This window comes from Haematobia irritans, chromosome 2 (genome assembly GCF_050003625.1).
Source record: "Haematobia irritans isolate KBUSLIRL chromosome 2, ASM5000362v1, whole genome shotgun sequence".
NCBI classification, from domain to species: Eukaryota; Metazoa; Arthropoda; class Insecta; order Diptera; family Muscidae; genus Haematobia; species Haematobia irritans.
In genome coordinates, this window is record NC_134398.1 from 73,929,092 (window position 1) to 74,073,270 (window position 144,179).

Consider the following 144,179-nt stretch of genomic DNA (forward strand, 5'->3'; position numbering starts at 1 on the left):
GAAGTAAACGAAGAATTAAAAAAGGTTAAATGTAAAAATCTGCTAAGATCAGCAAAAAATCCCATAGTCATCTGAATTAACAAAATGCTACGCTAGATTGACTTCGTCGCTTACCGATACAAATATAGACTGTTTTACAAATTTAGTGTTTCAATCATCGCACTTTGTATCCAATATTCTCTATGGACTTACAAATAAAATTGTTTTATTTTTCGTGAAATTTACAATAACAAAATATAAAATAATTATATTGGTGACTGTTTGAAGCCACGAGCAGCATAATCTCCTGGCTTTGATCTATCGGAAACCTTGGGGAAGCCCTCATCACCGGGATTACAAGCTTTGCGCGATGTAATTACGCGCCATCCACCTTTACGTGTCCAGTCCTGTCAAACATATTAAGATTTATGACTTAATACAAAATTACTGAAATATTTTGTTAGTCTTACATTGCGGTTGTATTTGAAATAGTAGTGGGAAGCTAGTACGAATGTCCCGAACAAGGCAACTTTACCAGTCCAAAATCGTAAGGTCCAGGCACGTTGAAAACCCTTAATGATTTTAAATTGTAGACATTTCACACCAATAATTAAATTGTCGCTCGTTACATAATTGCGTCTGCCATTTGCCTCTTTTTTTCTCTAATGTCAATTTACTTACCAATACTGGGGTTAAAGCCTTATGTACTGCATCCAGAGGTGCTCTATATGCACGTTTAATGGGATTCATCAACTCTTTTTCCAAAGCTGGAACCTGACGTGGACCATGATGCAATTCTAAATCTTTCAACCATTGTTTACGCCAGGCCCTTTCGGCATCGGTCATGCCCACTAATCGCTCCCGCTCTCTGACCATTCGGCCGGCAATGGCCATGGGCTTAACACCGGCTGTTTCTGCCATATTTAACTATTTCTGCTAGGAAATGTGAATTTTAATCAAAATTTCAATATTATTCGATTAAAAAGGAGAGAAATGAACCAATACCACAAAAGTCCGACTAGAGAACAGCTGTTTTATCAACCATAAAAGCAGGGATGGAATATGAAATTCCCGAATACTCCCGGCTAGTGTTGCCATTATTAATATTTTGTACGTAATTTCCAGGTTATGCGCTTTTCAGACTATCAGTTATTCCGGACGGAATGTCGGTGTTTGTAAAGAATCTTAAGCGGACCTTAGACGGTCGGATGAACACTACGACAGAGGTTCGCCTATTTGTTGTGTGTTCGTTCAAGTTTTACCCTCACATTGCACGTACAATTATAGGGCTGTTTTCTTTTTGCACTGGATAGAACTTTTGTATGGCAATCGTTGCACTGGTGTTCTATCCAGTGCAACTATCAGTGCAAGTCGCACCAGAGTCACCATTATATGCGAATTTTGTAGTTGTCAAAATATGAATTGGCAACTAACTAAAATATTGTGGAGGAACACATCTCAAGTGAATGTCACATACTGAAAAGAAGAAGAAACAAAAGCAAATGTAAATAAACAAAACAGAAGTATTTGTTTAAATTTCGTTTCACTGCAACAAAAACAGGAATATGTATCGAATTATGTAGAAATATCTAGTGGCCCAACTTTAAATGTAGCGTCTCTAACAACTTCCAATAAAGGAACTCTCACGGAAGTGACGATTTCATTTGGACATTTCGTCAAAGGCCTTCTCTGTATTTCGTGAGACTCACAATAATTATGGAGTTCGAAAAAATTTAACCGCGCCTTAAATTTTTACAAAAACACCTTAAATGGCATGAGAATCAGTGAAATGTGTTTTATTTTCCTACAAATCAAAGTTTAAATTGCATGGCTCGGGTGGTGGAAGTTTAGTACGAAGGTCCAAAGAAAAGTCTTAATCCAAGAAATAACAGTTCCTTCAATAATGGTGGGGGTAATATTATGGTCTGGGGGTCGTTTTTTGGACATGTTATGGCTCCGATTTATAGAGTATAGAGGGCACTATGCTTTTGGAAATCTTCAAAAACAGTTTGTCCCATGTAATATTACCATAACAATCATGGGAAATACCGTCTACATGGATTATTCAGTGCGATCATGATCTCCAGCACTCGTATAGTGTGCTAAAACAACTTATTTCTAATGAAAAAGTGTGTGTACTTGTACTCTATGTTTCGAATTCAGGCCAATGTCGTTCCTATGTTTAATAAAAAAATAATGTATTATACCCTTCATTGTGGAACAAATTCATTGATACCATCTCAAGTTTGTTGCGAGCTATATAAAGGTTGATATTCCCATATGCATGAATTTGAATCTGCACCGATTTAGACAAAATTGTATACACTTCAACAAAATCTATGTACTTAATATTTGAATCTAACTTTATGGGACGAAACATAATTTTAGTCAAAAAAAAAAATAATAATAATAATAATAAGAAAATCTGAAGTCTGGCGGGGCAGACTATAATATACACAACTTTGTATTTAGATCCACATTTTGATAAAATCTCAATCCTTCAATTTTGTTGAGTGCTTTGTATAAAGGTTTATGTTGCTATTTGCCTCACTCGATTTGGACAATGTATATTGTAATACTTCTATAAAGAGTGCGACGCAGGGTATACATTTTTAGGCAATTTCGCAAAATTGAATTTATAATCGGTCGAAAGATTTATATTAGAGGTTTTTTAAGAATCAGTGACCATCAGCACGAAATAACATTATATGAAAATTTACTATAGAAATACATTTTCAATAAATATGCTAAATTTTGAGAAAATTTTCTATAGAAATAAAATTTTGACAAATTTTTCTATAGAAAAACAAGTAAGGAAAGTCTATAGTCGGACAGGGCCGACTATATTATACCCTGCACCACTTTGTGATCTACATTTTCGATACCATCTGAATTCCTTCAAATTTTTTGAGTGGTATATATAAAGATTTATGTTCTCATATACATGCATTTAAATCTGAACCGACAATATATTTAAGACCAAAATTCTATTGACTTAAAATTTATGTCGGCTAATGCCCTGGGGTGGAACACAATGTTAGTAAAAAACAAGTAAGTAAAGTCTAAAGTCGGGCTGGGCCGACTATATTATACCCTTCACCACTATGTATACCAACATTTGTGTTACCACCTTAACTACTTCAAATTTGCTGGGAGCTATGCAAAGGTTTGCATTTCCAGATACAAATACTTATAATGAAGAGAATATTTGTACAAAAACACTAGAATTAAAATCGGCTATCACCATGGGATGAAACACAATGTTAGTAAAAAATATGGGAAATATGAAGCGAGAGAAATTTTAATGCAAGTGTACAAAAGGACATTTATGATTTATCAGGCGATACATATGTATACCAAATATAGGAAAATTTTAGTAATATTTGCAATTTTTGCTACTCACCAGTGGCGATTTTTAAAGGATATTGGTAGATCTCGCCAAGATATGTGGTCAAGTGTGGGTTGTAACATATTATTTGGTCAAGTCGAGCAACTTGGAGCCTTATTTAAAAATCAACTGTTCTGTGGAAATTCTGGCACTACAGGATATGACTAAGATATGAGGAAATCATCACAGAGTTTTGTCTAAAGTGTGGGAATTTTGGTCATATTTGTAATAACTGGAAACACGAATATATGGGGGTTTTTATCTAAATCTGAACCAAATCAGATCAAACTTAACACACTTAAATATCTAAAATATTAAAGATTTTAACCAAATTTAACACACATAACGACACCTAAATCTGAATCGATTTCAATCAAATTTACCAAGCATTGCTAGAATGTTAATTCTACTCTCTGTGCAAAACTTCACTAAAATCGGTAGTAAACTTTGGCCTCTGTTGTCATATGAGTCTAAAACGGACAAAAGATATATATGGGTGCTATATCTAAATTTGAACCGATTTCAATCAAATTTTGCACTCGTGACTATATGGCCAAGCGTTATGTTTGAGCAAAATTTCAACCAAATCAGGGTAAAACTCAGGCTGAATCCATATAAGTGCATATCGTACGAAAGATATATATGGAAGCTATATCTAAATCTGAACCGATTTCAATAAAATTTGGCACATTTGACTATACTACCAATTGTACTCCTAGTGCAAAATTTCTACCAAATTTGGGTTAAAATCTGGCTTCTAGGGCCGTATAAGTGGACGAAAGATATATATGGGAGCTATATCTAAATCTGAACCGATTTCTTCCAAAATCAATAGGGTTCTATTCTGACCCAAAACACATACTTGTGCCAAATTTGAAGTCGATTGGGCTTAAATTGCGACCTAGACTTTGATTACAAAAATGTGTTCACGGACAGACGGACATGGCTATATCGACTCAGGAGCCCACCCTAAGCATTTTTGCCAAAGACACCATGTGTCTATCTCGTCTCCTTCTGGGTGTTGCAAACATATGCACTAACTTATAATACCCTGTTCAACAGTGTGGCGCATAAAATTTTATAAATTATTGTTCATTAGGCCGTGAAGTACAAAAATATAACAGCAGACATCTACTTCTGTTTTTAGCAGACTTTTTCTATGAGTATACTGGAAGTCGAGTCTGAATTTGGAAAATAAAGTTGTTAACTCGTTTTAAAGGATTTTAATAGCATATGGAGAACAAAAGCTGAAAAAATGAAAACTTAAAATTCGCTTCCTAGAAAGAAGTACACAAAACCGAAATTTAAAAAAAAAATGTGTCTTAAAAATATCCTTACTAGTATTCTCCGCTTCTTTGGCTCAGATTTTTTAAAAAATAGGAAAAAAAGGTAAGGGAAAAAGTAAATTTTTAAAGTAAAGACAAAATCTTTGTAACAGGACATGCCTTTTTTTGGGTGTATACTGCATAATTTTCATAAATAAGGAAATTCGGTTCATCTCCCAAACCTATACCAATGATACCCTTGCTTATGTTTACTAATTCGCATGGGGTGGTTTAGGGTATGATATAGTCGGCCCCGCCCAATACCGATATGGACCAATTTTTGTATGGTTGTTAGAAACCACATACTAACACCACGTACCAAATTTCAACCGGATCGGATGAATTTTGCCCCTCCAAGAGTCTCCGAAGGTCAAATCTGGGGATCGGTTTATATGGGGGCTATACGTAAAGTAATGCGATATGGCCCTTTTCCAATAAGATACGACCTATATCAATAACAACTTCTTGTGCCAAGTTTCAAGTCGATAGCTTGTTTCGAACGGAAGTTGGCGTGATTTCAACAGACGGACCGACCATCATCGGGTCGTATTTTTTCCAAAATGAGGCCGGTCAGGCAGTTACTGTGAATGGTGTTCGCTATCGTAAGATGATAACGAACTTTGTATGGCCCGAATTTGCCACACAGCTAACGAAACAATGGCTCTTTTGCGCAACAAATTTAATGTCCGTGTTATCTCACGTAATGGCAATGTCAATTGACCGCCAAGATCATGTGATTTGACACCGTTGGACTTTTTTCTTTGTGGTTATTTGAAAGACAAGGTGTACGTCGATAAGCCAGCAACAATTCAATAGCTAAAGGACGAGATAATTCGGCACATTATCGGCATAGAACCTCAATTATGCCCCAGAGTCATCGAAAATTTGGACCTTCGGATGGAGGTGTGCCACCGAGGTCGCGGCGTCTATTTGGCCTATAGTTTGTTCCATACATAATTGGGTAATACGAATATATCATAATAAAATAAAATTACAATAATGTCCTAAATAGTTTGTGTTTTATTCAAAATCAACATCGGCCCTTGAAAATTTAACCACCCTATTCTTTATGGGGTCTTAGAGCAATTTTTCGATCTGTTACAAACGGAATGACAAACTTAAAAAACCACCATTTTATGGTGGAGGGTATAAAAATAGCATTTGGAATAGTATATAATAATAAAATTGCCTTCTTCATCATTATTTAGAAAATATTCACCAAGACAGTATGATTTTGGTTTGGATTTTGCGGTAAAATTTAAAATGTTCATGAATTTTTTAGATATTTACGCTTCATTTGTGTATAACTTTTCTATTCTTTAGTTAACCCTCCAATGCCCAATCCCGCCTTTATGCGGGCTTCAATAAATAAGGAAGCTTTTAGTAAAACTCACCTTAACACAATAAAAATGGGTAAAATAAAAAGAAAACAGTTGGAACTGTTCAAGAGGCTTTGCAGCATATACTGAATTTTAGCTATAAAATTTTCTTGTTTAGTTTTCTTGCTTTTGTGTCGTTAACATTAAATATTTATTCAGATGGCCAAAAAATTGGGGCATTAGAGGGTTAATTATACAAACATAATCCAAAAATGAATAAAGTTAAGTTAATTTGCTGAAGAAATAATAATTCCGATAACTAAAATAAACCTAATTTTTTAATGGTTACATTTTCTTAATACATTTTAAAATAATAAAAACTTTTGTCTTACACTTTTCGATATTTTTTATTTTCACGGCGAAAGCTTAGGGAAACCTTGAAAATAAAAAATGTAAAAACAAGTGTAATGAAACTTAGTTTTTATTGATGGAACCATGAACGCCTAAATGTTTTTTAACATATTTAAAAATTTTGAAAGAAAATCTTCACTCCAGCGCCTCTAAAATGGGATTTCGTGATAAAGACTCCTTGTTCCAACGAGGAACACACGGCCTGGGATGTGAAAATATGGCTCCTTCACAACACTAAATATCTCAAAACGCAACCACAAAGCCCAGGTAGCAACCCCATTGAAAACTAGGATCTCATTTGGAACCGTGGATCGGACAAAACCAAATTTCATCTTGGACAGCCCTTAAAAAAAGTGTTACAAGAAGAATGGGGCAAAATCTCTCAAGAAACGTGTCGATGCCAAGACGACTGGAAGCCATTTGCGCTAACAAAGGGTACTATTCCAAATACTAAGTGGACCAAAATAATGTCTCATACAATGTGATTACTGATACGACGAATACTTTTGTGAGCTTTTTTTTGTAGTTTTTTGATTTAATGATTAAAAATTTTTTGCTGTTATGTATATCCATGGAAACATTTTAATAAAACTTTTTCATATAAATGTTAAGCGGTTTGCGATTTCAAGATATAAAAAAGAATATTTTTGTGAGTCACTGTATATGTTTTGTTTTTGTTTTTTGTATGACTTGTATATACAAATAAACTTGCGATATTTGTTTGTGGCTGGTGGTGGTGATGTTTTTCTCTGCCTACAATTATTGGTATTTCGTTCCAAAGAAAAACTTATAAACCAAGGTGGCTATTAAACCCAAGACAAAAGGCATCAGCCATGACTTCATTACGATTACTCGTTCTTTTGCTCAGTATTCCATGTGGGTTCGGATTTTTCTGGAACATTTGTACGCTCTTCAGCAACTAGTTAACCGATTTTGTATTGTTGCATCATTTCACGGGCATATGAACTGTGACCAACTTCTTCGAAATTTTCTGTAGCATCTTTACCAGCTTGTTCGATCAAGACTTCTTCACCACCAGGATGCTCATTGAGAAAAGGGGTCACGTCATACACGTTGTTGTGGATTATGAACCAATTCTTTTCTTTTGTGATATTTTTGGCAACTTCGGCGTGGGTAAATTATTTTACATTTTGCGATGACATGGTATTAAGTTGAATTATATTTCCTGTGGTATTAAGTTGAATTATATTTCCTGTATATTCTCTCCCTCTTGTGATGGCTGGCCGAAGTCTGTAATTCTACGTTAACTAGGCTTTTGTGATTTTGATGCAATTGGCATATCCATTTCTATACCACACATGCTTGTGGTATTAGCCACTTGTAAATCCACCACTTGAACAAATTCCCATATTTCCACGCGTTTGGTTGATAAACATGACGCACTGAATCTGTTTCCACGCACGTAGCTGTTGCCAGCAGTCATTTGTTTTTGAAAGGCAAGCAGCAAATCCTTTAAAATTAATAATCACTCTTTCGTTTTTGGTACACTTATTTCTATAAATTGATTATTAAATGTATACCCCCTATTTTTATTTGTAAACAATAACTTTGATTTTGACATTTGACGACCAAGTGTTGCCAATCAAAATCGAAATTTGAACTGAATTTTTTTTGCGTTTTATTTTAGCACTGGTTATCAGTGCAAAAAGAAAACAGCCCTTATGATAACAACATGAAGAAAAAAGAAGCATACACAAACAATGAAGATGGACGAAAAGTTAGGTGTAAAGCCATTTTTTAGTAAAAATGAAAAAAAAAAAACAATAAAAATTCCAAGCTGAAGTAGCGATCTTTCATTAATTTCATTACAGAAATGCTTGTTTTAAATATGAAAATAAATTTGTTTTTGCTAATGTCTGGCGAACATCCCCTTATGCGCTTTACAGACTATCAGTTATTCCGGACGGAATGTCGGTGTTTGTAAAGAATCTTACAGTGTGTCGGATCGATACGACTTGTCGGTGATGACTAAATAATCGGTAAATGTGTTATCGATCCCATAAACATGCAGCAGTATCGGCCCTGCCAGCATTTCAAAGTTCCATTTCATCCTCATCGCTACAACAGACTCGTAAATGTCACCACAACCATCGCGAACTGTGATGGGGGAAGTATATCAAAAAGTACAAAAGGTACATTTTATTTAAATAAAAACGAGAATATAATTCTGAAAACATACACCCAGAAAACAAATTCGTTGCCTCAACCGAATTACTTGCCAACCGAAAGCAGGTGGTTCCATCAACTATAAATGATATCTGTCAGCACAACTAACATTTGGCAATTGTAACTACATGGTAGTATGTTGGATCAACTTTGCATTGGTTGTCGCAATTTCATATTAATTGTTTTGTTTGTTGGTGCAACCGCCCTCGATTTTCTTTACTATTATCCTAACCAAATTCCAAAATCAAATGAAAGGGCAGATTATGATGAGATTTTATTAATTTATTACAAGATTTACAATCATAATAAACTACGAATATAAATACAAAAGGTGCTAACAACAAAGGCGTTTGATCTACACATATGTGAGATCAATTTACATTACAATTTACAATTTTTTTATAGGTAATGTTTGTATACCAATGACAGATGGTTATTAGGTTGCAATTATGTGGTCAAACTACAGAACCTATTCAATATATACTTGCCAGAAATTTCTTCCTAAAGCCTCTAGATATAAATACAGATCGACTTAGGCTCTTCCTGTATTCTTAATACAATAAAAAAAAGCTCGCTTGCCGTAAAAAGTATTTGTGTTTGTTGGTGTATGAAGCCTGCAATTTTTATGGAAACTTTTGTAATATTCCTTTTTTATAAATCGGTGCGATACTTACCTGAAGGCAACTTATTTTCTTCTTTATTCAATGTATGCGGACTATTATCAAGTAAATGTTGTTCCCCGTTTTGCAAATTTTGTAGCGTCATACCATTTACCATGTCGATGTTGATATAAATATTTATTTGTTGCAACAACTACCTTACGCCCGTCCTATAATTGAACTAAGATTCTATTAGTATACTCAACTTTTTGTTGTACCAACCATTTGTTGATTCCCATGATGTAGGTCTCACTATGCTGGTGGTTAGCTGAACAATTTTATGCAGCATAAAACCAAATTTATCGGCATTGGTTATTGTAACCAATTGAATGGTTATGGGAATTTCGTTTTGATCCTGTGAACGTTTTTATAGTCGTGTTGAATGTATAATGGGGAAAATAATCAAAACATTGTTCTTGTAACAAAAAATAAGTTACTGACATCATTTCCTCATTGTAATTATCGAATTACAACCAACCATTTCTCTGGGTGCATGTTTTGTCATGAAATTTGTTCCAGTTAAATTTCTTATCGATAAGAACTATTTATACAAATTTCGTATTATTTTTCATTATGGTTCAGAAAATAGAGGTTGAGAAAACAGAACAGGGGGGTAAGTGTCTCATATATTTAAAAATAATGTGAAGTTTTTGTAACTTCTACACCCAGAAAACAAATTCGTTGCCTCAACCGAATTATTTGCCAACCGAAAGCAGGTGGTTCCATCAACTATCTATGATATCTGTCAGCACAACTAACATTTGGCAATTGTAACTACATGGTAGTATGTTAGATCAACTTGGCATTGGTTGTCGCAATTTCATATTAATTGTTTTGTTTGTTGGTGCAACCGCCCTCGATTGTCTTTACTATTATCCTAACCAAATACCAATATCAAATGAAAGGGCAGATTATATTGAGATTTTATTAATTTATTACAAGATTTACAATCATAATAAACTACGAAAATAAATACAAAAGGTGCTAACAACAAAGGCTTTTGATCTACATATATGTGAGATCAATTTACATTACAATTTTTTATAGGTAATGTTTGTATACCAATGACAGATGTTTATTAGGTTGCAATTATGTGGTCAAACTACAGAACCTAATTCAATATATAAATGTCAGAAATTTCTTCCTTAAGCCTCTAGATATAAATACAGATCGACTTAGATTCTTCCTGTATTCTTAATACAATAAAAAAAGCTCGCTTGCCGTAAAAACGATTTGTGTTTGTTGGTATATGAAGCCTGCAATTTTTATGGAAACTTTTGTAATATTCCTTTTTTATAAATCGGTGCGATACTTACCTGAAGCCAACTTCTTTTCTATGGGATAAACTTTATTCAATGTATTGCGGACTATTATCAAGTAAATGCTGTTCCCCGTTTTGCAAATTTTGTAGCGTCATACCATTTACCATGTCGATGTTGATATAAATATTTATTTGTTGCAACAACTACCTTACGCCCGTCCTATAATTGAACTAAGATTCTATTAGTATACTCAACTTTTGGTTGTACCAACCATTTGTTGATTCCCATGATGTAGGTCTCACTATGCTGGTGGTTAGCTCAACAATTTTATGAAACATAAAACCAAATTTATCGGCATTGGTTATTGTAACCAATTGAATGGTTATGGGAATTTCGTTTTGATCATGTGAACTTTTTTATGGTCGTGTTGAATGTATAATGGGGAAAATAATCAAAACATTGTTCTTGTAACAAAAAATAAGTTACTGATATCATTTCCTCATTGTAATTATCGAATTGCAACCAACCATTTCTCTGGCATTAGCGTAGCTAGACAACTTTCCTAGGGGAGGCTATAGCCCCCCCCCCAGAATAACCTTTTGTTCGACATATTTCAAAAGGTTTTTTTTTCATTTCGGGTTCGATTAGGAGCCCAAATAGAAAGAGATTTCTAAGAGTTTGTCCGAGACTGGTTCCTGAGAAACTGTTTATGGGTTGCTCCTGCTAAATTGTCCCAGGACGTGTCCTTTGGGACGAGTCCAAGACGCGTCCTAAAATGTAAGTTTACTCCGTCAATGACAAACCCATGTTAAAGTGGACGGTACCTTCCATACGTTTTGATCAGAACTGGGACTGGTCCATACACACCAGGGACTAGTCCTGTACCACTTCTGTGGTTGATCCATTTCCCTTAGGGTAATTCCACACTTTTCCCAGCAAAAATTGGGAGTTGTTCTAAAGGCACAACTTTAAAAGCACTTCCAAAAATGTCTGCACAAAGAAGTTAATTATTTTAACTACACAGGAAGTTTTTTACTTCATTTTTTTATATTTTAATGCGTAATTTTTTGTTTTCTTTTTTCAAATAGTTTAAAAAAAGAGTAAGAATAAATAAACTGGTACAAATTATTCAAATTTTGCCACAAAAATGCTAAATCCATTATAGAAAAATCGAAAATATTTGAAAAAACGTTTCAAACAAGCGTTAGAATGCATTAAAAATCATAAAAAAGTATAAAAATTATAGTTGTTGAAACGGTGGACATTCGTTCTATGACAAGTTCATATTACATTCATCACTTCTCCGCCAATTTTGTACCACTTCCAGACGCAAAAAGAACATTTTCACTTCTTTTTTGGCGACGCTTTTTTGCAGCATTATTAAGATATTAATTTATGAAAGAATAGTTTTAATATCAATTACTATTTTTTTTTCAACTAAATCATAAGTTCAACCACAGCTTTATTTCATAAATATCAGACTTCTACCACAACCCAAGTAATTCGATTTTGCATGAAAGTCTGTAGTGGAACTTTGTGCGTTGTACGAGTATATACTTGTTTAATTTTTATAAAAATGTAAAATCGTAAATAGGTTTTCAAATTCTGGGGTGGGCTAAAATTTTTCTGGGGGGTCTAAGCCCCCTCCCCAGAGGCCTTCCTACGCTTATGTTCTCTGGGTGTAACTATAAAAAACTATATAAAATTTACTATATAAAAATTAATTGTATAGCCATGCCGTTTGATTACTTCTATGAAACTTCTTGCCATTGGTTAGGATTAAATGATATCCTATGGTTTAGGTTCAAATGGAGATCATAAGCCTTTAAAACAAAAATAATACACTTTCTTTGGTTATTTATTTTATGGCGTTTACGATTATTGGAAATCCGTTGTTGCTGGAGGTCATGATGGCGCTGAATAATCCATGCGTACAGCATTTTCCCGGATGCTTATGGGATTATTACATGGAGCAAAATCGCTATAACATCAACAATTAAAATTTAGTGTTAAAACAAAATACATAAGAAAAGTTGACTCTCATCAAGTGTACATTTTGAGTGTAGACTAGTGTTATTTTTTTGAATATTTTATTTATTTTTCCCAATATTTCGCGATTGCCATATTGAATCGCTTCTTCAGGGGGTCTACAATCGATTTTAAGAAATTACATTTCATAAATATCACAGTATTAAAAAAAATTATAAAATTTTTAAATAAGTCTATAAATTATTTTCTTTTAGTCAATAATTTATAGACTTATTTAGAAATTTTGTATTTGTTTTTTAATATTGTGATATTTATGAAATGAATTTCTTAAAATCTTTTGTAGACCCCCTGAAGAAGCGATTCAATATGGCAATCACGAAATATTGGGAAAGATAAATATTGAAAAAAGACCTCGAGCTTGAAAAATCATTAATTTATTATTATAACATAAAAAGGCCGGATAAAATCAAAGAGAATAATAAAAATTATTAATATTAGCTCCGTTCGAGAACCCCATAATTTTTGATAATTATCACAAATTTTTACTGGAAGTCGTTCGTTTACATCAAAAAGCCAGCAAAAGAGAGTCAGAGAGAGAAAAAAAATGACAGTTCTAGCTTAAATATTTTGCAAGTTTTTGCTAGAGATTTTTTCTCCAGTAAAATCTTGCAAAACCTACCATTTGTAAGAATCAGCTGTTCATTTTGTAAACAAGTTATTTAAAGATACACTCTTTTTGCTGTGGTCAATGTAAGTTTTAACAAAACTTGTAAGTACCAGTTATAAAACCCCGGACAAATGGAAATTACTACAGAACATTCGATTGGGGATGGTACCCACTCCATAGAAATGCAAGGTAAATACATTAGCTTTTTGAGTTATTACAAAGATAATTTGCTGGTCATGAATCTTGCAGTTTTCGAGATCTGTCTGATCGATTCAATATGTCCCTTTCAACAATAAGCGCTATAATAAATATGGTGTCTTTGTTTTTTAGCAGTTTGAGTCCAGAAATTATACGATGGCCGTCAGATGAAAAGAAGGAGGAATCATCTAAATACTTTGCAGAGAAATGTATGATACCAAAAGCTATAGGTAGAACTTTGTACAGTTTTGTTTTTAAATTATTAATCCAATGTTTCCAATTACAGGTTGTATTGATGGTACCCATGTAGTCATTGACCCACCAAAATGTGGAAAAGATGAATATATTGATAGAAAAGGGAACGTAACAGTTTGCTTACAGGGAATATGTGATGAACGCAATAATTTCATAAATGTATTTGTCGGATATCCTGGATCATGCCACGATAGTTGGGTTCTGAAGAATTCACCAATATATAACAAGTTACCGTCATATTGTGGAGGTTGGACATGTCTACAAGTTTAGACTTTCCTTAATTCTTTATTTTCAGATTATTATTTACTAGGTGATTCAGCATATCCTTGCAATAAATACATCGTTACACCTTACAAGGACAACGGGCATCTTAGAAAGGCTCAAAAAGAGTTCAATATGAAACTGAGTACTGGTAGAATTAAAATTGAACACTCATTTGGAATACTAAAGCAACGATTCCGGCAGTTATACTACTGCAAATTGCGAGGAATGAGAAAACTTTGCCATTTTATAAGAGCCTGCTGTGTTCTTCATAACATTGCTAACGAAGATGGTATGCATTTTGAGCCAACTGCATTCCAGGAAGAGGAAGAAGATTTTATGGATGATTATCCAGATAACGACAACATTTCGCGTGGAGATGACGTGCGAAACGCAATATCAAAATCAATACAAGATGTACTTACTACAAAGAATTAATTTTAATTTATTTAACTTTTAATTATAGTTCTACATTTAAAAATATAGTAAGGTAATCATATCGACTAGAGAATACAGCAATCCCTCGATTTACGTCGCCTCGGTTTACGTTGTTTCGATTTACGTCGTTAAATTTTTTGTTTCATCTACCTTATATGAATATTGTTTTTAAGAACTCTGAATCCAAATCTGCATTTGTTTTTTTTTTCTATCAGCTCGATTTTTCGAGATATACCGTTATGTTCAAAATTAAGACACTTCCGCTATATAAATTGGAATAACTTGAAAACAGTTCAACATATTAAATTAAAAAAAATCAGAAAATCCCTAGCAATATTCTCTTTTAGCCGCCTTTACATTGTTTTTCAATTTTTCAAGTAGTTTTGGAGATATCGTTCAAGGAAAGACGGCTAAAAGAGAACATTGTTAGGGATTTTCTGATTTTTTAATTTAATATGTTGAACTGTTTTCAAGTTATTCCAATTTATGTAGCGAAAGTGCCTTAATTTTGACCATAACGGTATATCTCGAAAAATCGAGCTGATAGAAAAAAAAATAAATGCAGATTTGGATTCAGGGACCTCAAATTACTAAAAATTCACTATAAATTTCAATAAAACGAGGGATTACTGCATTTATTTCACATAGAGTAATACTATTTATTTTTCTAGAAAGAAACATTGTTTGCACTGTTAATTATTTTTTGTGAATATTTCTATTACAAAGACGAAATAGAAAAAAATAAAAAAATTCATTTACACTGAAAATTATTTTAAAACTATTTCATTTCACTAAATAAAACATATTTTGTAATTTTCATGTTGTATTTTAAATTTTAGAAATATGGTGAAAATACCAAATGTTCATTTTGGTTAACTAAACTGTAAGTTAGGAATTGATAAATTAAATATCTTGGAAGTATTGATAAACAAATTATTTTTTCAATATGTTCACTAGGGTTTCAAGCAAATCCACTTTCTTCTTCTCCAGAGCTTCTTTTCGTTCGGCACGTTCTTCTCTTTGTTTCATACTTTGTTCTAATGTTTGTTGTAGAATTGCATCACTCTCTTCTCTTTTTTTTTGCATGTTCTTCAGACATGTCTATGAATTGTTGAAGGGCTGTTTTCCGTTTTCTTGATGATGAACAACATGGATCTTCGAAAAATATAAAAAATATTATAACATGAAAAACCTGGTTAAGTGGACCCAAGACTCAAGTCCGTATTGCTACGGGCTTGCTGGCATTGTGATCTATAAATCTACATCTAAATTGAGAAACAAATTAGTCCTGGACGGTATCGTTTTACTACCAATAAATATTACAATAGAATGATGACGCATGCAAAGAATATGTATCGACATTGAAATTTGTTATAGGATCACATTACACTCAAAATCTACATTTCAGATTTGAAATCTACTTTTTATAAGGCAAATGACAGTTGAATCTAGTAAAAGTGGATTTTGAAATTGTAATGTGAATGAGGTATTAGAATAAATAATAACAAAACGTCATTAACGGAATTATTTTCGAAATAGGACGATTTTTTCCGCGTAAGGCGTACCCTTAAAATTCCAAACGAAATTTTCGTACCTGTTTCAGATAAATTTGGGCCTTCGATGAGTTTTAAATCCGCCGAAGACACTTCCGCTTCACTGTCGAGTACAAAATCTGGATTTATAGACTTTTTTTCTTGCAAAAGATCGTCCAATTCGCTGCAAAACGAAAGGACATAATGGTATTAGATTCTTAACAAACATGTGCATGCATTTTTTAATTTACCTTTGATAAGGGCACGTCTGCCTATTCCGACCAGTCTTAGAGTTGTAAAGTTGTGTGCGTTTGTATTTCCGTTCCAAACTGAAATACTTGGTTTCCACTTGTTGAGAATTGAAATTGTATCCAAGTGAACACAATTCTTCTGAAATCTTTATCCACATTTGTTTTTTATTTTTTAGGCTGGCCGATTTTCCCACTTTTGGCCGTAATTCTTTCACTTTGGATATCAAAAATTTTACTGCTGGCTCAATCCACACGGGCTTCCCGGTTCCTTCATCGTCGTTGGTGCAAGTGATGACTTCATTTTCAACGTGGAAAAGAAAGTCATCTTCACTCTGGGTGAAAACTACTTCATCAAAACTATCACCAGCAATTTCGTCCACCACATTTTGCTGGTATTCCTCATCTGTAAAATGTCCGAAAGTTACATTTTCTTGAATTTATTTATTTCTTGTATCATACTTACCGAAAGAAATTCTTTTGTATGTTCCCGGTGAGCAAATTACGTCCAATTTTCTTTTATTCATTTTTCTTGGTTTACGTATTTGAAACATAAAATACAATCATCTGATCTGTTTTATTTGCAAGTTTTTACTGGATGGCGTTCGCGTACTTTTTGTGGCAAGAGAGCAAAAACAAAGCAAAGAGAGTAAAAACGGTTTTTACTCTCTTGCTGGTTTTTACTGGATATTTTTTACTGAGAAAGTACGCGAACAAACCTATTATTCAAATTGTCATTTATTCCGAATACATATGAATCGCCCGATAAATCATAAATGCTCTTTTGTACAAATGCATTAAAATTGCTTTTGGTTTATATTTCCTATACTTTCTATCATTGTATTTCATCCCAGGACGTTAGCCGATTTAAATTTTAATTCTAGAGATTTTGTACAAAAAATTGTCTCCATATCTTCTAAGATATAAATATTTCAATATGGGAATATAAACCTTCATAATAACTCCCAACAAATTTGAGGGAGTTGAGATGGTAACCAGTGCTGCCGCTAGTGACAAATTGTGTGAAGTATATTTTGGAAAAAAGTGGAGTAGATTGAATAAAATTGAAGTAGCATACATTTTTGAAAACAAACAATAGAATTCATTTTATTATACCCTCCACCATAGGATGGGGGTATATTAACTTTGTCATTCCGTTTGTAACACATCGAAGTATTGCCCATAAAGTATATATATTCTGGGCCGTGGTGAAATTCTGAGTCGATCTGAGCATGTCCGTCCGTCTGTTGAAAAACGCTAACTTCCGAACGAAAGAAGCTATCGACTTGAAACTTGGCACAAGTAGTTGTTATTGATGTAGGTCGGATGGTATTGCAAATGGGCCATATCGGTCCACTTTTACGTATAGCACCCTTATAAACGGACCCCCATATTAACTGATCCCCCGATTTGGCTTGCGGAGCCTCTTAAGAGAACCAAATTTCATCCGATCCGGCTGAAATTGGGTACATGGTGTAAGTATATGGTCTCTAACAACTATGCAAAAATTGGTAACATCGGTTAATAATTCAATGATTAAAATCGCTATGTTCATCGTAATTGAAGGAATAGGAAAAACAATTAGGTAATATGGGGAAAAATTTAAAAATTTGAAGCAGAACAAAAAGTGAAGCAGATTTTTGGAAGAAGGAGTGACGAAGTAAATTTTGTGAAAATGAAGCAAAATACTTCGATTGAAGTAGTAGCGGCAGCACTGGTCGAGCGCCTTCGAGCCTACACCTCACACCCTAATGAACTTGTTAGAGAGACTGGACTAACTAGAGCACAATTCGACGCACTTAGGACTTCTGGAAAATTATTCCCCCCAACGGCATTACCACACATGGCTGACAGTGGACTACTTTTCGACAACGTCGGAAAACTAATGTACTACCATAGGCGATTCGGTAGACAAGATTTCATAGATCCAGTCTATAGCACCATCCAATGATCATGGGAGATAGATTTGTAAATAACACTATGAATTATTTTTTTATTTTATTTTTATTTTTGTTTTTATTTATTTTTACTAGTATTTTATTTTACTTTATGTATATACCTTCAAAAAATAGTTTATAAGTAGTTTTATGTACTCGACTCGTTTTTGTATTCCCTTTTTTCGGGTCATTGAAATATGAAGGATTGCTCCTAAAAGAAAAAATATTGAATGGGCTGGATTACCAGTTAGCATTTAAGAGAAAACATTTCATGTAATATTCTTAGATAAGAATCAATTCGCTAAGAGTCTGTAAATATGTCTTTTATCTAAATGATAATTATAATGTAATATGAAAGAAATGGGAAATAAAAATCAATCAATCAATCAATCTTTTGAAGTATTTACTTATGTTCACAAGCAAAAAAGTTACAGAGATTTTAAAAAGTCAATAGGTCACCCTACACACCACCAAATAGTTTTTGACGTCGGAGTCAAAAATGAATAATGCAGACTTAAAAAATCATGTAGCGAAAGTGATTGTTAGATTTTTAAAACAGTAGGCTTTCAAATTGTTCTAGCAAAAACACATGCACACATGCATAACGCAGAAAATGCCGTAGTGCAAACAACGAGTATGTATACAAAGGTACCGTTAGAAATTTACAGATAAACAGGTTTTGTCCCTGCAAACATTTTCGATCGCAAATGAGTCTTCTTTGAATCATTTTGATGTTCAAAACGATTGCGGAAGAGCGAATCTGAGAGTCTTTTATGCGTCCCTAGTATAAAGTAGTTGTGTCTCAAAATGATTATTTTCCTTGAGTTATAAATGAGTCTTTCAGATTAGTAAAAAAAATTCATTTGAAAGAAGTATAATATGATAAATCTACTTACTCATATATGAATCAATCGAATGCTTCATAAATAACCCCTACAAAAGATTAAGAAATAACTCCCCACGTCAGATTAAATATTGAGTCTTTTCAAGAGTTAGAAATTACTCCTTCTAACTAGTATTTTATTGTTCCCACGACATACACTTGTGATTAAAATTTGCATATTTAATTTATGGCTTTATTGTTGATATACAAATTCAGGTACTTAAAGAACTAATAATACTTGTCCTTAAATATATAATACAAAAAAAAAAACATAAAAACAACAAACTAATTCTAGTTTAATTTACATATTTTATAAAAATGTATAAAACAAAAACCTAAAAAATAATTCATTAAATCTGCAATAAAGATATAGCAATAGTAATAAAAACACTAAATTACAATAAAGACAGAAAATCAAAATTGTCACTTTAATTCAATAAAAACCCTGTTGCAACGATGTTTGAATCCAAAATGATCATTATAAGCTTCCAAATATTTTGCAAAATATTTGGTACCGTTATCCTCAACGGTTCATATTTTGTCCACTAATATTTTGTTGTTATCTTTGTCTTGTTTACTTATAAAAGCGAAAAGCAAAAAGAGTTATAAATGACTCTCCCCACATTCGTAATTTAAGAGTTAAGTAAAAGAGTTTTATATTACCCAGTAAAATAGTTTAATATTAACAACATAAGAATAGAGTAATAAATGGATAATAATCGAATCTTTCTGATGATTTAAATTAAACGGTTATAAATAACCATTGGTTAGACTAATATATGACTAAAATTTGAATCTTCCCCGCGATTAAACATTTTTGAATCTTCCAAAAGAGTAAGTTAACACTCTTTTTTGCAAACACTCATTTTGGATGTTTGAAAATGTTGGCAGGGGTTTTCTAAATGCCTTATAAATTAATTTCGTAGATGTGAATAAAGATGCGCATGTGGTTTCGATCGGACATCATGACAACACAGCAAAAACTATTTGGTGGTGTGTTGACTTTTTAAAATCTCTGTACCTTTTTTTTATGAATATAAGTAAATACTTCAAAAGCAAATGTTTCATATTTTGTTAAGATCTTTATAATGGTTATCAGAAATGGGCACCATAGGGGTATACGAAGCGAAATAAAAAAAAAAATAAAAATAAAATTTGACGTCGGAGTCAAAAACGACCAATGCACGAAATATAGCCCCTGATCAAACACGAACAACGACATGCGTTTCTTTTCGATCGGACTTCAAATGACGACACAGCACAATAAATTGTATTTCGGGGTGTCGTAGGGTGCACGGAAAAAAAGCTTTGGTGTTCTGAAATTGCCTTCGAATATGCTACAAAACTGGGGGGTGACCGCATCAACTTTTTTTCCTTTAGGCCGTGACCCCATCTAGTGTACATCCACAAATGCGTTTCTAGAGATAACAATTCTTTGTTTTACTACACACAAAAAAAAATTCTGATTCAATCACGAAATTAATTGATCCAATTAATTTTCTAATTGAAATGTCTTCAATCACAGAAATGATAGTACCAATTAAAAAATTAATTGGCAGTCAATTAAAAAATTAATTGATCCTATTAAAAAATTAATTTATACTATTAATTTGTGTGATTGATTTTTATTTCAATTAAAAAATTTGAAGATTCAATTAAATTTTTAATTGGAAAATTTTTAAAACTCAATTAAGATTTTAAGTGGTTAAATTTTCGTGAAATTTGTTACTCTATATGTTTTCGCTCGCAATGAATTAAAATTTTCTGAATATTATCGGATATAAAACACAGTAAAAACAAAAAAAATAATAATGGAAATTTCCTAAAAATATTAAAAAAGTGTACTGATCCATTTTTCGGCAGGCGTGGAATTTGCGATCAAATATTTTTCAGTGTTATCTAAAACTCCTTTACGTAAAGATACAATTAGAAAACGTTAATATTTTTTATTATTTTCTTATTTGTTTTATTTTTTTTTAATGAAATCTAAAATACTGACATATCAAAGAACATTACTTTAAATAAATAATAACAAATAAAATAATAACTATATAAATTTCATTTCATTTTCATTATTAAAAATACATTTTTAATTATTACTTTTATGATTATTATGAAGTTCCAAACAAAGTTTCTGCACATCATCTTTGAACCGTTGTATTATATTTTGTTCAAAATTTGAAACAAAGTATGTTGTGCTTTGCAAGAATTCTTCTAATGAAGATGATGGTGATGGCATCGATGGGGCTGCTGATTGGGTTTCTTTTCTATATAAAAGAAAAAAAAAAACAATTAATTAATTTGCATAATCGTAATTAAATAATGGTTGGAATATTTACGTTTTTTTGGTGCATTGTTGTCCTTTGGTGTATTTTTAAAGAACTAATATCGCGATATGCATTTTCTCTCTTACACGTTTTGCAATAATATTTCTTGTTTTTCATCATAATTGCCCACGGGATTTTTTTATGGGAAGGATTTTGGGTGTCAATTTCCACCCCTTCCTCTTCCTCTCCCTCTTCTGGTTGGTCATCATCATCACTGGTATCACTGTAATTAAGAAAGTTGTTTATTATAAAATTAAAAACATGAATTAAATAATTAAATATCATTTGGAAGTGTAAAGTCTTTTAAATAGGAAGTCCATTGCTTCCTTGTGTTTAAAGATTTTTTTTATCAACCTCTCCTGGAATATCTTACACAAAGCCTTCCTATGATACTCTTCCAGACCTTACAAAAGAGGGGGGAATCTATTGACCTCAATCAAAAATATTGGCCAAATATATTCACTGTCACGGTGGAATATACTTGCAAAATGTTCGACTGAAAAGAGTGTAAAAAACATTTAAATCGGAACCAATTTTGAGGCAACTTGGTTACTTACCATCATCCTCATTTCCCGCTTCATTCTCGTCATCATTATTATCATCATCGTCGTCGGCCATCAACAATTGTTGCCATTCCGGGGGCACGTCCAAATCTGCGGTTTGGATAGAATTACTTTATTAACAGCACTTGCAATTAATCACGGCTGCGTCCTCCGATTATGGGGGCAACTCCATATCTGTGGGTTTTGGATTACTTTAGTACTAAACTTGTTTTATGCTACTTGTACTTACCACCATCATCCTTATTTTCCGCTTCCGCTTCGATATAATCATCGAAAGGGACCTGTGGGTGCACCTCCATTTCTGTGGGTTGTTTTGGATTATTACTAACACACTGACACTAGCCTTATAACTTCTCTACTTACTCTCAATGTAGACATCATCATACATTAAATCTATAATATTCCGCCATTCTGGGGGCATCTCAATATCTTGAATTTGTCCGTGTTCCCTTTTATATATTGTATTGAAATTTGTAAATTTGATTTGAGCACTTGATTTACAGTTATTTTCAAATACTATCCCAAATCAAAAGCGTTCCATCGTTCCCCCACCGCATCGAAAATACGTCTGGCCAGACAAAGATCTTCGACACCAAAGTGCTGATGATCGTCTCGTGTTGGGGGGTGTGTAAGTTGTGCGATTGGAGCGCTTTTATTGGACCAGTGTAAATAATGACGGCGTTTAAAGTAAACAAGAGACTACGTCGTGTAGGTTGAAGATACAGAGGGACGAGGAAGTGCATCCGCGTGAACCGTATTGATTCGAAGGACTAGGACTCGTTCCAAACGTATTACTACAAAATAAAAAAGTCACCCACATATATACACAGACATAAAGAAGGCAAATAAAAAACATCATCAATCGCCAAAAAATTTTTGTACATTAAACCAATTAATTTAATTCAATTTTTCAACAAAAAAAAAAAAAGAACATAAGAGTAAATCATGGCTGAACAAGAAGGTTAAATGATTACAATTTTTTCATTTCGACAAAATTTTAAGATGTCAAAATCATATGTTTATTTTATTCCGATTGGTCGAAGTGAAAAAAAACAACAAATAAGAAGAACAATAAATAAAATTCTTTATATAAATGATTTAAAATTGTTAAGAAGAAATATACAAATCTTTAATGCGCTTTACAGACTATCAGTTATTCCAGACTGAATGTCGGTTTTTGTAAAGAATCTTACAGTGTGTCGAATCGATACGACTTGTCGGCGATGACTAAATAATTGGTAAATGTGTCTTCGGACTATAAGTTAATATATGGGATATGTTCGATACGAGCACTGTCGTCCGGGATAACTGATAGTCTGTAAAGCGCATAAGTTTCAGTGGTTCATTTTTCAAGGTCCCCATTGAAGAATATAAAGGTTGAATTAAGGTTGAGTTACATACAATGCGTTAACGCGTCCGTTGGTGGAAGGGTTGATATTTTCACTTTGAAGCACTCTAATCAAGTTGTTGCATTTAAAGAGAAAATTCAACTCTTCAATCATCGGGCGCATTAACGCATGGTACCATACCATGCGTCAATCCGTGCGTTGATGGAAGGGTTGATTTTTTCTGTTTGCGGAAGACTATTCGAGCTTTTGATTTCAAAGAGAAATTTTAACTCTTCAATCGTCGGACGCATTGAACGCATGGTATGTAATTCTACCTTAAAAGTTGTAAGTGGAGTCAAGTCTGTTGCATATCCATAAAATCTTCACAGTACATTTGTGAAGATTATTTTCTGCTCAGTGATATACACTGAAAAAAATATTGTCGTGAGGTCAAAGATTTCATGTCTTTAAAATACGAATACAAATTTTGCTTAGCGTAGAAGACGCATTTCTCTAAAATAAAGGTATTTTCCTTGTACAAAAGTCGATAAACTTTTCAATGAAGTCGTATTGTCCTTATAATTAAGTATTGGACTTAGAAATGGGTATCTTAACATGAAAGAAAAAAGGTCAACTTGACTTTAATAATTCAGAAAAATTCTTTCTTTAAAGAAGTTTTTTACTTTAAAGAAGTTTTTTACTTCAAACATAGCATAATTTCTACTGGAAGTCGAGTACTAATTTGGAAAATAAAGTTGCCGTTAACTCGTTTTTAAAGGACTTTTATAGCATATGAAGAAAAAAGCTGAGAAAGCGACAAATTAAAATTTTCTTCCTAGAAGCAAGTACACAAAACCTAAATTTAAAAGAGAATTGTGTCTTAAAAGTATCCTTACTTGTATTCTCTTCTTCTTTGGCTCGGAATCAATACCAAATTTTTTAAAGTAAAGACAAAATCTTTGGAACTGAGTATGCTTTTTTTTCAGTGTAGTTAAGGGAAATAAACGTAGTCGTTTGCTACCCATTGCTTTGCCGTTTTTACTGCCGGATTGTAAAAAGTAAGTTTATATTGTGGTCTATGCATTTTTAATAATGCTAAATAATGCATCCTGATCACAATGTTCAAGTAGTCGACACTAGGAAAGTATTGAGGCAATGCACATATCATTTCGGCCAGACAGCGAATTAAATGAAACAGAAATCCTGGAAACGTAAGATCTAACTGCCATTATCCAAAAGACAACTTTTAGACTGGTACTTTGTTCATGTCTTCACGTGGAAATCGAATGTTACTGAAAAGATTTGAAAATGTTCCATGTTTTAAAATCTAGTATTTATGGAAAGTAAACGATGATTTGACGTGAAAACTCGATCATAGTACAGGCCTTTAATAAACAAAAAATGGCAAACGAATGATGAATTCTGCATGAGAGTATAAATAGGAAGAAGATGTTTCCAATGACCAATCGAATTAAAACTTGGGCCAAACCTTGAACCCTATTGATTCGGATAACACTCGGTTAAGATTTGAATATAGTCCCCACTGCAAACAAACAAGGTTGTGGACTGCATGCATATTGTATTTACTGAAGGCCAAATACGTCGAATAATGTGTCCTGGGGATATTCAGTGGAGTTGGGAAGACATATCTCATGCAATATGTCTTCACGCTGCAGGACCGAGAGACTACAACCACCTTTATTTCAAAGGGTTTCCTTTACCTTCAGTAGCCACATTAAGTAGGCGGAGCCATAAAATACCAGTTACTGAAGGTATCCTGTGGCCTGCCATAGACTTTATTAAACATAAAACCGATATGTCTCATGAATATGCGTTTTAGCGTACGACGAAATGAAGGTCGTACAAACATACGAACATGAAGTCATTAAAATTTTTTTTAAAATTTTACCTTACGCCTGGACGGGAATTCGAACCGCGGACCATACAGTTTGTAAGCCAACACAGTATACACTGGGCTACGTAGCTGTTATTGTCATCAACAGCCAAACAGTTATATTTATATAGCATCGTTTTGACACATACGAGTCGATTAAACAAATTTTATTTAACAGAAACATACATTTAGTTGGGAACCGTCGAGCAATGGTTAGTACGTCCGCTTTACATACCAAGGGTAGTGTTTTTTTTACACATATTCCATATATGTTCGGAAGATTCCGAAAAGATGCTCAATATTACATACTACCATATTAAATTTTTAATATGAAACTGTAAAATTTCTTATTATGTTAAAGACTTAAAGTCAGAAAAGAACAGTGCTTGATATAAAGGAAATGGGCTGTGTTGTTGCTTCAAAAATATTTTTTTTATTGAAAAAATAAAAACGAATTTTGTTGGTGATAATTTTTGAAGAAATTCAAAAACCTCTAGGAAAAAGTTTTCGGTACACGTTTTCCAAACGTTTTTTTTTTCTTTGCATGTGGATATTACAACAAATTATGTTAGTTACACATATACAGTAGCTGATAAAACATTTACAACTACAATAAACATTTCAATATTATAAGAAAGAAAGTAATGTTGTAATATTCTGATTTTTTTATATATTAATATTTCACACACTATACTCTAATATATCAGATTAAACTTACACCCAGAAAAAAGTGACCCCTTCTTTAAGTTAAAATGAACTCATTGTGAAGAAAGTTGAACTTCGTATAGCGCCAAAGACATTTTTATTTGTTTGAACGATGTGATTTTCGTAGAAATTAGGAATAATGCATTCCATATATTAGTTAACATTTTCCTATATTTATATACCACTATACTACAGAATGAAAAAATTTAACTAATTTGAATTCATATATGGCATGATTTTATTGAAATTTTTTCATTCATTTCGACAAATCTTACACATTTGTGGTAAAACTTTTACTTCATAATTAGAACTGCTTACCTTCGTTTTTAAATACAATTTTATTTATTTCTATAAGCAATTTTATCTTCAATAAAAGACATGTTTTATTAATATATTGAATATATTTATTAAGAATCAACAGCAGAATCTCTTTAAAATATTAGTTTATTATTCCACTATTTCCAATTTCCGTGTGATATTATCAACTGTAAAACGCACTTTTTCTTCTTCTTGTACTTTTCACTTTTAATAAGTTGCTGCCTAACGATTTTGTCCTCCTTTTACAATTTCAATACGTACAAATATCAAAAGTCATAAAACATTTTTGTTGCAAAAGGTTAGCGTCACTGAATATTACCTGATAATTGAAGATTCCAAAATGAAGACAAATGAAAGGGTTGTTATTCTGCTGGTGTTTTCTTTCTTTATACACTATCACGAACATTGATAGATTTATTTAAAAAAACGAAAATTTTTCTCACTAATTTAAAATAACAAATATTTTATATATTTTATTTGTTATTTATTATATTATTTTACCATATTATTTTTTAACAATCTCTCCGAAACAACGCGATTCCAACTAAAAAAACAACCGACGCGCAAACACATCGATTCCGATGACAGGTATCGATTACAGGTAGACAATAGAAATTTAGGAAAATTTCCTATATTCTAACAAGTGTGTTTCCTTAAGTTTTGAAAGGATTGCATACTTCTTAGTACGAATGAACTAAAATATTTTTCTATGCCAAGTGTTGTTCGTATGTATGAAAAACTTTCTATTATAAAGGAAGTCGCAATTATCATTTTATAAGAAATTTTACTAATTTTGAGGAAACTTGGTTTTAGTTCGGTTTTTGTTTATTTTTACGAATGCTTTGTTATCGGTGAATAAATTCTTATACCCAGCGAAGAAAATAGTATGAGTAAAATTCCATGCCTTATTCTAGTTAATGAACTATTCCTAACTGCTTACAGTTTAGGATTTTTTTACTGAAACGAGTAAATTTTATTATTTTTCACAAAAATTTACCTTAATGGAAATAAAATGGATAAACTATATTGATGAAAATTTTTTCCTTTAGTTTCGAAGGCACTTTTTTCTGGGTGTACATTTATTTAATTAATATTTAACATTTTATGAAACTAAATAAATGGCAAGTACCAACTTGGATAAAATAAAAGAATTTCAATTCATTTCAACTTGTGTTCTAAAATTTAGATTCTAATAACATATTTTGTGTTGAAATCTTTATTTTCAATGACAGCTTTTCATCGTCGCACAGTGGGGCAAAATCGAAAAAATGAGATTAATTAATCTACTCATCCGATTTTAAAAATTATTTCACTATTATAATGCTACGTTATCACTGAGTGACATACGCTACACATCTTTTGGAAAAGTGGGCTGTGCCACTCCCACTATTAAAAATAGCTCTAGCGGCCATAGTACTGGAACTTTCCCAATGTTGTACTGTTGATCTGGTAATAGTCCTTGGCTATACTTGGCTATGATTGGGCGTGGCACCGCCGATTCAAACTTGGAACGGATATTTCTCATGAGCTATCAGAGGTATGAATATGAGATTTGGTATATTTGTTGATCGTACAGTATGAATTACATCCAATGTGGAATAGCGCGGTGACACGTCCCCTTTTAAAAAATGTTCTGGCTGAGTCGGATTTTTTTTTGGAAAAAATTAATAAATAAATCATTTAGAGGAATCATAACATCTCTTGTAAGTGTGCAAGAAAATGATGAAATAAAACCTTGATAACATCTCTTGTAAGTGTGCAAGAAAATGATGAAATAACACCTTGATTTGATATCTAAAATCTACAGATTTTCACCCCTAGTTTTTAAATGATTACGAGAAGTAAAATCTAAAAATTTTACATTCAGTTTCAGCGCATGATCAGTGCGCCTTCTATACCCCCAAATGGACCGATGAAAACTAAATCCGATACACGTTTTTGTGAGTTTAAAATAGATTATATTTAAAATTTTTGGGCGAATCGGATAAAAACTACGGTTTCAAGAAACCCAATTTGTTAAAGCGGGACCGATACTCACATTTTTCGGCACACGTCTTTATGGTCCTATAATACTTCTAGATTTCAAATTTCAGACAAATTGTAAAAATAATTTCTTGCACACCTATTTATAGTTCTTCCAGATTTCCAATTTTAGGCAAATTTGATAAAAACTACGGTTTTTGTAAGTCCAAGAAGTAAAAACGGGAGATCGGTCTATAAGGGGCTATATCAAAACATGGACCGATACTCACCGTTTTTGGCACACCTCTTTAGGGTCCTACAATACCTCTCGATTTCCAATTTCAGGCAAATTGGATAAAAACTACGGTTTCTATAAGTCCAAGAAGTAAAATTGGGAGATCGGTCTATATGGGGCTAGGGATGCCCGACGTGCTCTTTTAAAAAGCACATGTGCTCTTTTTTACAAAATGTGCTCTTAAAACACGATAAGCTAAAAGAGCACGCAAAAGTGCTCTATTTTTAGTTAAGTACTCTTTTTGTGCTCTTTTTATGCATCACAACAAATATTACACCAACGCGATTCAATAAATGGTAAAAGTAAACTGAACATACGTAAATGTCACACTACGAGATTTTCCAACGCCGTTATTTTCTAATTAAATAGTGTTTTACAGCCTGTTTCTGTATGTCGATCGAGCTATATCGATCGACTGAACTTTATATATCAGAGTCGAAGAAGAGCACGTCGATGTTGCTTCTTCACTTTGAACTCTGTTCTAAATGTAAACAAACTTTTTTCAATAACTTTTTTCACAAAAACACTAAAAAAATGGCTTACAAAGTATGTAAGAAAATTAGCTTGAGTTGAAAGTGGGTTATTTTATGTTTATGTTATGAACCTTTTTCTTATGTTTAAATGAATTATATTTCAATAAATTGGAATTATACTACGTTCGCAGTAGACACGAAATCTCGCTATTTAGAACCAAAATCTCTTTACAAATCTCAAATGTTCACACTGGCAAAATAACGAGATTTCGTAGATTTGAGGATTCAACAGCTGTTTGTAAATATATCAATACAAACACAAACCCGTATGTGCACCCGCACACACACATTCATCTACAAGGAAAATTGGGGCAGGGTTGCAAAAAGCGCATTTTTAGTACTAAAACCACAGTTGTACAAGGCAGTATAGGGTATTTTGAAAGTGATTTTGTTGAAATCTCGTAGAGGATGCTGATATTTGCCTATTGAAAATCTACTGAGATCTAGGAGGATTACGGCCAAAATCCTCGTTTAGGAGGATTTCGGGTCTAGTGCGAACGTAGTATTAAATGTTTTTATTTTATTTGAAAAAGTGTGCTCATTTTTTCGTATGTGCTCTTTTTATAAGCTGAATGTGATCTTCAAAATCTGGCATCCCTAATATGGGGGCTATAGCAAAACATTGACCGATACTCACCATTTTCGGCGCACCTCTTTATGGCCCTACAATACCTCTACATTTCCAATTTCAGGCAAATTGGATAAAAACTACGGATTCTAGAAGCCCAAGAAGTAAAATCGGGAGATTGGTGTATATGGGGCTATACCAAAACACGGACCGATACTCACAATTTTTGGCACACCTATTTGTGGTCCTCAAATACCTCTAGATTTCCAATTTCAGGCAAATTGGATAAAAACTAAGGATTCTAGAAGCTCAAGAAGTGCCACGTTCGTCAAAACTGAAAGCGAAACAAGAAGATATACCACTGATATTGGAAGTTGGTTTTTGTCAATTTTGATTTACCAGATAGGATTGGATCTGAACAAAGTAGGCACCTATTTAATATGTCTCGATTGCAATCCTCCCGACTACATTTGCGAGAAAAATGTTCTCTGTAGTTCTTAAAAACTTTATTTCAGGCTTCCTGGGTAACCCAATTAGAAGTTTTACATCACTTTTAACACTTTTGACGTTTCAATACACAACACATAACGCACGATAACAAATACTGTTATCATTGTTAAAGATTATAGATTTGAAGAAGATGGGAGATTGGTTTGCGCCATACCAAATGTTTCATTTACCAGATTAGTTTAATACATGTTTGTAATCTTTTAGTTGTTTTTCGTTTTTATTTTTTAAAAGAAAAATGTAATTTTCTTAATAAAACAATGTTAAATTTTAGGCAACAACAAAAAAAAAATACATTTTCCCCTTTATGTGTTCTTAATTTCTTTTTATTTGCATTCTAATGCTATGTCAATACTTGTCGTATACGCCTTTGGTTTGGCCAATCTCCCATCTTCCTCTTCTATAATCTTTGATCATTGTAACCAAAGACATAGAGAGAATAAGATGGAAAATTGGCTGCTGAGAACATCAAAACATTTACGGTGCTAGCTAGGCCCATACTTTTCGTTTATCGAACCAAACGAGTATACGACAAGTATTGACATAGCATTAAAATGCAAATAAAAGTAAATTAAGTGAAGTAAAAAAATTTCCATAAACGGGAAAATGTATTTTTTGTTGTTGCTTAAGTTTAACATTGTTTCGCTAAGAAAATTAAGTTTTGCATTTAAAAAATAAAAACTAAAAACAAATTAAAAAAATACAAACATGTATGGAACTAGCACCGCCAATGCAACATTTGGTGTGACGTAGGCCAATTTCCCTTCTTCTAAAGTGTATTGTCTTTGATTGTGTTTTTTTACTTGATCGACTATTTTCACAGTTAATTTAATAAAAAAAAATTCGGGCAAAAACGCGCAACATTTTATTACTTAATATGAAAGCCTAGGAATTTTAGTTTTTTAAAACATTAATATACTAACGCCAACTGACATCATTCATACTTAAATATCAACGAATATTTTAAAAATAGCCAAAATTTAGACACATTTTAAAATATTTTTTCAAAATATTTATACACATTTTTTGCTTACACAAGTTTTTTAGAAGAACGCTAAAATACCTGAGGTTGAAGATTCCATAGTGAAAGTATTACTTTTGACTTGCGAAAAACTATATATTGAGCTCCGAAATATACCGAATTAAAAAAAACACTACTTTGCGAGAATAGCTCATAAATTACTTAACTTTAACACAATGCAGCTTGACAAGTAAACAACATATAACATTGAAATTTTCAGTAGTATAATTTTATATACTTTAATCGAAAATTTAATTTTTCAATTAATCTCCATTTTTGCGATTTACCCCACTGTGCATCGGGGCATGGATTTTATTAAACGCCAAATCCATGCAGCCGTAACAGGTTGGCTGATAAGTCCCCGGTCTGACACATAGATGGCGTCGCTAGTATTAAATGCATATTATTTTTATATAGTACCAACCTTCAAATGATTCAAAAAATTTGACGCCTGTAAGTCAATTAGTTAGTGAGATAGAGCGTCTTTTGCGAAGCAACTTTTGTTATTGTGAAAAAATGGAAAAAAGTAATATCATGTTTTGATAAAATACTGTTTTCTGAAGGGAAAAAATACGGTGGAAGCAAAAACTTGGCTTGATAATGAGTTTCCGGATTCTGTCCCAGGGAAATCAACAATAATTGATTGGTATGCAAAATTCAAGCGAGGTGAAATGAGCACGGAGGACGGTGAACTCAGTGGACGCCCGAAAGAGGTGGTTACCGACGAAAACATCAAAACATCCACAAAATGATTTTGAATGACCGTAAAATGAAGTTGATCGAGATAGCAGAGGCCTTAAAGATATCAAAGGAACGTGTTGGTCATATCATTCATCAATATTTGGATATGCGGAAGCTCTGTGCAAAATGGGTGCCGCGCGAGCTCACATTTGACCAAAAACAACAACGTGTTGATGATTCTGAGCGGTGTTTGCAACTGTTAACTCGTAATACACCCGAGTTTTTCCGTCGATATGTGACAATGGATAAAACATGGCTCCATCACTACACTCCTGAGTCCAATCGACAGTCGGCTGAGTGGACAGCGACCGGTGAACCGTCTCCGAGACTCAAAGGTCCGCTGGCAAAGTAATGCCTCTGTTTTTTGGGATGCGCATGGAATAATTTTTTATCGATTATCTTGAGAGGGGAAAAACCATCAACAGTGACTATTATATGGCGTTATTGGAGCGTTTGAAGGTCGAAATCGCGGCAAAACGGTCCCATATGAAGAACAAAAAAGTGTTGTTCAACCAAGACAACGCACCGTGCCACAAGTCATTGAGAACGATGGCAAAAATTCATGAATTGGGCTTCGAATTGCTTCCCCATCCACCGTATTTTCCAGATCTGGCCCCCACACCGAAAAAAAAGTTTGCTATTTTTTATGAAAAATGAACTAACCCATAGTAAGAATGACCATGATTTGGCGCCAAAGATTTTTTTCATTTAGATAAGTTAATGATTTTCTTATAAATTAGTTCATGTATTGCATCGTATTTTAATTCATTATTACTATGCTGTTATTCTTGCTATCCGGAAAAATGAAAAATTTTTTGGGAAACCTGTATTAAGAAATTGGTTTGAAATAAACTGTTTGTCAGTATAATTTTCAAAAAAGTAGAGAAATTGAGGAATCAAAGGTACAACAAGCCTGTATACAACTAAGAAATTTTTCGTACAAAACAAGTAAATTTTCTATAACCACCAGTATTTTATTTCAAAAAAATATTACTATATTACACAAAACTTTGGCCTATGATATACAATAAAGGAAATATTTTTATTCGTACGTTGGATGCAGTTACTTGTCGGTAGTTAGTAATTGCTTATTCAAAAGAGTAATATTCTATGTTATTAGTACTAAACTAATTAATTTAAATTTCCATGTTTTCTATCCATATGAAAGATATATGTGGCATAAGTTGCTATATTCATTGAATTATTGTCCAATTTCATCGATTTTGGCGGATTTGTCTTATAAGCATCTGAAATTGCAAAGTTATACAAAATATAAGAAAACATTATCAAATTCTATCGTTCATATTGATTTTTAACTTACGTTTTTCAATAGTATTTCCTAGAGCCAATAAGGATATCAGCTTAGTTAGCATTAAACAGTAAGAATATTCAAAAAAATTACCACTACAAGACCTGTCTACCTGCAAGTGAAAATAATTATTTTTAATAAATTCAAATTTTGGTTTTATTAAAAACGGACAAAATACCGTTTATAGAAAAACTAACCACATTGAAAAATCCATCCAGTAGGTATATTATTGGAATCATATTCTCAGAATATATTTGAAATTTGAAAATATTATAAAATTAGACATAATTTCCACTTGTCAGTATAGCATTTAGTATTTAAGGTGGATATTAAGTTCAAGTTTAGAGGCTAAAATCGCAATTTTCATGATAAGTTTTCTTTAAAAATAATCTTTATAAAAAACTTGGTTTGGGCTAACTGGATGGAGAATTTTGTATCGAAGACGTATAATTTTATACTTTTCTTAGTGATTTATTTTTAATTTTAGCGGCTAAACTCGAACTTAGTACTCACCTGTAGGAATTGCTGTAAGATAAAAAATGTAGATTCCAAAAAATGGTTGCATCTCCAACCTGTGATTCAGATGTAGAATAAATATAGATCATTCTATTACCACTCATATTGTATATTTTTTATGTAAATCAATTAAAAATCCGCACTAATTTTAAACTATTAACAGAAATATACGGTTCCTTAATCTGTTATTTGTTTTTTTTTTAATCAATAAAAAACGTTTTTGATTTCTCTAACGTGATGTTATCATTCACTTTTCAGTTTCTAAAATGTTTCGAAATAAATGTATTTTCATTAATAAACACCAATACCGCACGTACAATTTTGTAAACTTAAAACCAAGTGTGCACTTCATAAATGTATCAACAGAACTGAATGCAGCAATAAAACTCAAAGACACAAATAGTCATAAAGGATACATACCTGCCGTAAAGAAAATAAATAAAAATAATAAAATTTAACTACAAGCAAATAATGTTTTTCCAATAAAAATAAGTTCAATTTAGCGTTAGTTTAACTATGGAAATTTGTTCTGTGTAACTACATTGAAAAAAGCATGCCCGGTTCCAAAGATTTTGTCTTTACTTTAACAATTTTGGTATTGATTCCGAGCCAAAGAATGCAGCAATAAAACTCAAAGACACAAATAGTCATAAAGGATACATACCTGCCGTCAGTGTTGCCAACTCTCCAAGGCCAAAAAGCATCAAAAATATATTATAAATTCTAACATACCACTTCCAACCAAAATCGCAAAAAAAAACTTCCGAAGATGTATTATAGAACGTTTGTATATTGAATTTGTAATTTTATGAAGTTATGAACCGCTATTCAAGTATACACCTTCATCAGTTTTAATGCTTTCATCGTCGCTAGACTTTTCTACAGAATACCCTCAATAACAATATTAATTAAAACCGATTATATACAGCAGTAAGTTTGGCCGGGCCGAATCTTAAATGCCCACCACCACGAATCAAATATAATAGTTTACTTTGAAAAATCTTCGTTGTAGCGGGTTATTTGATACTATGTAGAATTTTAGGGTGTTTGATGACAAATCTTCTCCCACGCAAATCAATTCAACCAGTACGCTTCCCGAAGAAAAAATTTAAAGATTCTACCTATGAAGACTAGATCACATTCTGGATTTATGAGAACCAATTTTGCTTGAGTTTTAGAGAAATAAACAAACGTGTAAATGATGAAATAACGTCTTGATATGAAAACTTAAATCTGTAGTTTTTTCGCCATTATTTAAATTAATACGATGAGTAAAATCTGGAAATTTTACTTTCGGTTTCAAGCAATTTTCATGATCAGTGCGCCTACTATACTCTGAAAGAAGTAGTTTCTTTTCTGAGGAACGAAATTTTAGACAGGCAAAGTTTTCTTTTGACACAAATTTTAGAGACAATCGTTGAATCCGTTATAAAAAAATTGGCTTAATTTGCTTTAAACGAAAATACTTTATACGAAAGGGGAATTTCGTTTGTCTAAAATTTCATTCCGGAGGAAAATATTTTTTCTTTGGGTGTACCCTCAAGAAGTGAAATCGGTCTATATCGATGCATTACCAAAAATGTATTACCGGTAAAAATAAATGCCATACAGATTTTTGAGGGTCTAAAATTCCAGTGTATTTACATTTTTGTGCAAATCGGATAAAAACTACGGTTTCTCAAAGCCCAAGGGGTTAAATATGGAGATCGGTCTATGTGGAGGCTATACTAAAACATGGGTCGACACACACCATATTCGGCTGACCTATTTGTGGTCAGCCGGATTCCAAAAGTCCTAGAAATAAATTCGGAAGTTAGGTCTATATGGGGCATATACCAAAACATGGACCAATACTCACCACCTCTTAATGTTCCTCAAATATCTCTAGAATTCCACTTTCAGACGAAATGGGTGAAATCTACGAATTCTAGAAGCCCAAGAAGTGAAATCGGGAGATCAGTCTATATAGGGGCTATACCAAAACATGGACCGATAGGCTCCATTTGCGACTAACCTTTTTATGGTCCTCAAGTACCTCTAGATTTTCAATTTCAAGCAAATCGGCTAGAAAATATAGTCCCTAGACGCCCAAGAAGTAAAATCGGGACATCGGTCTATATGGGGGAATATCAAAAAATTGACCGATACACGTCAATTTCGACACACCTATTTGTGGTCCCAAAATACCTCTAGATTTCCAATTTCAGGCAAATCGGGTAGTGAATACAGTTTATAGAAGCCCAAGTATAAAAATCGGGAGATCGGTCTATATGGGGGCTATATCAAAACATGGACCGATACGTACCATTTTCCACACACCTCTTTATGGTCCCAAAATACCTCTAGATTTCCAATTTCACGCAAATCGGATATTAAATACAGTTTTTAGAAGCCCAAGAAATAAAATCGGGAGATCGGTCTATATGGAGGCTATACCAAAACATGGACCGATACACCCCATTTTTGACACACCTCTTTAAGGTCCAAAAATACTTCCAGATTTTCAATTTCAGGCAAATCGGATAGAAAATACAGTTTCTAGGCGCCCAAAAAGCAAAATCGGGAGATCGATCTATATGGAGGCTATACCAAAACATAGACCGAAGGGCACCATTTTCGGCACACCTTTTTCTGGTCCTCAAGTACATCTAGATTTTCAATTTCAAGCAAATTGGATAAAAACTACGGTTTTTATAAGCACAAGACCCCAAATCAGGAAATCAGTTTATATGGGGACTATATCAAAACTTGGACCGATATATCCCATCTTCGAACTTGACCTGCCTGTAAACAAAAAACGAATCTGTGCCAAATTTCAGGACGATAGCTCCATTATTGAAGGCTGTAGCGTAATTACAACCGACAGACATATGGACATGCTTATATCGTCTTAGAATTTCTCCCTGATCAAGGATATATATACTTTATATAGTCAGAAAAAGATATTATATATTATATATAACGATCAATACCACCTTCATAACAATCAAATTCTATATTTGGCAATAAAGTTGAGTTTCTTAAGCTCCTGAAAGTCTAATCCTAATTTTTGTATAAATTAAACTTAATACTGTTCAAACTGAAAAAAGCACCAAAAGCACTAAATGAAAATGCCAGAAAGCACCAAGTTGGTGCTTTTTTTGAAAAGGCACCAAAAAGGCAATTTGGTGCTTTTTAGAAATCAAAAAGCACTAAATTTGGTGCTAAAAGCACCAAATTGGCATCACTGCCTGCCGTAAAGAAAAACAACTCCACACACACACACGATCCCTTTCTGATCTCGCTATTGCAAGAAACAACTCTCACCACAAAAGATACCAACAACACACAAGGTACATTCCATTGTCTCTAGAATCAAAACAACCAACAACAGCATAAATCGCGCAATAACAAACACAAACAATCATACGAGATATACACAAAATGTCTCTAAAAACTCCCTCACATGATGCAATGATTTCATTACTCTCTTCTCACTTCATTTTCCAGTAGCACGTTTATTGATTAGTTGGAATTCTATCTATAAGTTAAGGTAAAATATATACCAAATTTATGAGGAATCTATAAAAAATGATATACACCCGTCAAGGATTATATTAACTACTTTTTATTCTACTTTATCTAAAATTTTCAATGTGAGGAAAAACACTCCAACATATAATACAAAGGGAAATAATCTGTAGGTAGTCATCATACGAATCGTTAAGTTAATTTTTACTACAAAAATTTTTTTCCATACAAAATTTTTTCTTAGTAAATTGTCCACATTTCGTAGTAAGATTTTTATATTGTCCATGTATTTTTATAATAGAATCAACGATGCATTAACTACTGTGTTGGAAATTTATTAAAGAAAAAATCCTTCACTGAAAAAAAGAATACTCGGTCCTAAAGATTTTGTCTTTACTTTAAAAAATTTGGTATTGATTCCGAGCCAAAGAAGCGGAGAATACAAGTAAGGATACTTTTAAGACACAATTCTCTTTAAAATTTAGGTTTTGTGTACTTGCTTCTAGGAAGCAAATTTTAATTTTTCGCTTTCTCAGCTTTTTTCTTCATATGCTATAAAAGTCCTTTAAAAACGAGTTAACGTCAACTTTATTTTTCAAATTAGGACTCGACTTCCAGTAGAAATTATGCTATGTTTGAAGTAAAAAACTTCTTTAAAATAAAGTTTTGAAAAACATGTCCTATATTTGAACGATTTTTTGCTTTGTAGTCAAGATGCAAAAAGACAACAAATTTAAAGACAATTTCATTAAATTTAAAGAATTTTTCTGAATTATTAAAGTCAAGTTGACCTTAGCCTATAAATTTTTTCTTTCATGTTAAGATACCCATTTTTAAGTCAAATCACTTAATTATAAGGACAATACGACTTCATTGAAAAGTTTACCGACTTTTGGACAAGAAAAATAACTTTATTTTAGAGAAATGCGTCTTCTACGCTAAGCAAAATTTGTATTCGTATTTTAAAGACATGAAATCTTTGACCTCACGACAATATTTTTTTTCAGTGTTCCCATTTCGTAGTTAGTGAACTAAAAAACATTTACTGAATTTTTATAAGTTTTCCTTTAACTAAGTTAATTTTCGTTGTGGTTACGAAAAATGAACTATATTACAGTAATTTTGTTGAACTATGTGAAAATTAAGATTGTCCTTAAATTTACAAGACACTTTTTTTCTGTGCAGCAACTTTTTCTTGTTCTCAGACCTCAAAAGGATGCTCACGGGGAAAAAATTTGGCTGCAATGAAGAGGTGATCGCCGAAACTGAGGCCTATTTTGAGGCAAAACCGAAGGAGTACTACCAAAATGGTATCAAAAAATTGGAAGGTCGTTATAATCGTTGTATCGCTCTTGAAGGGAACTATGTTGAATAATAAAAACGAATTTTGACAAAAAAATGTGTTTTTCTTTGTTAGACCGGGGACTTATCAGCCAACCTGTTATGAAAAAATCGTTACTATTTCTTATATTATTTAGATCAATATTTAATCCACAATTGACTACAAACAATAATATTAATAAACCCAAACTCTGTTTTGACAATTTTTGGCGGGTGTTTTTGGTGGCCCCTCCATGCTTGACAGTCTTAACACAAAACTCTTTCTGTGTCGTTGTCCTTTGACTTTTCGTATTATTCGTAGTAAAAATTTAATTTGGCTTATGACTTGCAAATGTTATGTCTGATACTATGTACATCCAGAGAAAATAGTATTGCGTTAATCCTTTTATGAAATCTTCGCTATTCTCATAATCAGTTTCGCCGAGTGTTAATGAAGTGAGATAATGGTTTAATTAAACGTAGACATTTTCTTTAGTATTTGTAGAAATTTCCTGTAGCATGATAATATAAATGAACAATAAAGTAAAACTCTCATAAAGGCCAAACCATGGTCATTTTAACTACCAATTAGAAAAAAAAACATTAATTTTTATAAATATGGACTGACTGGTATGAAAAAAAGTGTATAATGTCTGTAAATCAAAATTTCATTACATGGACGAAACCAAAGCCATTGACATTTTAAATTATTTCACTTTAAGTAAAAGCTTTTAAGTAGTCGCTTGAACTGTAAAAGAGTTCAAAATACATAATAATTATTACAAATTTCTTGAAAATTTTAATACACCGAAAAAAAAGTGAACTGTTTTATAGGAAGAATGGACTACTACGCAAGAAAATTGAACTAAATTTTACTCCACATTTTGAGATTTCCACAAAGCATTGTTAAAACCAGGAAATTTTAATGCCCTGTTGTACTTTTTAATTGCAGTTCATGAAATTACATCATCTCATAGAAGAAAAAATTAACTAAAAATAAAGAAGAAAATCATTGGCACCAAATCATGGTCATTTTAACCATACAGTAGTACATTCTTACTATTTTTGGGAATCAAAAAATTTCATTTGTTTTAGTTCATATTGAACTTATATGTACGGTCATAGAACTTTATACTCACGTTTAGTTCATAAAATTTTTGAGACGTACTTCATTAAGCTGTGGAAAATTTCGATAAAAATAATAAAATTTAACTACAAGCAAATAATTTTTTTCCAATAAAAATAAGTTAAATTTAGCGTTAGTTTAACTATGGACATTTTTTCTGTGTAACTACATTGAAAAAAGCATGCCCGGTTCCAAAGATTTTGTCTTTACTTTAACAATTTTGGTATTGATTCCGAGCCAAAGAAGCGGAGAATACAAGTAAGGATACTTTTAAGACACAATTCTCTTTTAAATTTGGCTTTTGTGTACTTGCTTTTTTTTCAAATTCAGACTCGACTTCCAGGAGAAATTATGCTAGGTTTCAAGTAAAAAACATTTTTAAAATAAAGTGTTGAAAAACATGTCGTATTTTTGAACGATTTTTTGCTTAGTAGTCAAGATGCAAAAAGACAACAAATATAAGGACAATCTCATTAGTTTTAAATAAATTTTCTGAATTATTAAAGCCAAAAAAATTTCTTTCATGTTATGACACCTTTTTTCTAAGTCAAATCACTTAATTATGGACAATACGACTTCATTGAAAAGTTTATCGACTTTTGGACAAGGAACAAAACCTTATATTAGAGAAATGCGTCTTCTATGCTAAGCAAAATTTGCATTCGTATTTTAAGGACGTGAAATCTTTGGCCTCACGACAATATTTTTTTCAGTGTAATTGATGTAAGGTATGATGAACTAAACTGTTCAGAAGTTGTAAATTACGAGCAATCTAGTTCAGAAAATCCTAAAATTTGAATGTTTTACCAAAAATGTGTCCATATTGCTACATTTTCTTCAAAATATGACATTTTAAAAAAATATATACTTATATATATCACACTAAAAAACATGCCCGGTTCCAAAGATTTTATCTTTACACTAATGATTTTGGTATTGATTACGAGCCAAAGAAGCGGACAATTGAAGTAAGGATACATTTAAGATTCGTGGTATTAGGAAACAAATTTAATTTTATTTTTTTCTTCATGTGCTATCGAAGTCCTTTAAAAGAGTGTTAACGATAACATACATTTTCAAATTCAGATACGACCTTAAGTAGAAATTATGCAAGGTTTCAACTAAAAACCACTTTGAAATAATGTGTTCAAAAACATCTTCTGCTTTGAACGCGTTTTTTTCTTTCAAGTCAAGATGCAAAAAGGTAACAAATTTAAAGACAGTTTCATTAATTTTCAAGAATTTTTCATAAGCATTACAGCCAAGTGGAAATTAGTCAAATAAAAATTTCTTTCATGTTAAGAAACCCTCAGTTATAAAGACAACCGACTTCATTGAAAAGTTTATAGACTTTTCAACAATGAAAAAAAAAACATCAGAAAAATTGGTCTTTTATGCTAAGCAAAAAACGCTTCACAGTGCATATTGGCGTTTGTAATGCAGTTTAGTTACATGTTTCTAAAAGTGATCTACATTTTCCTTCCTGGTGGGTTTACTTTTATAGAATACTAGCGTAACCCGGCCCGCTTCGCTGCGCCTACCGAAGCGTTTTTGTAGGAACATTTTGCGTTAACTTAGTCAACCATATCCTTCGTGCTGGAAACAAATTCGAAAAGATTTGAATTCTATCAAACAAATCTGACTACTTGCTTTTTCGTTTAGAAATATGCAGATATAAAACGATAAATAATGTTCTGTATGCAATTAGTGGACAATCTTCTATATTTCTTGTGAATTTTAAGTGTGGTTTGTCAAGGAAAGGTATCCTTCTCCTCAACACACCGGAAAATTAAGCACTATATTACAACAACATACAAAGAATCACGGTTTTCCGTCAAATAAATCGGAAAGAGCAAAAGTAGTAAAAAAAAAATTGGACATGGAGAACATGCCTTTCCCGAACATATACCGGAAAATGATGCACCCTATACGTTGCCTGTCAATTTCATGCACATTTAAGTTCTTTACTAAAAAAGTTTACCACACTGTTAGAAAAATATGTTTTTCATATGTTCCGATATAAACAAAATGTGTTTCGGGCACGATTTTAAACCACAATATATTTAAGTGCGAACATGTAATGTTCCTAAACTAACACTAAATGTTTGGGACATCTATGTTAATATGTTAGAAAATATTATGTTTGGGGCATGAATGTTTCATAAAAATCATATGTGTGAATACAAACATATATAAATTTACAAATTTCGACTAAACATACATATGTTGTGATATTTTATTCAAAGCGACGGAGAGAGTATAGAGAGAAATAGAGATGGAAACCGGGAGAGTTGACGAAAGATATCAATATAACACAGCAAAAGAGTCAAAAAAGAACAATTTCTGTGAAACCGCTTGTATGTTGTTTCGGAAAACTGTTTTATGATAAGGCCAAAAATTTGATATGTTTAAGTCTAAATATTATTTAATTTGAATAAAGAGAATATACATTCTGAACCAAGAGAATAGACATTTGAAAAACAAACAGCTTATGTTTTCGCCTTGAGAGCAGCATTTTATGTACGTGTGGACATGTGTTTTGTTTATCATTTTGGCATTATGGGCACAATTTTTTTCTTGGTTCTTTAAAAGAAATCAGGGGTCTTCATAAAAATAACGAAAGGGCACTATACTCTTTTTAGAGTTGGGACAGTAAAATGAAATAAGGAAGAAATAGTGAAAAATTACACAGTAAAATGTAAAAAAACAAACTTTAGTTCCTCTTTATTAAAAAGTAGTCCACGAGGAGTTGACGGACACCATCAAATATAAAAGCGGGCATTAAGTTCGAGTTTTACAGCTAAAACAATTTAAAAAGTTTATTTTCTTTAAAATGATTAAAGAAAAATAAAAGGAATTTTAGAGCGATGGTGTTAAATGCTAGTAAAAAACTGTTCACTCCTAAATAAATTTATGTTTATATTATAAAATTATGTATGTATGTTTATACTCGACTCCACGTTCTTCTTTTGTTAGTTTTTGAATTCCTTCCAAATTTTAAAGTTTTGTACAAAAACAGTTTTTTATTACAACATTGTTATTTTTGCAAAAAAATAATATTTTATCCAAAAATCAGTCAATTTCGTTTATATCAAGCACTGTTACTGACTATAAATCTTTAATAACGCACATTTCGAAGTTTCATTTAAAAAAAAAAAAATAATATAGTATAAATATAAATGTTAAATTAAAACAAAAACAAAAAAAATGTTCGGTCGGAGCAGGGATTGAACCCACGACCCTTTGCATGCAAGGCAGACATGCTAACCACTGCTCCACGTGGCAAACAAATGTATGTTTCTGTTAAATAATGTTATGTTTGCATAGGCTCGTGGGCGCTGCAAACTATGCTATATAAATGTAACTTAAAACGATAATTATCTACTGGTGACTATAACAGCTACGTAGCCCAGTGGATAGTGTGTTGGCTTACAAACTGTATGGTCCTCGGTTCGATTCTCCGTGCAGGCGAAAGGTAAAATTTAAAAAAATTTATAAAAGTGAATAATTTCTTCAACATTATTTGTATTACAGAGAAAGGTGCCAATAACTAAAAAATTTCGTGGAAGTGAAAATTACGAGTATGTTAGGGAATGAGCACAATCGTGTTTGGGAAAAAGTCTTCCAAGCATATAATATTTTTGGCTCAAAATGCTTCCAAACATATAATATGTTCACATAAAACAAACATATTAATGTTTCGGCAGTATGCAATAATATATGTGCTTCCTGCAAAATATGTTTGGAACATATGTTAAAGAAACGATTTTTTTTGAGGGTGCAGAAGCCTGTGCAAAAAACCATCTCCCCACCTTCGCTCCACCCCGACCTGATATCGGAAAATCACGTACCCTATGTTAATTTCACAAACTACCCAACGGTCCCCATAAATTTCAAGTACATCGACAAAGTTTATTTCACTATTCCCCTTCCCCAACCAGATATCGAAAAACCGTGTACCATGTACTAATTTAATCAGCCCCTCCCACGTTCCCTGTAAATTTCAAGTAGATCGGAGAAGGTTAAATTTTGCTAATTTTTTAAGGCACCCGATAAAATATCGACAAACACCGAAGCACCCTTAACCTTCCCCGAAAATTCCAAGTAAATCTAGAAACTTTCCTTCAAGTGTGAGGCAAGGAGAAGGTACACCATATTGATTTCATGCCCTTCCCCCTAGGCCCTTGTAAATTTCAAGAAAACTGGAGTATATTAATTTTTTCAGTTTTAGAGGGGAGCCCCTTCCCGACCAAATATCGAAAAGTTATGTAGCGTATCTTGTATAAACTTCCCAGAAAATGTCAAGCAGATTATAAGCCCAATTTTCAAAAGCAGGACAAGGGGCGGCCCCTCTCCCCATCCAAATATCACCACATCAGGTATCCAATATTAATTTTCTAACCTCAAATATAAAAAAAATTAAGAACCTGATATATTTCATAACCTCACCCAGTTTTTCCGTAAAAATTCAGTCGGGGGATTTTAATTTTGTTTTCACTGTACTTTAAAAAAGTCGGGCAAAAGGGAGTTCCTCCTCCCCGACCAAATATCGAAAAATAAAGTAGCAGTTATTTGTTTAGACGCCCCCTTCAAACCTTCCTTTCAAGCAAATCGGATAATTTGTTCCAAGTTTCAAAAAGTCGGACTAGGGGGAGGACCCCCTCACCATCCACATATGAACACAACCCAACCCCAACTTTGGTCCAATTTTCAATAATTGTGGCAAGGGTGAAGTCCCCGTCCACATATGAACACATCAGGTACGCCATATTAATTTCATAATCTCATCGCATGTTATCTGTAAATCTCAGCTAAATTAGAGAATTTTAGATTTTTCACTGTACTTAAAAAAAAGTCGGACCAAATATTGAAAAATAAAGTAGCGGATCTTTATCTAGATGCCAACCCCAACCTTAAATGAAAATTTCAAGCAAATAGGTCAACTTTGGTCCAATTTTCAAAAACTCGGACAAAGGGGAAGTCCCCCTCCGTGACCAAGCGTCAAAAAATGATGTGCCCTATTTTCACCACATTAGCGCCCCCTACGATCTTTGAAAGTTTCAAGTAAATCGGTTCAGCCGTTTCCGAGCTTACCCGGAACATACAAACAAATAAACAAGCAAATAAACAAACATACTTTCAATTTTATATATATAGATTTTTTTCTGTGCAGCATTAATGACATCTTTAATTTGGATACGAAAAACTATGTTAAAATAAAACACAATTTATCTTTAAATACTATTTTTTGCTTCAATGATGTAATATTGGTATTAAGCCATAACACTTTTTATTTATGATATCACATTTGGATGGCGTCATTACCGCTATGTCGACTTAATCGTAAATCTTGTATAGTCTACTAACCTCACGGTTTATATTTTAATATTAATTTTACTTTGTCATTTTCAAATTCAAGTCATGGAGACATTAGACATCAATTTAAGCAATGCATTGTGCTTACTACGTCTGGTGTGAAAACGTATCGCTAAAAATAGTGAATTTTGTTAACATGCAAAGTTTTACTCACAGAAGTCATGGAAGTATCAAATCTTGTCATAAAGTGCAATAATTTATGCACATATCTAAAACTAAAGCTACAGAGTTGTAAATCTAAAAAAAAATAATAATAAAATATATGTAACATTGTCAGTTTCTTTTTCTATTCATCTCTAATATGAGATGCGAATTTATACTATAAATCGACCCAAAATGGTTTATCGTATTTTATCCCAACCAGTTGTTATACCTATCACCGTAGAAAAGAAGTATACACAGACGAAAAAGACTGTTTTTCATATGTTAAGTGCAAGCATATAATGTTCATAAACTAGCAAAACATGTTTGCGACATATATGTTAATATGTTAGAACATATTATGTTTGGGACATAACATTTTTTTAAATATAATATCAATGTCCTCATTCAGGAGTACGCTAAGTTGACTTAGCATTTTTTGATGGAGTTCGCTGTTTTTTATTCGGATTGATGTGAATTGCATCCTGTGAAAAGTTCGAATTTATTGGACACTTCTATCAAAAGTTATGGTTAATATTGTACGCAGCCTGTGACTAAACTTTTGAAAATTTCCAATCCAAAAAGGACAAAAAGCTTTGTTCGGTCTAACGTGGTCTAAGTAATTTTTAGCCATGTTCTATTATCACTATTTTGAATTCGTACATACCAAAAAAATCTATAATAAACATGATTTTAAGGCCGACAAAAAAGTGAATTTATATCTTATATGATTTTTGAGAAATTCAAAAAAAAAATTGAACTTGTTTCCTGTAAATTTCACTTTTTAGACTTAGCGTACATTGGAATGGGACAATGATATATGTGGATGCAAACATATATTAATTTAGAAATTGCCTGTAAACATATATGTGTTTAGGAAGAGAGAACGAGGTTAGGTTAGGTGGCAGCCCGATGTATCAGGCTCACTTAGGCTATTCAGTCCATTGTGATACCACATTGGTGAACTACTCTCATCACTGAGTGCTGCCCGATTCCATGTTAAGCTCAATGACAAGGGACCTCCTTTTTATAGCCGAGTCCGAACGGCGTTCCACATTGCAGTGAAACCACTTACAGAAGCTTTGAAACCCTCAGAAATGTCACCAGCATTACTGAGGTGGGATAATCCACCGCTGAAAAACTTTTTGGTGTTCGGTCGAAGCAGGAATCGAACCCACGACTTTGTGTATGCAAGGCGGGCATGCTAACCATTGCACCACGGTGGCTCCCAAGAGAGACCGAGAGAGTACAAACAAAAACTAAAGATGACGATGACACAGTGAGGCTAAAAATTCCAACACGAAGGAATATGTGAAACGTAAATATTCGTGATTACTTGTTAACTTTTATGTTTTTTATAAATAAATATTTGCTGTATAATATTTGAATAAGTTATTAACAATTTTTTTTTATTTATAATCTATCACAAATATGTTATGGCATTTTGCTACAGATAAAAAAATGGAATTAACCAATCGAATATATATACCTAAGGTGAAGCATAATACAGTGCACTCGCGGGTTCACGTTACAGCGAGTGCACCGCATAACGTGAACACGCTTTTCCATACACAAACTACTCCGTAACGCTGAAAAACATGAAATTTGACGTTAAAAGCAGATTCACAATGCCAGGTACAATTTCAAATACACATACGGAATTTTTTAGTGATTTAGTTTGGCTTATTTTCGTGAATTTTAATTATTAATTTAAATTGCTTTATAATTCCATACCCACTGATATTTTTCCGATCTCTTTTTTAAAAATTTTCATCAAATTATATTAACGCCCATTTTCATGAAGCTCCGTTAGTGCTCCGTTAACTAACGAACTTTTAAACCATATTATGGACATAGCTGCCATCTAGCGTATATACTCCATATGCCAGTTAGGATCTTAACTGTCAAAAATTTTTCAGTTAAAGTTAACCGGAGAGAAGATATTTGGAATTTACTTTCTGTTAACTGGCAGTTACAGCCTAACGGAGCTTCATGTAGCTCCGTTAGGCTGTAACTGCCATGGCCGTAAGTGTTTAATATTACTAGTAACAAAAATAAAAGACTATCACGCTAGAACGTATATACCTCCCGAATATGGCTATGTTTTGTTCTGATGTTCACTAAAGTTCGCTAACGTGAACGTTTTCGCTAACTCTCTTGGTTTTAATTAATTCACGTTACCGCCAGTCCACTGTATGTTTGAACAATACAAACAATATTTTGTTGTTTTGTATATACTTGAAGCAGAATGTGTTTGGGGGTATATGTTACAGAAGCGATTTTTTCTAAGGGTGCATGTTTTCAAATCATATGAAAGCATTTCCTTGCACGCATATACGAAATATTAAATGGTGATTTCGTTTAGGAAAAAAATGTGTTACATAAAAATGGTAGAAGATTTTATGGTGTTACCACAATGTTGCCAAAATCCCCTGCAAAGGCCTCACCGTTTGCATTTGAAAACGAACAAAAATGTGGAACACTCACATAAAATCAACAAAATAAAACATGAAAAAACATCAAAAGAAAAATACCGGAAATATTTCGATTGTTGTTAACAAGTATTATTAAGCAAACACATTTTCTCTTATTTTAAAAATATTTAATATCGAATTTGTTGTCGCGGCACTAAATTGAAATGCTTCTTCTTGGTAAATTAATCAGCTTTGGTGACAAAGTTGAAAAACAACCACAATTCACGCGTCGTACACTTTATGTTGTATTTTCAACAACGCTATTAATTAGGTCGAAGGATAAAAGCATCTTCAACAGCTTTTTGAAAGTGTAACTAGTAGTAATCTTTATTTCAAACAATTTACAGTAATGAATTCATAAAAATATTTGATAAATATTAAAATATTCGATATGAAGTTAATATTTCATTTAGTTTCAATTTGAATTTGACAAGTTTGATTTTAAAGATTTTACGGCTATGACATGTATATGTCGTCTGCCGGTTCATTGTATTATCCAATATACCTTAGGGTTATGAAGTATTTGTTTGTTATTCATATTCATTCATTATTAGATTTCGATAATAACATGCAGATTTCAGATATTCCACCAATCCATTCCAGCTCGAGTGCCATTTTATTTTCGTATCACTTCATGGTGTTGTAGTGTGTCCTTTCCAAAAATGCGTCTTCTTATAATCTTCAATATGGGACATTTCCCAAGGAAATGTTGTATATTTTCGATTTCACGTAGGTTACATAGTGTGCAGTGGTTGTCATATTCACCATCTGTTGTGTAACGACTGCCATTCAGATAAATCATTCCGCTCCTAGCTTTTAATATCCAAGTGATTTCATTTTGTTTTATGAATGGTTCATGTAAGACGTTCCTCTAGTATAATCCAAGTATTTGTAGATCCTTGTGTTGCTTTCCATAACTCTTTCGATTTTTGAATTCTTATTTGAATTTTGAATTTTTTCCATCAGATTTGTAACCGAAATGCAGAATGTGTGTTTCGGTGTTGAAATATCTAGTGATTGTTCCCCATAATGCGATAATAACTCATTGATAGGTTTAACCCAAAGTAGTTCTTTCTCCATAAGTATTTTGGTAAAAAAGTTGGGTAATCTGTTCACTCCATACGAATAAAGAGTCTTTGATAGGTATTTGAAATGCAGTTTCAGGGTATACAAGTGCCCGTCGTCTCCAAATCTATAGCATAATCAGGAGTATTTTCTGGGACCTTATATACGCTTCAGGAAATATCTTTGGAGTTTATCTACTTCAAAATGTTCGTATCCCCATAATTGTGCTGCATAACTTTTTATCGATTTGCATATTGCCAGATAAAGTTTCCATTTCGAATCTAGTGAAATGTCATTTTTGTTTAAAAAGTTCTTCCAGGTCATATTTATAGCCCTTTTCGATTGTGAAATTCTGCATTGTACATGTTTTTATTTAAAACTCAGTTTGGGGGTAAATATCACCCATGATTGTTATATTTCGCTAAGGTTTCTATTTGTTGCCCATTCAAATACCATTTTTCACGCTCTGACTATCTACCTCCATTCCGGAATACCATAACTTTCGATTTATCCATGTTTATTTCCATACTCCATAGCTTACAATATTTATAAAGATTATTAATCATCTGTTGCATTACTTCGATTTCATCAGCCACAATAACTATGTCGGCATATAATAAAATTCGAAGATTTTTCCCATTTATGTCTAAACCTCCTTCCAAGTAGTCATGCAGGTAATTGATATATAAAGCGAAAAGGAGCGGAGATAAAAGACATCCTTGTTTAAGTCCCGAAAATGTTTGGAAATATTCCGAAATTTCCTCTCCAGTCCATACCGCCGATTGCGTGTTTTCATATATATTTTCAATAAGCTTTATGAATTTAAAGGATAATCCCATTGCGAAAAGTTTATATACTAATGCTTTCCGTGACACTTTGTCGAAAGCTGCTCGGAAGTCTACGAAAAATGTGTAAACTTTTTGTTTTCGTTTAGCTTTATGCTCACAATTGAGGCTAGGTTATATGCATTATCGATGGTACAATAATTTTTTCGAAACCCAGCTTGAAATTCTACCGTAATATCCATTTCATTCACCCATGCCGAAAGTATCTCATTGAGGATACCCATAAGTATTTGTGCAGCTGTGTTCATAAATGATATCGCCCTGTAATTCGCCGGGTCACTTACGTCACCTTTTTTATAAATGGAGAAGATAATTATTTTCGAAAAGGATTCTTCTATACGTATTTTATTGTAGATATTTGTAAAGGTCTTTGCGAGCTCTTCGAGAAATATATCTGATGCATTTATATAAAACTCATAAGGAATTCTGTCCTCTCCTGGGGCTTTGTTCAGTTTTACGGTGCGCAAAATATTTTTAACCTCATCCAGCGCGATATCTCTGTCTAAGTATTCATGATGTATCATAGGCGGGGCATAGTGTATCTCTTGAATGGTATCATCATAACTTAATAACTTTTCGAAATAGTCCCTGAAAGTGGAGGGTGTTACGTAATTTCCTATTCTATTATCTTGATTATTTATTTCTTTTGCTACCTTCCACCAGTTGCTTCCACTCACGGTACTATTAATCATATTGTTTAGTTTCTCTTTGTATCTTTGTTTTCCCAGCTTGTATACCTCCATGTACTTGGCTTTAGCTTTCACATATGCCTTTTTATCTTCGTTTAGCTGTGTCTTCCTGTACTTATTTAGAAACTTAAAGGACTTCTTCCGGGACCAAAAACATTCACTGGTAAACCACTTTTGTTTAGGGTTATTGTGTAGCTCTTTGTTGGGTCGATTGTTTTATTATATTTGTAAGTTTGCTAACGTTCATGATAGTTCCTTGCCTCTGTTCCTTACTTTTCTCTGTATTAAGATTTCTTTGGTAAACTTCTCGATTTTCCTGTTTCCAAATTAGTTTTGGAAGCAGTTTAAGTTTTGAGCTTTTATTTTCTAAATGGGTAATCTTAATTATTTTTTTAAATAATTTAAAACAAGAGTAAGAATGAATAAAATGGTACGGATTATTCAAATTTTGCCGCAAAAATGCAAAGTCGATTCTAGAAAAATCTATCATTTTTGAAAATATTCGAGAGCAAACGTTGCAAACAAGCCTTAGAATTCATTAATAATCATAAAAAATTATAAAAATTATTTATTTGGGAAAATATCACAAAATTTTTTAATTCACATTCACAACATAGAATTCGGATCACACATTAAGAAGTGAAGCAAATTCAGTGCAACGTCTGTTGAAATGGTGGACATCCGTCCTATGACAAGTTTATATTACATTCATCTCTTCTCCGCCAATTTGGCACCACTTCCGGATCCAATAAGAAAATTTTCAATACTTTTTTGGTGACGCTTTTTTGCAGCATATATATAAGATTTTAAACATTCACTTGCAATTTAGAAGACAATGTTAAGAAATAAAACTATATATTCGATTATGCATGAAAGTCTTTAGCGGAACTTTGTGCGGTTGTATATACTTGTTTAATTTTTATAAAAACAATGGAAAATCGTAAATAGGTTTTCAAATGCTGGGGGGCGGTAAAATATTTCTGGGGGAGTCTAAGCCCCCTCCCCCCAGAGACCTTCCTACGCTTATGGACGTCTTATGTCAATTCACAGCGCTGTGGCTTGTCTGCACACCGTAGATGCCACTTTTCGTCTGCAAATGTGTGATTTTTAAAATTAGCTTTAATTTGTTTTCTTTCCTCTGTTCTTTGGATAAAACACCAAATATTGTAAAAGCATATAAAATTCTGAACATCCGTACCTTTTTTTGTAATGCAAAAAAGAAATTGAGTCACTTGACTGCGCAATTGAGTGCGATAACTGCGCACTGCAAATAAACCAAATCACTGTGAATTGTCAAAAGACGTCTATACATTTTCTTGTTCTATGGTGTAAGCATCTGCACCGTAGACCAGCTAGAGTGTGAAATGGGTTACAATTTTGGTCTGGTGTAGGGTAACACACCAACGACCACATTTTGGGTAGGCTGCACTGGATTTTCCAATCGGACAAACATTTTTGATTTATGGAGGTAAGGTGTATAATATACAACACATTTTGATGGGTGTATAATAAGTTTGCCATTCCGTTTGTAACACATCGAAATATTGGTTTCCGACTATATAAAGTATATATATTCTGGATCGGGGTGAAATTCTAAGACGATATAACGATGTCCGGTTGTCTGGATGTCTGTTGTAATCACGCTACAGCCTTCAATAAGAAAGCTATCTTGCTGAATTTTTGGAAAAAGTCGTTTATTGTCTCCAAGCAGGTCAAGTTCGAAGATGGGCTGTACGATCCATCCATAGGTGTCGCCCAGACCATTTCCGTGCTCGATAGATTGCGGACAATAAAGGGATCTCTTAATACAAATGTTGAAGATGAAATAAAATTGTTTTACCAAAGCATCCAAAATTGACAAGCCCATAATTGTATTATGGTATACGTCAAAAATGAAAGGCTAATTGAAACGGAAGCAATTTTGCAATTTTTCAGTACACTGTTGAAAAATTTAAAGAATCATACATTATCAATAATTCGGACTGTCACTTTAACCTAACCTTATCATAGTTTATACAAGTCCTTCGTACTCCAAACGATATTTTCGGTATTCTCACGCCGTAGATGATTAAAAGATAATATAATGGGATCGTCCAAACTCGATATTCTTGGCGATTTTCACATCAACAGAAAAGGAGCCAGTAGCGTGACTTAAAGACAACTCACAAGTAAAATATGAAATGGAATACATACGAACAAATCATAGTTACCACGACGTGGTTATGGGATTATAAAAATGATAATGTTCAAATAATGTTCAAATAATTTTCAATATTAATATATTTATAAAATACAACTTTTGGAAACCGAAATAAATTTTACATATATTCCAACCATGTTCGCAAGATTTCGAAAAAATGTCGGGCATTATTTACTACACCCTCAAAAAAAATCGCTTCTGTAACATATACCCCAAACATATTTTGCTTCAAGCATATATATTTTCAGGATTGGTTTAAACAAAATATTGTTTGTATTGTTCAAACATATTATGTTTCACCTTAGGACATACACTGGTAGTAAACAATTTTAATGAAATTTTCTTTGTTTGGATATATTTTTAAGGCGCCAACTAATTACTTCCATTATTTTATACTCTCTAGGTCTCTCTTCTAAACACATATATGTTTATAGGCTATTTGCAAATTAATATATGCATATTATATTTACAAACATTTTATGTCGCAAACATAAAATGTTCTAACATATTAACATATATGCCCCAAACATGTTATGTTAGTTTATGAACATTATATGCTTGTACTTAAAAATATTGTATTAAAAAATTTGAGTTCCAAACATATTTTTTACACCCAAACATATGAAAAACACTCTTTTTCGTCCGTGTATATATTAAATCTTTAAGGTGAGTACTATGTTCGGTTTTTTTCATCAAAACACTAAATTAAAAGTACATACACGCAAAGAAAAAAACGTTTGGAAAACGTGTTCCGAAAACGTTTTTCTTTTGTTAGAGTTTTTTGAATTGCTTCGAAAATTTTAAACTTTTATCACCAAAAAAATTCGTTTGTTACAAAATTTTTATTTTTTCAATAAAAAAAGTTATTTTTGAAACAACAACACAGTCCATTTCGTTTATATCAAACACTGTTCTTTTCTGACTTTAGGTCTTTAATAAGACACATTTTACAGTTCAAAATTTAATATACTACAATGTAATGTTGAACATTTTTTCGGAATCTTCCGAACATATCTGGAATATATGTAAAGAAAAACAAAAAAACTTTGGTCGAAGCAGGGATCGAACCCACGACCCTTGGCATGCAAGTCGGACGTAGCAACCACTGCACCACGGTGCCAAACTAAATGTTTGTTTCTCGTAAATAAACTTTGTTTATTTGGTTCGTGGGCGCCGCAAGCTATGCTATATAAATATAACTTATATGGATATTTATCTATTGATGACCATAACAGGTACATAGGTCAGTGGTTAGTGTGTTGGCTTACAAAGTGCATGGTCCGCGGTTCCATTCTCCGTCCAGGCGAAAGGTAAAAAAAAATTTAAAAATTTATAAAATCGTATAATTTCTTCTACATTGTTGGTATTATAGGAAAAGGTGTTAAGAACTAAAAAACATCGTGGATGTGAGAAAGATGTGAGGGAAAATTCAATTAGAGGGAAATGCAATTTTTTTTTTGAGTTTGTCCTTATGAAATTGTTTTTACATCCTGGAAAAGAATAATCGTTTATCACAAAAAGTATATACTTTTCTCCCAAATACACATCCTTACAGCGAAAAGCAAATGAGAAACGAACTTTGTCTAAAATTTCGTTTGGGAGGAAAGAAATATTTTTTTTGCGTGTATATATTTATGAAGACGATTATATTTTGGTCGAGTCTTGCCAAATAATGGATGGAAAAGATCCAAGGAATTGATTGCAAATAATTTTATATTTCTAAATTAATTAATTAAAAAAAGTAACCGTGAAAACAAGCTGGTTTGCAGCTGGAAAAGTGAACATAGTACTCAGCTATGAAACTTCAAAATGTGTCATATAAAGACTTAATGTAAAAAAAGAACAGTGCTTGATATCAACGAAATGGGCTATGATCTTGGAACAAAAATTCTTTTTTTTTCTTTTTTTTTATTGCAAAAATAAAAATTTTGTAAAAATACATTTATTTGGTGCTAAAATGTTGGCATTTTCGTAGAAATTCAAAAAATAAAGAAAATAAAAATATAACTAACATCTCTATTTCTAAAACGATAACGCATACCGTGGGATTTATCTGTTGTACTTATACTAAATTTATTTACATTTTTTCAGTTACTATAGTCGAAAATATGGCAGGAAAATTCCAGTACACGTTGGGTATAAATGAATTAAAATCAAAGGAATTTCGTTTATGGCAATCACTTATAGGTGAATTTATTGGTGAGTTTTCTAAAGCCTAAGAAAATACTTGTACGTGACACCTTGAATTACCTTCTTGACTAAGGTTTCATGTTACTCCATCCAAATTAATTTCTTATCTTCTTTTTTCAGGAAATTTAATACTGAATTTTTTTGCATGCGGTGCATGTACACAACCAGAAGATGGAACATTCAAAGCTCTTGCATTTGGTTTAGGTGTTTTCATGGCAATCACGGTAAGTGCATATCCATGAGTAGATGTCTATGTTTGAAATATCTGTTACAATATGAAAAAATTAAAAATATATAAAAATTGCCTGAGACTCAGGTTAACGTTAAAGATCCCCCTACACTGAAAAAACAGTGAACCCTTTTCCATTGCAAAATGAACTAAACTGTAGTAATATTGACCATGATTTAGCCCTTAAGATTTGTTTCAACTTGTCTAGTTTATAATTCTCTTAAATTTGAGTTCATCTATAACATTATATTTTAGTTCATTTTTACAACACCATAAGATTTATATACCCCTACCAAGTTAAAAAGTCAGTATTATTTTGGTTTACTTGCTTTTTTTTTGGGAAACCCGATAATAAAAATTGGTTAACAGTCTCTTTAAAATATTGGCGACTAAACTATTTTTAAATCAATCATTCCACAGTACAGAGAATTTAAATAATTAAAGGAACAACAAACCGTTTTACTATTATGAAAATTTGCATACATTAAAATTAAACTTTCTTTAAGCAAAAGTACTTTATTATAAAAACTTATGATGAATGTTCTTAATACAATGTTTTTGTGAATAAAAATTATGACCACGTGGAACAAGAAAGTAGTTTATTTTAACTCGTTTTTTGGACATTTTGACTTTTCCTTAGTTTTTTATTCATTGTAAGTATATTTTTCTTTTCAATGGCTCTATTAACCATGTTCCTTAATCTATATCTATCCATAAAGCTCGAAAAAAATAATTGTATAAATAGATATTTTTCACATATCTTGCTGAAAAAAATGGAAGGAATAATGAAAATTGTTCAAAATTAACATGTAACAAAATATAATTTTTAGCTCTTTAAATTAGCTTGTAACTTACCATATTTGGGGGCATTTTATTAAATGGTGCAAGGAACTCAACTTTTCTTAGATAAACGTACCTCATAAAGTTTGTACCTGAAACAATTAGAGAAATAATGAATTAAGTAATATATTAACTCATAAAACTGTGTTGTTATCGATGTGAAGGACATAATACAATAAATATTCTTGTTAAAAGAAAGCCAAAGTGTTATTATAAAACTTACCAATTCTCTATTAAATTGTACGCTGAGGTTAAAAAGTTATCGATATCCATTTGGGGTTGCTCTGAAATTAAATATTTATTTTTTTCATTAAATAAAAAACATTAAATTTGTTTCCAAAAAATCTAATTAAAGAAATAATATGCATAAAAAAGTTAATATTCTGGTTAAAAGAATGTCAAAGCAAGCTTACCAATTTATAAAAAATGTTTCCAAATTGTTATTCTGAAATCAAATGTTTGTTTTTTACATTAAAAATATTAAATTGGTTTCCAAAAATATTTGATTAAAGTAATACTAAAAAAAGGTATTAAAAACCTGTAATTTTGATAATAAAAAGGTCATAAAAACGTAAATATTCTACTGAATAGAAAGTCAATTTTTAAAAGAAAACTTAACACTTCTCTATTAAATTATACGCTGAGGAGAAATATAAAAAATTGCCCGAATCCATCTGGGGTTGCTCTTAAATATTATTTTACAACAAAGAAAAACATGAAACTGGTTAAAAAAAAAAATAATAATAATAATTAGCAAATAATAATATACATAAAGAATATTATTTTTTAAAAGAAAACCACATTGAAAAAAGAACACTTACCTATTTATGATTAAACTATACGCATACAATTTTCCAAATTCATCTGGGGTTACTCTGAAATTGAATATTTATTTTTTACATTGAATAATAAAAATTAAATTAGATAAAACAATTTCAATATACTTTCAATTTCAGCATTTTTTCCTAAATATTGAACATTCTTAATAACTTTTTTCTAAGCTACCGATCATCACTTCGCCATCGTACACCTCATCACTAAAATATTAATAACTTTCATTTAAAAGTTTTAATAAACAAACACCAATATATGTCTCAAAAAACCAAAATATTCCATACCTTTATATGCCCTTGTTACATACTTGCTAAAAAGGTGCAACAGCCCACGCCAACTATACAACTGAAGCATGCCAAACAAAACCAAGCAAAACCAAAACATTCCTACAACAACAAAAACACATGTGCCTTCCTTGAAAACAACACCTCATCCAGTCAAATAAACCATTCGCGAATAATAAACACACACACAAACCACTGAAAGAACAAAAATAACAAGTATATACGGCCGTAAGTTCGGCCAGGCCGAAGCTTATGTACCCTCCATCATGGATTGCGTAGAAACTTCTTCTAAACACTGCCATCCACAATCGAATTACTTAAGTTGCGGTAACGCTTGCCGATGGCAAGGTATCTTAAAACCTCCTAACACCATCTTCTAAATTGTATGTAAGTCCATACGTGGTATATATTAAATCAAAAAAGATCGATCCAATACGTATATAATTCAGTTTGACAAAGTAGACATAAAATTTTGACAAAATTTTCTACAGAAATAAAATTTTAATAAAATTTTCTAAAGAAATAAAATTTTCACAAAATTTTCTATAGAAAGAAAAATTTTGACAAAATTTTCTATAGAAAGAAATTTTGACAAAAATTTCTACAGAAATAAAATTTTAACAAAATTTTCTATAGAATAAACTTTTGACAAAATATTCTATAGAAGTAAAATCTTGGTAGATTATTTTTGGCTCGAGTGGCAACCATGATTATGAATCGAATAAAATTTGAACAAAATTTTCTATAGAAATAAAATTTTGACAATGATGAAAATTTTATTATGAACCGAATAAAATTTTAACAAAATTTTCTCTAGAAATAAAATTTTGACAAAATTTTCTATAGAAATAAAATTTTGACAAAATTTTCTATATAAATAAAATATGGATATGGACCAATTTTTGTGTGATTGGACCAATTTTGGTATGGTTGTTAGCGACCATATACTAACACCACGTTCCTAATTTGAACCGGATCGGATGAATTTTGCTCCTCCAAGAGGCTCCGGAGGTCAAATGTAGAGAACGTTTTATATGGGGGCTATATATAATTATGGACCGATATGGACCAATTCTGGCACGGTTGCTAAAGATCATATACTAACACCATGTTCAAAATTACAACCGGATTGGATGAAATTTGCTTCTCTTGGAGACTTCGCAAGCCAAATCTGGGGATCGGCTTATATGGGGGCTATATATAATTATGAACCGATGTGGACCAATTTTTGCATGGTTATTAGAGACCATATAACAATATCATGTACCAAATTTCAGGCGAATCGCATGAAATTTGCTTCTCTTTGAGGCTCCGCAGACCAAATCTGGGGATCGGTTTATATGGGCTCTATATATAATTATGGACCGATGTGGACCAATTTTTGCACGGTTGTTAGAGACCATATACCAATACCATGTACCAAATTTCAGCCGGATCGGATGCAATTTTCTTCTCTTGGAGGCTTTGCAAGCCAAATCTGGAGATCGGTTTATATGGGGTCTATATATAATTATGGACCGATGTGGACCAATTTTTGCATAGTTGTTAGAGACCATATACCAACATCATGTACCAAATTTCAGCCGGATCGGATGTAATTTGCTTCTCTTTGAGGCTTCGCAAGCCAAATCTGGAGATCGGTTTATATGGGCTCTATATATAATTATGGACCGATGTGGACCAATTTTTGCATGGTTGTTAGAGACCATATACCAACATCATGTACCAAATTTCAGCCGGATCGGATGAAATTTGCTTCTCTTTGAGGCTCCGCAAGCCAAATCTGGGGATCGGTTTATATGGGGGCTATATATAATTATGGACCGATATGGACCAATTTTTGCATGATTGTTAAAGACCATATACCAACACTATGTACCAAATTTCATCCGGATCGAATGAAATATGCTTCTCTTAGAGGCTCCGCAACCCAAATCTGGGGATCGGTTTATATGGGGGCTATATATAATTATGGACCGATGTAGACCAATTATTGCATGGTTGTTAGAGACCATATACCAACATCATATACCAAATTTCAGCCGGATCGGATGAAATATGCTTCTGTTAGAGGCTCCACAAGCCAAATCCGAGGGTCCCTTTATATGGGGGCTATACGTAAAAGTGGACCGATATTTTCAATACCATCCGACCTACATCGATAACAACTACTTGTGCCAAGTTTCAAGTCGATAGCTTGTTTCGTTCGGAAGTTAGCGTGATTTCAACAGACGGACGGACGGACATGCTTAGATCGACTCAGAATTTCACCACGACCCAGAATATATATACTTTATGGTGTCTTAGAGCAATATTTCGATGTGTTACAAACGGAATGACAAAGTTAATATACCCCTATCCTATGATGGAGGGTATAAAAACAACCCCACGCTCAGATATACACAACATTCCCATCTCTCGCTACCATTTCTCATTATTGTATTGCAATACATGTAATAACATTAACATGTAATAAAATATAATTTTTAGCTCTTTAAATTAGCTTGTAACTTACCATATTTGGGGGCATTTTATTAAATGGTGTAAGGAATTCAACTTTTCTTAGATAAACGTACCTCATAAAGTTTGTACCTGAAACAATTAGAGAAATAATGAATTAAGTAATATATTAACTCATAAAACTGTGTTGTTATCGATGTGACGGACATAATACAATACATATTCTTGTCAAAAGAAAGCCAAAGTTTTAATATAAAACTTATCAATTCTCTATTAAATTGTAAGTTGAGGTTAAAAAGTTATCGAAATTCATTTGGGGTTACTCTGAAATTAAATATTTATTTTTTACATTAAATAGAAAACATTAAATTGGTTTCCAAAAAATCTAATTAAAGAAATAATATGCATAAAAAAACTGAATATTCTGGTTAAAAGAATATTAAAGAAAGCTTACTAATTCATAAAAATGTTTCCAAATGTTATTCTGAAATTAAATATTTGTTTTTTTTTTTTACATTAAAAATATTAAATTGGTTTCCAAAAATATTTGATTAATGTAATACTAAAATAAGGTATTAAAAACCTGTAATTTTGATGCTAAAAAGGTCATAAAAATGTAAATAATCTAGTGAAAAGAAAGCCAATTTTTAAAAGAAAACTTACCACTTCTCTATTAAATTATACACTGAGGAGGAATATACAAATATGCCCGAATCCATCTTGGGGTTGCTCTGAAATTAAATATTTTTTTACAACAAAGAAAAACATTAAACTGGTTTAAAAAAAAAAATAGTAATAATTATCAAATAATGACATAATGACATAAATAAAAAATATCCTTTTTAAAAGAAAACCACATTTTAAAAAGAATACTTACCAATTTATGGTTAAACTATATGCTAAGGTGTAACAAAAATTTTCCAAAAATATTTGATTAAAGTAATACTAAAATAAGGTATTAAAACCTGTAATTTTGACAATAAAAAGATCATTAAAACGTAAATATTGCAGTGAAAAGAAAGCCAATTTTTAAACGAAAACTTACCACTTCTCTATTAAATTATATGCTGAGGATAAATATAAAAATTTGCCCGAATCCATCTGGGGTTGCTCTTAAATTAAATATTTTTTTACAACAAAGAAAAACATGAAACAGGTTAAGAAAATAATAATAATTAGCAAATAATAATATACATAGAGAATATTATTTTTTAAAAGAAAACCACATTGAAAAAGAACTCTTACCTATTTATCATTAAACTATACGCTGAGGTGTAACAAACAATTTTCCAAATTCATTGAATATTTATTTTTTACATTGAATAATAAAAATCAAATTAGATAAAACAATTTCAATATACTTTCCATTTCAGCATTTGTCCTACATATTGAACATTCTTAATAACCTTTTTCTAAGCTACCGATCATCACTTCGCCATCGTAGATCTCATCGCTAAAATATTAATAACTTTCATTTAAAAGTTTTAATAAACAAACACCAATATATGTCTCAAACAACCGAAATATTCCATACCTTTATATTCCCTTGTTACATACTTGCTAAAAAAGATGCAACAGCCCACGCCAACGCCAACTATACAACTGAAGCATGCCAAACAAAACCAAGCAAAACCAAAACATTCCTACAACAACAAAAACACATGTGCCTTCATTGAAAACAACACCTCATCCAGACAAATAAACCATTCGCGAATAATAAACACACACACACAAACCACTGAAATAACAAAAATAAAAACAACCCCACGCTCAGATATACACAACATCCCCATCACTCGCTACCACTTCTCATTATTCCATTGCATGCATACTCTTAAATGCATATCAGTATAAGAACGATGAAACGTTTAACTTAAAACTAGCAAAAACTTCATGAAATGATATCTATCCATTTTTGACGAAAATGTCTATACATTAATTACATGTGAACTAAAAATATTTCATTGAGAAATGTTGTACTAACTATTATAAACTATAGGAATTGCCACTAAGAAATTGCTATCCGCTTTCAAGTTCAATTTTCGTAAAAAAAATATTTTCTCATACAAAAACTCTTTATAGTAAATTACACTTATTATTTAGAAAGTATTTTACATTTCATAAGTAGTTTTATAGTATGACGAAAGAATTTTTAACTACCAGTTAAGAAAATTTTTAAGGAAATTTCCATCGTATTTTGAAGGCTATGAACTAAACGATTGCTACTTAAAACTTGTAAAATTTCCTTTCGAGTAGTTAATTTTCGTTGAAGATACGAAAAATGAACTAAAATTCTGGAAAATTCTTGTAATAAATTATTGTAAAAATCTGCTTAAATTTACCAGACACTTTTTTTTCTGTGTAGAACAAAAAGCGCAGTATAAACAGAAAAAAGTTAAGTGTTTTGGAAACTTCCATCTTTGTTATGAACACATGTTAAATTTTGTTTCGATCTGGCAACTCCCTCATATAGAAACAGGTGTTCAAAAAAGACGCATCCGCAATTTTTTTACAATGGAAAAATTAGAAATGCGTGCTGTCATTAAATATTTACATAAAAAAGGTTTTTCGGGACAAGAAATTCATAATGATATGGTGAATGTGTTGGGTGAAAGTGCTCATTCAAATGCAACAGTAAAAAATTGGGTTGCTGAATTTAAACATCATTGAAGATGAACCACAATCATTGAAGATGAACCACGTAGTGGACGTCCAAAAATAGCAACAACAACAGAAATTGTAGCCAAAGTGCATGATATGGCATTAAATGATCGACGAATAAAAGTGCGTGAAATTGCTAATATCATGGACATCTCAAATGATCCAGTCCATTTAATTTTGCATGAAGAACTACAAATGAAAAAGCTTTCTGCAAGATGGGTGCCTCATTTGTTAACAGTCGATCAAAAACGCATAAGAATGAACATTTCTCAAGTTTATTTGGAGCGTTTTAAGCGAAATAAAATGGATTTTAAGCGTCGTTTTATAACTGTTGATGATACATGGATCCACCACTATACTCCAGAGACATAAGAACAATCCAAACAATGGACTGAAACTGGAGGAAGTGCCCCAAAGAAGGCAAAAACAATTCAATCGGCTGGTAAGGTTATGGCAACGGTTTTTTGGGACTTCAAAGGTATTTTATTGATTTTACCTGCAAAAGGGTAAAACAATAAATTCAGAGTACTATTGCAACCTTTTGGATCAATTAAATGTACAAATTCGAGAAAAACGTCCTGGCTTACAACACAAAAAAATAGTTTTTCATCAAGACAACGCACCAGTGCACAAGAGTGTTTTAACAATGGCAAAAATCAACGAATTAAAGTACGAGTTGCTTGACCACCCACTTTATTCTCCTGATTTAGCTCCCAGTGACTTTTACTTGTTCCCAAATCTAAAAAAGTCCTTACTGACAAGCGTTTTACCTCAAATGAAGATACAATTACAGTTGTAAACCACTATTTTGAAGACCTTGAGGAAAACTATTTTAATCAAGGGATAGAATTGCTAGAAAAGCGGTGGACTAAGTGTATTGAAATTTCAGGAGATTATATTGAAAAATTAAAATATTTTTGAAAAACTAACTATTCTCTTTCGTTGATTGGCTAAGAAGTTTCCGAACTGCCCTTGTACACAACAGCGTGCTGAATAGTCGCCTTAGTCAGAAAAGAACAGTGCTTGATGTAAACGAAATAGGCTGTGATTTTGGAATAAAGAGTATTTTTTTGCATATATACAAATTTTGTTACCAAAATTGTTTTTATGATAAAAGGACGGCGTTTCCCAAACTTTTTTTCCCATTTAGAAAATATACAAATAAATCCCAACAGTATCTGGCAATCACTTATATTTTATTGCACAATTGGTTTTGTGTGAGAAGCTGCATACGGAAAAGCCGAATCTGACGTACCACCATAAATTGTGTACAAAATAACAACAACAACGCTACATCTAACTATAAACACTCTTTTAATTTAATTTTAATTAATTTGATTTACTAAATTTAATAGATTGATTTAATATATCAGTTCGTTTAATGATTATTTCTCTAAAGCAAAAATGTTTTTATTTATTTTAAGCAAAAATGTGTTGCGAATTTCAAAATCTCGAGTCCTAAATTTAAAGCAAATAATATAACCTTTCTTTCAATTACGATTTCTTTATATTAAAGAAAAATTGGTATTACACAGAAAAAAAAGTGTCTCGTAAATTTAAGAAGATTTTTACAATAATTTATTACAAGAATTTTCCAGAATTTTAGTTCATTTTTCGTATCTTCAACGAAAATTAACTACTCGAAAGGAAATTTTACAAATTCTAAGTAGCAATCGTTTAGTTCATTGCCTACAAAATACGATGGAAATTTCCTTAAAAAATTTCTTAACTGGTAGTTAAAAATTCGTTTATCATGCTAGGTTAGGTTAGGTTAAAGTGGCAGCCCGATTAAGATTCAGGCTCACTTAGACTATTCAGTCCATTGTGAACTGGACTACTTGTGAAATGTAAAATATTTTCTAAATAATAAGTTCAATTTACCATAAGATTTTTTTGTATGAGAAAATATCTTTTTACGAAAAATGAACTTGAAAGTGGATAGCAATTTCTTACTGACAATTCCTATGGTTAATAATTGTTGGTAAAAAATTTCCCAATGAAATATTTTTAGTTCACATGTAATTAAATTTATAGACATTTTCGTCAAAAATGGGTAGATATCATTTCATGAAGTTTTTGCTAATTTCAAGTTAAACGTTTCATCGTTCTTATACTGATATGCATTTAAGAGTATTGTTTTTAGAGTAAATTGTGGACAGATGCGATGAACTAATGCATAGTACAGAGATCTTTCTCGTCAAAGTGGAATATGTTTAATGTAAAGATGATGTTACTTGAATTTTTTTTGAGAGTGAGAGCATGCAATGCAATAATGAGAAATGGTAGCGAGTGATGGGGATGTTGTGTATATCTGAGCGTGGGGTTGTTTTTGTTCTTTCAGTGGTTTGTGTGTGTTTATTATTGGCGAATGGTTTATTTGTCTGGATGAGGTGTTATTTTCAATGAAGGCACATGTGTTTTTGTTGTTGTAGGAATGTTTTGGTTTTGCTTGGTTTTGTTTGGCATGCTTCAGTTATATAGTTGGCGTTGGCGTGGGCTGTTGCATCTTTTTAGCAAGTATGTAACAAGGGAATATAAAGGTATGGAATATTTTGTTTTTTTTTTTTTTAGACATATATTGGTGTTTGTTTATTAAAACTTTGAAATGAAAGTTATTAATATTTTAGCGATGAGATGTACGATGGCGAAGTGATGATCGGTAGCTTAGAAAAAAGTTATTATGAATGTTCAATATTTAGGAAAAAATGTTGAAATGGAAAGTATATTGAAATTGTTTTATCTAATTTAATTTTTATTATTCAATGTAAAAAATAAATATTCAATTTAAGAGTAACTCCAGATGAATTTGGAAAATTGTTTGTTACACCTCAGCGTATAGTTTCATGATAAATAGGTAAAAGTTCTTTTTGAATGTGGTTTTCTTTTAAAAAATAATATTCTTTATGTATATTATTATTTGCTAATTATTATTATTTTTTTTTTTAACAAGTTTCATGTTTTTCTTTGTTGTAAAAAAATATCTAAGTTAAGAGCAACCCCAGATGGATTCGGGCAAATTTTTATATTTCTCCTCAGCGTATAATTTAATAGAGAAGTGGTAAGTTTTCTTTTAATAATTGGCTTTCTTCTCACTAGAATATTTACGTTTTAATGACATTTTTATTGTCAAAAATTACAGGTTTTAATACCTTATTTTAGTATTACTTTAATCAAATATTTTTGGAAAATTTTTGTTACACCTCAGCATATAGTTTAATCATAAATTGGTAAGTATTCTTTTTAAAATGTGGTTTTCTTTTAAAAAGGATATTTTTTATTTCTAAAGGGTGATTTGTTAAGAGCTTGATAACTTTTTTTTAAAAAAAACGCATAAAATTTGCAAAATCTCATCGGTTCTTTATTTGAAACGTTAGATTGGTCCATGACATTTACTTTTTGAAGATAATTTCATTTAAATGTTGACCGCGGCTGCGTCTTAGGTGGTCCATTCGGAAAGTCCAATTTTGGGCAACTTTTTCGAGCATTTCGGCCGGAATTGCCCGAATTTCTTCGGAAATGTTGTCTTCCAAAGCTGGAATAGTTGCTGGCTTATTTCTGTAGACTTTAGACTTGACGTAGCCCCACAAAAAATAGTCTAAAGGCGTCAAATCGCATGATCTTGGTGGCCAACTTACCGGTCCATTTCTTGAGATGAATTGTTCTCCGAAGTTTTCCCTCAAAATGGCCATAGAATCGCGAGCTGTGTGGCATGTAGCGCCATCTTGTTGAAACCACATGTCAACCAAGTTCAGTTCTTCCATTTTTGGCAACAAAAAGTTTGTTAGCATCGAACGATAGCGATCGCCATTCACCGTAACGTTGCGTCCAACAGCATCTTTGAAAAAATACGGTCCAATGATTCCACCAGCGTACAAACCACACCAAACAGTGCATTTTTCGGGATGCATGGGCAGTTCTTGAACGGCTTCTGGTTGCTCTTCACTCCAAATGCGGCAATTTTGCTTATTTACGTAGCCATTCAACCAGAAATGAGCCTCATCGCTGAACAAAATTTGTCGATAAAAAAGCGGATTTTCTGCCAACTTTTCTAGGGCCCATTCACTGAAAATTCGACGTTGTGGCAGATCGTTCGGCTATTCATGATGAAATGTCAAAGCATACTGAGCATCTTTCTCTTTGACACCATGTCTGAAATCCCACGTGATCTGTCAAATACTAATGCATGAAAATCCTAACCTCAAAAGAATCACCCTTTATCATTATTTGCTAATTATTATTATTATTATTATTTTTTTTTTGAAACTAGTTTAATGTTTTTCTTTGTTGTAAAAAAAAAATATTTAATTTCAGAGCAATCCCAAGATGGATTCGGGCATATTTTTATATTCCTCCTCAGCGTATAATTTAATAGAGAAGTGGTAAGTTTTCTTTTAAAATTTGGCTTTCTTTTCACCAGAATATTATCAAAATTACATGTTTTTAATACCTTATTTTAGTATTACAATAATCAAATATTTTTGGAAACAAATTTAATATTTTTATTGTAAAAAACAAATATTTAATTTCAGAATAACAATTTGGAAACATTTTTATGAATTGGTAAGCTTTCTTTAAAATTCTTTTAACCAGAATATTTAGTTTTTTTTGCATATTATTTCTTTAATTAGATTTTTTGGAAACTAATTTAATGTTTTCTATTTAATGTAAAAAATAAATATTTAATTTCAGAGTATCCCCAAATGAATTTCGATAACTTTTTAACCTCAGCGTACAATTTAATAGAGAATTGGTAAGTTTTATATTAAAACTTTGGCTTTCTTTTGACATGAATATTTATTGTATTATGTCCTTCACATCGATAACAACACAGTTTTATGAGTTAATATATTACTTAATTCATTATTTCTCTAATTGTTTCAGGTACAAACTTTATGAGGTACGTTTATCTAAGAAAACTTGAATTCCTTACACCATTTAATAAAATGCCCCCAAATATGGTAAGTTACAAGCTAATTTAAAGAGATTAAAAATTATATTTTATTACATGTTAATTTTTAGCAAATTTCATTATTCCTTCCATTTTTTTCAGCAAGATATGTGAATATACTAACGATGAATAAAAACCCAAGGAAAAGTCAAAATGTCCAAATAGCGAGTTAAAATAAACTACTTTCTTGTTCCACGTGGTCATAGTTTTTATTCACAAAAACATTGTATTAAGAACTCTCATCATAAGTTTTTATAATAAAGTACTTTTGCTTAAAGAAAGTTGAATTTTAATGTATGAAAATTTTCATAATAGTAAAACGGGTTGTTGTTCCTTTAATTATTTAATTTCTCTGTACTGTGGAATGATTGATTTAAAAATAGTTTAGTCGTCGACATTTTAAAGAGACTGTTAACCACTTTTTATTATCGGGTTTCCCAAAAACTAAGAAGGTAAACCAAAATAATACTGACTTTTTAACTTGGTAGGGGTATATAAATCTTATGGTGTTGTAAAAATGAACTAAAATACAATGTTATAGATTAACTAAAATTTAAGAGAATTATAAACTAGACAAGTTGAAAAAAATCTTAAGGGCTAAATCATGGTCAATATTACTACAGTTTAGTTCATTTTGCAATGGAAAAAGTTCACTGTTTTTTCAGTGTATTTAAGTTGCGTGTCCTAAAATTAAGTTTGCATAAAGCTTTTGAGAAGGCCTATCACACACTGAAAAAACAGTGAACCCTTTTCCATTGCAAAATGAACTAAACTGTAGTAATATTGACCATGATTTAGCCCTTAAGATTTTTTTCAACTTGTCTAGTTTATAATTCTCTTAAATTTTAGTTAATCTATAACATTGTATTTTAGTTCATTTTTACAACACCAAAAGATTTATATACCCCCACCAAGTTAAAAAGTCAGTATTATTTTGGTTTACTTGCTTATTTTTTGGGAAACCCGATAATAAAAAATGGTTAACAGTCTCTTAAAAATATCGACGACTGAACTATTTTTAAATCAATAATTCCACAGTACAGAGAAACTAAATAATTAAAGGAACAACAAACCGTTTTACTATTATGAAAATTTTCATACAATAAAATTAAACTTTCTTTAAGCAAAAGTACTTTATTATAAAAACTTATGATGAAAGTTCTTAATACAATGTTTTTGTGAATGAAAATTATGACCACGTGGAACAAGAAAGTAGTTTATTTTAACTCGCTTTTTGGACATTTTGACTTTTCCTTAGTTTTTTATTCATCGTAAGCATATTTTTCACATATCTTGCTGAAAAAATGGAAGGAATAATGAAAATTGTTAAAAATTAACATGTAATAAAATATAATTTTTTAGCTCTTTAAATTAGCTTGTAACTTACCATATTTGGGGGCATTTTAATAAATGGTGTAAGGAATTCAACTTTTCTTAGATAAACGTACCTCATAAAATTTGTACCTGAAACAATTAGAGAAATAATGAATTAAGTAATATATTAACTCATAAAATTGTGTTGTTATCGATGTGAAGGACATAATACAATAAATATTCTTGTTAAAAGAAAGCCAAAGTTTTAATATAAAACTTACCAATTGTCTATTAAATTGTACGCTGAAGTTGAAAAGTTATCGAAATTCATTTGGGGTTACTCTGAAATTAAATATTTATTTTTTACATTAAATAAAAAACATTAAATTGGTTTCCAAAAATCGAATTAAAGAAATAATATGCATAAAAAAGTAAATATTCTGGTTAAAAGAATATTAAAGAAACCTTACCAATTCATAAAAATGTTTCCAAATTGTTATTCTGAAATTAAATATTTGTTTTTTACATTAAAAATATTAAATTGGTTTCCAAAAATATTTGATTAATGTAATACTAAAATAAGGTATTAAAAACCTGTAATTTTGATAATAAAAAGTGACAAAAATGTAAATATTCTAGTGAAAAGAAAGCCAATTTATAAAAGAAAACTTACCACTTCTCTATTAAATTATACGCTGAGGAGAAATATACAAATTTGGCCGAATCCATCTGGGGTTGCTCTTAAATTAAATATTTTTTTACAACAAAGAAAAACATGAAACTGGTTAAAAAAATAATAATAATAATTAGCAAATAATAACATACATAAAGAATATTATTTTTTAAAAGAAAACCACATTGAAAAAAGAACACTTACCTATTTATAATTAAACTATACGCTGAGGTGTAACAAACAATTTTCCAAATTCATCTAGAGTTACTCTGAAATTGAATATTTTTTACATTGAATAATAAAAATTAAATTAGATAAAACAATTTCAATATACTTTCCATTTCAGCATTTTTTCCTAAATATTGAACATTCTTAATAACTTTTTTCTAAGCTACCGATCATCACTTCGCCATTGTACACCTCATCGCTAAAATATTAATAACTTTCATTTAAAAGTTTTAATAAACAAACACCAATATATGTCTCAAAAAAACCAAAATATTCCATACCTTTATATTCCCTTGTTACATACTTGCTAAAAAGCAACAGCCCACGCCAACGCCAACTATACAACTGAAGCATGCCAAACAAAACCAAGCAAAACCAAAACATTTCTACAACAACAAAAACACAGGTGCCTTCATTGAAAACAACACCTCTTCCAGACAAATAAACCATTCGCGAATAATAAATACACACACAAACCACTGAAAGAACAAAATTAAAAACAACTCCACGCTCAGATATACACAACATCCCCATCACTCGATACCATTTCTCATTATTGCATTGCATGCTCTCACTCTCAAAAAATTTCAAGTAACATCATCTTTACATTAAACATATTCCACTTTGACGAGAAAGATCTCTGTACTATGCATTAGTTCATCGCATCTGTCCACAATTTATTCTAAAAACAATACTCTTAAATGCATATCAGTATAAGAACGATGAAACGTTTAACTTAAAATTAGCAAAAACTTCATGAAATGATATCTACCCATTTTTGACGAAAATGTCTATAAATTTAATTACATGTGAACTAAAATATTTCATTGAGAAATGTTGTACCAACTTTTATTAACTATAGGAATTGCCAGTAAGAAATTGCTATCCGCTTTCCAGTTCAATTTTCGTCAAAAAATATTTTCTCATACAAAAACTCTTTATAGTAAATTACACTTATTATTTAGAAAGTATTTTACATTTCATAAGTAGTTTTATAGTATGACGAAAGAATTTTTAACTACCAGTTAAGAAAAGTTTTAAGGAAATTTCCATCGTAGTCTGTAGGCTATGAACTAAACGATTGCTACTTAAAATTTGTAAAATTTCCTCTCGAGTAGTTAATTTTCGTTAAAGATACGAAAAATGAACTAAAATTCTGGAAAACTCTTGTAATAAATTATTGTAAAAATCTTCTTAAATTTACGAGACACTTTTTTTTCTGTGCACAAATATTAAACATTTTCCAGATGTTTTCTAAAGAAATCTTTGTTACCCCATAAAGGTGTATTTTCGCTCTCCTGTAAAATTGAATTTATAGACTTATGGGGTTTTCTCATAATTCCACACAATTTTATTATCAAAATTCGTGCTCTGTTAAGAAAGTTCATCCACACTTCTTCCAAAAATTTTTGAGAAATTGTCCTATCTCGTCGCCAGTAAAAAAGCGTCGCCAAAAGTAGTGAAAATGTTCGTTTTGGATCCGGAAGTAGTGCAAAATTTGCGCAGAAGCGATGAATTTAACACGGGCTTGTCATAGGCCGAATGTCCACCATTTCAACGAGTTGTAAATAATTGAATTAAAGGAACTTTCTGTGTAGTTGAAATAAAGAACATCTTTGGGAGTACATCTTTTGGAAGTGCTTTTAAAGTTGTGCCTTTGGAAGAACTTCCAAATTTTTTGCTGGGGCGTTTTGTCATAATTCCACAGTATTCAATAATTTGCAAGCATACACTGAAAAAACAGTGAACCCTTTTCCATTGCAAAATGAACTAAACTGTGGTAATATTGACCATGATTTAGTCCTTAAGATTTTTTCAACTTGTCTAGTTTATACTTTTCTTCAATTTTAGTTCATCTATAACATTGTATTTTAGTTCATTTTTACAACACCATAAGATTTATATACCCCTACCAAGTTAAAAAGTCAGTATTATTTTGGTTTACTTGCTTATTTTTTGGGAAACACGGTGAAGTCTCTTTGGTGAAGAGTCTCTTTAAAATGTCGACGACTAAACTATTTTTAAATTAATCATTCCACAGTACAGAGGAATTAAATAATTAAAGGAACAACAAACCGTTTTACTATTATGAAAATGTTCATACATTAAAAGTAAACTTTCTTTAAGCAAAAGTACTTTATTATAAAAACTTATGATGGAAGTTCTTAATACAATGCTCTTTGTGAATAACAATTACGGCCGCATGGAACAAGAAAGTAGTTTATTTTATCTCACTGTTTGGACATTTTGACTTATCCTTAATTTTTTATTCATCGTAGGTAATTTTTCACATATCTTGCTGGAAAAAAATGGAAGCAATAATGAAAATTAACACCATGTAATGAAATATAATTTTTAATTCTTCATTTTAGCTTGTAACTTACCATATTTGGGGGCATTTTATCAAATGGTGTAAGGAATTCAACTTTTCTTTGGAAAACGTATCTCATAACATTTGTACCTGAAACAATTAGAGAAATAATGAAGTATTCTATATAAACTCATAAAACTTTGTTGTTATCGGTGTGAAGGATATAATAAAATAAATAAAACTTTTTCGCTCACGATGAAAATTATAGCGTCTTGAAATGAGCCGTAGTCAAAATGACGAAGGATGACGTTAATGTACAAATAATAAGGATGATTGTCCAGGGTTAAAAGGAAGTTAAAGAATCCTTACCAATGCACTATTAAATTACAAGTACTAAAAAGTACAAGTACAAGAGTACTAAAAATGTTTCCAAATTTTTAAGGGGTTATTCTGAAATTAAATATTTGGTTTTTACATTAAAAATATTACATTGGTTTCCAAAAAATTGATTAAAGAAATACTAAAATAAGGTATTAAAATCCTGCAATGTTGATGATAAAAAGGTCAAAAAAACGTAAATATTCTAGTCGAAAGAAAGCCAATTAAATAATTAATTTATAATAATATACATAAAAAATATTCTTTTTAAAGAAAGCCATATTAAAAAAATACTTACCAATTTATGGCTTAACTATACGCTGAGATATAACAAAAAATTTCCAAATTCATCTGGAATTGAATATTAATTTTATACATTGAATAATAAAAATTTCAATACACTTTCAATATCAACATATTTTCCAAAATATTCTTAATAACTTTTTTTCTAAACTACCGATAAAATATTAATAACTTTCATTTAAAAGGTGTAATAAACAAACACCAAAAATCCAAAATATTCCATGCCTTTATATTCCCTTATTGCATACCTGCTTAAAAAATGCAACAGCCCACGCCAACGCCAACTATATAACTGAAGCATGCCAAACAAAACCAAAAAATATCGGAAATATTTAAATTGCATAAAATTTAGCAAATCTGCATTTATGATTTATAGGTCGATATATACTAATTAGAGTATAGGTAAATTTGAATCATTTTTTCGAATTTTCGACTTAAAAGTGATATATGGAAGTTATATCTAAATCCGAACCAACTTCAACTAAATTCGGTACGCATATTTATAATGTTAATTCTACTCCCTGTGCAAAATTTCACGTAACTCGGAGTAAACATTTGGCCTCTGGCGTCATAGGAGTGTAAATCGGGCGAAAGCTATATATGGGATCTATATCTAAATCTGAACCGATTTCAACCAAATTCGGTGTGCATATTTATAATATTAATTTTACTCCCTGTGCAAAATTTTACGTAACTCGGAACAAAAAATTTGGTCTCTGGGGCCATAGGAGTGTAAATCAGGCGAAAGCTATGTATGGGAGCTATATCTAAATCTGAACTGATTTCAATCAAATTCGGTGTGGACATTTTTAATGTTAATTCTGCTCCCTGTGCAAAATTTCACGTAAATCGGAACAAAACATTGAGCTCCAGGGCCATAGGAGTGTAAATCGGGCGAAAGCTATATATGAGAGCTATATCTGAATCTGAACCGATGTGAATGATATTTTGCATTTACGAGACTCACAAAATATTCGATTATACGAAATTTGAAGAAGATCGGTTGATAAATACGTAATTTCTGACCAGATCTGTTATAAATATATATATGAAAAATTTGGCGCACATACCGATGCTATTAAACGTACTCCATGTGCAAAATTTGAAGCAAGTCAGGGCAAAACTCTGGCTTTTGAGGCCATATAAGCCCAAATCGGACGAAAGATATATATGGGAGCTATATCTAAATCTGAAGCGATTTTAACCAAAGTTGGCACACATAACGACAACATTAAACGTACCTCTCGTGCAAAATTTGAAGCAAGTCAGGGCAAAACACTGGCTTTTGAGGTCACATAAGTACAAATCGGACGAAAGACATATATGGGAGCTATATCTAAATCTGAACCGATTTCCATCAAATTTACCAAGCATTGGTAGAATGTCAATTCTACTCTCTGTGCAAAATTTCGGGAAAATCGGTAGTAAACTTTGGCCTCTGTTGCGATATTAGTCTAAATCGGACGAAAGATATATATGGGAGCTATATCTAAATCTGAACCGATTTGGCTGATATTTTGAAAGTTTTTCGAGACTCATAAAATATTCGGATGTACTGAATTTGAAGAACATCGGTTGATAAACACGCCAATTATGACCAGATCGGGGATAAATTTATATGGCAGCTATATGTAAATCTTAACCGATCAAAATCAATAGCGATTGTTTTTGTTGCAAAGAACGACCCTGTGCCAAATTTGAAGACGATTGGACTTAAACTGCGACCTGTACTTTGCGTACAAAAATACATGAACAGACAGACGGACATCGCTAAATCGACTCAGAATTTATTATTATACCCTGTACCACAGTAGTGGTGAAGGGTATAAAAAACAACCCTACGCTCATGTATACACAACGTACCCAGCCCTCACTACCATTTCTCATTAATGCATTACTGCCACTCAAACAAAACTCAAGTAACATCATCTTTACATTATTCACATTCCAGTATGCCGATAAACATTAGTTCATCGCATCTGTTGACAATTCACTCTAACAATAATATTCGTAAAGGCGCACCAGTTTATGAACGATGAAACGTTTAACTTAAAATTTGCAAAAACTTCATGAAATGTTATCTACCATTCTTGACGAAAATGTGTATAAATTTAATTACATGTGAACTAAAAATATTTCATTGGGTAATTTTCTACCAACAATTATTAACTATAGGAATTGTCAGTAAGAAATTGCTACACGCAAAGAAAAAAAACGTTTGGAAAACGTGTACCGAAAACGTTTTTCTTTTGTTAGAGTTTTTTGAATTGCTTCGAAAATTTTAAACTTTTATCACCAAAAAAATTCGTTTGTTACAAAATTTTTATTTTTTCAATAAAAAAAGTTATTTTTGAAATAACAACACAGTCCATTTCGTTTATATCAAACACTGTTCTTTTCTGCTTTTAGGTCTTTAATAAGACACATTTTACAGTTCAAAATTTAATATAGTACAATGTAATGTTGAACATTTTTTCGGAATCTTCCGAATATATCTGGAATATATGTAAAAAAAAAAACAAAAGCAAAAAAAAAAACTTTGGCCGAAGCAGGGATCGAACCCACGACCCTTGGCATGAGAGTCGGACGTAGCTACCACTGCTCCACGGTGCCAAACTAAATGTTTGTTTCTGTTAAATAAACTTTGTTTATTCGGTTCGTGGGCGCCGCAAGCTATGCTATATAAATATAACTTATATGGATATTTATCTATTGATGACCATAACAGGTACATAGCTCAGTGGTTAGTGTGTTGGCTTACAATGTGCATGGTCCGCGGTTCGATTCTCCGTCCAGGCGAAAGGTAAAAAAAATTTTAAAAATTTATAAAATCGTATAATTTCTTCTACATTGTTGGTATTACAGGAAAAGGTGTTAAGAACTAAAAATCCTCGTGGATGTGAGAAAGATGTGAGGGACAATGCAATTAGCAAGAAAATAATGATTTTTTTTTGAGCTAGTCTTTATGAAATTGTTTTTACATCCTGGAAAAGAATAAACGTTTATCACAAAAAGTATATACTTTTCTTCCAAATACACTTCCTTACAGCGAAAAGCAAATGAGAAATGAACTTTGTTTGTCTAAAATTTCGTTTGGGAGGAAAGAATTATTTTTTTGCGTGTATGCACTTTCAAGTTAATTTTTCGTAAAAAAATATTTTCTCATACAAAAAAATTGCACTTATTATTTAGAAAGTACTTTACATGTCACAAGTAGTTTTATAACATGACAAACGAATTTAATGTTATATTCGTTTGTCATGTTTAACTACCAGTTAATAATTTTTTAAGGAAATCCATCGTATTTTGTAGGCCATGAACTAAACGATTGTTACTTCGAATTTGTAAAATTTCCTTTTGTATTTTGTAGGCCATGAACTAAACGATTGCTACTTCGAACTTGTAAAATTTCCTTTCGAGTAGTTAATTCTCGTTGAAGATGCGAAAAATGAACTAAAATTCTGGAAAATTCTTGTAATAAATTATTGTAAAAATCTTCTTAAATATACGAGACACTTTTTTTCTGTGTAGTTCGTTTGTTAGAATTATATGCCCAACTGAATGACAGTGAATCAAAACACGAAACGTGCAACAGCTGTTTAAACCAGTGTTGCCAAAATTACAATAGCACCCTTTATGTGCACGCAGTGTACACTTTGAGTGTATCCTGATGTGCACGTATAAAATTTATTTATTTTTGGGAAACGAAATTTTACACCAACCACGCTTTTTTGGTTGCTACAGTTGGTTTCTTCCTAAAGTTCGTTAGGAACAAAAGTGACAACACGTACCATCATAAACAAATTTATTATTATTTTTATTCTTCAATTCTAGCATAATTAATTAACACACAATCAAATCTATATCCAAACAGATTGTTGGGCATCTTAGCGGAGGGCATGTGAATCCTGCTGTCACAATAGGAATGTTAGTTGCTGGACGAATTAGTGTTCTCCGATCCCTCTTATACATAATTTTCCAATGTTTGGGTGCAATAGCTGGCACAGCCGCTGTTAAGGTAAATTAAAATTTGCTTAAAACTAAACAAAATGTATATTTAAACTCTATTTCAACAATCAGGCTCTTTTAAATGAAGAATACTATGGGGGTTGGGCCATACGAATTTAGCAACTAACATAACCGAACTCCAAGGACTTGGTATCGAGTTCTTCTTAGGATTAGTTTTGGTGCTGACGGTATTTGGAGCCTGCGATGCTAATAAACCCGGTTAGTATTTATTAGAACGACATTGTCTAGCTTAGTAACGATTTTTCTAAATATTTACAGATTCTCGGTACACTGCCCCCTTGGCTATTGGAATGGCGGTTACACTGGGCCATTTGGGGAACAATTCATTATACCGGAGCAAGTATGAATCCTGCACGCACGATGGGAACAGCATTTGCCACCAATAACTGGGAAGCCCACTGGGTCTATTGGGCAGGTCCTATTCTTGGAGGAATAACAGCAGCTTTAATTTATACTCAAATTTTGGAGAAACCAGCTGATCCAAAAGTTAGTCAAGTATCAGAAAAATACAGGACACAAGCCGATGAGCGTGAGGTGAGATTCATAGAGTAATTCAAACTTTGAATTTAAAGGATATGACATTGCGGACTAACTAAATTCAATTTATGGAGTCAAAATAGAGACAAAAGTTTCACATACAAGAAAACTGAACAATTAACTGAGGAGAACTCCCTTTTAAAATATTCCGGGGTTCATCTATTATCCGACGTATTTGGAATTTCACACGGTTTGGTTTTCAGTAATCATCGATCACCCTATATCTGGGATGGGCAGAGAGAAATTGTGTTTGTGTGCGTATCCGATTGATCGCTCTCTTTATGGATTTTCAAAGATAGGTTAGGTGGCAGCCCGATCTATCAGGCTCACTTAGACTATTCAGTCCATTGTGATACCACATAGGTGAACTTCTCTCTTATCACTGAGTGCTGCCCGATTCCATGTTAAGCTCAATGACAAGGGACCTCCTTTTTATAGCCGAGTCAGAACGGCATTCCACATTGCAGTGAAACCACTTAGAGAAGCTTTGAAACCCTCAGAAATGTCACCAGCATTACTGAGGTGGGATAATCCACCGCTGAAAAACATTTTGGTGTTCGGTCGAAGCAGGAATCGAACCCACGACCTTGTGGATGAACTATACTAAAAAATTACAGCTTAAAATCATAAAAAATACGTTTTTTTGTTCTTTGTCTATTCGTTTTATTCGTAATACTACACCCTCAAAAAAAAATCGCTTCTTTAACATATGTTCCAAACATATTTTGCAGGAAGCACATATATTATTGCATACTGCCGAAACATTAATATGTTTGTTTTATGTAAACATATTATATGTTTGGAAGCATTTTGAGCCAAAAATATTATATGCTTGGAAGAATTTTTCCCAAACACGATTGTGCTCATTCCCTAACATACTCGTAATTTTCACTTCCACGAAATTTTTTAGTTATTGGCACCTTTTTCTGTAATACAAATAATGTTGAAGAAATTATTCACTTTTATAAATTTTTTAAATTTTACCTTTCGCCTGCACGGAGAATCGAACCGAGGACCATACAGTTTGTAAGCCAACACACTATCCACTGGGCTACGTAACTGTTATAGTCACCAGTAGATAATTATCGTTTTAAGTTACATTTATATAGCATAGTTTGCAGCGCCCACGAGCCCATGCAAACATAACATTATTTAACAGAAACATACATTTGTTTGGCACGTGGAGCAGTGGTTAGCATGTCTGCCTTGCATACAAAGGGTCGTGGGTTCAATCCCTGCTCCGACAGAACATTTTTTTTTTGTTTTTTTTTTTTAATTTACACATTTATATTTATACTATATTAAATTTTTTTAAATGAAACTTCGAAATGTGTGTTATTAAAGATTTATAGTCAGTAACAGTGCTTGATATAAACGAAATTGACTGATTTTTGGATAAAATATTATTTTTTATTGCAAAAATAAAAATTTTTTAATAAAAACCTGTTTTTGTACAAAACTTTAAAATTTGGAAGGAATTCAAAAACTAACAAAAGAAGAATGTGGAGTCGAGTATAAACATTTATACATAATTTTATAATAAAGGGTGATTTGTTAAGAGCTTGATAACTTTTTTTAAAAAAAAAACGCATAAAATTTGCAAAATCTCATCGGTTCTTTATTTGAAACGTTAGATTGGTCCATGACATTTACTTTTTGAAGATAATTTCATTTAAATGTTGACCGCGGCTGCGTCTTAGGTGGTCCATTCGGAAAGTCCAATTTTGGGCAACTTTTTCGAGCATTTCGGCCGGAATAGCCCGAATTTCTTCGAAAATGTTGTCTTCCAAAGCTGGAATAGTTGCTGGCTTATTTCTGTAGACTTTAGACTTGACGTAGCCCCACAAAAAATAGTCTAAAGGCGTCAAATCGCATGATCTTGGTGGCCAACTTACCGGTCCATTTCTTGAGATGAATTGTTCTCCGAAGTTTTCCCTCAAAATGGCCATAGAATCGCGAGCTGTGTGGCATGTAGCGCCATCTTGTTGAAACCACATGTCAACCAAGTTCAGTTCTTCCATTTTTGGCAACAAAAAGTTTGTTAGCATCGAACGATAGCGATCGCCATTCACCGTAACGTTGCGTCCAACAGCATCTTTGAAAAAATACGGTCCAATGATTCCACCAGCGTACAAACCACACCAAACAGTGCATTTTTCGGGATGCATGGGCAGTTCTTGAACGGCTTCTGGTTGCTCTTCACTCCAAATGCGGCAATTTTGCTTATTTACGTAGCCATTCAACCAGAAATGAGCCTCATCGCTGAACAAAATTTGTCGATAAAAAAGCGGATTTTCTGCCAACTTTTCTAGGGCCCATTCACTGAAAATTCGACGTTGTGGCTCGTTAGTAAGTCTATTCATGATGAAATGTCAAAGCATACTGAGCATCTTTCTCTTTGACACCATGTCTGAAATCCCACGTGATCTGTCAAATACTAATGCATGAAAATCCTAACCTCAAAAGAATCACCCTTTATAAACATAAATTTATTTAGGAACAGTTTTTTACTAGCATTTAACACCATCGCTCTAAAATTCCTTTTATTTTTCTTTAATAATTCATTTTAAAGAAAATAAACTTTTTAAATTGTTTTAGCTGTAAAACTCGAACTTAATGCTCGCTTTTATATTTGATGGTGTCCGTCAACTCCTCGTGGACTACTTTTTAATAAAGAGGAACTAAAGTTTGTTTTTTTACATTTTACTGTGTAATTTTTCACTATTTCCTCCTTATTTCATTTTACTGTCCCAACTCTAAAAAGAGTATAGTGCCCTTTCGTTATTTTTATGAAGACCCCTGATTTATTTTAACGAAAAATTGTGCCCATAATGCCAAAATGATAAACAAAACACATGTTCACACATGAATAAAATGCTGCTCTCAAGGCGAAAACATATGCAGTTTGTTTTTCAAATGTCTATTCTCTTGGTTCCCAATGTCTATTCTCTTTATTCAAATTAAATAATATTTAGACTTAAGCATATCAAATATTTAGCCTTATCATAAAACAGTTTTCCGAAACAACATACAAGCGGTTTCACAGAAATTGTTCTTTTTTCATTCTCTCGCTTTGTTCTGTTGATATCTTTCGTCAACCCTCCCGGTTTCCATCTCTATTTCTTTCTCTATACTCTCTTTTTGTCGCTCTCTGAATAAAATATCACAACATATATATGTTTACTCGAAATTTGTTAATTTATATATGTTTACATTCACACATATTATTTTTATGAAACATTCATGCCCCAAACATATTATATTCTAACATATTAACATAGATGTCCCAAACATTTAGTGTTAGTTTAGGAACATTACATGTTCGCACTTAAATATATTGTGGTTTAAAATCGTGCCCGAAACACATTTTGTTTATATCGGAGCATATGAAAAACATATTTTTCTAACAGTGTAAAGTAGAGTAATTATTCACACTGTAATATTAATGGAACAACACTTTATTTGGATTTCCAAAAAATCATTGTTAAAAAATATATTTTTAATATTGTATGTGGTTATTATAGTACAAAAAATTTGATTTTAATTGAATGTTATGAAAAGTTAATAGCATTCTTTGAACTAATAACGCACAAATTGCATATATAGATATTTGTTTGTAAATATAGTTTTCTTTAATTTTTAATTGGATACAGATAATGTTTAAATGTTTGATAGATATTCTAGATGCCCTGATGTTTATCGCAGGCGTGGTACCAAGCAACAATACACAGAAAAAAATTTCCGCAGTTAAACTAACGCTAAATTTTACTTATTTTTATGGGAAAAAATTATTTTCTTGTAGTTAACCCTTTCACTACCGATGTCCACTTAGAAGGACATTCGAAAAAGACACCAAATTCTATTTTCCCACTTAGTTTCGATTTATTTCTCGATGTTCTTTTAAAGTAGAGGCTTTAATCTAAATAAGCTATAAATATTGTCCATATGTTATTGGTGAGGTCTAAATACATTTTTAGAAACTTCTTTAACAATAAACGAAAAATACGAAAATTTGAGACAATTTTTGTACTGTATGTTCCTAGTAAATGGAGTTTTATACAAAAACTATAGCTCATACATTTACGGGTTCTTTTTTGTATTTTTTCTCACACTTTGAACGAAATTATAGGCCAAATAGCGTTTATTTTCGTAAAGCCATTTTGTCACAATTCAAGAATTAAGTTTTCAGAACAAGCTCATATAGCTCTTGAAGCAATTGAAGTACGTTTTCAAAATGACAATTTTTATTCTACATGATGTTAGTACAAGTAAAAACAGAAGAAAAATATAAGTTTGTATCATTACGTTTTTTCCGGTAGTGAAAGGGTTAAAATTTATTATTTTTATCGAAATTCCACAGCTTAATGCAATCTTACTTTTTTTAAGTATGTCTCAAAAATTTTATGAACTAAACGTGAGTATAAAGTTCTATAACCGTACACATAAGTTTAATATGAACTAGAACAAAAGAAAATTTTCGTACGATTCCCAAAGTACACGGATGAAAAAGACTGTTTTTCATATGTTTGGCTATAAACATTATATGTTTGGAACACAAATTTTTAAACACAATATTTTTGAGTGCAAGCATATAATGTTCATAAACTAGCATAACATGTTTGGGACATATATGTTAATATGTTAGAACATATTACGTTTGGGACATAAAATGTTTGTAAATATAATATGCTTGGATGCAAACATATATTAATTTAGAAATAGCCTTTAAACATATAAAGGGTGATTCTTTTGAGGTTAGGATTTTCATGCATTAGTATTTGACAGATCACGTGGGATTTCAGACATGGTGTCAAAGAGAAAGATGCTCAGTATGCTTTGACATTTCATCATGAATAGACTTACTAACGAGCCACAACGTCGAATTTTCAGTGAATGGGCCCTAGAAAAGTTGGCAGAAAATCCGCTTTTTTATCGACAAATTTTGTTCAGCGATGAGGCTCATTTCTGGTTGAATGGCTACGTAAATAAGCAAAATTGCCGCATTTGGAGTGAAGAGCAACCAGAAGCCGTTCAAGAACTGCCCATGCATCCCGAAAAATGCACTGTTTGGTGTGGTTTGTACGCTGGTGGAATCATTGGACCGTATTTTTTCAAAGATGCTGTTGGACGCAACGTTACGGTGAATGGCGATCGCTATCGTTCGATGCTAACAAACTTTTTGTTGCCAAAAATGGAAGAACTGAACTTGGTTGACATGTGGTTTCAACAAGATGGCGCTACATGCCACACAGCTCGCGATTCTATGGCCATTTTGAGGGAAAACTTCGGAGAACAATTCATCTCAAGAAATGGACCGGTAAGTTGGCCACCAAGATCATGCGATTTGACGCCTTTAGACTATTTTTTGTGGGGCTACGTCAAGTCTAAAGTCTACAGAAATAAGCCAGCAACTATTCCAGCTTTGGAAGACAACATTTCCGAAGAAATTCGGGCTATTCCGGCCGAAATGCTCGAAAAAGTTGCCCAAAATTGGACTTTCCGAATGGACCACCTAAGACGCAGCCGCGGTCAACATTTAAATGAAATTATCTTCAAAAAGTAAATGTCATGGACCAATCTAACGTTTCAAATAAAGAACCGATGAGATTTTGCAAATTTTATGCGTTTTTTTTTAAAAAAAAGTTATCAAGCTCTTAACAAATCACCCTTTAAAATAATGATATAATCTAACGTTATGGGACGTAACGCAATTTTAACAAAAAATAAAAATGCAAGGAAAGTCTAAAGAAGGGCGGGCCGATTATAATATACTCTGCACAACTTTTTATTTAGATCTACATTTTGATAAAATCTCTTCTACAAAATCTCGGGCAATATTTGGGAAATATTTATAATTGTTTAGACAATTTCACAAAAATGCATCTATGATTCATTCATTGAAAAATTTGAAAATTTGAGTGATTTTTACAAGTTTTCGACTTAGCAGTGAGTATCAGTGAGCATACAATTTTGGAAAAATGTTTGTCTAAATTTTCAAATTTCGACCAAATATATAGAAATAAAATTTTGAATAAAATTTTCAGCTGCAAGTAGGGGATGTTGATGAGGAATGTGGTAATTCCGAAACGTGCGTCCATCCAACCATCTTGCAGTCTATGGCTTTGCCCAAATAAATTTGACAAACATTCTTTTCCTCTGTTGGTTAAGCTACACTTGTAGTTTAGTCAATGTATGGTTTTAAGCTGCAATAAAAAACAACACAAAATTTTTATAGAAATAAAATTTAGCGAACTTGTTTATAGAAATTAAAGTTTGAAAAAATTATCAATAGAAATACAATTAAAAAAATTGTGTAGCAAACAAAATTTTGCAAAATTTTGTATAGAAATAAAATTTTGCAAAATATTCTATAGAAACAAAATTTTGACTAAATTTACTATAGAAATAATTGACTAAATTGACCATATATTAAAAAAAAAATTGTTCTATAGTAATAAAATTTTGAATACATTTTTTATAGCAGTGAGTATCAGTGAGCATCAATAAGAAAAAAAATTTTGAGAAAATTTGCTATAGAAATAAAATTTGACAATTTTTTCTTATAGAAATAAAATTTTGAAAAAATTATCAATAAAAATTCAATTTTAGAAAAAATTTTGTGTAGTAAATAAAAGTCTGCAAAATATTCTACACAAACAAAATTTTGACTACATTTTCTATAGAAATAAAATTTTGACAAAATTTTCTATAGAAATAAAATTTTGACCAAATTTTTTAATAAAAAAATCTATTACTATTTTCTAATAAAAAAATCTATTACTATAAAATTTTGGCAAAATTTTCTATAGAAATAAAATTTTGAAAAAATTTTTGTGTAACAAACAAAATTTTGCAAAATTTTCTATAGAAATAAAATTTTGCAAAATATTCTATAGAAACAAAATTTTGACTCAATTTTCTATAGAAATAAAATTTTGACTAAATTTTCTATAGAAAAAAATATTTCTATAGTAATAAAATTTTGAATAAATTTTTTATAGAAATAAAATTTTGACAAAATTTGCAATAGAAATAAAATTTTGACAAAACTTTTTATAGAAATAACATTTTGACAAAATTTTCTATAACAAAAAAAAAAAAAACTTTGAAAAAATTTTCTGTCAATATTCCACATATGTATATGGCCTTAAAATAAAATAAAAATAAAACATTTCGATTATTTCAAATAAATTGATATGGGCCCATCTGCTAGTCTAACATTCTAGGAAACATAAAAAGATAGCCGTAATTGGAAGTTGATTTTCATTTATAATCATGCTGTACATTGATCGAATGAATAACGCAATGGAAACTAATTTGCGTAAGAACTTGCTTAGTTACAAAAATGTGAAGTGTTTTAAAAAATTTGGTTTAGCCGGAGTCGGAGTCGAGCAAAATTTTTACGACTCCGACTCCAGCAAAATCTTCAGACTCCGACTCCGGTTCCACAGCCCTGCTTAGAACCATTTTGTTTTGTAAAATTTGTTTAAACTTAACGAAAAATATTGTAGGGAAAATTGTTTGGGAATGTAGGGAACTTTTTTTGTCCTTGTAGGGTAAACCGAATATTTTCCCTGGCAACATTGACTATGAGCTATAGTCAGATTGAGACAAAACACCCATAAACTTGTACCCCTTAATTTTCTTAAGTATTCAACTGCGGTTTATCTCCCAGACCTATATTAATGTTACCCCACAAATGCTTATGATTACTAATTCAGTAAGGGTGGTTTATGGTATGATATAGTCGGCCCCGCCCGACTTTCTACTTTACTTACTTGTTTTCATTTAGAACAGTATTAAGTTTAATTGATACAAAACTTAGAGTTAGACTTTCATGAGCTAAAGAAACTGAACTTTATTGCCAAATATAGAATTTGATTGTTATGAAGGTGGCATTGATTATTTTTAATTAATATTGTTATTGAGGGTATTCAGTAGAAAAGTCTAGCGACCAGTGCTGGGGCCAAATCACCGCATTCGTCATCGAGTTCTGTTTCGTATAGAGAAACATTTCGATCGTATTAAATTTTTGGATCACCGCATTCGATCGTAATTTATTTTGTCTACTACTTTTTTTTTACATTGCTGTAAACATATGGTAATAAGAAATTGAAAGAGAGTAGAATTTCAAAATAATGTTTTGTTATCAAATTATGTTATTTCTGAGATATTTATATTGTTTTTGTATGTTAAAATATATGTGTAAAAATATATTATGAATCCAAGTGTTTTTTTTTTTTTTCCTCGTTTTCGGAAACAGACGATGAGTACAAAGTGGCATTAATAAGGAAAAATATTCGTGACAAAATCAGTCCTTTAGCATTGCCTGAAGTAGATTAAGAGTAAATTGTGTTTTTAACATCCATAGATTTAAAAGGCGTTTTCATATGTCAAAAGAAGCTTCTAAATATGTTTCTTAAAAAAATAAGTTTTTTTGAAGCGGCTACTGAGCATTCCTTTCTTTGATCCGATTCCCTAAATGCAAGTAATATTATATTTTCTTAAATGTATTTTGCCAAAATGGAATAATAATTACATTTTCACCAACTTTTTTCTTTTTGTTTACCTTTTTTCTGCTCAAAAATCACTACATACTTCGTTTTCGATAGCATGCTACCTATCGTGTTCAACTTCGAGTAGAAACAATTCGATAACGACTGCGGTGATCCGCGTAAACTACATTACGATGACGAAGTACTCGATTTCGACTGCGGTGATTTGGCCCCTGAATTTTAGAACTTGATGAAGATGTCATTAAAAACGTTTGTATTAAATTAACAAAAGCACACATAACTGAAATATTCCATATATTAATATTTTGAAAGTTGAAAGATATTACTGATCAAACCGAATTGGATGAAAGCATTAAAACTGATCAAGGTGTACACTTGAATAGCGGTACATAATTTCATAAACTTACAAATTCAATACATAAAAGTTCTATAATACATCTTCGGAAGTTTTTTTGTTTGTTTGTTTTATTTTAGTAGAGCATTTAATTTTCGATTTTGGTTGGAAGTGGTATGTTACAATTTATAATATATTTTTGGTGCTTTTTGGCCTTGGGGAGTTGGCAACACTGCTGTATAACCTCACCGCATGTTCTCTTTAAATTTCAGGTACTTTAGAGAATTTTAGTTTTTTCACTGTACACCCAAAGAAAAGTAGACTTCTAAAATCAAGTTTCAAATTCATGTTTCTAGCCTGAATCCGCATTTAAAATTTTAAGTACGCAAATACTAAGTTATACTCATATTAAGTACAAAATGCGCTTATTTGTGCAATTCAAGTACTTAAAGTTTGATTTAAGCTTGTTTTGAGTTAAAATAAGAAAATTTTTACTTAATTCGTCTGTGAGAGTTAGCTAATGAGAGCGCAAAACAAAGATTGCTCTCCTTAATACTCTCATAGACTTTCAACTCCCGAAAACAGTTTTTTTCTTACATACCGAGAATTTTCAATGTAATGTTTGGCTTTTATTGTGTTGTTGTTTGGCTTGCATTTCGTCTGCTATCTTAAGCCGACTACGGCTTAAAATAAGAAAATTTTAACTTGATATTCCTTTATGATCAAAATCAGAATATTAAATCAAATCAGAATACAGAATAAGCCGACTACGGCTTAAAATAAGAAAACTTTAACTTGATATTCCTTTATGATCAAAATCAGAACATCAAATCAAATCAGAATACAGAATATGTAAAGGTTTTTGGTTTATTGTTCGCATGTATGTATGAAGCATTGTGAGTGTGTATGTGTGTGTTTGATTTCGAGCTTGTGTTTTTTGGCTTCACTTGCATTTTGTTGCCAAATTCTTTTAGTATAATTGTGTGATTTGACCATAATTAAAGCGAACTATTTATTGTCTCCTCACAAGAAAGTGAGAAGGAAGATAAATTAATAAATATTTAAAAAATGGAAATACATACAATATTTGAAAGGTAAGTAATATTAAAGTTTATTATTTTGAAACATGTATTTCTATATATATTCCATGCTTTTTACATTTTTCAGTTTTAAGTGAGCATCAATGGATTGGGCCGACGTATGTGTAAGTAGAGGCAAACTTACTATTTAAGGCAACAAGACCTCGAAAAGTTGAATTCCGCTGAGTTGCTTGCTTCATAGTCCAAATTTTCTGCTGACTTAATATAATATAATACATATATGTCTTTATATTTTATATTTCGTATTTTATTATTTATTATTTATTTTTTAAATTTCTATTATTTGTTATATATTTGTTGTTATTAAAAAAATGTATTTTGTACTTGAATCATTTACAGATATTATAAATATATGTATTTACTTTTTCACCTAGGTGTATTATATGTATTATGTATTGTCCTATTTTACGTCATTTTCTTTTCATTACAAAAGTATGTATTGATATAAACAAATAATAATAATAATAAATATTTTAAAAATATATGAACCAATGTTTGTTTCATGGGTACATGGTTAGTAAAAATGACACTAAAATCAAGCGCATATAAAATAACATCGAATACGGTTCGGGATTAATTCAAGCATAGTGGGATTATATTCAAGAATAAAAACTATCGATCAAAGCCTTGATTCCGCTTAAAACAAGTTCGTTTTGGCTCAAGTTAAGCGCTAATTGGGTTTAATCTAAGCTAAATGCGGATTGAATCAATTACAGATTAGGATTAAATAGAGCTCCATTAGGCTAGAATCAAGCACAAACGCGATTGAAATTTCTAAAATGAAGTAATCCGTACTTAATATTTTCGGGATTGAATTAAGAATTTTTTTTTGTTATTATCATTTCTATGGCAGGTGCATTTGAATTTGAGATTTAAGTCATAAGATAATTTTCTGTGTAATTCGGTTCTACTATATATATTTTTTTCTTTTTTTGTTTTTTCTTTAATTTCTCATGTCCTAAATATCTGTTTTTTAATTTAGATGAGAAAATTGGAAAGTGGGCGTGACTATGCATAAACTACCATTGAACTTGTGAAGAAAGAAACTACCGCATAAAGGCGTAATCTTTAATGGAAACATCATATTAGGCCCATAAACTGATTATTAGATAACCAACATGTCACTTATGAATTTACATCGAATGTAGATGGTGTATGCATATATATCTTTTCATAACTTGTAATTTATATATATATATATATATATATATATATATATATATATATATATATATATATATATATATATATATATATATATATATATATATATATATATATATATATATATATATATATATATATATATATATATATATATATATATATATATATATATATATATATATATATATATATATATATATATATATTTAATTTTTAATTTAATAATTAAGTTTATTTTATCGGAAACTGTTATTTAAATTATTGCATGTACACATACTTACCAATGATACTGCTCTATCTTTGCTATTAATAAAAAAAATAATAATATTTAAAATAACTTTGTGTGAGTTTACAACACGATAAAGATATTTATTTACTTCTTATTTCAAATAAAGATTTTTGGGATATTCTCTTCTATAATCGTGATATATTTGAACTTCACGGCGAAAGTCGGAAATGTTATGCAATCAGATGAAAGTCTCTTCGAAAATAAATAGCAAAATTTTGACTGATTTAGTTCAGTAAATTTTACTAAATCGGATTTATTTTGGGGAAGTAATAATTTAAATCCATTAACGTTTTTTTTTTTTTAAATTACGAAGTGTCCATTAACATCACATTAAACGAACTTAAACTGCGTTCGCACTAGAAACGAAATCCTCGTAAACGAGGATTTTGGCCGAAATCCTCCTAAATCTCAGTAGATTTGCAATGGGAAAATATCAGCTGATTTTACGAGGATTTGGACGAAATCTCTTTAAAATCTCGAATACCTTCACTGTGCAACGCTGAGTTTAGAACATTCCGTTCTAAAATGTAATAAATTGTCCAACGCTGTGTTTATATAGAAACAAATTTTTTCACTCGGCATTTCATTAGGAAGTAAAGCGTTTCAATGGAAAAGTAAGTATTAAATTTAATTTTTGTTTAAATACTTACAAATTATAAATATTATAGGCGAAAGTATAAGAACAAAGCAAACTGGAGTTCGGATGCCGAAGCTTGCCTGATGCATGTGTGGAGGGATAATGCATCCAAGTTACGAGGTGCAAGGAAACAAAGCCACACATTGCATGACATGGCGAAGGAAATTACAAAGTTTGGCTACCAATTTTCAAAAGACGAAATAAAAATCAAAATCTACAATTTAACCAACAAATACCGGTGTGAGAAATAAAGGTTGGTCCTTCTGGAGGTACACCATCAAGTTGGAGTTGGTTTGAGGAAGTACACGCCATTATAGGATCACAATCCTGCAATAATGCCGAAGAATTGATGGAAGATAATTTTACAACAGGTACATTGTCACATTCGTAAAAAACACACCGTCAGTTTTTTAGTAGATTTCAGATGTTTGTGCAAAACTATGCAGTTGGTTATGCACAAAATACACAATCTCAAAGAATTATTTTCTGAAATTTCCTTCTGAGTCGATCTTGAAGAGAAAATTTCATTCCGTCTGACAGAAATTTCGTACGTGATGTGTATTGATATGCCATCTAACAATGATGCAAAAATGTGTCATCGTTTCACAATCATTAGCGTAGCTAGAAAATTTTCCTAGGGGCTATAGCCCCCCTAGCAAAAAATTTATAGGCTGAACTTTAATAAAATTGAGTAAAAAATTAAACATCAAAACAACTCAACAATTGATTATTGACAATTAAGAAACTAACGGCTCCGTTTGGCTTTAACTGCCAGTTAACAGAAAGAGAATTTGCAAATATCTACTCTCCGGTTAACTTTAACTGAAAAATTAAATTTCCAACTGCCATGTGGAATTCATGAAAAACGGGGTAAAAGTAGTTTCACGATTTTTCCAAGAAAAAATTGTGCGTTGTTCTAAAGGCACAAATTTAAAAAGTACTTCCAATTATTTCCTCAATCATTTTACTACAGATGAAGTTTTTGTTTTCCAAAAAAAAGAGTAAGAATATATAAAATGGTACAAATTATTCAAATTTTGCCTCAAATATGCTAAATCCATTATAGAAAAATCGATAATTTTTGAAAATAGTTGGGAGAAAACGTTTCAAACAAGCGTCAGAATGCATTAAAAATCATAAAAAAGATAAAAATTATTTATTTATCATAAAATTTTTTAATTCACATTCAAAACAATGAAATCGTATCAGACCTTAAGAAGTGATGGAAATTCATTGCAACGGCTGTTGAAACGGTGGACATTCGTCCTATGACAAGTTCGTAGAACATTCATTGCTTCTCCGTCAATTTTGCACTACTTCCGGACCCAAAAAGAACATTTTCACCTCTTTTTGCAGCATTATTAAGATACAAATTTATGAAAGAATAGATTTAATATCAATTACTATTTTTTTAATTAAATTGACGAGACTAAACCAATCATAAGTTCAACCACAGCTTTATTTTATAAATATCAGACTTTAAACATTGCCATCGGCAACTGCTACCACAACCCAAGTAATTTGATTGTGCATAGAAGTCTTTAGCGGAACTTTGTGCGATAGTAAATACTTGTTTAATTTTTATAACAATTAAAAAAAACCTATTGACATTTATTGAAAAATGGAAAATCGTAAACAGGGTTTCAAATTCTGGGGGGGCTAACATTTTTCTAGGGCGGGTTTATGCCCCCTCCCCAGAGGCCTTCCTACGCTTATGTTCATAATTATATATTTATAAACAGACCAAGAAGTAAAATGACTTGTATATGAATTCAATCAACCTTTTTTATATTACATAGTTTTCATTTGAACGAATTTCTTTACGGCCGAAGTACAAAAAGTACAATACATTTCTTCTCCTTTCTCTTTTATCAAATCAACGGCTAGAGAAATTGCAATTATTGTTTGACAAAATTTCTTCCTTGTGTTGTTGGAATGTTGTCTGCCTTAAACGCTGCTGACATGCTATTAATTATGCTGTCTAAGTTCCAAAGTTTCCTTGAGTTTGTTATAGCTTCTGGCTTTATTTCAACATTTGCCAGTTATCTGTCAATTTGCGCCATTTCTTGCTTGCCATCCTTAATATCTCTTTCCAATCTCCGACCATTCTAGAAGAATGTTGCCTCGACAACGAACATCACGATGGAAAGTCACCTAATAAAAAATGGAAGTACTTAACAATAACAAAGCCCCGATCTTTTGTCATGTTTTAAAATCAATAAAAATATTGCACTTACACATCAACGGGTCCATCTTCGTTCGTCAAACCCTGGGATACACCTTCAAACTTCTTTTGGGCTTCTTCATATGCCAGTGTATCTAGTTCATCTTATTCTTCTTCTTCCTGGCAAAGCAATGCTAAACCAAATCCACCAAATATCATTGTCGACTAGGGCTGTCGTTCGGGTTTGATTTTTAAAAATCCCGGGATTCGGGATTTCAAAATTCAGAATCCCGGGATTTTTTCGGGATCCCGAAATGTCCGGGATTCTATAAATATTTTAAGTAACAACAATCTACAGCGCCAAAAAATTGTTGTAAATTGAACCAATTTAGTTTAATTCATTTTATGAACAAAAAACTAAAGACAAAACAATATTAAAAAGTAATTTTAAATTGCTATCATACTTAACGAACATTTTGTCTAATTCAACATTGTGAAGAAAATAAAAATGTGTTGTGACAAAACTAAAAAATCCATTTCATATCGCAATCTTACTCAACAAAACATTTTAAGGTCTGGGTTAGATTATGCGTATCTTCGTATACTTCTGTACTTCGTTTTAAGTAAAAATATCAAGACTTCTAAATTGTTATTAGATTAATGCGATCTTGTCATATTTTCTATTATTTTATGTAGTGTTCCATTTCACATGAACTCATTATTCAAAGAACCATGACTTTTGCGGACTCGATTTTTGATGAAATTGTGCTGTTCAATATACCCCATGTATAACAAATTCTTAATCAAGGTGTACCATAAATGTTTATTAACTCAATTTGTCGGTTATGAAATCTAACGGCGGTTTACAATGAGTGAAAACTCCAATTTATTAATAAACAATCATAAAAGCCCACAATTTTAGCAAATTTGAATTACTTTTTCGGGATCCCGAAAAATCCCGGGATTAAAAATAAAAAATCTCGGGATTCGGGATAAATCCCGTCTCGAAAATCCCGGGATTTCGGGACGGGATTTGCCCCGGGTGACAGCCCTATTGTCAACGATATTTGTTTTGCCGTCTCAATGTGTTCGTTAAGGTTTTCGATGTTAGCCTCTATTAACTTAGGAACTTCTTTATATTTCAACCAACGATAGGAAATGTGAATTCTTGTGAGATATTCGATTTCGCGACAAATTTTCTGAAAATCCATATATGTAGCTCTTGGTAGTGTATTGGTTTCCCGAACCTTAGCGTCCTTCTTTTCAATTATTTTCGTTGTTGCTCCCGCTCGGTTTCGTACATGCTTCCTCCTCTATCATGGAAAAATTTGATAAGTCCCATAAAATTTAATACTATGAAACGATACTACAGTACCCATCAATGCTGTCTTACCTCATGTGGATTCATATTTAATATTTTATATTTGATTTCTACAGAAAATGTTCTCAAAATTTTATTTCTACAGAAAAGATTTTGTCTAAATCGATTCAGATTCAAATTCATGTATATAAATGTTTATATAGCTCGCATTTACGGTACCGATACCACCCAAAAAAACTTGTTTTATTAATATTATTAAAGTAAGCAGTAAAATAATGTTTAATCGGCTACATCCTTTTCTTTTAGCTACTATGGACAGTGAAAATGTAGAGTGGAGCGAACTCGAAATTTTAGAAGATAACGAAAATGAATTTATATTCTCCCAGACGTTGGATGAGCCACCAGTTTCAAGAGCTAAGCGGGCGCGAACATCGTCGTCATCATCTGAATGCTCTTCTGCGCCGTGCATTCAAAAGGCCTCTCGGAGAAAAAAGAAAAACACTTACGACGATGTTCTCACCGTAATGAAAAATACGGAAAATATTTTGCGACAGGAATGCGAAGACAGAAAAAAAATCGATGAAGAACTTCTGAAAATTCAGAAGGAGCAATTGTATCTGGAAAAAGAAAAAAATGAAATTGAAAGAGAGAGGAATGCTATTTTAAAAATATGTTGCTTTAAATGAATGGGAAAAGTTTAATTTTAAATATTGAATTTTTATTAAAAATTATATTGTATTTTAACAATGTTCCCAAATAGTGTGAAACACATTACATACAATACTCAGTATTTCTGTTTTTTCTTCAAACAATTAAAATATACATTTAATTTCCTTTTAGAGTAATATATTTGTTTAAAAAACAAGAAAACTAAAAACATTTAGAGTAAATGAACTTATTGAATTTATAATAAAAATCTATACTTTTTTAAAATAGTGTGAAACACAAATATTTCTCAGTACTTCTAGTATTTATTTAAAGCAATTTGAATTTTTAATTTAATTTTAGTTTATGCTTTTTGTTTTAAAAACCAAATAAAAACTATATAATATTGCACAAGAAACGCTCCCATTGAATAGTTCTCGAATTTCATGTTATGTTATGGCCTGCAAAGGTTAGGTTAGGTTTCCATGTTAAGCTCAATGACAAGGGACCTCCTTTTTATAGCCGAGCCCGAACGGAATTCCACATTGTAGTGTAACCGCTTAGAGAAGCTTTGTAACCCTCAGAATGTCACCAGCATTAATGAGGTGGAATAATCCATTAGTGGAAAACTTTTTGGTAAGTAAGTAAGTACTTTGGAGGTAAGTAAGTACTTTTGGAGGTAAGTACTTTGGAGCCATTTGTTTCCATACTTCTTCGCAAAACTCTATCAGGATATCATGCACGGTTGACTTTCCCTCACCAAATAATTGCGATATAGTCATATATTCCGCTGAAGATTTTAAAACGTATAATGCAATCGCAACCCTTTTTTCTAGCGGTATGCATTTGCGGAAAGTGTTGTCGGTTTTAGCAATCGCTTTTACATGCTTGCAAAGAATGAAAAAAGAGATTCGGGACATTCTAAAGGTCTCTTTAAAAGCTTGACCTGTCATTGTGGGTACATCGATTTCCCAGAAAAAGCTAGATCTTGGCTATAATTCGAAATTAAATAAAAAATCCCCTACAAATCTCATATATAATTATACATACGTGTATCCACAATTTTTTGGCGTCATTCAGGGCTAATTTCAAAAGATTTAAATGAAATTGGCCCATCACAATTTTGATTTTGGCTCTTTTCTGCCTTTTTAATATGGTTGCAATTTTGGTTTTGTTTTTTTCCATTTTAGCATGTATTAATGCAAGTTTTATTAATAACTGTTTTCCTCTACCAGACATCTTAAATCAAGTAATTAAAAATAAACAATTATTCAATGTTTGATTTTTTTATTTGTAAACAAAAACAGCTGTTAAATCCTCAAATCTACGAAATCTCGTTATTTTGCCAGTCCGAACACCTGAGATTTGTAAAGAGATTTGAGTTCTAAATAGAGAGATTTCGTGTCTAGTGCGAACGTAGTATTACTGAAATAATCCATTGAAATTTTGAAATCAATGTTGTTTTCTGAAAACTGAACTAAAAATAACAAATTATGTCTAACAAATTTTCTTGAATTTTTCGAGAAATACTTACTTATTTTTGTGTTATCGGAGTTTGAAATACTGTTTAGTGAAACATTTCAAAAAGTAAACATGGAAGGAAAACTTCTAGGTTGGTTCACTTTTTAACAGTCCATATGAATTGTCAATTGCAGTTCTTGTATTTTTTATTTTTTCATATCTTTTTATATGTTTTGTTTTTGCTTTGTGGTATTAATAATTAATTTGAATTGCATATTTTTTCATATTGTTATGGCCAGTTTCTCATTCTCCGATTAATAATTAACCGGAGGATAGACTACCGGTTAATAAAATTTTTTATGAGATCAGCTGTTTTAGACTTTTTATATTAATTTGCTTCCCTCTAAGAAAAATAAACGTAACGCATTTTGCGAAGTGAAAACGAACCGCAACGGACCGCCATTTCACTAACACATGCCTATTTTTTCATGTAAAAATAAAACGAAAATAATTCTGTGTAAAACTCTTCGCAAACGTGCCGTTTTTTGCGGTACTAAAGCGAAATAATTTTGCGTAATGGAAAAGAACTGATTTCAACCTAAAAGTACCGAAAACATCCCGATTACGTGTCGCTCTTGCGTTACGAACGGACTGCATTAACTGTCTTTGAGCCCCATGATGACAGAAACTTGAATTATTTTTGTTTATTCACTCTTATTACTGAAGTCGCCCTCGCTCTCGCCGTAGCTTTTTGTCGTCTGTCGCTTTTAAGTCGTCTCGTCATTCATTTGGTATTCCTGCGAAGTGCCGACGGCGACGACGACGATTATTTTTTGTACCAATTACAATACTCGGTAATAAAAGGCCGATATCACTAGAAAACAATCAGCTGATGTGCAAAAAAAGAATTTTAATTTTTTCGGTTTAAAATATTTTTATTTCTGACGCAATTCTAAGTCGGAAAATCAAGAAAAAATATTTAATTTGACGCGGAAAAAGTGTGGATATATATTCGAGTACAGTTAAAGCTTCCAAAACTACAAAAATGGTGACGACGCTGAGATCAATGGCACAAGGATCATCATGAAAGAAAACAATCAGCTGATGTGCTGAATTTTAATTATTTACGTTTAAAATGCTGTTTGTAATCCAATGTTGACTTGGAAAATCAAAATAAATGATAAATTTGACTCGGGAAATGATTTAGATATCTAACATACATTAGGACAATAACAATATCCGGCATATACAATTGGAACGACGCACAGTGGGTTAGAGTAGCATGTTTTCTTGGATCAAATCAGGGAAGCTATGTTAGGATAATTTTTCTTTATTTTTCAGTTAATACCATTAAAATAAGTTAAAAAAAATGTTTTCTAAGTATATTTGAGTATATTTTATTAAGTAATGCCAAATATCAGTGTAGGTATATAGTGCAAGGATTACAGTATGAGAACTTAAACATTTTATATATCTTAAAGTTAATCATCCACATCATCATCATCATTATCGTTATCATCATCCGCAGCATCAGCAACTTCAACATCATTGAAATAGTTATTGTTCGGAGCTGCAGGTACAATTAAATCAATTGCCTCCTCTGGCAAGCTTTGAACCTTCTTTGCAGGCAATTTTCGCATGCTTGAAATAATTGGGTCAGAGGTTATCAAAAACATATTAAAAATGTCTTGGTTTGATTTTTCGCGACTGCACTTTCGGGAATGAAACTCCCTATATTTTTTAAAGTCTTTATTTCGAGCTTCTTGCGCTTCTTCTGATAACTGCCCAATAGGTAAAAGGGCATTTGACACAATTTCGGGTCCGTGAATAAAAAACTTGTGCAAAGTGGTAGGCATATTGTACCAAGGATACGTTTCAACAAAAAGTCGTCCTGTATTGTGTGCATATATTTTAAATTTTTCATTATTAATTTCATGGCCACTGGATACAGCAATAAGCAACACGTGCATTTTTTTATTAAATTAACATCTATTTTTGTTATTTCGGCAGATTTTTCAGCGTTTTGGAAAAAACGTCTTGCCGTATTCCCATCATTCGTGTTTCCGAAACCAGGTTTGGGTTGGTCAACTATTAATCCCATATTCTCTTTAAATTTTTTCTGAATTTCTTTTTTTGTTTCAGCTACTGTTCTTTTTTCAGAATCAGTTGTAGCCTGCCACTTTTGTAAACGCATTTTATATGCAACGTGCAAAAGACATTCAAAAAATCTAATCCAGCCATGAAGAATGGAAAGGCCAAATTTTAAATTGTCTACATGTACAGGTCTTTGGATCATGGCTTCTATATTATTATTATATTATATATATATATATTATTATATATATATATATTATTATATATATATATATTATTATATATATATATATATATTATTCTTTGACAAATTCAATTTTCAAGGGTCTGCAAAATCTAGTTGAAGACGGCCGTGGATTTTGCCAAATTACCTTCTCCTCAAACATAATCCTAAGTGGTTCAATTGTGGTTAAAAAAGCTGATGAATCACTAGCATCCGATCCATGAAAGGCTTGTTTGTATGAGCTATGGCCAGAGCTTCCATCAAAGCCCCATTTTGAATATAATACTACATTCGAGTTCGTAATGCCTAATGAGTCAATAACAGTTTCTTGAAGTTCTATTAGTCGCTCCGCTGTGTGATTAAGAAGACTTTGTAAAGTTACTTCAACGGAGGTCTGGCTTATTTTAAAGCTGGTCGATTCTGGGTGTTTTTTGTTTTTCAGTTTGAATATTGTTGTAGGAGGGAAATATTTGAGGAGCAGCTTGTCAAACAACATTGTATTGATTTCGTGTTAGTTTAGCTTCTACAAAAACAGCCAAAGCTTTTGTATTCGATATTTTCAAGGAGGGAAGTGGTTGTTTCATTTTTTTTTTTTTATAATTTATTCCCTTGCAACACTTTTCATATATAGCTCGCAACACTTTTGATTCCTCGACATAACCTTCGCTTTGTAATTTAACCTGTGAAGCATAAAGTAACTCTGGCAATGACATGGTGTCTCTTACAATCTTTGTTTTTTTATATTTACTCCAACCACTGGACTCGGTAAAACTAACTTCTTTTCGACCACGTTTTGCAGTCGGGGCAAGAGTAAAACCAATAGAGGATTCCAACCAGATTTTATTTTGAGTAATAAACCTCATTTGAATTCTATGCGCTCTATTCCACCTAGATTTAAATTCGTAAAAGAAAACACGAATTCTTTTATTTAAATCACACATATTATCCTCAGAGCAGTTGGTGCGCTTTTTGATTTCTTCAGCTAAAATTGTCATCTTGTCATTCATTGTTTGAGCGCTTGAATTCATCATAATATCAAATAAGCTTCGACGAGTATAAAAAACAACGTTCGAACTTGTATCTATAAAAAAAAAAAATAATGCTAATAAAAACTAAAAAAAAAAAATTTCAAAAATCCCTTTTACCCGATTACTTGAAATTGCACAACACAATCACTATTTGTCAAAACAAAAATTATTATTAAAATAAACAAAAACAAAATATTATTTTAACAAAGAATATTATTAAAAGAAACAAAAATAACAACATTAATATACGGAAAAGAAGAGCACAAATAAATAGAAAAAAGTAACATGAAAAACAACAAAACACAACAACAGCACCAGTCGCGATATCAATGTGACTTTTAGCTAATTTGACTGCTGCAACACTTGTATTAAACAATGCATGGCTTCTAAAAAGCACAAAAGGGCAGCGTAAAATTTTGCAATATAACACAGATTTATGTCCTCTTTAATATAAACTACAAAATATGACACGAATGTGGACGAATAATAACTATGTATCCATTTAAAATATAAAAATATTAATTTTATTGGCATTTTCAATATAAATAATTACATCTAAATCACTTCCACACACAATTTGAGACACAAATGTTAACGACGTATTTGCAAAATAACCTGAACTTGATGGTTCCATTGGAAAATGTTTAACTTTTACAATACTTTTTAAAATAAATAAAATTTTCAACGGGAACGTTTTCACTTTTTTTCAGCCTTTTTTGCACAAAAATTTCTATGAAGTTTGACTTTGAAGTTTCACTACAAAAACACCAGACCACTTGTGACATTTATTTTAACGACAAGTGATGTAGAATTTTATATACTGTAACCGGGTGCAAAAAATTTTAACGATACTTAAAATTTTTTTTTAATTAATCCAAGAAAACTGGCTATTCTAACCCTGTGTGCGACGTTGACATTATGTGTCCAAGGATCATTCAAAGTTCGACACAATTGTTACCTAAGTTTGGTGCTAAATAAAATACATTGGCCTTGAAAGATTTCAATTAAAAATAAATGAAATTGAAAATCAACTCGTTTACTTTAATTGTGCAGTGTTCTTTTCTATGATTTGAATGTGCTAACTGCTATATATACTGATTTTTTCCATTTTTTTTGTAATTGTTGAAGATTAGTCACTTTACCTCTTACCAATATCCATTTTTTTGCATTTATTTTTCAATTGTTCGATTAATAAAGTCTAAAAAACTTCTTCAAAAATTAAACACTAAACTCGTCGCTGGTAAATTTAAAGGCGACAAAAAGCGACGATGTTGGCGACACCAGGAATACCGATTTTCTTCGATAACAGAATATATCGACGAACGGAATACCAATTAGTGGCGACTGAAGAAAAGCGACAAAAAGCGACGGCGAGGGCGACTTCAGGAATAAGGGTGATTATCTTTGAGGTGTGTTAGTTTTCAGCAAATATTTTTTTTTTTTGCCTTCGTCTAACTTATCACCGATTTTATTGTTGTCGCCAAAAAGTGGTTCCAATCTTCAAAGGACAGGCAGCGGCAACTCGTAGTCAAAATAAACGGTTAATTTTTTAGTTTTAGTTTCTAATATTACAACACAATTTCATTTTTAAAATTTTATCAAATAGCCGAGATATTTGAAAAAAAAAATCATTTTTCAACAAAATTTTTGACAGAACTGCCATTTTCGAACTTCGTCATTTTGACAGTTGTACTAGCCGAGTACATTATTGTGCCTTTTGAATAAAAATTCTATCTCTTATAGTTTTCGAGAATTTCGAAAAATCCCCAGAATTGCCATATTCAAATTTCGAAAATTTTAACATTGTATTAAACTGTTGTCGCCTTGTGCTTATTTGTTCCATTGAGATCACCTTTCTATATCAAACCGTTTCGGAGAAAAAGCCAAATTAATTTTTTAAAAAAGTTTCAAAATATATGCACAGAAAAAAAGTGTCTCGTAAATTTAAGAAGATTTTTACAATAATTTATTACAAGAATTTTCCAGAATTTTAGTTCATTTTTCGTATCTTCAACTAAAATTAACTACTCGAAAGGAAATTTTACAAATTCTAAGTAGCAATCGTTTAGTTCATGGCCTACAAAATACGATGGAAATTTCCTTAAAAAATTTCTTAACTGCACAGAAAAAAATATCACCAAAATATTTCCAATTAAAAAGTTAATTGAAGTTGAAAATTTTTTCAATTAATAAGTTAAGTTAATTAAGTCAATGATGGAAAATTTTAAAATTTTTAATTAAAAAAATAATTGATACAATTAACTTTTTAATCAAATTCGGAAGACTAATTCAGTTAAAAAAGTGCTGATTTTTTTTTTAATTTTTAATTAAAAATGTATTTCAAACAATCATTTGTTAATCCAAATAAAAACTCTAAGCCAATTCAGAAAGTAATTAAAAATAGTTACCTTTTTTAATTGATAAATTAATTGAGTTTTGCAATCAACATCAATTAAATTTTTAATTGAATCAATTAAAAATTAATTGAAATTTGCTGAAAAAATCAATTAATTTTTTAATCAAGAATTTTTTCTATGCCCAATTAAAACTGTGATTGATACTATCATTTTCGTGATTGAAGACATTTCAATTAAAAAATTAATTGGATCAATTAATTTGGTGATTGAATCAGAAAAAAATTTTTTTGTGTGTGGTAGTAAAAAATTCGTTTGTCATGCTATAAAACTACTTGTGAAATGTAAAGTATTTTCTAAATAATAAGTGCAATTTACTATAAGATTTTTTTGTATGAGAAAATATTTTTTTACGAAAAATGAACTTGAAAGTGGATAGCAATTTTTTACTGACAATTCCTATAGTTAATAATTGTTGGTAAAAAATTACCCAATGAAATATTTTTAGTTCACATGTAATTAAATTTATAGACATTTTCGTCAAAAATGGTAGATAACATTTCTTGAATATTTTGCAAATTTTAAGTTAAACGTTTCATTGTTCATAAACTGGTTTGCCTTTACGAATATTATTCTTAGAGTACAGAGATCTTTATCGGCATAGTGGAATGTGATTAATGTAAAGATGATGTTACTTGAGTTTTGTTGTGTATACATGAGTGTGGGGTTGTTTTTATTTTTGTTCATTTAGTGGTTTGTGTGTGTGTGTTTGTTATTCGCGGATTGTTTATTTGGCTGGATGAGGTGTTATTTTCAATAAAGGCACATGTGTTTTTGTTGTTGTAGGAATGTTTTGGCCTTGCTTGGTTTTGTTTGGCATGCTTCAGTTGTATAGTTGGCGTTGGCGTGGGCTGTTGCATCTTTTAAGTAGGTATGCAACAAGGAAATATAAAGGTATCGAATATTTTGGATTTTTGAGACATATATTGGTGTTTGTTTATTAAGCCTTTTAAATGAAAGTTATTAATATTTTATCGGTAGTTTAGAAAAAAGTTATTACGAATATTTATGAAAATATGTTGAAATTGAAAGTGTATTGAAATTTTTATTATTCTATGTAAAAATTAATATTCAATTCCGGATGCATTTGGAAAATGTTTGTTATATCTCACCGTATAGTTTATTCATAAATTGGTAAGTATTTTTTTAATATGACTTTCTTTTAAAAAAGAATATTTTTTATGTATATTATTATTTGTTAATTATTTTTTTGGAAAGCAGTTTAATGTTTTCTTTGTTGTAAACACAATATTTAATTTCAGAGCAACTCCAGATGGATTCGAACAAATTTAAAAATAGAGAATTGGTAAGTTTTCTTTTAAAAATTGGCTTTATTTCAACTAGAATATTTACGTTTATGTGACCTTTTTATCATCAAAATTACAGGTTTTTAATGCCTTATTTTAGTATTTCTTTACTCAAATTGTTTGGAAACCAATGTAATATTTTGAATGTAAAAACAAATATTTAATTTCAGAATAACCCCTTAAAAATTTGGACAAATTTTTAGTACATTAACGTCAGCCTTCGTCATTTTGACTACGGCTCATTTCAAGACGCTATAATTTTCATCGTGAGCGAAAAAGTGAACCAAACTTGGGTTTATTTTCTTATTCAATTTGGTTTTAAGTAGTATAAAACAAAAATTCATAAAACGGTCGAATTAGTATAACTTAAATTTACCATTTCCCAATAGACTAAAATGCATTTTAAATCGAAAATGAAATTACGTGTCGTCATTTTGACGAATGATGACTGTCTGGGGTTATCAAGAATATTTGGTTTTTATGCATATTATTATTTTTTTCATTAGATTTTTTGAAACCCTATTTAATAATTTTATTTAATTTCAGAGTAACCCAAATAAATTTGGACAACTTTTTATATTTCCCCTCACCGTACAATTTAATAGAGAATTTGTAAGTTTTATATTAAAACTTTGGCTTTCTTTCAACTAGAATATTTATTTTATTATATCCTTCACATCGATAACAACACAGTTTTATGCGTTTATTTAGAATACTTCATTATTTCTCTAATTGTTTCAGATACAAATTTTATGAGATACGTTTTCCAAAGAAAAGTTGAATTCCTTACACCATTTGATGAAATGCCCCAAATATGGTAAGTTACAAGCTAAAATGAAGTATTAACAAGTATATACGGCCAGGCCGAAGCTTATGTACCCTCCACCATGGATTGCGTAGAAACTTCTACTGAAGCCGATGGCAAGGTATCTTAAAACTTCCTAACACCGTAATATATACCACATAGTCCATACGTGGTATATTAAACTAAAAAAGGCCGATAAATACGTTTATAATTAAGTTTAAAGAGTCTATAGAAATAAAATTTTGACAAAATTTTCTATAGAAATAAAATTTGGAAAAAAAATTCTATAGAAATAAAATTTTGACAAAATTTTCTATAAAAATAAAATTTTGACAAAATTTTCTATAGAAATAACATTTTGACAATGTTTTCTATAAACATAAAATTTTGGTAGATTATTTTTGGCTCGAGAGGCAACCATGATTATGAACCAATTTTTGTGTGATTGGGGATCGGCTATATATAACTATAGACCGATATGGACCAATTTTGGCATGGTTCTTAGCGGCCTTATACTAACACCACGTTGCAAATTTCAGCCGGATCGGATGAATTTTGCTCATCCAAGAGGGTCCGGAGATCAAATTTGGGGAACGGTTTATATGGGGGCTATATATCATTATGGACCGATATGGACCAATTCTTGCGTGCCACATTCTAACACCATGTACCAAATTCCATCCGGATCGGATAAAATTTGCTTCTATTAGAGCAATCGTAAGCCAAATTTGGGGGTCCGTTTATATGGGGGCTATACGCAAAAGTGGACCGATATGGACCAATTTTTGCATGGTTGTTAGAGACCATATACTAACACCATGTACTAAATTTCAGCCGGATGGGATGAAATTTGCTTCTTTTAGAGCAATCACAAGCCAAATTTGGGGGTCCGTTTATATGGGGGCTACACGTAAAAGTGGACCGATAGGGCCCATTTTCAATACCGTCTGACCTACATCAATAACAACTACTTGTGCCAAGTTTCAAGTCGATAGCTTGTTTCGTTCGGAAGTTAGCGTGATTTCAACAGACGGACGGACGGACATGCTCAGATCGACTCAGAATTTCACCACGACCCAGAATATATATATACTTTATGGGGTCTTAGAGCAATATTTCGATGTGTTACAAACGGAATGACAAAGTTAATTTACCCCTATCCTATGGTGGAGGGTATAAAAATTATATTTCATTACATGGTGTTAATTTTTAACAATTTTCATAATTGTTTCCATTTTTTCCAGCAAGATATTTGAAAAAACTACCTACGATGAATAAAAAAAGGATAAGTCAAAATGTCCAAACAGCGGGTTCAAATGAACTACTCTCTGTTCCACGTGTTCATAATTTTTATTCACAAAAAACATTGTATTAAGAACTTTCATCATAGGTTTTTATAATAAAGTACTTTTGCTTAAAGAAAGTTTAATTTTAATGTATGAAAATTTTCATAATAGTAAAACGGTTTGTTGTTCCTTTAATTATATAATTTATCTGTACTGTGGAATGATTGATTTAAAAATAGTTTAGTTTTCGACATTTTAAAGATACTGTTAACCAATTTTTATTATCGGGTTACCCACAAAATAAGCAAGTAAACCAAAATAATACTGACTTTTTAACTTGGTAGGGGTATATAAATCTTATGGGGTTGTAAAAATGAACTAAACTACAATGTTATGTTCATCTAAAATTGAAGAAAATTATAAACTAGACAAGTTGAAAAAAATCTTAAGGGCTAAATCATGGTCAATATTACTACAGTTTAGTTCATTTTGCAATGGAAAAGGGTTCACTGTTTTTTCAGTGTGTATGTTTGAAAAATTCCAAAATTTAAATGTTTGAATTTTGAAAAACTGAATATTGCGCCAATTTGTGCTAGGTTAGTACTCATTTGTGCCGTAGTACTCATTTGTACCGTTTTGGAGATATTCGCAAAAATTGAATGTTGTGCCAATTTGTGCTAGGTTAATACTCATTTGTGTAAAAATGCCAATTTATGATTGAAAATAGTAAAAATATAATTTTTTTGAAGTTCAAAAAAGTGAATGTTGTGCCAATTTGTGCTAGGTTAGTACTCATTTTTTCATGTTCGACCTTTCGCCTTCATGTACTTCCCGCAATTGGCTACACATTAAGCAATTAATTATTGACATCCAACCCAGTAGTTGCTTCACTTTCTCGGCTATTTTGGTTATTCCAAGGTGACCTCCACTGACATTTTTTCTGCAGGTGTAGACATTTCTCGTCGTGAACCACAATTTTCTCATCCACAGAAAGAACTTTCAGAGCAACTGCACTTTACTAGCAACTCACCAAATCGATAAATCTAAAGTACGTTACGTAATTTGGTGTGCTGATTCCAACAAAGTAAAAATTTTGGTCCGGAAATACCCATATCTTGAGAAATAACTTCTAAAGGGTCAATCAAAATTTTGCTCAGTCATTCATGATTCAATTTGAACAAACTTGGTGTCGTTGTAAAGCTGATCCTAAGTGCTATTAACTTAAACTTTAAGTAAATATCTAATAAAGTTTATGAGATTTAAGAACAAATTTAAAATTTTGACCCTCATTTTGACTATTTTCAATAATAAATTGGCATTTTTTAAAAAGTTTTTGCGAATATCTCCAAAACTTTTTCGTTTTTCAAACATATATTTTGGAACTTTCTTAAAAAATTAATTTGGCTTTTTCCCCGAAACGACTTGAGATAGAAAGGTGATCTCAACGGCACAAATAAGCACAAGGCGACAACATTTTAATACAATATTAAAATTCGAAAATGGGGATTCTGGCAATTTTTCGAAATTTCTGGATTTCTCGAAAACTATACAAGATAGAATTTTTAATTAAATGGCACAATAATGTACTCGGCTAGAACAACTGTCAAAATGTCGAATTTCGAAAATGGCGATTTGTTCAAAAAGTTTTTCCAAATATCTCGGCTATTTAATAAAATTTTAGAAAACAAATTGCAGTACAAATAGGCACAAACCTTGCACAATTCAGCACAACTTTGAAATTTTCGAAATTCGAAAATGGCAATTCTACTTTCTTGGACATGAAATAGAATAGTTTTTATTTCCACTTTCGCCTAGAAGTATGCTTCAGAATGCGTATGTTTCAATAAATCAAGACAATGCTAATTAAACACAGCTGTATTTTACGCAAGCGCCTAAAACTCTTAAAACTAAATAATTTCCATGTTATGAATGTGAAGATAAAGAAAGAGATTGCTTCAAGTTCGAATCGAAAATTCGAAGGTTGCGAGCTCCGTCCAAAATTGGATACAGTGGGTACAGTGTTGCAATTTGGGTTTAAAGAAAATTAATGACGTTTGTTTTACGAAATTAGATTGGCAGTACATTGCCACACACATTTCATCAACATAGCTTAGCGTAGAAAAACCTATCCATGTACGATGACAAACAATTAACAGCAGCTATACTAAAGAAAAGTTATGAAGAAATTCCCATTTTGAATTTGGAAATATTGTTACGTTTTTATATTTTGCGGCGTGTTTAATATCCCGATAGTTAAAAACACAGTTCTTTTGAAATAACGACAATCTACAATTTATTTGCTTAACTGATTGGTTTCACTTATTTACTGTTTACGATTAGATTTACTACTGACGTACTAGCTCCCACTGCCAGCTATTTATTGTAAAGACATAACATTCTGGCTAGTATTGCCTACAACTAGAATAATATACAAGCATCTCGTAATTCATCAGGAAGATGTCACACACATACATTACCACATATGTTTTTACGAATTTGATATTTCTAGATTTGAGCTTACCCAGCGAAAACTAGGTAACCACATCTCATTACAATTTGCATTACCAGGAGTAAAGCTGTCATTACACATTGCATTACATTGCGGTGATTTATAATGAATAACTTCTAATGACAATAATAAATACTTCTTGATAATTTTCGATTTGTTATTCTCAATAAAATAAATGATGTTATCATTCAAATAATTGAGCATTTACTTAAAAAACTCAAAAAGTTAAGGAATATTCTTCACGAATATTTCATAATAATTGTGTTTTATGCGCTTTACAGACTATCAGTTATTCCGGACGACAGTGCTCGTGTCGAACATATCCCATATATTGTGCACATTATAAGTTAAGTCCAAAGGCATAATCGATACTGCTGCATGTTTATGGGATCAATAACACATTTACCGATTATTTAATCATCGCCGACAAGTCGACATTCCGTCCGGAATAACTGATAGTCTGTAAAGCCCATTAAATTAATGACATTTATTATACCTCATTCCCATTACACTTTCCAAATCGACTTTAACTAGATTTCAACTGCCATTTGCCTTATAAAAAAGTGAGTTAAAATCCATCTTTAGTAGTTTTCGAACCTAATGTGGTCTATTAGGTTTATTATAACGTATAACACGAATCAAACTTCCTTAAACAACCCATTTTTATTTTTATTTTAAGTGTGAAATTAATTTGCGTGTAATCTTATTTAGATGATTTGTTACATTTTTGTCTATTTCTGCAATATTCGTTTCTATTCAAGTAGTGCTCATATTACAGCATTACTCGCCATATTTTGATCCATTGTAATCGGCTAGAGAAGTCAATATTTTCGAGATTTGCAATCTTTGGTATATCTACGAATAAGTGATTACATATTAGGTGATTATATGCTTTAAAAGCACTACTTATTTCATAGCCGAAGGTATGCCTGGGGAGAAGTACTTTCCTCCTAGGACATGGGTGTGTAAATTTAATCCGGAGCGATGTGGTTATTGATTTTTAAATAGGCTTACCTACAAGCTTACCGGGCAATGAGAGTTTTTGCTGGTTATTAGTTTCCATTAATTTAAAATTTCAAATTGATCAGATTACTTCATCACTTGTCAAAATCATCTCTTTATTTTCCAGTACTTTCCTAAACTTCTTTTGTGTGCTTAGTTTCTCAATCGCTCATTGTAAAGTAACTCCTTTTGTTTTGTTATTTTCATCAAAGATTATAAAAGAGGAAGATGGGAGATTGGCTACTGAGCACATCAAACCATTTACCACATTAGTTTAATACTCGAACCAAACGCGTATACGACAAGTATTGACATAGCATTAAAATGCAAATAAAAAGAAATTAAGAGCACGAAATAAATTTCCATGAAGGGGAAAATGTAATTTTTTTGTTGTTGCCTAAAATTTAACATTGTTTCATTAAGAAAATTGCATTTTTCATAAACTAATCTGGTAAATGCAACATTTGGTATGACGCAAGCCAATCTCCCATCTTCCTCTTTTATAATCTTTGATTTTCATTGCCTATTGTTTTTGTTGTAGTAATATGAGCATAACCAGATGCATATATGCGACATCTGCTTGTAGATTATTCTAGATGGTTGTAGGCAAGACTATGAGCATAACCAGATTGTATCTGCCAGATGAATTACGAGATGCTTGTAGATTATTCTAGATGGTTGTAGGCAAGATTAGCCAGAATGTTCGAAATCGTTGTACAGTACCTATAAAAGAGCTGACAGAGGGAGCGGTCAGGTGAGTAGAAAAACTAATCGCAAACGGTACACTAGTTAAGCAAATAAAATGTAGATTGTCGTTATTTGAAAATAACAGTGTTTTACAGCCTGTTTCTGTATGTCGAACGAGCTCTATCGATCGACTAAAATGGAAATAAACAGCTGAATTTATAACCAAAAATCAGCTGTTTCTATGCATTTCAGTCGAACGATAGAGCTCGTTCGACATACAGAAACAGGCTGTTAATTATCGTGTTATTAAAAACGCCTCAATATAAAAACGTAACTGGTATCAGAAGAGAAATAACGAAAACAAATTCTACAATGAAGTTTAATGAGCTTCGAGTAGAAGACTTGAAGAAGGAATTGAGCAAACTGGAGCAGCCGACCACAGGAAACAAAGCTCAGCTGCAAAGCCGTCTACTGGAAGAGTTCGAACGGCGCAAAATGGATATCGAGACGCATGAGTTTGATTATAAGAAAGACATTGATGAATCAATACTCGTCAATACCAGCCGTGTAGGAACTCCGTCTGTTGCTTCGAGTGTTGTGGATTACACATCAATGCTCAATGTTTTAAGCAAAATGATGGTAGAACATTAGAAAGATGGGAGCACCTGATTCTGCGTGGACTAGAGAAAGTTAAATGATGTCACCAAGAAAGGCAGTTATCCACTTCCACGTATTGATGACACGTTAAACACACTAGTCGGAACAAAATGGTTTTCCACGCTTGACTTGCAGAGTGGCAAGTAGAGATCGCCGAAAAGGACAAGGAAAAAACAGTTTATGGCAATTCAATGTAATGCCATTCGGGCTCTGCAATGCTAAAGGTGTTGCATTGGAAGTGCTGCTTGATATACCTCGACGGTATCATAGTTATGGGCAAGACATTTGACGAGCACCTTAAGAACTTGAAGGATGTTATCCAGCAACTGTCAAAAAGGTCAGAAGTTCCAGTGGAACATGGAACAGGAAGTCCATCATTCCATCACCTAAAAAAACTTTTATGTTCGGGCCTGTTCTGGCGTATCCCATTCCAGGTAAAAATTTTGTTTTGGATATAGATGCTAGCGCGTACGGTATTGGAGGTGTGTTGTCCCAACAGATAGATGGTAAAGAGAAAGTCATCGGATATTTCAGCAGAACGTTGTCCAAACCGGAAAAGAACTAATGCGTAACAAGAAGAGAGCTGCTCGCTGTCATAAAAAGCGTAAAACATTACCACAAGTACTTGTATGCAAGGCCGTAGCCAGGATTTTAATTCGGGGGGGGGGGGGGGGTTCAAAAAATATTCATATAATCTCATGTGTAGAAAATTTTATTTATGCATAGGTATGTATACAATATTTTTATACCCACCACCATAGAATGGTGACGGGGGTATAATAAGTTTGTCATTCCGTTTGTAGCACATCGAAATATCGATTTCCGACTATATAATGTATATATATTCTTGATCAGGGAGAAATTCTAAGACGATATAACGATGTCCGTCTGTCTGTCTGTCTGTTGTAATCACGCTACAGTCTTCAATAATGAAGCAATCGTACTGAAATTTTGCACCAGCTCGCCTTTTGTCTGCAGGCAGGTCAAGTTCGAAGATGGGCTACATCGGCCCAGGTTTTGATATAGTCCCCATATAAACCGACCTCCCGATTTGGGGTCTTGGGCTTATAGAAATCGTAGTTTTTATCCAATTTGCCTGAAATTTGAAACCTAGAGGTATTTTATGACCACAAAGAGGTGTGCCAAAAATGGTGATTATCGGTCCATGTTTTGGTATAGTCCCCATATAGACCGATCTCCCGATTTTACTTCTTGGGCTTATAGAAACCGCAGTTTTTATTCAATTTACCTGAAATTGGAAATCTAGAGGTATTGTAAGACCACAAATACGTGTGCCAAAAATTGTGAGTATTGATCCATATTTTGGTATAGCCCCCATATAAAACGACCTCCCAATTTGGGGTCTTGGGCTTATAGAAACCTTAGTTTTTATCCAATTTGTCTGAAATTGGAAATCTAGAGGTATTTTAAGACCATAAAGAGGTGTGCCGAAAATGGTGAGTATCGGTCCATATTTTGGTATAGCCCCCATATAGACCGATTTCAAGATTTTACTTCTTGGGCTTCTAGAATCCGAAGTTTTTATCCTATTTGCCTGAAATTGGAAATCTAGAGGTATTTTCGGGCCATAAAGAGGTGTGCCGAAAACGATGAGTATCGGTCCATATTTTAGTATAGCCCCCATAAGAACGATCTCCCGATTTAACTCCTTGGGTTTCTAGAAACCGTAGTTTTTATCTGATTTGCCTGAAATTGTAAATATTCTGGTATTTTAGGCTCACAAAAACGTGTATCGGATTAAGTTTTTATCGATCCATTTGGTAATGCCTCCATATAGACCGGCTTCACTTCTTGAGGGTGTAGAAGGCGCACTGATCATGGAAATTGCTTGAAACTCAATGTAAAATTTCCAGATTTTACTTCTACAGATTTAAGATTTCAAATCAAGACTTTATTTTATAATTTTCTTGCACACTTACAAGAGATGTTAATGATTCAAACTCAAACAAAAATGGTTCTTATAAATCCAGAATCTGATATAGTCCTCATAGGTGAAATCTTTAAATTTATCTTCGGGAATATCCTACAGTCCTCAAGCCCTCCTGAAATTTCAAAGGAAACCCTAATATTTGGTTCATGGTGGTGGGTATTTAAGATTCGGCCCGGCCGAACTTAGTGCTGTATATACTTGTTATAATATTAAATTGAGCCGACGGGCTTTTTGGGCAGCAAATAAATCAATGACTTCTTCAGTCGGCACATTTATTCGGCGATGAACCGACATTAATGCCAATCCTTTGAGTCTACTCTCGATAGTCGAATTTCTAAGATACGTCTTTAATCTCTTCATTGTTGAAAATTAACGTTCGGATGAGCACGTAGTAACTGCAGGGATGGAAAATGCAGTACTATAGTACTTTTTTCAAACCTTTTTCACCCCGGTCAGTACCGTAGTACCCCCGCGAATGATTTAGTACCTTTTGTGTAGACATTTTTGAGTCGATATCAGATTTATGGTACAATAGCTTTGACAAAATATTTTAATATTTTGAGAAAGTCTTTATCAACCTTATTTGCTAATAGTCTTTTACAAATATGGCAAAACAGACATGTTCATGTGGGAAGAAAATCTCGATTTTATAAAAGACATAGTCAAAAACAGGATTTTATTGAACTTCAAGAAAGTTTTAGTCGAAAAAAGAATGCGATTCTATATTATCGATTTTTTATTTCGGTAGAAATAGTTGTCAACATTTTATTATACCCTTCACCACTACTGTGGTACAGGGTATAATAAGTTTGTGCATTTGTATGTAACGCTAAGAAATAGTGGTCATAAACCCATCTTTTAGTATACCGATCGGCTTAGAATTAAATTCTGAGTCGATTTAGCGATGTCCGTCTGTCTGTCTGTCTGTCTGTCTGTCTGTCTGTCCGTCTGTCTGTCTGTCTGTTAATGTATTTTTGTGTGCAAAGTACAGCTCGCAGTTTTAGTCCGATTGTCCTAAAATTTGGTATAGGGTCCTGTTTCGGCTCAAAGACGATCCCTATTGATTTTGGAAAAAATCGGTTCAGATTTAGATATAGCTGCCATATATATTTTTCACCGATCTGGTCATAATTGGCGTGCATATCAACCGATCTTCCTCAAATTCCGTACATCCGAATATTTTATGGGTCTCGAAAAATTTACAAAATATCAGCCAAATCGGTTCAGATTTAGATATAGCTCCCATATATAGCTTTCGCCCGATTTACACTCATTTGCCCACAGAGGCCAATTTTTAACTCCGATTTAGTTGAAATTTTGCACAGGGAGTAGAATTAGCATTGTAACTATACGTGCCAAATTTGGGTGAAATCGGTTCAGATTTGGATATATCTCCCATATATAGCTTTCGCCCGATTTACACTCATATGACCACAGAGGCCAATTTTTTGCTCCGATTTAGTTGAAATTTTGCACAGGGAGTAGAATTAGCATTGTAGCTATGCGTGCCAAATTTGGTTGAAATCGGTTCAGATTTAGATATATCTCCCATATATAGCTTTCGCCCGATTTTCACTCATATGACCACAGAGGCCAATTTTTAACTCCGATTTAGTTGAAATTTTGCACAGAGAGTAGAATTAGCATTGTAACTATGCGTGCCAAATTTGGTTGAAATCGGTTCAGATTTAGATATAGCTCCGACAAAAATGGTCAAAATACCAACATTTTCCTTGTTTTTTACTAACATTGTGTTCCACCCTAGTGCATTAGCCGACTTAAATTTTGAGTCTATAGATTTTGTAGAAGTCTATCAAATTCTGTCCAGATCGAGTGATATTTAAATGTATGTATTTGGGACAAACCTTTATATATAGCCCCAACACATTTGACGGATGTGATATGGTATCGAAAATTTAGATCTACAAAGTGGTGCAGGGTATAATATAGTCGGCCCCGCCCGACTTTAGACTTTCCTTACTTGTTTCTATATAGAATTTTTGCAAAATTTTATTTTTATAGAAAATTTTGTCAAAATTTTATTTCAATTGAAAATTTTGTAAAAATTTTATTTCTATAGGAAATTTTTGCAAAATTTTATTTCTATAGAAAATTTTGTCAAAATTTTATTTTCTTTAAAATTCAGTCTCTTGACAATAATCTTCCAGTGAAATTTTTGTTGAAATTTAGTAAAAAGTACCTTTCCGCTCAAAAAATACCTTTTTTGTACTTTCTTAAAAATTGTATTTTCCATCCCTGAGTAACTGGCAAAGTGACCAAAATTTTTAAAAGAATATGCACGTTTGGAAAAATCTCTTTATTGCTTCCATCGCTGAATTAGGCAGGTTCTTTTCGCAGGTTTTGCGCCATTTCATTTACACTGTGTGTTTGGCTGTTTCGAGTCATGTTCACAAAAAGAACAACAAACACACATAAAAAGCAGAAATACATTTTCCAAAAATGAAATTTGTGGTGCGAGAACAAAAATAATTTGTTTTTTTTCGACCGTCGTTTGACGGGCTTTTCAACTAGTATTCTATGATTTGTGCAAGTTTTATAGGTAAGCGTTTTTCAAAATTAAACCTCCAGATTTCCTTCAACATCTTCGATAAGATTTTTCTATGCAGCTAAAAATATATATTTATTTATATAAAAATATTCATTCATTTCGGGGGGGGTTTGATCCCCCTCATCCCCCCCCCTGAATACGGCCTTGCTTGTATGGACAGCACTTCTTGCTCAGAACTGATCATTCAGCTCTACGATGGTTGCTCCAATTCAAGAACCCGGAAGCTCAACTGGCACGTTGGATAGAAAGACTCCAAAGCTACGATTTTAGTATCGAGCATAGAAATGTGGCAGACACGCTAACGCTGACTCCTTGTCACGTCGACTCGACATGAGTGCAAACACTGCTCGAAAGCTGAACATAAGGAGGAATTGTTGATATCCGGCTGTTACACATAGAATCTGGAGTAGATTGGCTAATAGAAAACCGCAAAGATCCAATCTTGAGGAAAATTATTTCGGCAAAGGAAGAAGATAAGAAACCTAGCAAGAAAGACATCGCAGCCGAATGTCTGCTTATGAAATCATATTGGACTCAATGGGACAGCCTACTTTTGGTCCATGGAACCCTGCAACGTAAATGGGAAAGTGAAGATGGCAAGAATAGCCGAAACTTTATAATCGTACCAGATTCCAAGGTAAAGGATGTTTTGACGGAATTCCACAATAGACCTAGTGGAGGTCACTTGGGGATAACCAAAACAGCCGAGAAAGTGAAGCAACGATTCTACTGGGTTGGATGTCAAAAATCAATTGCTGGATGGGTAGCCAATTGCGAGAAGTGCATGAAAGCGAAAGGTCCAACACGAAAAAGTAGAGGTCATACACCGAAAAAAAAGTTTACTATTTTTTATGAAAAATGAACTAACCCATAGTAAGAATGACCATGATTTGGGGCCAAAGATTTCTAGACATCTAGATAAGTTCATGATTTTCTTATAAATTAGTTCATGTATTGCATCGTATTTTAGTTCATTATTACTATGCTGTGGGGAGAATATACTTAAACTCATTCAAAATATTCCTGCTATTCGGAAAAATGAAACATTTTTTGAGAAACCTGTATTAAGAAATTGGTTTGAAATAAACTGTTTGTCAGTATAATTTTCAGGAAAGTAGAGAAATTGAGGAATCAAAGGTACAACAAGCCCGTATACAACTAAGAAATTTTCGTACAAAACGTAAAGTCAATTTTCTATAACCACCAGTATTTTATTTCAAAAAATTATTATTATATTACACAAAACTATGGCTTATGATATACAATAAAGGAAATATTTTTATTCGTACGTTGGATGCAGTTACTAGTCGGTAGTTAGTAATTGCTTCTTCAAAAGAGTAATATTCTATGTTATTAGGACTAAACTAATTAATTTAAATTTCCATGTTTTCTATCCATAAGAAAGATATGTGTAGATATAAGTTGCTATATTCATTGAATTTTTGTCCAATTTCATCGATTTTGGTATCTGAAATTGCAAAATTATACAAAATATAAGAAAAATTATATCGTTCATATTGATTTTTAACTTACGGTTTTCAAGAGTATTTCCTAGAGCCAATAAGGATATCAGCTTAGTTAGCATTAAACAGTAAGAATATTCAAAAAAATTACCATTGCAAGACCTGTCTACCTGAAATTGCAAATAATTATTTTTAATAAATTGAAATTTTGGTTTTATTAAAAACGGACAAAATACCGTTTATAGAAAAACTTACCACATTGAAAAATCCATCCAGTAGGTACATTATTGGAATCATATCCATGAACATTTTTGAAATTATTCTCAGAATATATTTGAAAATATTATAAAATTAGACATAATTTCCACTTGTCAGTATAGCATTTAGTATTTAAGGTGGATATTAAGTTCGAGTTTAGAGGCTAAAATCGCAATTTTCATGATAATTTTTCTTTAGTAATCCATTATAAAAAAATCTTTACAAAAAACTTGGTTTGGGCTATTCTCCATCAAGTTATATTTAAATTGTATCGAGGACGTATAATTTTATAATTTTCTTGGTGATTTATTTGTAATTTTAGCGGCTAAACTCGAACTTAGTATTCACCTGTAGGAATTGCTGTAATATAAAAAATATAGATTCAAAAAAATGGTTGCATCTCCAACCTGTGAACCAGATTTAGAATAAATATAGATCATCCTATTACCACTCATGTTGTATATTTTTTTATGCAAATCAATTAAAAATCCGCCCTAATTTTAACCTGTTAACAGAAATATACAGTTCCTTAATCTGTTATTTGTTTTTGAGTTATTTGTTTTTTATCGATAAAAAGTGTTTTTGATTTCTCTAACATCACATCATTAATTTCTCAGTTTCTAAAATGTTTCGAAATAAATGTATTTTCATTAATAAACACCAATACAGCACGTACAATTTTGCAAAATTAAAACCACGAGTACACTTCATAAATGCATCAACAGAAGTGAATGCTGCAATAAAACTCAAACACACAAATAGTCATAAAGGATACATAGCTGGCGTAAAGAAAAACAACTCCACACACATACGGTCCCTTTCTGATCTCGATATTGCAAGAAAACAACTCTCACCACAAAAGATACCAACAACACACAAGGAACATTCCATTGTCTCTAGAATCAAAACAACCAACAAAAGCATAATGACGCAATAACAAACACAAACAATCATACGAGATATACACAAAATTGTAGATTGTCGTTATTTGGAAAGAACTGTGTTTTATTAACGGATTATTAAACACGCCTCAATATAAAAACGTAACATTATTATCATTCCTTAATATTAAAACAACTGTTATAAACAACAACAATAAAAACACTCAATGTCATCTACAGCAAGTGTAGAGATTGTTGTTGTGTTGCAAATATCGCTTTTTCTTTGCTTTGCCCTTTACCAACATAAAGGGAAGCAAGAAGTCAAAGGGAAGCGAGAAGTGCATGAAGACGAAAGGTCCAACACGAAAAAGTATAGGTCATATGTATGTTAAGAGTATAGACCAGGCGCTCCATTTGAGAGAATAGCAATGGACGTTGCTGGCCCATTCCCAGTAAGTGATTCTGGAAACCGATATGTGCTTGTGGTCATGGACTACTTCAGCAAGTGGCCAGAAGTTTATGTCATTACAAACCAAGAGACGAAGACGATTGTGGTTGTAGTCGTCAAGAACTGGGTATGCAGTGTTGCCAACTCCCCAGGGCCAAAAAGCACCAAAAATATATAAGTTCTAACATACCACCTTCCACCACATAATCGAAAATTAAATGCTCTACTAAAAAAAAAACTTCCGAAGATGTATTATAGAACTTTTACTTTTGTGAATTGCATTTTAAGAAGTTAAGGTATTAAGATCGAGTTTAGCTGCTAAAATAGTAATTTTTCCACAATTACTTTTCTTTAATAATTCATTTTAAGGAATACAAACTTTGCGAAAATTTGCTTTTGGCTATTCCCCATCAAGTTATAATAAAATTTGCAGCAAATATGCATAATTTTATGCCTTTTTTACTGATCAAGTTTTCACTTTAGCGGCAAAACTCGAACTTAGTACTCACCATTATGAACCGCTATTCAAGTATACTCTTTGATCAGTTTTAATGCTTTCCTCCAATTCATTTTGATAAGTGATGTTTTTCAACTTTCAAAATATTATTATATGGAAGGAGTCTATTGCTTATTTCAGTTGTGCGTGATTTTGTGAATATAATACAAACGTTTTTAATGACATCTTTACCAAATTCAAAAATTCGACACTCATCGATCGATTTTCCTACAGAATACCCTAAATAACAATATTAATTAAAAAATAATCAATACCAACTTCATAACAATCAAATTCTATATCTATATATATAAAATTCAATCTATGTTTGTTTATTTGTTTGTTTGTTTGTATGTTCCGAGTTGGCTCCGAAACGGCTGAGCCGATTTACTTGAAACTTTCAGAGATCGTAGGTTAGGTTAAAGTGGCAGCCCGATTAAGATTCAGGCTCACTTAGACTATTCAGTCCATTGTGATACCACATTAACTAAAAGTACCTATTACATATGGGCACTTCTAGTTTTAACCGCTGAACCTTCTTGATTATTTTTCTTTGTTGAACCAACCAGATTGTTCCAAAAACATTAGCAGACTGCTTAAGTTAACGTTTTCCAGATCCGCCAGTAATCTGAAGCTATATGCTCCTAAAAGTTGCTTGCGCTTTACACAAAATGCAGGACACTCACACAAGAGGTGTTTAATTGATTCTTTTTCCTCCGCATCATGACAGCTCATACAATAGTCATTATACTTCGCGCCAATAGTTTTTGCAAAATCGCCTATCAGGCAGCGACCCGTTATAGCAGATATCAGGAGTGATATCTGACGTCTCGAGAACATTAGCATATCTAGTGTGCGGTTTAAGTTGAAATGGGGCCATATTTGCTTGGTGTCGTTACAACCCTTGCAATTCTCCCATCGAACATTTGCCATCCTAACAGCCTTCTCACGCAGCATGAGCTTGCAGGTAGCTAGGGGCATACCAACAAATTCCAGTTCCCCTGGAATATGTAAGGTAGTCCCTAGCCTTGCCAACTCATCCGCTTCGCAGTTCCCCGGTATGTTCCTATGGCCAGGCACCCATATTAGGTGAATATTGTACTGCTCAGCCATCTCATTGAGAGATTTGCGGCAGTCGATGGCCGTTTTCGAGTTGAGGAACACAGAGTCCAAGGATTTTATTGCAGGTTGACTGTCTGAGTATATATTAATGCCAATATTTGTTGGAACATTACTTCTCAGCCAATTCACCACCTCTCTTATTGTCAATATTTCAGCCTGAAAAACATTACAGTGATTAGGTAATCTTTTCGCTATTCGAATTTCCAGATCTTTAGAATATACTCCGAACCCCACTTGTCCATTCAATTTGGAGCCATCAGTATAGAAATCTATATATCTTTTATTCCCCGGGGTCTGTGTACACCACGCCTCACTGTTGGGAATTAGAGTTTCAACTTTTTGTCGAAAAGTGGTTTTGCCAGGGTATAATCCACTACGTTAGGCACATCTGGCATTATTTTGAGGACCGAACTATGACCGTACATTTTTTCCGACCACAGCGATAGCTCGCGCAACCGCACAGCCGTTGTTGCAGCTGACTGTTTGGCCAAAATGTCTAAAGGCAATAGATGTAGCATGACATTAAGGGAGTCTGTTCCTGTCTTACTAAATGCGCCTGAGATACATAAGCTAGCCATACGCTGAACTTTATCTAAACAAGTCGGTTTCTGAAGTGCCGGCCACCAGACTACAACACCATATAGCATTATAGGTCTAACTACTGCAGTGTATAGCCAATGCACAATTTTTGGTTTTAGTCCCCACTTTTTCCCTATTGCCTTTTTGCACGAGTACAAAGCTACCGTGGCTTTTCTCGCCCTCTCTTCAATATTAAGCCTAAAATTCAGCTTCCTGTCCAAAATAACGCCAAGGTATTTTGCACACTCACCAAAGGGAATTTCAGTACCCCCTAAGGAAATGGGCCTAACCGTGGGAGTTTTACGATCTTTGCAGTACATGACTAGTTCTGTCTTTGCTGGATTTACACCAAGACCATTATCTTTCGCCCATTTCTCAGTCATCCGGAGAGCTCTCTGTATAATATCTCTGATTGTGGATGGGAATTTTCCCCTGACTGCTAGCGCCACATCATCTGCGTATGCCACCACTTTTATCCTTTCTTTTTCTAGGGAAACCAGAAGGTTGTTTATAGCAACATTCCAAAGAAGAGGTGATAGAACTCCTCCTTGGGGAGTGCCTCTATTCACATACCTTTGTATGTTTGCTTGCCCTAGTGTGGCTGAAATACGTCTCTTTATTAGAAGTTCGTCTAACAGCCTAAGTATACCTGGATCAACATTCAGAGTTGTCAGTCCATTTAATATCGAGCTCGGATGGACATTATTGAACGCCCCTTCGATGTCTAGAAACGCCACGATTGTGTATTCTTTGGCAGATAGTGAGCTTTCAATAAAGCTGACTAGTTCATGCAATGCGGTCTCAGTAGACCTGCCCTTCGAGTATGCATGCTGTCGTTTCGAGAGCAAGTGGCCAGAAGTTTATGTCATTACAAACCAAGAGACGAAGACGATTGTGGTTGTAGTCGTCAAGAACTGGGTATGCAGTGTTGCCAACTCCCCAGGGCCAAAAAGCACCAAAAATATATAAGTTCTAACATACCACCTTCCACCACATAATCGAAAATTAAATGCTCTACTAAAAAAAAAACTTCCGAAGATGTATTATAGAACTTTTACTTTTGTGAATTGCATTTTAAGAAGTTAAGGTATTAAGATCGAGTTTAGCTGCTAAAATAGTAATTTTTCCACAATTACTTTTCTTTAATAATTCATTTTAAGGAATACAAACTTTGCGAAAATTTGCTTTTGGCTATTCCCCATCAAGTTATAATAAAATTTGCAGCAAATATGCATAATTTTATGCCTTTTTTACTGATCAAGTTTTCACTTTAGCGGCAAAACTCGAACTTAGTACTCACCATTATGAACCGCTATTCAAGTATACTCTTTGATCAGTTTTAATGCTTTCCTCCAATTCATTTTGATAAGTGATGTTTTTCAACTTTCAAAATATTATTATATGGAAGGAGTCTATTGCTTATTTCAGTTGTGCGTGATTTTGTGAATATAATACAAACGTTTTTAATGACATCTTTACCAAATTCAAAAATTCGACACTCATCGATCGATTTTCCTACAGAATACCCTAAATAACAATATTAATTAAAAAATAATCAATACCAACTTCATAACAATCAAATTCTATATCTATATATATAAAATTCAATCTATGTTTGTTTATTTGTTTGTTTGTTTGTATGTTCCGAGTTGGCTCCGAAACGGCTGAGCCGATTTACTTGAAACTTTCAGAGATCGTAGGTTAGGTTAAAGTGGCAGCCCGATTAAGATTCAGGCTCACTTAGACTATTCAGTCCATTGTGATACCACATTAACTAAAAGTACCTATTACATATGGGCACTTCTAGTTTTAACCGCTGAACCTTCTTGATTATTTTTCTTTGTTGAACCAACCAGATTGTTCCAAAAACATTAGCAGACTGCTTAAGTTAACGTTTTCCAGATCCGCCAGTAATCTGAAGCTATATGCTCCTAAAAGTTGCTTGCGCTTTACACAAAATGCAGGACACTCACACAAGAGGTGTTTAATTGATTCTTTTTCCTCCGCATCATGACAGCTCATACAATAGTCATTATACTTCGCGCCAATAGTTTTTGCAAAATCGCCTATCAGGCAGCGACCCGTTATAGCAGATATCAGGAGTGATATCTGACGTCTCGAGAACATTAGCATATCTAGTGTGCGGTTTAAGTTGAAATGGGGCCATATTTGCTTGGTGTCGTTACAACCCTTGCAATTCTCCCATCGAACATTTGCCATCCTAACAGCCTTCTCACGCAGCATGAGCTTGCAGGTAGCTAGGGGCATACCAACAAATTCCAGTTCCCCTGGAATATGTAAGGTAGTCCCTAGCCTTGCCAACTCATCCGCTTCGCAGTTCCCCGGTATGTTCCTATGGCCAGGCACCCATATTAGGTGAATATTGTACTGCTCAGCCATCTCATTGAGAGATTTGCGGCAGTCGATGGCCGTTTTCGAGTTGAGGAACACAGAGTCCAAGGATTTTATTGCAGGTTGACTGTCTGAGTATATATTAATGCCAATATTTGTTGGAACATTACTTCTCAGCCAATTCACCACCTCTCTTATTGTCAATATTTCAGCCTGAAAAACATTACAGTGATTAGGTAATCTTTTCGCTATTCGAATTTCCAGATCTTTAGAATATACTCCGAACCCCACTTGTCCATTCAATTTGGAGCCATCAGTATAGAAATCTATATATCTTTTATTCCCCGGGGTCTGTGTACACCACGCCTCACTGTTGGGAATTAGAGTTTCAACTTTTTGTCGAAAAGTGGTTTTGCCAGGGTATAATCCACTACGTTAGGCACATCTGGCATTATTTTGAGGACCAAACTAAAGGGTGATTTGTTAAGAGCTTGATAACTTTTTTTAAAAAAAAAACGCATAAAATTTGCAAAATCTCATCGGTTCTTTATTTGAAACGTTAGATTGGTCCATGACATTTACTTTTTGAAGATAATTTCATTTAAATGTTGACCGCGGCTGCGTCTTAGGTGGTCCATTCGGAAAGTCCAATTTTGGGCAACTTTTTCGAGCATTTCGGCCGGAATAGCCCGAATCTCTTCGGAAATGTTGTCTTCCAAAGCTGGAATAGTTGCTGGCTTATTTCTGTAGACTTTAGACTTGACGTAGCCCCACAAAAAATAGTCTAAAGGCGTCAAATCGCATGATCTTGGTGGCCAACTTACCGGTCCATTTCTTGAGATGAATTGTTCTCCGAAGTTTTCCCTCAAAATGGCCATAGAATCGCGAGCTGTGTGGCATGTAGCGCCATCTTGTTGAAACCACATGTCAACCAAGTTCAGTTCTTCCATTTTTGGCAACAAAAAGTTTGTTAGCATCGAACGATAGCGATCGCCATTCACCGTAACGTTGCGTCCAACAGCATCTTTGAAAAAATACGGTCCAATGATTCCACCAGCGTACAAACCACACCAAACAGTGCATTTTTCGGGATGCATGGGCAGTTCTTGAACGGCTTCTGGTTGCTCTTCACTCCAAATGCGGCAATTTTGCTTATTTACGTAGCCATTCAACCAGAAATGAGCCTCATCGCTGAACAAAATTTGTCCATAAAAAAGCGGATTTTCTGCCAACTTTTCTAGGGCCCATTCACTGAAAATTCGACGTTGTGGCAGATCGTTCGGCTATTCATGATGAAATGTCAAAGCATACTGAGCATCTTTCTCTTTGACACCATGTCTGAAATCCCACGTGATCTGTCAAATACTAATGCATGAAAATCCTAACCTCAAAAGAATCACCCTTTATGACCGTACATTTTTTCCGACCACAGCGATAGCTCGCGCAACCGCACAGCCGTTGTTGCAGCTGACTGTTTGGCCAAAATGTCTAAAGGCAATAGATGTAGCATGACATTAAGGGAGTCTGTTCCTGTCTTACTAAATGCGCCTGAGATACATAAGCTAGCCATACGCTGAACTTTATCTAAACAAGTCGGTTTCTGAAGTGCCGGCCACCAGACTACAACACCATATAGCATTATAGGTCTAACTACTGCAGTGTATAGCCAATGCACAATTTTTGGTTTTAGTCCCCACTTTTTCCCTATTGCCTTTTTGCACGAGTACAAAGCTACCGTGGCTTTTCTCGCCCTCTCTTCAATATTAAGCCTAAAATTCAGCTTCCTGTCCAAAATAACGCCAAGGTATTTTGCACACTCACCAAAGGGAATTTCAGTACCCCCTAAGGAAATGGGCCTAACCGTGGGAGTTTTACGATCTTTGCAGTACATGACTAGTTCTGTCTTTGCTGGATTTACACCAAGACCATTATCTTTCGCCCATTTCTCAGTCATCCGGAGAGCTCTCTGTATAATATCTCTGATTGTGGATGGGAATTTTCCCCTGACTGCTAGCGCCACATCATCTGCGTATGCCACCACTTTTATCCTTTCTTTTTCTAGGGAAACCAGAAGGTTGTTTATAGCAACATTCCAAAGAAGAGGTGATAGAACTCCTCCTTGGGGAGTGCCTCTATTCACATACCTTTGTATGTTTGCTTGCCCTAGTGTGGCTGAAATACGTCTCTTTATTAGAAGTTCGTCTAACAGCCTAAGTATACCTGGATCAACATTCAGAGTTGTCAGTCCATTTAATATCGAGCTCGGATGGACATTATTGAACGCCCCTTCGATGTCTAGAAACGCCACGATTGTGTATTCTTTGACAGATAGTGAGCTTTCAATAAAGCTGACTAGTTCATGCAATGCGGTCTCAGTAGACCTGCCCTTCGAGTATGCATGCTGTCGTTTCGAGAGCAAACTTGAATCCACGCTAGTTCTAAGATACATGTCTATCATCCTCTCCAGGGTCTTAAGTAGGAATGAGGATAAGCTGATTGGTCGGAAATCCTTCGCACTCGAGTGAGAGGCTTTTCCTGCTTTAGGTATGAAGACGACTTTTGTTTCCCTCCACTTTTCTGGAATATATGCTAAGTTTACACATCGTTTATATATCACCGTCAAACAGGGGATAACTCTTTCAGCCACTGCCTGTAACTCCGCCGGAGTAATTCCATCAGGTCCGGGGGATTTGAATGGTCCAAAGCTATTTAAAGCCCATTTTATTCTAGATTCCGACACAATTTCCTCGATAGGAAATGATCGCTGAGCCTCTGTTACACCGCCGGAACATGGTTCAACCGTCTGATTTCCAGGGAAGTGTGTGTCCAAAAGTACCTCCAACGTCTCCTCACTGGACGTTGTCCAATTTCCCTCCGATGTTTTAATGAAACCTGGAGCGGTGTTAGTGGATGCTAGTACCTTCCGTAGTCTGGAAGCCTCTGACGTATTCTCAATACTGCTACAGTAATCATCCCAAGAGTTTTGTTGAGACCTTCTCAGTTCTCGTTTATATTCTCTCAGATTCATCTTGTAAGTGTCCCAATCCTCCGGAGCTCTTGTGGACTTTGCTTTGTTAAAGAGCTTCCTGCAGGATTTCCTCATATTACTTAACTCCGTAGTCCACCATGGCGGCCGATTTTTTCCCCTTGGCTTTCCTCTAGGGCAAGCAGCTTTCAGTGAAATGTTGAAGGCCTTAGTAATCCGCTCCACTGCGTGTTCGATATCTTGCACAGTGCTCATATTTGTCTCCGGCATTTCCGGTATCATCAAATTGAACGATTCCCTATACCTATTCCAATCAGCTTTCCTAACATTTGGCGGAAATATGGTCTTTGAAGTACGAACAGCCAATCTGAAACTGATGTAGCGATGATCTGAGAAGCTATGTTCCCTCAAAACTTGCCACTCAGATATCTTATCGTTCAGTTCCGGAGAGGTCAACGTTACGTCCAAAACCTCTTGTCTGTTCCTGGTGACGAAGGTTGGTGCATCTCCCTTATTGCAAACTACCAGGTTAGTACGCAAAATAAACTCTATTAGCGACTCTCCCCTTGCATTAGTATCACTACTTCCCCAAATACTATGATGTGCATTTGCATCGCATCCCATAATGAGTTTTGTCTTTGTTTTTAGTGACTCCTCAACTAAGGTCTTAACGGCACAGGGTGGCATCTCCCTATCATGTCCCATGTAGACCGAAGATACCCAATATTTGCATGTGGATATCTCTAGACTGGCTACGACAGTGTCTGCATTGCTCAATGAAGGAAGCAGAAACAAGTTTAGTTCGTTTTTAGCAATTATACATGCTCGATTTATATCGTTTGATATCTCATAAATCTGAAGTTGAGCCAATGTTTAAAGATTTTGTCAATTTATGTCGCACTAAGTTTGGTCGAGTTCCTAAGGCTTTACGTTCTGATAGAGGAAGTGAGTACATTAGTAAAAGTTTCAGCGAATTTCTAAAATCAGAAGGAATAGAAAATCAGTTTACGGCTCCACACACCCCTCAACAAAATGGGAAAGCAGAACGGAAAAATAGGACCCTAATTGAGATGACTAGATGTTTACTTATTGATGCGAAACTTCCAAATAAATTTTGGGGAGAAACTGTAGCAATTGCTAATAATATTCAGAATGTTGTTTTCACTAGATCAAAATGTGCTACACCCCACGAACTCTGGTATGGAAATAAACCATCAATGAAGAATATGCATGTATTTGGTTCAAAATGTTTTGTTCATACACCATCTCATTTAAGACGATGGATCACAAAGCTAAGGAAATGATTTTTCTTGGTTATGAGCAAAATTCTAAATAATTTCGCTGTTATAATCCAGAAACAAATAGCGTTGTCATAAGTCGCGACGTTTTATTAGCAGATTTTACTGAAGATGCTCTTGAAAATCCTCTTGAATATAAAACGAACAACTTTTCAAGTAAGAAATTATTTATTGAGGAGGAGTTAGGACTCAATATTGCAATCAATAATTGTGAAGCTAGCAATGCTGCAAACCGAATAGATTCAGAAAACGAGGATTCAGTTAGTGAAAATGGAAGTTGTCAAAAAAATCTCTTGGAGGGAAATAATGAAAGAGAATTAGCACCTCCAGAGAAAACTAAACGAGTGTCATCTAGAGCGTCCAAAGGTGTAGCAGCAAGAAAATTAATTGATAAAATATGGACTGCTTGCGAAATTAAAGAGCCAAAATCATTTGAAGAAAAAGAAGATTGGTTGATTGCCATGCAAGAAGAAATGATAGGTTAGGTTAGGTGCCCGATGTATCAGGCTCACTTAAACTATTCAGTCCATTGTGATATCACATTGGTGAACTTCTCTCTTACGTGCTGCCCGATTCCATGTTAAGCTCAATGACAAGGGACCTCCTTTTTATAGCCGAGTCCGAACGGCGTTCCACATTGTAGTGAAACCACTTAGAAATGCTAACCATTGCACCACGGTGGCTCCCAGATGAAATCTTAGCATTCAACCTTCGAACGGAACGGACGTGTTTTTTTTTAATAGCGTATAAACCCATCGTAATAAGTACCTACTACGAATTTCAAGTGTGGTGGGATATTAAGCCACCATGCAGCGAAATTCAAAGACATCCACTGGGTTGCTAACTTCAAGGCCCAGTGGATGGGTATCGACTGGAGTTATAAATTTGGGCAATGACCAAGAGTTAGGACCTGTAGACGGGTCGACAGGTGGCGACACTTTGACAAGTCGAACCTTTTCCAAGGTAACGGCATCAAAAGGAGGTAATCCCTCTTGAAAGAGATTCAAGGAACGCAGAAATGCTTGGTTTATCATAAAGAAATTAGGATCAGTCGACCCAAGCACGTTGTCGGCTAAACAAAGCGATTCCTTAAAATGGGCTCAAGGAATTCTTTAGACTGGAAAAAGGGAACGATCACCAGATGAGCTGCCATCCTCCAAAAGGGATCAACGATCGTTTGCCTCAGTTGCTAAAGACAGCCTTGTGATGGCTATCATTAATAAAGGAGCATTGGACGGTATGGTTCCAAAGCAACAATGGGGGAAATTGAGAACGCTTTGTCTGGTGTCTACTCACAGGTGCTGGAAAAGTTTCCCGGCCCAGATCCTCGACACCAAGAGGCTAGTTGGTATCAAGGACGATTTAAGCTAGTCGCATTGGAGGACCAGAGGTCTATAGAATGTTTTAAAGCTGCTCTGATACCAATTGGTGAAGTTTGGGAAGGTGCTGCACTAGATTTAGTCGAGAAGAAAGACATACCGGCTAGACCTAGAGCACATGCGTGGATACCTGCAAACCCTCCTGACCCTGAATCTATTTTAAATAGACTGAAACAATGCAACGCAGATCTTCCAACAGCTGATTGGAAGGTTGGCCGTTTGGATGAAGTGGATGGACCAAGACGGCATGCAGTGTTTATATTGAACACTCAGTCTTTGCCACATCTAGCATTATATACAAATGAAGGTATATAAAACGATCAGCTGAAGGATTCGGAAATGGACAAGCCTCTGTCTGAATCAGAAATAAGCGGATCCTCTTGCGAAGTCGAGGGAGATGCCAAAGATGCAGATATGGATAGACACCGTATGCGAGAGGAGGTTTCTACAGCCTAAAAACTCACCAAAGTTGAACCTATGGTTATTGTGAAAGTCACCGAGATCTCTGAAGAGGACATTTTTGATAACTCGATTGAAACGGCTGATGTGACGGTTGTTGAAAATCTCGATGGTCCTACGGATCCTCCAGTTAAATCTTCACCATTGTAAGGCTGCATGTGCTGCCTTAAAAGTTCTCCTGATGAAAGGGGACATAGATATAGTTCTTATTCAAGAACCATATGTTTATAGAAACAAAATATGTGAATTAAGTACTCCGGGGTTCAAACTATTGCAGTATACTGGTAATGATGTAAATCGAGCCTGTATAATTGCTAAAAACGAGCTTAACTTGTTTCTGCTTCCTTCAATGTGCAATACAGACACTGTCATTGTCAGTTTAGAAATAGCCAAATGCAAATACTGGGTATCTTCGGTCTACATGGGACATGACAGGGAGATGCCTCCATGAGCCGTTGAGACCTTAGTTGAGGAGTCATTGAAAACAAAGACAAAACTCATTATGGGATGCGATGCAAATGAACATCATAGTATATGGGGAAGTGGTGACATTAATACAAGAGGAGAGCCACTCCTAGACTTTATTTTGCGTACTAATTTGGTAGTTTGCAATAAGAGAGATGCCCCAACCTTTGTCACTAAAAAGAGGCAAGAGGTTTTGGACGTCACCTTGACCTCGCAAGAACTGAATGAAATGATATCTGAGTGGCAGGTTTTAAGTGAACACAGCTTCTCAGATCATCGCTACATCAGTTTCAAATTTGATGTTCATACCACCAAGACCATATTTCCGCCAAATGTTAGGAAAGCTGATTGGAATAGGTATGGGGAATCGTTCAATATGATGATACCGGAAATACCAGAGACAAATATGAGCACTGTGCAAGCTATCGAACATGCAGTGCAGATGATTAATAAGGCCTTCAACATTTCACTGAAAGCTGCATGCCCTAGAGGGAAGCCAAGGGGGGAAAATCGACCATCATGGTGGTCTACGGAGTTAGGTAATATGAGGAAATCGTGCAGGAAGCTCTTTAACAAAGCAAAGTCCACCAGAGCCCCTGAGGATTGGGACGCTTACAAGAACAATCTGAGAGGATACAAGCGAGAATTGAGAAATGCTCAGCATAACTTTTGGAATGATTACTGCAGTAGTATTGATAATACGTCCGAGGCTTCCAGACTACGGAAGGTGCTAGAATCCACGAACTCCGCTCCAGGTTTCATTAAAACATTGGAGGGCAATTGGATAACGTCCAATGAGGAGACGTTGGAGGTACTCTTGGACACACATTTTCCTGGAAATCAGACCATGTTCTGGCAGTGCAAAAGTGGCTCAGCGGTCGTTTCCTATCGAGGGAATTGTATCGGAATCTAGAATAAAATGGGCGTTAAATAACTTTGGACCATTCAAATCCCCCGGACCTGATGGAATTACTCCGGCGGAGTTACAAGCGGTGGCTGACAGAATTATCCCCTGGTTGTCGGCGATATATATAGGATGTATCAACTTAGCATATATTCCACGAAAGTGGAGGGAAACAAAAGTCGTTTTTATACCTAAAGCGGTAAAAGCAGTTCACTCGAATGCGAAGGATTTCCGACCAATCAGCTTATCATCATTCCTACTTAAGACTCTGGAGAGGATGATAGATATTTATCTTAGAACTAGCGTCGATTCAAGTTTGCTCTCGAAACAACAGCATGCAAACTCGAAGGGCAGGTCTACTGAGACCGCATTATATGAACTAGTCAGCTTTATTGAAAGCTCACTATCTGTCAAAGAATACACAATCGTGGCGTTTCTAGACATCGAAGGGGCGTTCAATAACGTCCATCCGAGCTCGATATTAAATGGATTGACAACTCTGAATGTTGATCCAGGTATACTTAGGCTGTTAGACGAACTTCTAAGGAAGAGACACATTTCAGCCACACTAGGACAACTAAACATACAAAGGTATGTGAACAGAGGCACTCCTCAAGGAGGAGTTCTATCACCTCTTCTTTGGAATGTTGCTATAAACAACCTTCTGGTTTTCCCTAGAAAAAGAAAGGATAAAAGTGGTGGCATATGCAAATGATGTGGCGCTAGCAGTCAGGGGAAAATTCCCATCAACAGTTAGAGATATTATACGGAGAGCCCTCCGGATGACTGAGAAATGGGCGAAAGAAAATGGTCTTGGGGTAAATCCTGCAAAGACAGAACTAGTCATGTACTGCAAGGATCGCAAGACTCCCATGGTTAGGCCCATTTCCTTAGGGGGTATTGAAATTCCATTTGGCGAGTGTGCAAAATACCTTGGCGTTATTTTGGACATGAAGCTGAACTTTAAGCTTAATATTGAAGAAAGGGCCTGCAAAAGGAAATAGGGAAAAAGTGGGGACTAAAACCAAAAATTGTGCATTGGCTATACACGGCAGTGGTTAGACCTATAATGCTATATGGTGTTGTAGTCTGGTGGCCGGCACTTCACCAGCCAACAAGGTTAGACAAAATTCAGCCTATGGTGCGTACGTGCTTGTTTATCTCAGTTGCATTCAGCAAGACAGGAATGTTGAACAAACACTTTGTTGAAGCTACTTTACACTCACTTATTTAATTTACATGATTAGTTCTTTGATTTGAATTTGAAGTTTATTTTCATATACAGACAAATTTTTATCTCTAAATCAAATTTGAATTGAACACAACGATTGTCGGTCTCGTAGTTTTACTAATTTCAATAGATTATGGACCTTTTGAGAAAATTCTACGATTCAAGAATACCATAAAGGATTAAAGGGACTAAAGAAAAGGATACTGTTTTGTTGTTTTTTTTTTTTGAAAACGGAAAATAAAGATGGTGGATGCGAAACCAAAATTTGCTAAACTTAATAATCATAACTTCGCAAATTGGAAATTTAAGATGGAACTTCTCCTGCGTAAGAACAATTTGTGGAAAGCGGTTATAAAAGGATCTCGTCCTATAATCAGACGCAATCAATCCAGCGAAATCATTAATCAAGCTCAGATTGACGAATGGGATGCAAAAGACGATGAAGCAAGATGAACAAAAGATTTGCTTGTTATGGATGACCAACTTGGACACATAAGGAATATGGAGACAGCCAAGGATACATGGAACGCCCTTAAAGAATACCATGAAAGAAACACACTTGCAAATAAGGTATTTTTAATGAGATCTATATGTAGTCTTAAACTTGAAGAGGGAAACGATGCAGTGTCACACATAAACAAGATGAATGCCCTTTTTACTAAATTGAGAGACATTGGCGAGGAAAGTTTATTCGATAAGTGGAGTGCGGCAATGCTATTGAGCAGCTTACCTGAGGAATATGATACTCTTATAACATCGCTTGAATCTCGTAGAAAGATGAGGTAACCTTCGCTTTGGTACAACAAAAAGTTATTGCAGAGTATGAAAGGCGGGTACATTCAACGCAATGTGGAAATGGTGTGATTCTGAAAGCAGTTGCAAACTCCAATATTGTGTGCTATTTTTGCAAGAAATCAGGACATCAAAAGAAGAATTGCAAAAAGCATATAAGCTGGAAAAATAAACAACCCAATGCTAGGTTAGGTTAGGTGGCAGCCCGATGTATCAGGCTCACTTAGACTATTCAGTCCATTGTGATACCACATTGGTGAACTTCTCTCTTATCACTGAGTGCTGCCCGATTCCATGTTAAGCTCAATGACAAGGGACCTCCTTTTTATAGCCGAGTCCGAACGGCGTTCCACATTGCAGTGAAACCACTTAGAGAAGTTTTGAGACCCTCAGAAATGTCACCAGCATTACTGAGATGGGATAATCCACCGCTGAAAAACTTTTTGGTGTTCGGTCGAAGCAGGAATCGAACCCACGACCTTGTGTATGCAAGGCGGGCATGCTAACCATTGCACCACGGTGGCTCCCAATCCAATGCTATGAAAACCAACAAAATTAATTCGGTCGAAGAAAAGGAAATTTCAGAGAATTCCCCAAAGGATTTTCTTTTTAATTTTGGTAAAATAAGAAATTTCATTGGTTGGTGGATTCCGGGGCATCTCGACATGCTGTAAGTGAACTTAATTTTTTCAAAAATTTGATAAAAATTACAAAAGTTCTATCGAATTGGCAAATGGTGACCGTGTGGCAATTGAAGGAATAGGATCAGGTGAGATAACGGTCATAAATGAATTTGGTACTGAACATATATTACATGCAAAGGAAGTCCTTTTTGCTCCTTCCCTGGTTGGAAATGTTTTGTCGATAAGACAACTTATTAAAGATGGGTACGATATTTCTTTCAAGAAAAATACATGTTATATTAATAAAGGAATGACGGATATTGGTTTGGCTGATATAGATGGCGAAATGTATTTTTGCGTCATCCTGATGGTGTACATTTAATACGACAGCACAATGAAAACTGTATACATCAATGGCATCGCAAACTTTGGCATCGTGATCCTGAGGCGATTCGAAGAAGGTTTAAAGGCAAATTAGCGGATAATTTCAAAGTAGTTGAATGTGGGATCAAGGGAATTTGTGAAACATGTGTGAAAGAAAAAATGACACGGCTATCTTTTCCCAAAGAATCATTTACAAAATCATCAGCACCATTAGATTTGATTCACAGTGATGTCTGTGGACCAATGCAAACGGTAACGCCATCGGGAAAGCGGTATTTAGTAACATTCATTGATACTCAGGATTCACTATAATAAGTTTGATATCTCGAAAATCGGAAGTTGAGCAAACATTTAAAGATTTTGTAACGTGGTGTCGCACAAGTTTTGGCCGTATACCAAAGAAAATTCGTATAGACAGAGGAGGCGAGTATGTTGGCAAACATTTTTCTAATTTCTTACAATCAGAAGGTATAGAACATCAGCTAACAGCTCCTTATTCTCCTCAACAAAATGGTAAAGCTGAACGTAAAAACAGAACGCTGATAGAAATGGCCAGGTGCTTATTAATCGATGCAAATCTACCAAATACATTTTGGGGAGAAGCGGTTTCTACAGCAAATTACATACAAAATCGTGTCTTTACCAGAACCAAAAAGTTAACGCCGTTTGAACTATGGTATAATACGAAACCAAATCTAGATAATTTTCATATTTTTGGGTCGAAATGTTTTGTACAAATTCAAGCGGAGAAAAGGCGAAAGTTTGATAAGAAAGCTACAAAAATGATATTCATCGGTTATGATGATAACTCAAAGGCATTTCGATGTTACAATCCGCTGACTCTAAAACTAACTGTAAGTCGTGATGTAATCTTTACCGATTTAAGAAGTAACGACATGAATGAAGTTTCACTAACGATACTATCTAATAACAAGTATATACGGCCGTAAGTTCGGCCAGGCCGAAGCTTATGTACCCTCCATCATGGATTGCGTAGAAACTTCTTCTAAACACTGCCATCCAGAATCGAATTACTTAAGTTGCGGTAACGCTTGCCGATGGCAAGGTATCTTAAAACCTCCTAACACCATCTTCTAAATTGTATGTAAGTCCATACGTGGTATATATTAAATCAAAAAAGATCGATCCAATACGTATATAATTCAGTTTGACAAAGTAGACATAAAATTTTGACAAAATTTTCTACAGAAATAAAATTTTAACAAAATTTTCTATAGAAATAAACTTTTGACAAAATTTTCTATAGAAATAAAATCTTGGTAGATTATTTTTGGCTCGAGTGGCAACCATGATCATGAACCGAATAAAATTTGAACAAAATTTTCTATAGAAATAAATTTTTGACAAAATTTTCTATAGAAATAAAATTTTGACAATGATGAAAATTTTATTATGAACCGACTAAAATTTTAACAAAATTTTCTCTAGAAATAAAATTTTGACAAAATTTTTTATAGAAATAAAATTTTGGTAGATTATTTTTGGCTCTAGTGGCAACCATAATTTGAACCGGATCGGATGAAATTTGCTTCTCGTGGAGACTTCGCAAGCCAAATCTGGGGATCGGTTTATATGGGGGCTATATATAATTATGAACCGATGTGGACCAATTTTTGCATGGTTGTTAGAGACCATATACCAATATCATGTACCAAATTTCAGGCGGATCGGATGAAATTTGCTTCTCTTTGAGGCTCCGCAACCCAAATCTGGGGATCGGTTTATATGGGCGCTATATATAATTATGGACCGATGTGGACCAATTTTTGCACGGTTGTTAGAGACCATATACCAATACCATGTACCAAATTTCAGCCGGATCGGATGCAATTTGCTTCTCTTTGAGGCTTCGCAAGCGAAATCTGGAGATCGGTTTATATGGGGTCTATATATAATTATGGACCGATGTGGACCAATTTTGGCATGGTTGTTAGAGACCATATACCAACATCATGTACCAAATTTCATCCGGATCGGATGAAATTTGCTTCTCTTAGAGGCTCCACAAGCCAAATCTGGGGATCGGTTTATATGGGGGCTATATATAATTATGGACCGATGTGAACCAATTTTTGCACGGTTGTTAGAGACCATATACCAACACCATGTACCAAATTTCAGCCGGATCGGATGAAATTTGCTTCTCTTTTAGGCTCCGCAAGCCAAATCTGGGGATCGGTTTATATGGGGGCTATATATAATTATGGGCCGATGTGGACCAATTTTTGCATGGTTGTTAGAGACCATATACCAACACCATATACCAAATTTCAGCCGGATCGGATGAAATATGCTTCTGTTAGAGGCTCCACAAGCCAAATCTGAGGGTCCCCTTATATGGGGGCTATACGTAAAAGTGGACCGATATGTCTCATTTTCAATACCATCCGACCTACATCGATAACAACTACTTGTGCCAAGTTTCAAGTCGATAGCTTGTTTCGTTCGGAAGTTAGCGTGATTTCAACAGACGGACGGACGGACGGACATGCTTAGATCGACTCAGAATTTCACCACGACCCAGAATATATATACTTTATAGGGTCTTAGAGCAATATTTCGATGTGTTACAAACGGAATGACAAAGTTAATATACCCCCATCCTATGATGGAGGGTATAAAAAGAAGTCACATAACGAATTATTGATTGAGGAGGAGAAATTAGACTCAAATATTTCGCACCAAAGTGCAATCAATAAATCAAGAGATTCCGTAACACACACAAGAAAAAGACGTATCAGGCAATACATCATGTAATAAAATCGGTACAAGAATATCTTCAAGAAGCAACAAAGGCGTAGCAGCAAAAAGACTGGTCGACGAAGTTTGGTTAGCAAACGAAATCAAAGAACCGAAAACGTATAAAGAAGCTATGAAAAGTGATGAAAAATGCTATGGTTACAGGCAATGCAAGAAGAAATAGAGTCAATGAACCACAATAAAACATGGGAACTTACAACACTCCCAGAAGGACGAACTGCTATTGGAAGCAATTGGGTTTTCAAATTGAAACGAAATGAGGACGGTGATATATGTCGCCCGACAAGTAGCTCAAGGATTCTCGCTGAAGTATGGCATTGACTACGACGAGGTATTTGCACAAGTTGCTACTCATAGGAAAGAATAATTTTATTGTTAATCACCTCGATGTCAAAACAGCATTTCTAAACGGTACGTTATCGGAAACCTTATACATGCAAAAACCACCTGGATTCGAAAATGATAATTTGGTGTGTTTATTAAAAAAAGTATTTATGGGTTGAAACAAGCCGCTAGGATGTGGAACTCCGTTCTACACGAGGTACTTCAAGAACTAGGCATTAAACAGAGTAAGAATGATTTATGTTTATACTCTGGAGAAATAAAAGGAAATGTTTGTTTCATACTTATATATGTGGACGACATTATAATTGCTTGTAAAAGCGTTCAACAAACAGAACATATAACGTACTTTTTGCAGAAATAGTTTGCTATTTCTAATATGGGTGATATAAAACACTATTTTGGAATTGAGATTTATAGAGATAAAAGCGGAAATTTTCAACTCGGACAAAAGAATTATATAGAAAGAATTGCGGAATAATATACTTTAAGTAACTGCAAACTAGTAAAAAGTCCAATGGATATAGGCTACAGAAAGGGAGGAGAAAAGTCTATGCCCTTAGAAACGAATTTTAAATATAGAAAACTAATTGGACACCTGCTATACGTATCCGTAAATACAATACCCGATGTATCAGCTGCAGTAAGTATTTTAGCTAAGGAAGCAAAAGCAAATATTGTAAGATTTTGAGCAATCACAAGATGAACCCACACCAATTTTGAACGATAACCAAAGCTGTTTACGATTAGCTAATGATGACAAATTTTCCTTTAAAACAAAGCATATGGATACCAAGTACAAACGTGTAAAGGACCTCATCAAGAAAGAAATTATTTCGTGCAGTTATTGTCCCACGGATGAAATGATTGCAGACATTTTAACAAAACCTTTAAATCCATCTAAACATGCAGATCTTTGCCAAAAATGTAACTTAAAAGTGAATGAGGAGGAGTGTTGAACAAACACTTTGTTGAAACTACTTTACATTCACTTATTTAATTTACATCATTAGTTCTTTGATTTGAATTTGAATTTTGTTTTATTTAGAGATAAAATTTTTTTTATCTCTAAATAAAATTTGAATTGAACACAACGATTGTCGGTCTCGTAGTTTTACTAATTTTAATAAGGAACAAATTCCCTTAATGTCATACTGCATCTATTGCCTTTAGACATTTTGGCCAAACAGTCAGCTGCAACAACGGCTGTGCGGTTGCGCGAGCTATCGCTGTGGTCGGAAAAAGTTACGGTCACAGTTCGGTCCTCAAAATAATGCCAGATGTGCCTAACGTAGTGGATTACACTTTGGCGAGACCACTTTTCGACAAAAAGTTGGAGACTCTAATTCCCAACAGTGAGGCGTGGTGTACACGGACATCGGGGAATAAAAGATATATAGATTTCTACACTGATGGCTCCAAATTGGATGGACAAGTGGGTTTCGTAGTATATTCTAAAGATCTGCAACTTCGAATAACGAAAAAATTACCTTATCACTGTAGTGTTTATCAGGCTGAAATATTAGCAATAAGAGAAGTGGTGAATTGGCTAAGAAGTAATTCTCCAAGCAATATTGGCATTAATATATACTCAGACAGTCAACCTGCAACTCGAAAACGGCCATCGACTGCCGCAAATCTCTCAATGAGATGGCTGAGCAGCACAATATTCACCTAATATGGGTGCCTGGCCATAGGAACATACCGGGGAACTACGAAGCAGATGAGCTAGCAAGGCTAGGGACTACCTTACATATTCCAGGGGAACTAGAATCTGTTGGTATGCCTCTGGCTACCTGCAAGCTCTTACTGCGTGAGAAGGCTGTCATGATGGCAAATGTTCGATCGGAGAATTGCAAGGGTTGTAACGACACCAAGCAAATATGGCCCCATTTAAACTTAAACCGCACACTAGATATGCTAGTGTTCTCCAGACGCCAGACATCACTCCTGATATCTGCTATAACGGGTCGCTGCCTGATAGGCTATAGGCGCGAAGTATAATGACTATTGTATGAGCTGTCATGATGCGGAGGAAAAGGAATCAACTCTTACACTCGAGCAAAATTCGGCCTTACACTCGAGCAAAAATTTTCGGTACACTGAAAAAAATGTTTGGTACACTGAAACAAATGTTTTCGGTACACTGAAAAAAAAAATCGATACACTGAGAAAAAATTTACAGCACACTGTGAGAAATTTTTCCGATACACTGAGAAAATTTTTTTCGATACACTTAGAGAAAATTTTTCTCAATTTCACTGAAGGAAAATTCAGACACTGCAGCACTGTGTCTGGTATGAAAAAGTTCCTTAATAGTCCACTTGTGAAAAATTTACTCAATATCCTTCTTTGCTACATTTAGCACTTAGTACGAGCCATTTCTCACTTATTATTTCACTTCACGAGGTATGCACACAAACACTGTCAAAACGGTATTAATTGTATGGCCGATTCAGATTCATTTTATTTTCCATGTCCTTATATACGTACATTTTGATTAAATCAATCATTTAAAGTTTTACATCTAACTTTATTATACATATCTAGATATATATTTTATTTTTCATTTTTATATAAACGTTTGGTAAGGCCAGCCCATTTATGTCTCTATATTTTATATATATTTAGACCAATGTCAATCTCTCTATATTTTATCTCCGTAAAAAGGGAAAAACTCGGAGAATCTCTCGTTTTGTTTTATGTGCTATACTTAATCTACAAACTAAAAAATAAAGTATTTACAGAAATTATGTACAAAATAAAATTAAAATCAATCCATCTATATCTAATAAAAATAAAATAAGAAGTAAAAATAAAATAAAATACTAATTCAACATATCTATTTACATTATTTACAATATATGGCTCATTGTGCCATGTTGTATACCAATGAGGTAAAATCCTTCCTTTTAAATCGTCTGTGGTAAAGTATAAATTTTTCATCCGAGTCAACCATTATACCCTCCTCGCTAAGGTGTGTCAGACACATTGACTTTAGATATTTGTCTAATGTCCATAAATTATTATTTATTTTGTTTTTTTTTTCTAAATATGTTATAAATTATGAATTATTTTTTTTAAATTATTTTCTAAGCAAAATTCCCTAACTATATGATTAGGGTGAGATCTACATTTTATTAGGTGGCCAATTGCAACGTCTATCATGCAGCGATCAATGAGTTGCATTTTTACTTTATCATATATTAATTAGCAACTCGGGTTTTTATATACCCATAAGTTCCATTTGGTGTGATGAGATCGTATACCATATTGGGAAGGCATAGGCAGTCTCACTATTTGTCTGTATATTGCCAAGCGAACTTTCTTGGACAAGTCTTCTCTTCTTCGTAGGACATGTTGATATGTCCTAAAAATTTTGCTGCCTTTGCCATGTCCTGTGAATGTCATGTTTTGTTGGAATTCTACTTCTAACGGTCATTTTCATGTAGCTCAGTTAGGCTTTAACTGCCAGTTAACCGAAAGAAAAATGGAAACATCTTTTCTCCGGTTAACTTTAACCGAAAAATTTTCAGCAGTTAAGTTTCTAACTGGCATATGGAATATATACGCAAGATGACAGATATGTAGATATCACGGTTTAAAAGTTCGTTAGCTAACGTAGCACTAACGGAGCTTCATGAAAATGGGGGTAAGTATCTCATTTCTTCATTAGTCTTTACAGGTGTTCAATTTATCAAAATATTTGGGATATATTTTCTGGCGTTTTTATATATTTTTTTTTTAATCCTTTTATGTACCTTGTGGCACCTCTGCTCTGACTATTTGTGTCTCAGATCTCGTTCCATCCAGGTTGATTGTGAATGATCTGCCTTTAAGATAATTTTCTACCATTTCAGCTAGTTGATTCCCAAATCCGAAATGTCTCATTTTTAATACAATACCACCTTGCAAAACAGAGTCGAACGCTTTCTGGAAGTCCAAACTAACCGCTATGGTTGCGCTTCTCTCATTTAGTCCTTTAAAAACCTGTATTGGAAATCTGTTAGGATATTCGCCTCCTCTATTTTATCATTTATTCTCTCCAGTATGAAAATTTCGAATAATTTACCCACACATGATAAAAGTGAAATTGGCCTATAACTGATGGGTTCCTTTGGAGCCCTTCCAGGTTTCAAGATCGGTACCACTTTCGATCTTTTCCAGCTCTTAAGGAAATATTTAATATTCAAGCAGTGATTGAGTAGTCTGCATAGAAAATTCCAGGATATATGATCCGTTCTCCTTAGTATATAATTGGGAATTCCATCGTCTCCAGAGCTCTTCTTTGTATTCAAATATCGTAATAGAGCACCTACTTCGTTTGGCTTTATAAGTCTGATCGGTGTTTGAATGGAATTTCCAATCATAGTACCATCGCTCATAAAGTTTTCTCCAAATACGGTCATATTTCCCAGTCTGGGTCTCTCATCAATCATTGGTGTTTCATTATTGGAAATATCGGCCACTCTGGTCTGAATCTCAGCAAATTCCTCTGCAAGAGTATCTCCTTTACCCTTATCAGATTCCATCCTGCGTCCTTGCTGGTCAATCAAAATGTCGATTCAAACAATCAAAAAAAAATGTAACAAACATATAACCGATTATTAATAAAAAATAATAAATATTATTATTACAAAAAAAGAAATACCTACAAAAAAATATATATATATAGAAATAAGTATAATACTGTTTTAAATAATTAAAATGGAATAATATTTAATCCAATTAAATCTTTAAATAAATTGTAAAAACAAATATGCTTTTATGACTCAAACTTATCCTGTAGTAATGAAGTTGATTTTTTTTTGTAAACTGCACTTAATATCGATTAATACTTTTTACTTTTACTAATTTGCTTAAAGTAACTCTCATAGCTTGAATTTTTTGGCTAGTAACTTGTTTGAAACAGAAAAATGAAGATGATTTGAAAACTATATTAAAAAAATTTTACATGTTTGATCTACATTTCGTAAAAACCTGCTTTTGATGGCATTATTATATTTTAGGAAAGGAGTTTTTTCTCCAATAATGGTGAAACTTCTATATTTCATTAAGGATTTTAACAGAAAAGCTGTTATGTCGTGTTTGAATGCCTTGTTGAATAGGATTAAGAAATTTTAATGAACACAACAATGTAAGGAAGCTTTCGAAACACTTAAGACTAAGTTGGTAACTCCACCGATTTTGCAATATTCAGATTTAGGGCGTTAGGTGCTATATTGTATATAAGAAAGGAACGAATAATACAAACGCGGATGTATTATCAGGTATAAAGATAGTCTCCGATACATTAAAATCGATGACACCTCAGGAAATAGATGAAAAAGTTAAGAAATCGCTGGTGAACGAATTGGCCATAAGATGTAGTGATAATCCCTATTACTTAGGTAATCTTTGGGAGAAGCTATCATCTGAGTTAAGCAGAATGAATATTAAAACATTCGCACTAGAAAAAGGTGACGAAATATTTAAAATGGTAACCCTAGAGAATTTAAGGAAAAAATTAATAATTATTTGGAGAATTATGACGTCAATATTTTATTATATGAAAAACCTCGAGAAATTATAAGTAATCCGGAACAATTAGAACTAATTAAATTATATCACGATACACCAGACAAATTGGATAAAAACTACGGTTTCTATAAGCCCAAGACCCCAAATCGGGAGATCGGTCTATATGGGGGCTATACCAAAACATGGACCGATACTCACCATTTTTGGCACACCTCTTTATGGTCATAAAATACCTCTAGATTTCAAATTTGAGGCAAATTGGATAAAAACTACGATTTCTATAAGCCCAAGACCCCAAATCGGGAAGTCGGTTTATATGGGGACTATATCAAAACCTGGACCGATATAGCCCATCTTCAAACTTGACCTGCCTGCAGACAAAAGACGAGTTTGTGCTAAATTTCAGCACGATTGCTTCATTATTGAAGACTCTAGCGTGATTACAACAGGCAGACAGACAGACGGACATCGTTATATCGTCTTAGAATTTCTCCCTGATGAAGAATATATATACTTTATATAGTCGGAAATCGATATTTCGATGTGCTACAAACGGAATGACAAACTTATTATACCCCCGTCACCATTCTATGGTGGTGGGTATAAAAATTAAATGACAGAATTAAGTTTCTTTGCCCCTTTTTCTGTGTTTGTTGTACTTACAATTTTAGGTGATAATGACGGTCATTGCAATGGCAAATCCAGCGAGTCATAATGAAACCTGTGGAATTTTGGAAAAAACATGGAACAAAACAAAAAAAAAATTGGCAAATTTGCAATAATACGGGTTGTGTTAGAATGGTTGTTTTTCTGTTGGTTTTGTTTTCTACTTTTCACCTTTACTTTGCTCATTCATCGATTTAATTAAGTTATCCAGCATTTGTGTAATTGTACAATATAACAAAATGAAACACATTAATCCTCTCTTAAGTTTGGAACTCTCAGATCAGTTTATCTTATTAGGTATGCTATAAATGAAATTCCTCAGCTGGTTACGGTCGTGTTGTTGTTGGTAAATTATTTCTTCGATGACTCCTCTGGTGATGGTCATGAATGGAAATGATACTGTTAATCAATGAGTAATTGTTGTTCGATATATTAGAATCTTCTAATGCAGCTTATGAATGAATTCTCTCCCATTCATGAATACAGATTTTATCAATGGGCCTGTTGTTCTTGTACCAAAAGAAATCCATGTAATGTAAAATTGGTCAAACATTGAGCCTATAATTTAATTTCGATTTAATAATTTAATAGTCGACAGTATTATTTAACTTCTTAAACAGTCTCTCCTTTGGCTCAATGTTGTTTTCTTTTCTTTTGGAGCAATAATATCCAAATGAAAAATTAATATTTTAATATATTTCCAGAAGTTCACGTTTCGTAGAATTTTTGGTAATAATTTACAATTTCAATAATTTGGATAAGAATTTTCTGAGATAATATTTCAAATGGTCCCGAATCACAAAAGTCTTTTCTTATTCTTCTGATTATTATAAATATCACAAGTGATTATTCCAATTAATTTTAGATTCGATTTGCGGCTCACGTTTTCTTCAAAAAAGTTAACGAAAGTACGACAGACGAGCCAGCACCGACCCACGAATAGCCGGGCTTAAAGCAAATAGTCCTATTTCTTCAAATCGGATGCATGAAATTTACCTACAAGGCAGGAATTTGGAATTAATTGTTTTAGACATATTTCTTAGCATGTGGTTCTTGCGAAATACGGTCTGACCCTCCCTAAATTCAATATTGCGGGATGTTAAATTATATATCTTAGAGCATCTTTCATAGGCCTTATCCATATTATCCTTCAACTTCTCGAGAATCTGTTGGAGTTTGTCAGAATTTGTTGTCACTTCAAATTGGTCATAATTGAGTGAGTTAAGTTTCTCCAAGACTCCATAAGCCGGTCCATGTTGGCACATATTTTGGCCAAAAAGGGCAAAATATGGCGAACAATTTAGCGAGCTGTGATAGCCACTTCTCAAAATGGAAAGGATCTGAGGCAAGTACTTGTCCCAGTCAGAATGGTCCTTCTTCCCATCCAGAAAACACCTTAGTTTGGTTATCTCTCTATTCACCCTTTCTGATGAGTTAGATTGTGGTGAATAGAGTCCAGTTCTGATGTGCACAATCCCATAGGTTCGAAAGAAATCCATCATGTCATTGGATGTGAATTGTTTACCATTATCACTATGGATAAATTGTGGTACACCGAAAGTCGGAAATAATTCGGTCTGCATGAAAAGAACTACATTCGCCGTATTCGCTGCCCGAAGTGGTTTCAAAAGCACAAATTTCGTCAAGTGATCTAAGCAAATGTAAATATATGAATTACCCCGTTTCGAGCATGTGTATGGGCCCAAGAAATCACAATACAACCTTTGAAAGTATCGGTAGGTATGAAATTGTCCACCCATAGTAGGTCTAGACACTATGTTTGTGGACTTTACCATCTTACAGACGTCACATTTACTTATATAGGCCCTGAGATCTTTGTCATCGAAGGCCAAAAGTACTTTTATTATCTTATTATCTTATTCTGGATAAAGTTTTCGAAAACCCTCCATGACACGAGATAACATCATGCATTGACTTGATCAAACCATCAGTCAACGTGGAAGGTATCCACAGTCTCCATAGTCCATGCTCCTCATTGTCTAAGCCTTGTCTGTACTTCACTCTTTTAAATACGAGGTTACCCATAATGCGGAGATCTGGTAATTTGTCATTATTCTCCTTCTTGAGGGTAGAATACTCTTGATTGGAGAAATGTTGACTATTTACATCAATGCCATCACACCCAAAATTAACAAAAAACAATTCTCAACATCGAAGCGGGATAAGGTATCAGGCACGATATTCAGGGAACCTTTCCGGTGCTCGATTTGGAAATCATATCTTTGGAGCTTTAAGCTCCACCTAGCTAATCGTCCTGATAGATCCCTTTGGTTCATCAGCCAACGTAGGCTAGCATGATCCGTAATAATACGGAACGGCAAACCTTCAATGTAGTAGTAGTAGTAGTAGTATCTTTATTTCATAATTTTCATTTATATATACATGTTATACAATTTTTGATGTTACATTTTAGTTACTTGTTTTGTTTTTCTTACAAAAAATAGATAAAATGAAACAAAGATTTACGGCTATGACATGTCGTCGTCAGCCGGAATTTACTTTTAAAAAATTGTGTATGACTTTGAGGGTTGCACATATACGAATATGGAAGTAAATTAGGAATACTCTGACATTATCAGCTTCCTGTATGTAATTGAGGCTGTAATATATTTGACCAAGTTTCTCCAGTCATTATCCACTCTTCCATCTAAGATTTGTACAACTTCTTGCTCGGACAAGTATGTTTTACAAAAGAATTGAGTCCGCTGGCCTCTAAAAATTGGACAAACAGCTAAGAAATGGTAAAGTGTCTCTCTCCGAAAGGTTGCAAAGCGAACATTGATAATCTGCATTGCGATTATGTGAATTTAGATATATTAAGTCCACACGTGCCTTTAAAATCCATGTAATCTCTCTCAAGGTATAACCTCCGGTGAAATACAGTTTGCCTCTATCAGGATCTAAGTTTCTGTAAAAACGTGATGTGATTTGCTGAGCTCTATGGATCGATTTTTCCCTGTTAACCCGGCACAAGTTTTCCAGCAACAAATCAACTATTCTATTCCAAGATTCCGATGCCGAGGTTTCTCTTAATAATGGCATGCCCAATTCATTCAGTAGGTTATTGATGTATTTGGCCCAAAATAGATTTTTTCTCATTATTATTAGGGTCATTTGATGAGGAAGTCTTTCTGCAGTATATTGATAAATGGTCCTGAAGATGTATCTCAAATGAAGCTGAAGAGTGTATAGATGGCTTTCTTCTATTCCCGTTTCAATGTATAAGGCGTAATTTGGTGTACATTCTGGTAATCGTAGAACTAGTTTAAGGAAGAAGCGTTGAAGCTGGTCAACTTGTTCGAAGTTTCCATATCCCCAAATCTGAGCTCCGTATGTCTGTTCTGATCTACATGCTGCCGTGTACAAATTCAATTTTTGTTCAAGGGAAATATCCTCCTTTCTCAAAAAGTTATTCCATGTGCACTTTATAGCACTTTTTGCCTGGTTATTTCGAGCCTGGATATGTTTCAAAAATTTCATCTGTGGTGTTAGTATTACTCCTAAATACTTGTAGTCTGGTACTATTTCAAGTCGTTCCCCTTGATAGATCCACGCATTATTTTGGGATATTCGACCTCCTTTGCGAAAGACCATAATTTTGGATTTACTTGCGTTAACCACTAAATTCCATTTATTGCAGTATTCCTCTAATTTATTAATCATAGTTACAAGGGCACTAGGTTCTTCAGCTAGTAAAACTATATCGTCGGCATACAGTAAAACCCTAATATGAATGTCTTCTATATACAGTCCTTCACCAAGGGACTCGCTTAGATCATTGATATAGAGGGAAAACAGTAAAGGCGATAAAAGACAACCTTGCTTTACACCTGACTGAGTTTCAAAATAACTAGATAGCTCTCTTCCAGTCCACACTGCGGACTGCGTATTACTATATACAGCCTGTATCATTTTTACATATTTTAGTGAAATTCCCATTTGGTGTAGTTTAAAAATTAGTAGATTTCGAGGTATTTTGTCGAATGCAGCTCGAAAGTCTACAAAGAAGGCATATATTTTCTTCCTTTCTTCCAGTTTAATATTAACAATGGCGGCTAAGTTGTATATATAGT

At 33.0% G+C, this 144,179-nt stretch overlaps 3 protein-coding genes and 1 pseudogene across 4 annotated transcripts; 2 read left to right on the plus strand and 2 right to left on the minus strand.

Annotated features, from left to right (window-relative positions):
• Positions 1 to 141: 141 nt before the first annotated feature.
• ND-B17 (NADH dehydrogenase (ubiquinone) B17 subunit) lies at positions 142 to 1,096 on the minus strand. Of its 2 annotated transcripts, none has more exons than XM_075295302.1 (4): positions 985 to 1,096; positions 661 to 912; positions 450 to 551; positions 142 to 386 (listed from the first exon to the last, which is right to left on the minus strand). In XM_075295302.1, exons 2-4 carry the CDS (start codon positions 898 to 900, stop codon positions 246 to 248), a joined length of 483 nt encoding a protein of 160 aa, XP_075151417.1. In that variant the 5' UTR covers positions 901 to 912; positions 985 to 1,096; the 3' UTR covers positions 142 to 245. The 2 variants fall into 2 exon arrangements, with proteins under 2 accessions (XP_075151417.1, XP_075151418.1); XM_075295303.1 differs by having other exon boundaries at positions 661 to 915; positions 985 to 1,091.
• A 13,225-nt stretch (positions 1,097 to 14,321) lies between these two features.
• Positions 14,322 to 16,830, minus strand: LOC142225513 (uncharacterized). Its single transcript, XM_075295304.1, has 4 exons — positions 16,585 to 16,830; positions 16,122 to 16,524; positions 15,933 to 16,054; positions 14,322 to 15,493 (listed from the first exon to the last, which is right to left on the minus strand). Exons 1-4 carry the CDS (start codon positions 16,670 to 16,672, stop codon positions 15,399 to 15,401), a joined length of 708 nt encoding a protein of 235 aa, XP_075151419.1. The 5' UTR covers positions 16,673 to 16,830; the 3' UTR covers positions 14,322 to 15,398.
• Positions 16,831 to 54,353: 37,523 nt separating this feature from the next.
• LOC142225516 (aquaporin AQPAn.G-like) lies at positions 54,354 to 87,595 on the plus strand (annotated as a pseudogene).
• An 810-nt stretch (positions 87,596 to 88,405) lies between these two features.
• Positions 88,406 to 92,817, plus strand: LOC142225519 (uncharacterized). The gene is given in 4 exon segments (XM_075295306.1): positions 88,406 to 88,510; positions 88,565 to 88,791; positions 88,794 to 88,904; positions 92,325 to 92,817. Coding segments are annotated over 4 exon segments (726 nt in total). The 5' UTR covers positions 88,406 to 88,502; the 3' UTR covers positions 92,705 to 92,817.
• The last annotated feature ends 51,362 nt before the right edge of the window (positions 92,818 to 144,179 follow it).

Excerpts from the sequence above, each read along its gene's own strand:
- LOC142225513 (XM_075295304.1), bottom strand. The coding sequence starts at position 16,672 with ATGTTTCAAATACGTAAACCAAGAAAAATGAATAAAAGAAAATTGGAC. Across the intron at positions 16,055-16,121 it reads CAGACGTGCCCTTATCAAAG|CGAATTGGACGATCTTTTGC; the intron begins GTAAATTAAAAA and ends TTCGTTTTGCAG. Across the intron at positions 15,494-15,932 it reads CCCAAATTTATCTGAAACAG|ATCCATGTTGTTCATCATCA; the intron begins GTACGAAAATTT and ends TATTTTTCGAAG.
- ND-B17 (XM_075295302.1), bottom strand. The coding sequence starts at position 900 with ATGGCAGAAACAGCCGGTGTTAAGCCCATGGCCATTGCCGGCCGAATG. Across the intron at positions 552-660 it reads AGGCTTTAACCCCAGTATTG|GGTTTTCAACGTGCCTGGAC; the intron begins GTAAGTAAATTG and ends AAAATCATTAAG. Across the intron at positions 387-449 it reads ATTTCAAATACAACCGCAAT|GACTGGACACGTAAAGGTGG; the intron begins GTAAGACTAACA and ends TATGTTTGACAG.